The 106,924-nt window shown below is 48.2% G+C and overlaps 3 protein-coding genes across 8 annotated transcripts; 1 reads left to right on the forward strand and 2 right to left on the reverse strand.

The window, feature by feature from the left end:
- The first annotated feature begins 7,283 nt into the window (after nucleotides 1-7,283).
- TCF7 (transcription factor 7) lies at nucleotides 7,284-63,482 on the forward strand. 5 transcript variants are annotated; one of them, XM_072347874.1, is made up of 11 exons: nucleotides 7,284-8,036; nucleotides 8,147-8,213; nucleotides 8,473-8,582; nucleotides 48,647-48,779; nucleotides 49,857-49,947; nucleotides 53,688-53,798; nucleotides 53,922-54,084; nucleotides 54,428-54,535; nucleotides 56,834-56,882; nucleotides 58,112-58,184; nucleotides 60,389-63,482. In XM_072347874.1, exons 1-11 carry the CDS (start codon nucleotides 7,842-7,844, stop codon nucleotides 60,687-60,689), a joined length of 1,401 nt encoding a protein of 466 aa, XP_072203975.1. In that variant the 5' UTR covers nucleotides 7,284-7,841; the 3' UTR covers nucleotides 60,690-63,482. The 5 variants fall into 5 exon arrangements, with proteins under 5 accessions (XP_072203975.1, XP_072203976.1, XP_072203978.1 ...); XM_072347875.1 differs by having other exon boundaries at nucleotides 8,476-8,582; XM_072347877.1 differs by having other exon boundaries at nucleotides 60,366-60,475.
- A 1,447-nt stretch (nucleotides 63,483-64,929) lies between these two features.
- Nucleotides 64,930-73,192, reverse strand: SKP1 (S-phase kinase associated protein 1). Of its 2 annotated transcripts, none has more exons than XM_072347879.1 (6): nucleotides 72,819-73,192; nucleotides 70,484-70,580; nucleotides 68,517-68,590; nucleotides 67,171-67,314; nucleotides 66,369-66,509; nucleotides 64,930-66,190 (listed from the first exon to the last, which is right to left on the reverse strand). In XM_072347879.1, exons 2-6 carry the CDS (start codon nucleotides 70,578-70,580, stop codon nucleotides 66,155-66,157), a joined length of 492 nt encoding a protein of 163 aa, XP_072203980.1. In that variant the 5' UTR covers nucleotides 72,819-73,192; the 3' UTR covers nucleotides 64,930-66,154. The 2 variants fall into 2 exon arrangements, with proteins under 2 accessions (XP_072203980.1, XP_072203981.1); XM_072347880.1 differs by lacking the exon at nucleotides 72,819-73,192 and adding an exon at nucleotides 70,899-71,036.
- An 8,716-nt stretch (nucleotides 73,193-81,908) lies between these two features.
- Nucleotides 81,909-96,496, reverse strand: PPP2CA (protein phosphatase 2 catalytic subunit alpha). Its single transcript, XM_072348193.1, has 7 exons — nucleotides 96,197-96,496; nucleotides 85,318-85,527; nucleotides 84,704-84,877; nucleotides 84,427-84,516; nucleotides 83,817-83,978; nucleotides 83,262-83,380; nucleotides 81,909-82,650 (listed from the first exon to the last, which is right to left on the reverse strand). The coding sequence occupies exons 1-7, from the start codon at nucleotides 96,296-96,298 to the stop codon at nucleotides 82,578-82,580; spliced, it is 930 nt and encodes a 309-aa protein (XP_072204294.1). The 5' UTR covers nucleotides 96,299-96,496; the 3' UTR covers nucleotides 81,909-82,577.
- Between the last annotated feature and the right edge of the window lie 10,428 nt (nucleotides 96,497-106,924).

Genomic DNA, 106,924 nt, shown 5'->3' on the forward strand with positions numbered 1-106,924 from the left:
CTCTGAGGATTGTCTTGCTTAATATGGCAGGATTTGTAGCATGGCTTTTAATGCTGCTTTAATCTGGTTGCTTTACAGCCCCTTCAGAAGTGCAGAGATGGAGGTAGCAGTGGCCATGCTGTACTTGCACAAAACCCTCACATAGATTTGGATGAGGGGAAGCAATGGAGCTGTTGGCAGGAGAGAAATGACAAGGATAAGTGGGATGGCTTACATGGTGCGGGATTACAAGCCTGCCCTTAGCATCCACCTTTCCTTCAGTCTTCTTTCATTTTCAATTCGAAGTACAGAGATGTACGGGGTTGGCAGGCTTGCCCTGGCGTGCTGACAGTGTGTCTCAGGAGTCATTAGTACTGATTTGAAATAAATGACGTTCACAAAATAAATAAAAATGTCCTCCAAGTTGTAAATGAAGTGATCAGCTTTCACTAACAGCACAGTTCAGAGCTGTAAATGCGCTCAGTTCTTTCCTCCTCTCAATAATTTAGGTGGGAACATTCATAAATTCAGGATTTCCTATCTAGTCCCATGTTCTTTTCCCTGCTTCACTTTTGCCACAGGCCTGGAATGGTGCTGGGAGAAGTGGTCATAAGTGGTCTGCGCACCCCAAATGACATGGGTGGCTCTTAGACCACTGGAACCATTTTCCTTTGCCTTCTGATCTGGCCAGTCTATCTCACCACCCTCATGCTGACAATTTCCTTTTAATCTCACATCCTACCAGCTGTTTCCATTTCTTTCACCCTTTATTTCTGCATAACTCAGGCTCTGGAAAGGGGGTGATCAGACTGCAGAGGGCCGGGGTGGGTTTCCTGCTGTGTGACTCAAATGGACGTTTGTGTGAGGCAGGAGACTGCCAAGGCCTCCAGCTCTGTTCTGCAGGAGTTTGATGTGCTAATGTGGGGATCACAGAAAGAGCTGCAGCTAAGGTTGTCGTAATCATCCCAAACCCTTTCCCCTTTTCCAGCAGCACCAGTTGCTGCTGGTACCTCTCTCTCAGTGAAGCAGCCCACACTTCGGGTCTTGCTCCTCTCACAGCTCTCTTGAGCACTCAGAAACAGCACTTCTCTTTTCAGATGTCCCAGATCCTGACTACTCAAGCCAAACTGGCAGGTTGCTCTGCCACTCAGTTCATTGGTACAGCCCAGCTTGTTGTCAGTGATAATCCATGGTTAAGTCCATCTAGCTCATTCTTTGGAAATGGTTCTGGTTAGTGCCTTCAGAACAGCAGGGCTATCTTCTATCAATGGGGCCACTGAGATAGAAGTGGGCCAAGGAATATCTATACATGGAATTACTCTGTGCCTTCTTCAGTGGAAGGTGTACAAGAAGGGAAGAAATAGTTGATTGGAGGCTGCCTCTGGATGAGAGCCTCCGAATGAAGATCAGCTGCAGCTGGGATGGCATACCCAACCAGCGCCGGAGCCCAAAGGACAATATTTGGATTTCTCCTGTACTTTGTTCCACCCCATGTACAAACAGGAATCCCAGGACAAAGGGTACCTCACGTGGCTTGTCACAAGCCAGCAATGTACAGCGTGGGGCGACTGCCATGGGTTTGGAAGGACTGTATCGGAATGTAAAGGACAATGTCAGAGGGAAGAAAAGGAAAGCAGCATTTTCTACTGGTGAAAATAAAGCTTTATAGCCCCGAAAATCAACACGCTTTTCCCTATGGTTTACAGGAAAGCGGTTGTGGAAGCAGCGAGCATGATTCTGCAAATCCATCCTCATGGATCCTTTTAATTTAGACAGATGACTCATTGGAGCTGGGGCTGCTTGGATGGTTGTATGACCACAGGATGCAGCCCTGGAAAAGTGTTTTTGTAAACAAATAAACATGCTCCTTCCTGTGTGAAACTCAAATCTTTCAGCATTGGGCAAGTGCCTGAGAACCAAGCAGTGAAAGTAATAAGGAATATTAAGCACGATGCCAGCTGGTTGATCCAGATCTGAAGCATGAGGTGAACAAAACAGAGTGAAAAACAGGTGAGTCTTCAAAGTCCTTAAAGAATCTGAACTGTCACCTGTATCAGGAGCAAAGAAAAGACCTTTTAAGTGAAAACTGCCCAAAGAGACCATCTCACGTCCTGACAGTATTGAAGCAGGGCATTTTCTAACAGGGAAAAACAGAAACTGCACTAGTGAGACTTGACAGTGTCCTGTGCCACGTTGTGCTGCGCACGCAGGGAGGTATCCGAAGATCACAGTCTCCAAGCTGGATTTCAGAGGCTGGCATTTTACATCCTTATAGCCCTTTTAGAAAGCTGACCCTCTTCCACTCGGAGTTCCTGGAGATGCAGGACGCTGCAGGGTCTCTGCTGTTTGCCTCCCAAGGGTGAAAAGGGGATCTGCAGTCCCAACAGCAGGAAATGCTTCCAGAAAAGCATGTACACACTGGATCTAAATATCACGACATCAAGAGGTCAATGTTTTGTTGGTATTCTTAAAACAGTCTTTCGGCAGCTGGCAGTGAAGGATGCTCAGATCAAGGCGTGAAGTCAAACAAGTACTTAAGATAGTGCAGGATTAAGATGGGCAGAGTGAAGCAAGCAGGAAAATGTGTGAATGATTGCCTTTCCCCTTTTTCTATCACACACCTACAAGTGGGGGGGCTCCAGATTGGAGCCCTGCGGCACCCAGCACTGTGACAAGGGGTGGCAAAGTGGAAGGAAGGCAGCACGGCTTTGTGCTGTCTTTGCTGGGTCAAGATGTTTCAGTTGCAAACGATAAATCTATTTTACCCATTAGAGCTTGTCTAGACTAAGGAAATATTCCTGCTATGACTACGCCAAAGTAATTATACCAGTGTAAACCCCTTTGGGCAAAACAGAGCTTTTAGTGGCCTGATTTACGCTGGTCACTTGCCAGGATGAGTTCAGCTGGTAGCAGCCCGTCCTCCAGGAGCTCCCTGCTGGAGCACACACGGGAGCTTTTCCATCTCATCCGAAAATCCACACTGCCAATCTATCAATCAGGCTGTCCTTATGGGGGCACCCGTGCATGTGTTTCTCCGAAAGAATGGTAAATATTTAGAAGATTCCTCAGTTAGTGAAGAACTGATTAATTAGCTATGAAAAACACGCTGATAAATCTGTTCTTGAATAAAGCATTGTTTGAAGCACGTAGACATATAGCAGGGATTGCTCCGGATGCAATGAGATAGGAGGGCAGATGGGGATGTTCAGTCTGCCAGTGGTAGATGTGGTCCTTGCACTAAACAGGCATGTGGGAGAGGATGAAGCGTGGCCACAGAGTAATCCAAACTGCTCCCATTAAATGAATGAAAACCTGAGAAAGCAAATAAGCTAAATTAAATAAATCTGAGTGCTGGCATCTGAAGCCCTTTTAAGGAGCAGAGGGTGAAACCCCACTCTAAGAGGAGTCAGCAGCACTATCTGAGCTGGCTTTGGAGGAGGCTTCACTCAACATAATGCACACGGTGAAGCCACACAATGCTGCTCTGTACGCTGCTAAGTGCAGGACAGGGAACAGACAGACTGACAGACGGATGGACTCGGCCATAGGTGAGTGCGATCACAATCATCCATAGGCGTCACAAGTGTCCGTAGGTGTCACAATTAAAATGTTTCTAAAAAGTTGTTACACACCTCCAGATCTGCACACTTACAGGAAAGACGGAAGCTCCACTAGCGAGAACAAATATACACCCTTACTTTAAATGTCTCCTTATTAAAAAAGCAAAGTGTGTGTGTCTGAGGCACAGAGGTGACATCAGAACAGTTCCTCAGTTCACAGATGGCTGCACCTTTCAGAAAAAAAAATCTATTAAAATAGGAACCCTAGATGGATTTAATCACCCATACAAGCGAAAAAACGTAATGAAGATACTTAGTGCCAAATTGGTTTCTTGGGACCTTTTCCATGTAAATAATACAACTCAAACCTTGAAGTTCACTGCAGATAGGATCTGACAAGCGAGCCAGGCTTTCTGTTTTCCTTTGATCCAGCTCCAGAAATATTTTATCCAAGGTAAAGTTGGTTTTAAGTGTTTTCCATTTCAATTTTGGATATTCATCGTATAGGAAACTCGCTTAGAACGCTTAAAACACCGTCTGGCTGAACTGCCTCACCCAACCCGGAGGTTCCCTTGCATTTGCTCCCAGCACAGAAGGAGCTCCCAGTGCATCGCGGGACCGCTGGCAGCTCACAGTGCTGTGATAACAGGACAGTGATGTGGACATTAAAGCTGGGGATTCCCAATGCCACATCAGCCAGACTCAGGTCTATCTTGTCCCGTTCCACTGCTGAACAGTGCTGTTGGAAACACTGTGGTGGGCAGGCCCTTGTTTCTGGAGCGATGCCCCCACGCACTGGGCATATGCTGACTTTTTTTAGTGTTTTGCTTTTATTTTCACTTTAGTTACAACCCCAGGAGGATGATTCCACGGTTCAGAAAACTGCATGCATTAAAAAATAAAAATAAAACCCATAAAAAGTTGTTCCAAGATTTCCATGGCTGTCTGTCTAAATAGGGATCCGGGCACCTTGCTGGAGGCATCCCGCCTGTAAAAATGCAGCTCCTGTGAATAACATCAAGTCCTCCGCATTCCCTTCCTTCCCCAAATTGGCATGTAGCACATTGAGGATGAACTGGGCCCCTTTTCTCTTTTCCCTCGAACGTGTGGTGTAAGGTTAATGAAAATAAGACGGATCTTTTATTTTGGGTCTTAAATGTAACATTATTAAACGTGCCCACCAGAAATGTAGGATAAAATATTTGCTCTGCTTGAAGATTATGTGATATTTGTATTCTGAGCTTCACCACAGTGGGTTTCTTTAAATAGAAGCTATACTTTACTCCTAAATTGCTTAAGGCAAAGGAAGCAGAGATGATGTTTTTATGAATGTTTAAATGCAAATGGAACCGAGAGTGAATGCTATGCTAGCTAACATCAAAGGCTCACCAAAGTCTCTGCATTAATGAGGCTCTTTGTTTCCTGGATCACAGATTACAACAGGTTTCCAACTCATTGCCAAGGCTTTATCTCCGTTTGGGAGGGCTGTAAATCTCAGACGATTTTTTTTTCACATGCAAAACAAGAGAATCATCTGAAAAGGGGGGGAAAAAAATGAAAAAAAAAAACACATAATAATTAAAAAATCAGAAAGCAGCAAATATTTCATTCAAATCATTACCGCTCCGAGTGGCTGCAGCGCATTGCATTGCTTTGAGTGATGTTTAAAGGATGGAAATCCACAGATGGATTTTTCCTATGGGGTGGGAGATGCACGCTGTGCCCCCCCCCCCCCCCTCCGTCCCATCTCCTTCAGCCCCCGAAATAGGAGCAGTGCACAAGAGCAGCAATTAGCAGAAAGACGGATTTTGCTTCATTTAAATACATTCAGCACTTCTCAAAGTGGCTCCGACTAGTTCTTCTCCTCCCCAAAAAGTAATGAGATTATATCCATAGTAATAATACCCTAATTAACAAGAAAAATAGGGACCGAGATTTTTAGCTTCCTATTCAAGGGCTGAATGCGACAATCTGTAGTATATTGGGTCATAAAAAACAATTTACATGGCGTCATTACAGTCTGTAGAAGAGTCTCCAGGACCCAGGGCTATCTTATGCAATCTTAATTAAGGAAAATAAATATCGGTGTGTTTTTTCAAGCTACCGGAGACATGCACAGGACCTGTCGTACCATCAGAGGAGATGGGGAGTTTCCTTTTCCATGGGAACTGCTTCAGAAAAAAATCTGACGCCGACACAGAAGTGTCTGCTGCCTTCACATCGGCTGCAAAGATGTTCATTTCGGGTTTCCCGACCCTTGGGGCCACTCAGGGCTGAGCATTTTCTGCAGCCCAATGTCACAACTGGGGCTGGGGGCTGCACAGGTAGTGTGCGGCAGGGTGTGTGTGTGCACCCACATGTGCACCGCCTGCTTGGAAGTGCCAATGCTGTGTGTGCACACGTGTGTGTGCCTTCAGATGTGTGCAAAGACTTCTGCCCTCTGATCTGCGCAGGAACATTTGTGTGCAGCTGTGAGTGTGCAGCGTTCTTGCAGCTGCTTGTGCTCGTGTGGGGCTGTGCGTGCTGCTGTGTGCAGCTGTGCCTTGGTTGCTGCTGGTGTGTGCAGTGGTGTGTGTGGGTGTGCAAGTGCTGGCGTGTGTCAGGAGTGTGCAGTGGGTGCTGATGGTGGTCCAGGAGTTGGATGCAGTGATCCCTGTGGGCCTCTTCTAACTCAGGAAATTCCATGAGTCCACGTGTGTGTATTGGTGTGTGTGGGGATGCACACATCTGTAGTGTGAGCAGTGCAGGAGGAGTGTGCTGGTGCACATGTACAGTCTGTGTGCACACAAAAGAGTGCACACAGAGCTAGGTGTGTGTATACAGATGCCTATGCAGCTGCATGTGCAGAACTGTGCGTGCAGATGTGTGTGCAGGACTGTGAGTGTGCACACTAGCACCTCCGTACACACACAGCTTGCTGTGCTGTACCATTCCATGCCATGCCATACCACGCTGTGCCGTATCATGCTGTGCCAGAGCTGGGTACAAAGATGTGTGTGCAGATGAGTGTGTGAGCAGGTAAGTGTATACTCACAAGTGTGTACGCATGTGTGTGCACAAATGTGTGAGCAGAGCTAAGCATAAGTGCACAGACGTGCACACAGGTGTGTGTGCAAATGAACTCTCACGGCTTCACTGTGCCCCTAGCCATACCAGATGGTGCCATGCAATGCTGTGCTGTGTCATGCCCATGCTACCCCGCACAGTGCTGTGCTGTAAAATGCCATGCCATGCCATGCAGTGCTGTACCATGCCATACAGTGCAACACCATGCTGTACCACGCAATGCCATGCAGTGCTGTACCATGCAATGCAATGCCATGCTGTACCATGTAATGCAATGCCATGCTTTGCCATGCAGTGTTATGCAGTGCTGTATTGCAACGCCATGCAATACTGCACTGTGCCGTACCATACCACGCCATGCAACGTTGTGCCGTACCATGCAACACAATGCTGTGCCATACCACGCAATGCAATGCCACACCGTGCTGTAACATGCCATGCCATGCAGTGCCGTGCTATGCAGTGCCGTGCCATGCTGTACCATGCCACGCTATGCAGTGCCACAGCAGAGCCCCGCAGCGCAGCAGAGCCCCGCTCTCCCCCCCAGCTGCCCCTTTAAGGCGGACTCCCCGCACCGACCGCGCGCGGGGTGCACGCTCGGCTGTGCGCGCGGGTGTGTGCGTGTGCGCGCCCGCCCCCGGCCCCTCCCCGGCGCTGCCAATCACCCGGCGGCCGCTTTGATGTCGGCAGCCCTTGGCCGCCTCGCCGCCGCGCTCGCACACAGGCACCGGGCGCTCCGTGCCTCTGGCTGCCGCCGGCGCCCGCTGCTCCCAGAGAAACTTTGCGGGGCTCGGGCCGGGGGGCGGCACCGGGGGCGGGGGGCACCGCCGAGAGCGGCATCCCACGACGCCTGCCCGGCTGCAGCCCGCAGAGCCCCCCGCCAGCTGCCGGGGAGGGAGGAAGGGAGGAAAAGATCGAAGAAAGGACGTTTTTTGTATTAGTGTTTTTTTTTTCTTTTTTAGGGAGAGTCGGAAGGGAATTTAGGAGGAGGGGAGGAATTTATAAGGAAAAAAAAAGAAAAAAAAGAAAAAAGAAAAAAAAAGTTAGTTCGAATTGAGTGAGGGGAAAAAAAAGTTTAGAAAGGCAAATTTCGAGGGAGCGAAGTCGCATTTTCTTCCGAAGGCAAAATAATCGAGGGAGAGGAGGAGGGACGGCCGGCCGGCCGCAGGAGGGCTGCGGGGAGAACAATACTGCGGGCAAGTTGTGCGCGGCGCGGGAGGGCGCGGCGGGACCGACATGCCGCAGCTGGGCAGCGGCGGAGGGGACGACCTGGGGGCCACCGACGAGATGCTGGCCTTCAAAGACGAGGGCGAGCAGGAGGAGAAGATCCCCGAGAACGCTTTTACCGAGCGCGATCTGGCCGATCTCAAGTCCTCGCTGGTGAACGAGTCCGAGGGCAGCGGCAGCCCCGCCGCCGCCGCGGATCCTGAGGTGAGCCGGGCCGCCCCGCACGGCCCCCCCCGGCCCGCGCGCCTTTTCCAACTTCTCCCCCCCTCCCCCCCACCACCCCCCGCTCTGCCCTTCTCTCTCCTCCCATCCAGGCCATCCGCCGCGTGCAGGATCCGCAGAGGGTTTACCAGGAGAAGCTCCCGGACCACATGGAAGATGGTTAGTGGCGGCGATCTCCGTGGCTGTCCCCCGCTCCCTCCCGGTCCCCGACTCCCCACCCCGGCACCGGCCCCCTCCTGCCCCGGTCCCAGCCGGGAAGAGCTGGGGCTCCCCCCGGGACCCTCACAGCCTTACGATACGCCCCTTTGGGATTACAGAGCCAAAAGGTTCCCACATACACCATCGCTTCTTCCGTCCCCCCGCAGGCAGAGCAGCCACCTGTCGTAAGGCAGATCGTAATGGGGAACTCTGATTTTAGCAGGTATGAAGCACCAGGACCCAGGGATGTATAAAGGATCCGCATACTCTGGCTACCCCTTCCTCATGCTCTCAGACCCCTACCTGCCAAACGGATCTATGTCACCTCTGGTGAGTGCATCCTCTCCTTACTGAGACCTTTGGTGGCCTCTCACGGCCCAGCTGTGTTGCAGGTACCATGCAGGCACCTACATGTGCTTTTTTTTTCTGACAAATGGTGTCTAAGAGGCCCAGTGCTGTTCCGTGGGAAGGGGCAGTGATGCTCAGCAGCGAGCACTGCTTCTCCCCGAATCACTGGGGGATCTTCTTTGCAGACCCCCCTCTATAGGCTTGCCTTTATGCTGCCAACAATCAGATCCTAAGTTCTAACGTGGAAATGCCACTTCCATTATCTGGGTCTGGAGGTGAGCAGCTTCTGCTGTTGGTGTCCAGAGCTGTGTGCCGTGGCTCAGCTTCATTTGGCGTGTCTGCTGATGAGATGGCCAGCCTGGGGCCTGCTGCTGGTTGGGGCTGTGCTGTGGATGATGACCCGGGATGAGGATCTTAATGCCCTGAAATGGTGATGGGGGTTTTTCAGAAATAGTCTCGTGCAGCTGGACAGCTCTTCCAGTCTGCCCATAAAGTTTTTCCCTCTTGTGAGAAATCACCATCTCTGTATCATTTAATGTTTACAATGAGTTTTGCTGTATGAATAACTGAACTAACAGCTTCTGTACAAGAGCTGCCTTTGCCCATTGCCATTCCCATCAGAACTTGAGAACTTCCCAGTACTGCAGCACACGGAGGCTGTGCTCCTGTCATTTCAGGGGTGCCAGCATTGCCGCATTCGTTCCAGGTGTTATTCTGTATTTACAGTAGGCTGTTGAGAAGAGAACTTCATTCACTGTCTTTTAATCTTTAAGCTATAAAGGAATAAGGCTTAAAAGGCTTAAAAGAATATAGAATGCCCTCCTCAATGTAAGCACTTGGTTTGCTGAGAGGGGTAGGGGTTTCAAACTAGTGTTATGAGAAATGGATGGATTGTGGCATAGGAAACAATGCTGGAGTTGAAGTGTGATAAAATACAGCTTGTGGCAATCAGTGCCGTGTCCTCCCACCCCAGCCTGCTTGCTGGTCAGGCAGGAGGAGATGGGTCTTTCCAGCAGCTGTACCCCTGCATTGCTGTGCTGACACAGGAGGGGCAGCTCCTGCTGAGGTCAGGGGCAGTTTGGGGGATCTCTACATCTCAGAGTTGCCTTCAGCTTGCAGCAAGAAAAGGTGTCGGCAAGACACGGCCTCGCTGCTCTCAGAACAAGCAGCTCTTCTGTTGTTTCCCACCTCGTGTCTCTTCTGGGAACCAAGTTTCCCCTTCACCCCTCTGAAACACTGAGCTGCTCTACTGAGGAACTGTAATTGATGATATGAAATTTGCGTCACTGAAATGCATTTAGTTTGCTCTCTGGTGTAGAATCTGTTCAAGTTCAAAGTTGCATTAATCTATTCATTGTAGCGGGATGTTTCTTTTAATCTTAAACCCTTACTAGATGGGCAACAAAGTGCAATAGCCTATTTATTAGCAATTACGCTGAAAAGTAGATTGTGGTTTGTGAGTCGCTTTTCCCCTTGAGAGTGTAAAAAAACAAACCCGGGATGTTATTGTTGGAGCAACAGATAGATGTGAATAGGCTGCGTAGAGCTCACCGAGGAGAAAACTGAGCAGCAGAGAGGGATTAAATCCCTGAGAGGCACTGGAGTCACCTGCGGCCTTAGTGAGCCTTGGTTGGGTCTGCTGGGATCCTGCGGTGTTGCTTCAAATCCAGTTCAGTGTTTTGTGCTAAAAATGTGTTACCAGAGATTATTGGGAGAAATCTTCCCCTTTCTCAGGGCTGGTCCTTCCTTTGGATTTTGGTGTTGGCGCAGTAATTCCTCCAGTATATATTTCCGAGCTGTTTTTTCTTGTGTTTATGTTGATGGTGTGCATCTTATCGTTGCTGTACGATGTATTGCTCTCGTATGTATTGCTGCTGTGTGCATTGTGAGCTGCGATCCGGCGGCCGCTTCAGTAATTGAGGAGGTCAGATCTGCGACCAGAGATCTCAGATATTAACCCTCCACAGAAGTGTGTTTAATTAATGCTTCAGTGTGAGTTGGAGGGAAGGTTGTGTGAGTGGATGGGATTATGGATTGCAGTCGTGTGCATTTGATGGTTGGTATTTTTGGTTTATGGGGCTTCCTGGAAACAGTTGTTTGCAGTTAGGATTAATTTCGGAGTCCTCAAAAACAAAACATGAAGAACGTGCACCCATGTGTGTGATTTGCACGATACCCAGGTTTTGCACTTAGCTACTAGACAAACCCCTGCCCAGAAAGCCCCGTTATTGCTGCAGTGTTGGGGGTGCTGTGAGTGGTGCTGGAGTCAGCCCAGAGCGCTGCCGGCATCGCTGTAATGCTGCTGGCTTTTCTGCAGTTTTAGTTGCTTGGTAGCATCAGTTTGGTTTTGTTTTGCTCAAGGTGGCCCTGCCCTGGTGATGCTCACCCCGGCATCCTGCTGGGCTCCCTCCATCTCCACAACCCAAACTGTAACTTCTATCAAAACAAACCCACTGGTGTTATTTACACGTGCTGTTGTCGTTCCTGAGCGATGCGCTGAACGTGTCTGGGTACCTGACATCAGCAGCAGCACGGAGCCAGCTGATGTGCTGGGGCCCCCACCTAGCGCAGGATGTGGCCAGAGCCAGCCTGCAGCAGCATCCAGCTCGGCAGGCAGTGGGCTGCCAACATAGGCTGCTTTTTAGGGCAGCTCAGCCAGATGGGCACCATTCTGAGCATGCACAGGTATCCGTCCATGGCTGCAGAGATGGCAAAGAGAGAAGGGAGGGAGGTGGGGACAGGGCAGCCAGAGCTTGGGTTTCCAGTGTTCTGGGAGCATAAACAGCCATCGGCTGCTCTGGGTCAGGAGCATCTCAGCATAGACTGCGAACACATCTGAAATCTTGACGTTTTTCAAGGCACCAGGAGAACCGTTTCTCACTCGGCTCTCAGCTGTCACATGTGTATGGCACGAGTCTGCTTTCGCTCTCCTGACACGTGAACAAGTTCAGCGTTTCCCAGAGCAGAATACATGGGATTTTCAGGCTAGAAATCTGCAAGAAACTTCCAAAGAATATGAACACATTGAGGAACTGCTTTTCTAAATGAAATACAAAATCATAAAGCTATATCCTTTTTTAAATAGTACAAATGACTTTAAATCAAATTAAGGTACATCCTTAGTAAGAACACCAGCCTTTCAGGTGGTTACAAACATTAGAGGTCAGACATGGTCAAACATGTTAACACTTTGATCAGATTAAAATACTTTTCTTGCTACAGTTGTATAATTGAGTTGAGACCCGAGGGGGTTTTCTGAGCATTGTTACATCTTGTACCATGTGGTAGTTAAATGTTAGAAGGAGCACTTGTAAGTTCCTTCTGTGCATAGGTTTGTGAAGCAGGGGCTGCACAGCTCCATCCCATGCCCAGGGGTTGGGTTGTGCTCTGTGCACTGCCTTGGCTGAGGGGGGTTCCGTCCTCCCACCTTCACTGCATCCCTCTTGTGTTCAGGCACCGGCGAGGTGTGGGCCGGCGGGATGTAAATGTTCTGTGTAGGAAGCTGAGGCGCTGGGCTTCGTCCTGTTCTTGTTGCAGGGCCAAGAGCCTCTATTTCTTTGGAAAATGGTTTTCTTTGCTGTTAAGCTCTAACTGGAGCTCACGTAGGAGCAAAAGGGTGGCGGTACCTTCTAAATCTCTGCACACTTACAGCCCCCATGTGAGACAGCAGCCCTAGGAAATAACGCAGATGTTCCTGAGGTCTGCCCAGCTCCTCTAGTTTGGTTCCCATTCAGTGGGTTTGAAATGTCCCCTTGGGCAGGGCAAGATCAAAGCGCAGCTACTGCTGGCCCCAGGCCACAGGTCCCAAATGTGTATCATGAGGTCAAAAAGCACAGAGCTGAAAGTCTCCCTCAGTGGTTAGAAGGAGTGGATTGGTCCCAGGGGCAAAGCTTTAATGCTGCCCTATGCTGGACAGGAGCTGAAGGAGCATGAACTGAACTCTGGGACTGGCTGCTGCTGCAGCCCCTTCACTAGGTCTGCTCCATCCTTTGGAGGGAGGCTGTTGTCCTCTTAGCATGTCACATAAGAAGTCTGCAGCTCAGCTGCTTCCTTATAGAGGTCTTTCCATCCTGACTTGCACTGTCAGAGTAGTGGTTTGATGTTCTTTTTTCCTACATGATGTTCTGATCCTGTTGAAACCAGGAGCAAAAGTCCCCAGCTGGGGTTTGTCCCTGCGAGGGGCCGACGCATCCCTCTCCAGGTGTGTTGCCCCAGTTGGCAGAGGCTGGCAGCTGCAGCTCTGTGCAGTACCAGCAGTGCCTGCTGCACTACAAGAGCAATACCAGTGCCAGGCAGCTTCCTGGTAGCAGGGCTTGTGCTATGGGACCTCCCCATGACAGTGCCCCGTCCCCATGAATGGTTATATTCCTGGCAGAAAGCATTGGGAGTGCAGCAGCTGATGATGGATGGGTCTTGTAGCAGACAGATGCATGAATAAATAAAAAAGCAAATCCACTTTTTCCAGCTCTTCTACCCAGCTTCAGACTGGATAATGGTGAAAATAATATTTGATGTTAAAGCGTGCTGTTGGATAGGTGGATGTACCGAGGTACAGGGCTTCCGAGGTCATTTGTTGCATGTCTGATTCAGTGTTGGTTCCCCCCAAGGAAAATTCTTGCGTTAATTTCTGAGTTCATATCACACCCTCAATTTTGAAGCAGAACTTCCCTTTGAAATAAATTAGAGAGCTCTGCTTAAGAAGCAGCGACATGATACAGCTCTGCGCGTGTGTGGTCTAATATAACCTTATTTTTAAAGTTGTTTGGAACGAAAAAGAGAGAGAGAAAAAATGTCACAGGGAAACAAAAGCGAGTTTTATGTAAATCCTCGCCCGTGAATAACTGTGCATGTGATTTAGACGGCCCAACAGTATCTGCTCTCCCCCTGGCATTCCTTCACAGGAGCTGAGCTGGCTGCTGGTGGGGAGTTGCTCCAGCACTGTGCACTCTGAGGGCACTGTTCCTGCGAGCTCCCAGCTGTTGCAGTTCACAAGATGTTCTTAGCTCCACTGGTTGAGAATTAGGAGAGCATAGCAAAAGGCAGCGTAAAGCCGAGCTCCCAAAGCTCATCCATGTTAATGATTAATGTTTTTGAAACTTTAACTGGGAAGAACAAAGTGGTTTGGGGGTTAGTGGCACACGGCATGTCCGAGATGAAAGCAGAGCCTCTCAGCCTGCTATCCCGAGCTGTAATGGAGAGAACGGGGAGGGAAGTGGCAGCTCTGGGAGGCAGAGGATGTGTCACAGCATCTCACAGCCAGCTTTCTGCGATAAGTCTGTAGGCACCGCTCCGTTCCTGTGTTTGGGTGGAAACTCTGACAAATCCGTGCATTTGGGTTTGCCTGCATTTGCTGTTCCAAGGTTCCCATCTGAGTAACCACACGGACACTTCTGTGGCTGGGTGAGACGTAGCGAGGTCTGTAGGGATGATTCGGGCTGCTCTCACAGATCATCTGTGAAGGGTCAGATCCCAATCTCAGCTTGTACCTCTTGTATCCGCAGTGTGATCTGCAGGCTCAGCAGTTTACAGGGTAGAGGTGGTGTGAGCTGCACACCTAAGATTGCAGTCTGCTCCGGACGGTGTCTGTGTGCGTGCCATGGCAGTCAGCAGCAGATCACAGTCGAACAGTGAGAAATATCAACAGTTTTGAGGGAACATCTATGCTTTGACATTAATCTCACACCCATACCGCCTTGTCTGCCCTTTGGCTCTGAGTGATACAGAGAGAACGAATTTAGTGTTCATTTCGGATGGTTTGGCCTTTGACCCTCCTCGCTAATTCACCACAGGGAAGGTGAAGAGGGAGGACCTGGCTCAGTGTGGCCCCTGTTGTGGGGAGGCTGTGCTGCACTGGGCAGGCCTGGGGGAGCAGCAGTCCAGCATGTGCTGCTGTTCAGCTGCTAAAATCCCCGCTCCATGTGTGTGTTGGGAATTCCTGATGCAAACCCTCGAGGACCATCTCCTGCCTGTCTGAGGAGGGACCAACTCACTGCCCAGCAGAGACGTCTCCCATCCCAGCCCTCCCACGCTTTGCACAATCCTGTAACGCACGTCATGCATCTCCTTCCAGTTGCTGCCGCTTTTCCTTATTTTCCCATGCCTTTCACATTCCAGCTCACTGCTGCCTGTGCCGGAAGATAGCTAGCATCAGCATCTCTCCCAGCCTGATGCATCTGTGCTCTTACCTCATTCACCCACAGTGGGTGGAGGGCACAGAAATAGGAGAGCAGGTTCACGCCGCTTCCTGGACTCTCTGCAGAGCCGCTGCAGCAGGGAAGGCTCCTCAGCCTGACAAAATCCCATAGTGCTGCCAAGCTGGGAGCTGTCAGTACCCCCACACAGGCTCTTTTATGTGCTGTTCTTCCAAAGATCTCTTTAAAAATACACACTACATGATGCTTGCTCATTAATCTCTGTGTCTGGAGGCAGGAGTGAAGGTTTGGTAGGACTAGGTGACTCAGAGGGTTGGTTACAGGAGACAGAGCTGCTTGTTTCCCAGTTCCCAGTTTTAATCCTCCTGATTTGGGGACAGCCTCACACCCATTCCTGGCTGTCTGGCAACCTGGCTAAGGTTCTGGCCGGCCCCTGGGCAGCTCGTGGTCTGGATGAGGAGACAGCCTTGGCCAAGCCTGGCCACACTAAGCCCTCTGTTCATGTAAGCTGTGGGCCTCATCCTTGCCTTGGGGTTGCCACTTCAGCACATGCTTCTGGCTCAAACCCACCTGCTTGGCTTCTCAGAGGAAGTGATTGCAACACCATGTGCCTCTATGTCTTGATTACAGCAGGATCTTTTTCTTGGTCACCTCCAAATGATCTTGGAAAACAGCTCTCTCCTGCATGATGACATAACACTGCTCCGTCCTCTGGCCCTTTTTGCTAATAATTGCTCTTGAATGATTATAAATCAAGACCCTCCCCAAAGTTGTGAAGGCCCATTCTGCCTCTGCCAAGCTTGGTCAGGGCCGAGATAAGAAAGGTGAGGAAAAGCCATCTTACAGAGCAGTACCTGCCTGGAGCATCCCATGGCTCTGGGCAAAATGCACTGCCATGGCTTCCTGTTGCCATCCTGTCCCCTGTGCTGCAAACCACAGCTCAGCTGCAGCTAGAGGAATCTGCTGCATTGTATTTCGTGGGGTCCCAGAGTTAGTATTTTGTTAAACAAAGCAATAAGCACCATAATGCTATGGGAAGTTTTCAAAAACAAAGTAAAGCTGGATGCTGGAATCTAGGGCACTTTTTCCCTGTGGTTGTAAGAGCTTTACATTCGATTAAATGATAGCAAAAAAAAAAAAACAAAAAACAATGTTTCAACAGTGTCTCCTTTGTTCCACTGAGAGTTTGGAGCTGTAACATACAAAGTACACGTCTGTCTTGTAGAGCTACATAGTAATCTGGACTGACCAAAAAATGCTTTTTATTCTTAAAGTAATTCCACTTCTGTGCTATATGTTGAATTTGTTTTCTGCTGTGGTTTGCTCTGAGAAGCAATATCCTGGGGTGTAAACCGGGGACTCACATGAGGGAAAAACACAAAGGTCTGGGTTCATCAGGTGGGCCTGGGATGATGATGGGCCTGTCTCAGCACAGGGGGGAGTTATAAACACGCTTATGGAATAGTTGCTCAGGTGACAATCTTCCCAGTAAAAAGCTTAGAAAGGATCAGGAATGTGAAGTGTGTGAAGAGATGACTCCATAGGGAAAAATAGACCTTCTTTGCTGATAGACCCTTGTGGTGCAGGTCCTAGCATGGCCAGGCTGGTGGTCTGCTTCCCTGGTACACATTGCTGTGCTGTGGGAGCTGGGACAAACAGCAAGGAGTATTTTCATCTAAAAGTTATGCTTTGTGTGACTTTGCCCTTCAAGAAGAAAAGCCCGTTCCAGCGTGGGAGGCGGCACGCAGCCCCTGACACCAGCATAACCCAGGCTGAGGGCTGCCCTTTGAGCTCTGACTTCCTGCTGTATCTCACACAGCGTGGCAGTGCAAGCTTTGAAATCTGACCATGTGGGGTGATGGGGACTGTGGGCATCCAGGTGACTCTCGTGGGAGCACTTTGTGCCACGCTCGTGTTTCCGTCTGGTGTCGGACGACTCATGCAGTCGTGTAGGAGAAATGAAAATATGCATATTCACTTTAAATCCAAAACAGGAGCAGTCGTACAAAATAAGAAACGAAAAGACAAAAACGACCCTGAACCTTTCTGTTTAACTTTCTCTGATACAAAGCAATTTCTCCACGACTGTGCACCATATGAAACACATTATAAATGCTCTTGTAAAATCCACATCGTTACACCACATGAAAGGCTGGCTCCTAAAAATAGCCGTTTGGAGAGGATGCAGGCTAGTAGCAATTTCGGTGATCGTGAAATAGTTGTGTTGACATCTCAGTGCATGCACACCCACAGAAAGCTTTGACTTTTGAATATTCTTAGCAACATTTGTGCTTTGTGGAATTTTCCCCGTGCTGGTCCCACGAATAACTTCTTACCCAGCAGTGTTCCTTTTTGATCGTATCCGTAAGTTTCTAAACCTTACTATATTGAGAAAATTGCTCGACGATTTTTCCTTTGGTGTGAAGGTCTTTCCTTGCTGTCAGTTTGGCAGCGGTTGATGCTATCAGTTGGATTTTCCCACTCTTGTCCATGGGATATTTTCTTTTTCCTCCAATAGACACATGTATCCTGATGTTCGATAGGCTGTCAAAGTGTAAACCTGGAGCGTCAGATGATAACACAAGGAGCAGCACATCTGCCCGGCCTTTGCATCTGTCGTAGTATTCAAAAGAAAGTAAATGAGATCTGCAGTAATTATGCAGTAATATATCCACAACAAAAATTTCTTCCTCATCCCAGCAATCAGAATTTGGCTTTGGTTTTGAAGAATGGAAAGGTACAGCCTGCTGCCTTTGGTGTGTTTGCAGCAAAGCCCTGGCTGCTGTACACTGCCGTAGCTCTGGGATAGACAACAGAGCCTTGCCAGCTGATATCACTCAAAATCTTTTTGAAGAGCTCGTCAGATTTTATTTTATTGCTACTGTGTTTTGGTTTTGGCCTGTTATTTGTTTGAAATCATTACTATAGGAGTAGCTTTCCGAAAACTGGTGGAGTCTTCAGTGCTCATCTCTGTTTGCATTCTTCTTTTGTAAGCAGGGATGGGGATGCCGGAGCCACGCGTCTGCAGACATCCAAGTGTTTGAAGGTTGGGGTTTGGGTCTGTCCAAGGTTTGAGGTGCGGAGCTCCTCTAAGGCTGACTGGAAACAGTTTGGTTCAGAATCAGTTTGCTTTTGCAATTGGAGTAAGCTCTATGGTGATCTTGAGTGAAATAACAGGGTATTAAAGAAAATTACGTTGCTCCAAAAATAGCTGGCATGAAAATCATTAAGGCTGAAGCCTCATATAAATCAGATGTAGCTGTGATTCTAATGGGGCAGAATAAAAACTTCAAGAAATGCAGCTCGAAGTGCTTGATTGTGAGGGCTGCAGTCCTATACGGTTTGGTTTAATGTAGAGTGCAACTCTTGTTCCTTGTCTGGCCCTGGAGTCCTTTTCCAATGGCAGCCTTCCCTTGAGGTTTTTAATCCATCTGTTGAATTCTTGCAGGCTGTTAGTAACTTGAAAGGTTCAAATGATGTACAAAATGTGTTTGCTGTTGCTTAGCTCTCTGAAACAGATGGATGTGGGAACACCTCTACGAGACAATGATTTTAGTTCTTCCAGACATCGCAGAACAAATGCATTCGATTCTAAATACAATCAGCATCTTTCCAACTAAATGCTAAGAAATGTTGACCCACACATTGGCATACATGCTCTGTATAATGCAACAGATACATTTGGAAAGAGCCCCCAGAAGATTTGAACACTTCTACCTTAAAGTTAACGTCTGTTTTCTTTAACTGATTGGATGGCTGAAACCAGGGTTACATCTGATGGGTTTCCTGGCATTCTGATGGAGTCCGGGCTTTTCCTGCTGGGAGCAGAATGCAGTTAAAACAATAGATGTGCACTGCTAGGATGGAGCTCCGAGGTTCTTAGCAGTGTTGTACAAAAATATTGTAAAGATTTTATTTCTTCACTCCAGCGGGCAGCAAGTTACCTGTTATCATCAATGCCAGACGTTTGGTGATTGGCACTAACAGAAAATGGTATATAACTACATCTAGATATTTAAGCTTTGCAAAAATAACGCTTTTTCAGACTGTAATCTGCTACTGCTACTGATCCGGTATGTGGATCTGGTTGGAAATGCATGCTGAGGGATGAGGCAGGCTGCAGTGCTGGAAGAGTGAGGCTGTGAGAGATGAGCACTTACTTCCAAAAGCATATTTCTTTGTAATTGTGTGTCTCTCCCGGCGGGTGCACTGCTGGTGCCGTGGGTGGGAGCTGCTCCTCTGCCTGTGCCCCGCAGTTTGTTTGATACGGAGCCCACCGATCCTGTTACCAGAGAGCACCAGGTGCCACGTAAATAGCCGACTAAACAGACATTAGTAACACCAGTTGTTTGTGTGTTAACACAGGATGTTCTCAAAATCAGGTAAGAAGTGAGGCATGCTACCAAGTTTTACAGCAGAGGAACAGGATAGTCTTGTACCTGCGTGCAGAGATGCAATGGAGGAAGCATGGTTTTATCCCAGCTTCTGCTCTGGGTCCCCCAGCAGCTCGTCTGTCTGGGACGCATTTTCCCTCAGGAGTGTTTTGAAGTGTTCTCATGTGCAAGTGAGCTGAGCAGAGCACTGCAGGCAGAGCCTTGTCCATACAGACTAATTGTCCCCAAATCCTGCGCAGGCAGCTGCAATGGGAGGTGTTTGAAAAGTGATCGGAGAAAGACTGGCTAGAAGAAAGTGAGTCGTGCCGCTCGTGAGACCATTAGCTTTCAGATATTAAACACACTGTGATTTCATGATCTATTAGCAAGTCGCAGGTGGCCCTGGAAGCACAGCTCCTTCAAGGTGATTGGCAAATTCTCACGCTTTCGGAACACATCACTTTTTCAGCCTAAATGGTAATTTCGTGGATGACATTTGTTGGGTGGGAGCAGTGGTTGGGCTGTCCAGTGTGTTGTCCCAATTGCACACACTGCACAGATCCCCACTGTGAAACCCAGGACAAAATGTCATTCCTATTTACCCGCTCGTAACGCACTGATGAGTACAGCCTCCAGGATTGCACCGCATACTTTTTGGACACATGTACCAAAGCCCTGGATGCATAATTCACATTCCTTGTCATGAGGAATGAGTCTGTTTATCTTGGAACCCTTTTGACTTCAACCGTAATCTCTAGGAAATCATTTGTTAGCAGTTGTTAGCTGCCAGTTTGTCAGTGAATGGCTGGAGGCGAAGTCAGAAGCGAATGAGATCTTTTGCAGGCAGATGCCACATGTGGCACGGAGAGGTTTGTAACCAAAGGCATTAGAGGAGGCCGGCGGATGACTTCAGCCCAGCTTTTAGGAGCATGGGATGGAGAACATAGGCATGATTGCGTGCAGCCGGCTGCTGGGTGCATGGTGAGCAGGACAGCTTGCAGCTCCTATGCTGGGCTGCTCCTTCCTGAGGCCAAAGGCTGCCAGGTGCTGTGCTGTGGGGTGATGGGGGGCGGGCAGCCGAGCTCCTGCCCAGCTCTCCAATGTTATTGCTTCTAAATAAAAGTCTAGCAGCAAGTTTCAGTCAGGTAATGAGGGTTATCTGATTTCTCTTTAATCCGAGGAGCATCACGGGGTGTTGCAGATGGAATGATAACCTCAAATTGCTGTTTATCTTGAGCTCGGTGCTGCATGGAGGGAAGTGGCAAAAATGGGTGAAAATTCACAGGAAAAGGAGCTGAGAATGCTCTCCTTAGCCTGTGCCAGATCCCTCCTTCTTGCAGGAGGAGTGAGCGAGAAATAACTGCCCCGAGTAGAAACTCTCCCATGAAGCCGCAAAATCCAGCTGAAATAAATACCACTTCCCTGCAGCATTATCTCCCACTCTGTGCTGTCTGCCCACAGAGGATGGTAGGGTGTATGAACTGGCAGGGGATTAATGGCTGCGTGGTTCATAAAAAACGTTGCTGCCAGAAGGACGTGGGACCCAGACAGAAGCAAAGAGGGGCTGGTTCTCTCTGCAGATGCCCCCAAGTGCTATTTGTCTGAGAGCAGATTTTCCCACAGATCTCTGGCCTTCATATTATTTGAAGAACCCCCTCTGCAGCTGCAATCCTTCCCTCCCCCGAGGGGAAAACAGGGTGGTAACTTTGTGAACTGAATGGTGTGGAGGTTTAGGAGTGCTGCCATGGGAGGGGAAGATTTGGCTCATTAGCGTGGAACATTATGTTGCCAGGAACAGAGTTTTGGGGCAGAACTAATAACATGGAAGCAGATGCAGTCAGCTTTTATTAAACTGGTTTGTAGATGACTTTAAATAGGCAGCAGTTGTACGTGGGTCTCTCCTTGGGCAAGGAGCAGCAGCAGACCCCAGCAGCAGCTTCTGGAATCTAGATTCTGGTTCACAAGTGCAGAGCAGCCAACCCAATCTTTGCGCATCAGGAAAGAAATTATCTCAAATGTATTTAAAAACAGCATCAACAACAGAAGTTTGTGGTTCTGTTGCTCTTATAGTCCGCATATCTCACTTGGAACAAGGAAAAGCTGTAGAGCCATCAAGATTATGGTCTGAAGGAACCAATGATATCTCATCTTCTCTTTTATTATCGTTTATCGTTTCTGTGTCACAGACTATTGAATTTCACCTGCCCACCCAATGGCTGGATTTACCATCAGCTGTTTGGCAGTGCGTTGCAGGTAGGGATGGATAAATCCATCTCCAAGCCCAGTTTTGGAGAGCTTCTCCCTTGAATCACCCTTTCTGTAGCACTAATTACATCCAGAACACTTATCTGCATCGGTGATGATCAGATGCCATTTCCTGACACATGGCATTCCATGGCCACCAGTAATGATGGGCTAAGCTCACTCCATAATTGCTTTACACAAGTACACAGGCTGCAGCCATCATCAGCCAAACACAAATTGCCCTTCTCCACTGGCTTCCAGTGCTGAGCCATTGATACCTCCAGGATGTCTCCACAAAGATGGTCCACCCCTCTGCCAGCTATGAATATTGCTGTGCATCCTTGCAGTGTACTTCTGTTCTGCAGTCTGGACTTCCATGAGCCTATCAGTCAGGAGCAGCCAGCTCCTTCAATGCAGCAAGCCTGCAAATCTCTTCAGATGTGTCCACTGAGTTCCTGATATCCCCCCAGATCGTTTGCTGCCACCTCCTTCCACACTGGCTCGAGCCACCATTTCACAGAGCAAAGAGCACCTCCAGAAATCGTGGAGTCAACCATAGAATCATTGAGGTTGGAAAAGACCGCTGAGGTCAGCTATTCCAACCATCAGATCCTTTCTTTGTGCATGCGAAAGCATCCGTCTGTGTGCTCCTTGCATCCTCATCATCCTGGTCTGGCTGAAATAGGCTCCAAGAATCCCATTTGAATGCTGCACTCCATCCTACCTTTGTTGTGCAATACTTTTTTCTCAGGCAGTTTCTAATCTACAGATTTTCTGGGATCTGTGCATAGCATGAAGGGAAGTCTCCTCATCACCTCGGGTTCTGTCTTTCAGTATCAAGTGTTTAAGACATAATTCTAGGCGTCCGGGGCTTGCTTTCTCTTTGTGTCTCCTTTGCTGTTGCTTTCATTTACTAACATGTTGAACTTCAAAGTCTATTCTTTCTCCTTCCTAATTTTTATGGAAAAAAATGGTCTGAACCCCATTTGCATTTCCTCCCTCAGGATACTGGCAATCCTTAATCCTATATATTAAAGAATCTCAGTTTTCCCAGCAGCCTTTTATTCCGGGACTACTCTGCCACACTTTTCTCCTTGAAATTCTCTCCTGTGGTTCCAAATTGCTTGTCATGGTGCCCCTGACCACTGTCACGTTCTGTTCTTAGCTAATTGCATGGATGTTTGATCACTTTTGTGTCCTTTTCCTCCCCTTCCCAGCCTGTCCTTTTGCAGCTGGTTGGTGTGGGTTCTGCACTTGCAGCATCACATGCACATTTGCACTCAGTTGCAGTGTCTGTTGCTGGGCTGGGGGCACTGAGAACTGCTGCTCACCAAGGACTGATGAGGATCGCTATTTCTAAAGCCAAGAAACAGCAGGATGACATCGGTGTGGTGAATAACCAGGTGTAAATGTATTACACGTGGTGCTCACTTCACACTTACAGGTTCCACTCTCTCGTTGCGGACCAGGCGAAGGCTCTTGGCAGTACCAGGAGCCAGATGGCAGCGAGGCTCCAGGATTCCCCATCCCTTGTCCCTCTTGCTGCTTCCATGAGCATGCACAGCTCTGATGGCAGCGGGAGCTGTGGGAAGCAAAGCGCAGTGCCGGCCGGGCCGGCTGGATCCAGGGGCTGAGATCACGCAAAGCCAGGCTTCCCTCCTATAAGTCATTCTCAGCTATGTGCGCGGGTAATTAGCATGTGCATAAACACTTTGTAATCTTGTGATCATGGCTTGCAGATTAGCTCTTTTGCCAGCTTTGCGATTTCTTTGCCAGTTTTAGTTTTAATTGCAAATCCATTACTGCCAGCTCCCTTGCATATTGTAGCAATAGGCAAATTAAAACACTTGGACACAGTTGGGCGGGTTTCAGTTAAGAAATTAATTGTTACTGCCAACCAGGGCTTTTTAATGTGAGGGTGGCATTCGAGCTTGTTTTTGAGGGCATCATCTCCGAGACTTTCTTTTTTCCCTTCTCCTCCCCCCCACCCAGACTGCGTGGCCCTGTCGAGCAGCTCTGCAGATGGCACGAAGCAAATGCTCGCCTCTTTGATCTCCTAGTCAAGAAAGTTGGAAGTCGTTCTGAATTTATGAGAATCCTGTCTGAAATAAATCTGTCTGCGCGCAGGGCCACGCCGAGCTGCAGGCAGGGCTCACCTGCACCGCGCAGGATGCGTCCCGCAGGAGCGGGCTGATGGCGTAACGATAAAGAGAAAACATTATGTGTGTTGTTGAACATGAAGAAGTCTAGACAATCTACAATTTACCAGTCAGGGTAATTGGCTAAAGGCTTAATCCGCCCTGATAATCCAGTAATGGCACTGCTGGCAGGACACTGATGGAAACGTCGCTCAGCAGCGCTGGCTGCTGCTGCCTCCTGCGATCGCAGCCGTTCCTGGTTCCCGTTGGGGCTGATGGGGTGTTTGTGCAATTCTTCAAACTTTTCCTTTTTTGGCTTTCTCCAGAACTTCTCCTGCTCCCTTAATGCCATTTTGTGCTCTGTTTGTTGTTGAGCAAGCACCCCTTGCTCCCAACTCTTGCTCCTGATGGACAGATCTTCACACGGCTCTTTCCAGCCTGCACACTAAGTGCAAACAGCCCCTGGGTTGGGGTGTGCTGTGTGTCACCTCCAGACCTGGGGCACTCACTGGGGTTCAGCAGCAATTGCAGGGAAGGATGGATGGGCGAGATCCCCTCCTGGATGGTTCTCCAGCCATTGGAGCTCCCACCCTCATGCATTGCCTTCATGGCTCGTTGCTGTATTAGAGCATAGCTCAGCTCTGAAAGCAGACTATAAGACTATCACCTATCCTATTCCTGTTAGATTTTTCCCTTTCACCCATTCCCTCCATTTGCCTTAAAAAATGTGATGTACTCAGCTCCTTCTGTATCCTTCCCAGAGATGCAGGTGTGCAGTGCAGCATCTGCACAGCACTAAGCCTGCATGAACACTGCCAGGTGCTGGAGGCTCTTGGGCTGGGAGAATACCCGTCATTTATAAAGCAATCATATTTACTCACTGGACAGCCACTTGCTTGCACCTGATTGCTGCCCTTTCTCTCTGTGCTCCATGCCCACACGGTGCCCAGAGTGCTGGCTGTAAACCCCACTGCCTTCAGTGCCTTTGCAGACGTGTAATGGGTTGGAACTCAGCAAACAGCTCCTGCGATGGCAGCGGAGGGGCAGCTCAGGGCTGGCACTGCTGCTTGGGGCGGGCTCCAACTGCCAGCATGGGCTTTAAAAACCATAGATAATAACATATAGGAACTCCCTTTGGTCACTGTCTGCCTGAAATCAAACCGACACCATTTTTAGAGCAGCTTTTTTTTATATTTTTTTGAACATTGTTTCTTCTATTTCTTTTTTTTTCTTTTTTTTTTTTTTTTTTTCTCAGAAAACAATGGAAGAAGTACAGTTCCGCTGCAAACAAAACCTGAACATGCTCTTAACTCACATGCAGAATATCAAAGGGTGCTCATTCAGTACACATTACCACCCTTCCGCTTTACAGCAAACACCTCTGCACAGCCGAGAGGCTTTGGGAAGGCTGTGCATTCTGCAGGACGTCCCCCTGCAGTTACCCGCAGCTCGGGCTGACAAATCCCACTTTAATTGTTGGTGATCTCTATCAGAACAGACACCGGGGTTGAGTTCAGGAGGAACAAACACGAACCTACAGTAAGATCAAAGCGGCGGCGAGGTGCGCATGTGCTAATAATAATAGCTTATGAAAGCTCATATTTTCCTTCAACAACATCCTGTCATTTGTGTATTGGCTTTGAAAAGGGGTAATATATATATATATATATATATAAAAATTCAGTGTAATTTACTTCAGCAAAAAAAATAATGAGATGAGGCTGATAGTCGGTGTGCGGTTTGCTGCGAGGGTTGCGCGTGAACCGCGTCCCCGTGTGCATGTGTGAGCCGGGTGTGCAGGGCTGAGCGCCGAGTGCTGCCGTTATCTGATGCCTGCACGCAGTCTGTGACAATGTGATGCTGAACGGAGGGTGAGGTAAACAGTCGCCAGGCTGGTAACCGCATCCACACCTGGTGCACCTCGACGAATGTCTGTAAACAGTTTGCGTGGAGGGAGGTTACCGCGAGGCCGGGGACGTCTAACGGCTGCTGTGAGCTGGGTGGGCTCAGGAGGGTGGTGAGGGTTTGGGGGGGATTCAGAGCGGCATCTCACTGGGGTGGAGGAGCCAGCAGGGCTGCGGCCAGGAGCCAGCTGTGGGATGTGGGGATGCAGGGATGCAGGAGCGCACATGGTGTGGTCAGTGTCACTGGGGCATTTGGGGGCTGCTCAGCCACATGCCGGGTCCGGCAGCCGTGATTTCCCCTTGGCAGGACATGACCTACTTGGGGAGCACTGCTCAGCCCGCAGACCCAGGCATGGCGCTGACCATTTCCTCTGCCCTCTTCACATGTTCTCTATCACCTTTAAGCCTGGGGCAGGCGGTTGAAGCCTCCATTCCCCATCCCAGCATCCAAGCAGAGTAACCGTGATGCTGAAAACCTGCAGAGGAGGGCTGTGCCCAGGGAATGCTGTGTGCTTGGAAGGGCGCAGTGACTGTTTTGAGCTGCACGCTGTGGTTGTTGACATTCAGCTGTGCCTGTAGTTCTGTGTGCAAGCAGGAAAGGGTTTGGGGTTTTTGTGATGCAGAGGAAGGCTGACTGTAAAAGGTGACAGTGGCTGACGATGGGCTGGCTGAGGAAGGAGAGGGCTGTTAAGAAAGGAAACCAGGGGGAAGAGGACAAACAGAAGTGGATGCGTGGTCCCAAACTTTCTGTTCTGTCCACAGAGGTGTTGCCCACTCACTGGGCACGGTGTGACTGCAGCCACACACCAATGCTGACATGAGCAGCTGCAGTGCCGGGGAGATGCTTTGCAAGGCTGTGCAACTGAGCTCGAGTCTATCCAAACTCTGCAGCGCTGAATAGCAGCAAACAGGGACTCGTTAAGAAAGTGGAGCAAATAATGACGATCCGTCTGTTTAATGCGGCTGAAAGGCACACTTCAAAGATAGTGTTATCCTAAAAAAGCCTGAGTATGGAGGGGAGAATACTTGATCGCTACTTCCAAGTTTTGAGGGTAGTTGTAAGTAGGTCAGCAAACGGTAATATTTAAATTAACTCCTCTTTCTGGCAACTAGATGGGAATGTAGGTCTGGAAATGTGGAGATGTAGATTTCTTCCCAGCACTGCCACTCTGACAAGTCACTTCATCTCCTTGTGCCTAAGGGAAGAATACACCTTTGGGCTCTGCCCAGTAATCATCATCCAAATGCTTCCCCACCTATCTAAAGGGGTTTAGAATATGTGATTGAAAAGTGCAAAGTATTATTAACGTTGAATTAATGTCTGCCATTACAATATGTAATGGAGTATTTCTGCACACACCCCATTTCCTCCTGCTTGAATGTTTTGTCAGACGAGTCCAAGTGTTTACCAGCTTTATAGCCGCCCTAAAAGGGAGCGTGAGCTGTGGCTGTGGTAGTGAGTGGGGCTGTGGGGCTGGAACGGACAACTGGGAGCCAGCACAGGGGAGTGTTTTGGGAGCCAGCAGCAGAGCAGGGGCAGGTCGGGGGTAGGGGGCTGCCCTATGGCCAGCTTCCTTGTCTCATGCAAAGCCCACTGTGATGTGGTCACTGCACTGTGCTGAAGGTGCACGAGGGGGGGGCAGGCTCCGTCCTTCTCCCACTGCCGCATCCCCACACATCCCCCCGGCAGCAACTGGCGCCTCCACCTCCCCAAGTGCATTGGCCTCTTCATGCACACTGCAGCTCCCCTGGCACACTGCTGCCTTTGAGGACCCAAGCCCAGAGCTCTCCAGGCAGCACGTCTCCATCCCAGCCATTTGCTCTCCTACTCAGACCAAGCTTTCCCCAGCCCTCACCCTCTGCAGTTTGGCCCAGCAGAGCCGGTCAGTCCCGCACTGCGCTGCCTTCTGGTTGCTGCACGCTGCCTTCTGAACTACCTGAGCACACCATGTGGGTTACTGTCTAGACTGCCTCGCTCTAACAAAGTGTATTCACTAACATCGTGTACTATTAGAGCTCACTAAAAGTAACAAACAAAGTACATTTCTTTCTTTGCTCCTTAATTGTTTGATCATTAGCTTGCTCGCTGATTCATAAAATATGAAAACCTCCAATAGGGTATCTAGTCACTAGTGCAAATTAGCTAGTTTCTAATGTACATAAATAAATTATAAGTCCACATTTACAGTTTGTCTTTAATAGAAGCACTGCATAGAAGTGCTTTATCTTATCAGGAACAAATTGGGTCTGCTGCTATGCACACAAAGTCACAAGTAAAGGCAAAAGCTGGGAGTGCTGAACTACACCCTCAAAGCATGTCAGTGGCACAGATGATCTCTTTTCTGCTGGGTAATCTGTTTTCTTTAGCTTTGAAACAGGAGTATAGTTTATAGTACATTCATAGGAGGGGTGGGATTTGAACATCAGGGCATGGTCTGCGTTCTGACAGCAGCTGGGGAAGCCACGAAGCTTTCATTATCCTGGGACTCCTTGTTTTCCCTTAGTTTTTCTTATCCAGTTCTCCTCTCTCACTCTACCTCTTGGTTATTCCTGTTGCTTGAGAAATTATTCACAGAGAAGAGCCATGTCCTCGAATTCCCACAAACCTTACTCCCAGGTAGGATGGGCTCATGTGCAAACTCCCTGAAACCTCATCTGTAGCTGTTTTCTAGTCTACAGTTTTGTGGTGGGAAGGGTAATTCTATAATACAATTCACATATACAACTCTTAACTCTTTTCCGTACCATTGCTGGCATGCTCAGCACAAAGGATCTCATTCTCTAACAGCGCTGCAGGATTTTAGATACAATTCTGAAGATGGCTGTTTAATGTCTGCATATTTTATTGGCTTAATCCTTACTCAGTTCGGTAATTCTCTCAAATAACGAACACAGGCTGCCTGGTGTAAGCTTTTGGTCCAAGCTGTGGCTTACACCACACAATCTGCCTACTGAAGAGATTTGCACTGAGTGGTCAAAGTTCCGTGGCAAGAGGCTGGTGTTCCACACAGATCAACCTACAGGTTAGATATTAAAAACTCAGATCTTGTCAGATTTGTACGGCCAATAACGATTCCTGGTGGAGATCGAATGCTCAGATATCTTTTGTTCCCCAGTTGATGGTTACAGCCTTTTCCATGGGCATCGTTCCCAAAGCCTTCACTGTGTGTAAGGCTCAGACCTGAGAGTGCTCACGTAGGGAAATGATTTCCCATGTGTGGATGGCTTTGTTGAGATCAGCCTGACAATTTGTGCATAACATTATTTGGATGCATTTGTAAGTGTTGGGCTTATGCATACAAGATCAAGGACTTAGTAAATGTTTCTTGTCTTGATACATAAAAGCTTTGTTGGTTGGATATTGAGGTCTCTGCTGCCTAAGCCCTGTTCGGTTTCAATGGCAACTACTCATATGCCTGTCTTGAGCACACCTAGGTATGTAAAAATGTAGGACAAGCTGAAGGATATTCCCACAGGTCAGCTCGCTGTGGGCTGCAACATTTAACATGGTATCTGGACTCAAAACGTGTATTTTGTACAGGATGAAGTGTACACTTCTTTATCAGCCCCTTTCAGTGCAATTGATTCAACAGAGATTAGGATAATGCGGGGTGCGTATCTTCGGTTATTTTACCTCATTGCTATACCATGACTTTAACTGACTTTACCTCAAAGCCAGCCAAACTTCCTTTTCTCTGCTAAATTTGCTCATGAAGGCTGCTCCTGCTGCCATGGCCAGCACCTCCTCCTCCGATAGATGCAGCAAAACCTGAACCATGAGGGATAACTGCCGTGGCGCGTCTGAGCTGGCACCAGGCATGGCCCACGGGGGGCATTTCACCAGCAGGCAGGGAAGCAAAGCTAAATCCACATCCTGAAGCCATTTTAGGACCTCCATGGTATCCAAGGGGGTAATTTTACTTGGATGTTTTGAATTTGAAAATCTGAGTGCATGATTCATGTGGTCTGAGAGCTGGCAGTGCTCGAGTCGTGCTCTCCAGCTTCCCCAGGAGCCTGCAATCTGCTCGGGCTCTAAATGCAGACCAATTATGCCACCGAGCTGGGGGAAAGCTGCTTTAGACAGTCAGAGGCCTTGGCCTCCCAGCGTGACTCTGCCCACGTTCCCAATAGTTGGGTTTTCTCTTGTTTGACCAGTCGCTGTTTTCTGTCCTTTTTCGGAATTCTGCTTCAATGAAAAGAGAGTTACCTCTGATCTATTAACCCACAAGTCCAAAATCTTTTGTCAATGAAGGCAAACCCCAGAACTGGTAACATCTCATGTCCTACCATCAGAGCTGACCAACCAGTACATGGTGCTGTTCAGGGCAGGGCAAAGGCTCCAGAGGGCGTCATTCAGAAATTCACTTTCATCTTCATCTAATTTTGCTTGGATTTCTTTGTTTAATTGTTCAAATCATCTGCTGTGCTCTAGTCCTTAGATTTTTGGTTTCCGTGTGGGTAATGCCATCCATCTCTTTGCATGTGACCAACTGAGGTGAAAGAAAATGAATTATGCTTATTTCTGTGCTTTAGGTGCTTGTTTAAGTGTACTATCCTATGCAAAACAAGGAGTATGGTTCTTTAATGTTTTCTTTAGATCCCAACTCTAATCCAGGCTCCCCAGCTCCACCTGAGCTATGCGTGGACATGATTTTCCTCTCTGTACAGATCTTCTGCATTGGTAAATGTAGAGGTTATTACAGAGGTATGGGAAGCTCTAGATGAACAGCGTTTGTCTAGGTTGCAGAATGGTTCCTTTTCCCACCCATTCTGTTCTCTGTCTCCCCCTCGGTACAACCATTGCTGTGGTGCTTAGACCTTCAGTTGGTGGTTTTTGTGACCCTTGGCAATTGATTTCAGGGGCCACTGCACAGCTCCTCAATGAACACAACTTCTGTTTGCAGCAGGTCCTGTCTGCTCCAGGACCACAACTGGGAGGCAACATATTTTACTGCAGATACCAAAAGTTTTAAAGTCCTCAAGCAAGCTTGCATTTAAAAGGAAGAGTTGCCAAATTCAACGTACGTAATTGACATATAATTTGAAATAATAGCTTTGCAGGAGTGACTGTGTAGAATTTGACCTATATATTCCTTAGAATTGTGAGTGTGTGGAGGAAGGAGAGAGCTTGACCCAGCTTGACATTCACATCTCAGAGGAAGGTTGCATGACTAACCATAAAAAAAAAAAAGCAGCCATTTAATTTCAATCTTAGAATTGCATCATGAAATCTCAAGCTGAGAACCAAGGAACCCAGTATGGGCTTTTGTGTGTGTGTGTGTGCCATTTATTTATGCTCAACTGCCTGAATGAAGAAAAAGAAGTTGATTACTTTATTTTGGAAAGCAGCAGTAAATGTGTCTCCTTCCAAGCTCTCCTGAAGCCAAAGAGGGCTTCACTTACACCTTCAGTTCACGTTGTTGCCAGGTGGTGGTGATCCTGCTCATTCAAAATACCTCTACAGAAAATTATCCTAATCCCACAAACCACTCCATATTTTCCCACTGATATTCCGCAGGCAGGGAGACCTTTAAGGTTTTAGAGACTGGAATGGAGGCAAAGTGCCTTTCTTGTCCTCCAGTTTTCCTGAAAGTCTGGTGATGCAGGATTTCTCCAGCCTTCAGTGGGAGATGCAGGTGAGGGGGCAGTTTGGGTCTCTGCTTCTTGCCTCTTCCTGGATTAGAGAGTTCTTCCCCCATAGCATCACCCAGCTCCTCCACTTTCCCATTCCTGCTGCCACGGCAGCAGGTCAATGACTCGTGGAGGGAGGATGCAGCTTGTGGGGGTGCTTTCAAAACAGGGAATGAAGCCAAGTGTCACCAGCAGCCCCAGCACTACATCAGCACATGAGGTCAGTGCTGAAGGGCAGCACTGCTCTGTAGTCCCACTGTGTCCGTGGCACTGCCCTGTTTCTTACAGCTGCCCAGGTGCCCCATCATCAGCTTTATGGGAAGGATGGTTTTATGTCAGCTGTTTTAGTCTCTGTCTTCTCGCGGAGCTTCACGAGTTCCACATGCAGCTGTAGGGTTCACCAGTGTGATTGTATGACACAATGAGCTATTTGGGGTGACTCACCTGGCACCTTGCTCTGCCCCGTGCTGTGTTTGGTTAAGACATGACACGTTCCACGAGCACTGGATGAGGAGGGAGGAGAACAGAAGCAAAATGTTGCTACCGTGATGTGTTTTGTAAAACTGTGATTGCCGTGCATGCTGAGCTGCCAGTGATCAGTCCTTGCTCTCCTACTCCCATCAGCAAGCAGTACCCAGAGCTCTGGGTTTTCCCTGGCAAACAGATGGGTGCAAGCAGCTGGAAGCGCAGCAGGGCAAGCTCTGCTGGGTCCAGCCATGGTTCTGGAGCTCCCGGCAGCTGTTGGGTCACCCAACCCGTGGCCAGAGCTCAGAGCACTTTGCTTTGCAGCCTAACGAACCGTCTTGGCAACAACGTGAACAGATACATACGTGAGGTTTCTTGCCATATTCCTGTTCCAAGCCTGCACTCCTGGCTCTGCGTGTGAGTAACGCCTGACTCGCGGGGATGATGCTCATTACTCATGGGGAGGTGCTTGCATCCCATCCCTGAGCACCAGCTGCTGCCGATGCTGGGAGATGGAATTCTGATTATTTGGCCCTGTTTTTCACATTGTTTGTCGTGATAAACCAAGACTGCTGTATCACATAGAGCAAATCAGCCATAAAGTCAAGTTCTCCACCTTCTGCCTTCACTGCTCTTTGTAGAAAGGAGGTAACAAGTGACGTGTGATAGCCACAGACTCTCTTTTACGTGAGAATTACATTACCTACAAAGAATGCAGGCAAGCCAGCTTCAGTGGTGCAACTTGCTGAAGAAAAGATGGGCAGCCAGCACTAACAGGAGGATCTGGGTATTCACAAATGGATTAATCTTCTTTTCTCTCAGTCAAATGTTTCTCTTTAAAGCACCTGCTAAGAAAGGAGTGAGATAATGAGGTGTCTGGATAGTAGGAAGCGTTTTTAGAGCTTTGCTTTTGCTTTCTGTTCTTTAGTTCTTGTGTAGAGCAAAAGAGAGGCTCTCATGGCATGGGGACACAAGAGTGGTGTAGAATGAGGATCCGGGCCCTGAAATACCCACCCTGAAAGGCCTCGTGCTGCAGGCTGGTTGGAAAACAAGAAGGATAATTGAAGCGGGGAGTCTGCACTTAGGGACAGAGCAGAACAAATGAACGTGTGGTCCCAGAGGGCAACCATTCCCAGTTCTGTACAAAGGATGGTGCCACATCTCGGGGAGGGAGGGAAGGATGGGCCACCACTGCTGCTCCAAGTGCAGCCCAGAGCAGCCCCAGACGGACCAGAAAGACAGCGTGGCATGGAAATCAAAACACGGCTCCTATTTGGCTAATGGTGCACAGGATGCAGTGGGGCCAGCGTGAGGTTTTGTGCTTGTGGTCAAGAATTTAACTTTCCTTTTTCTGAAGGCGCTCTAACGTAAGACACTTCGGGGGTGAGGGTTTCAAATGAAACAGGATTCTGTGTATGCAGAAGTTGCTTGTTTGCAAATACAGTGATGTGAATTTAAACCCCTTGTGGTTTACCATGGAAAATACAGAGTTGGTGTTTTTCACCCGAACTATGCTACACACACACTGCAGGCAGAGAGGACCGCACAGCCCGCGCAGGGGAGAATGTGAAACTAAAATTAACTTCCCCTGTGTGTGCATGGACAGATGCAGATAAACACACACCCAAGAGCTCCGTCAGGGTGATTTCCTCGTGCCATTTCTGTCTGCGAAGCGGCTGTGTTGGTGGAGAGAAGGCTGTGGCCCCCAAGTGGTGCCTGGGATGCACCCTGTGGGTACGTGGCGCTGAGCCCCAGCTGGGGAGGTGGGTTTGTAGGGCAAGAGTCAATGGGATGGGAGCAGTGCCCTGGGGAGGTTGCCTTGGCCATGCTCTGTGCAGACATAAATGGATGGTTAGCTTCCATAAAGCTTGGTAGGCAAGTCCGAGTCTTTCTACATCTTGAATTCAGAAGTGTTTTCCCAGAAGCTGGGCATATCAGTCTTCTTACTTTTCAGCATGTGGATGACAGTGTATTCCCAGCAAGAGGCAGAGGTGGCTCTTTGTGGGAGCTACGAGAGCCAGGAGGCAGCTTGTTTCCTGCTGGTGACATCACACCTGGTCTGCTGCTCCTCTGCTCCAGATGGGCGGAGGGTCAGCATCCAGGGAGCAAGGCCCGAACTGCAGGTATGGGGAGGAATCCTTTTGCATCACATCCCTTAGTTGTACAGCACAGCTCCTGCCTGCTTCCCAGTGACTTTTGTCCATGAAGAAAGGCAGGATGCAAATCTCAGTGGTGTCATTGTGAAATCATTGATTCTCATCAAGGCAGGGAAAGGGTGCAGTTCAGTATATTGAAGGTAAATCATTTGAAATGGAAACTTACCAATCTGGTACTGGAACAAAAAGATATTTCCCAGTATGTACCCTGTGCAAAGAGTGCTTGCTAGTCTATTACTATGCATTTAATGGGATGGGCGCGAGAATTGCCTTAAACATACAGAACTGCTTCTACTTTTGATTACTCCCTCAGCGTTGAGGTTTACAGTCTGTAACACAACATGTGTGGGTTTCACAGGTCAGTCAGTCTGCCCTGGAGGAAATGGATTTCACATGTAGTTTCTCATTCTCATTTACTCTGCGTTCTTCATCGGTGCAGAGACCCTCAGTGATCCGAATGCAGAGCATCAGCTGCTCTTGGAGATCCAGGACACGATTGTTTCTACCAGGCAGCAATTTTGGGATGATTTTCCTTGAATGTACAATTTAGTAAAAATGGGAAATTGGTTTTCGAGTTAGGATAAGGCACGTGTTTGGTTTAAGGTTTGTGTGGTAGAGACCTTCAGACAGAATGAGCATGGCTATGTCTGGGGGTGAGCTGGGGACTCCTGGGACTCCCAGTGACCCCAGTTTTCAAAGGAGTCACGGGTTCACTCAACACAAGCTTTCAGTTTTGGTGCAGTCTGCCCTCTGGGACGTCACCCTTTACCATCACCTGTCTCAGGAGAAAATGAGCTTGGAGAGCTCCATGTCCTCTCCCCATTTTTGGTTATGAACCTCTACTGAGCCTTCCCGTGACAGTTTCATCCTGAGTTTACCTGGATTACAACCCCAACATCTACTCCAGTCCCAAAACCATCCCTCTCTCCTTGTCGTATATTAACCGTAACCAAAGCTCTCATCCAAACCATAAAGGCATGAGCTGTGTTCAAGCTGCCTGCAACAAGATCTGAAGTCCCTGGGGTGCGGGGTTTGGGGTGAGCTGGGGCTGGGGCTCCTGGAGGGGCATGCAGCCAGAGTTAGGGCTGGAGCAAGTTGTGAGATGGCAAATGAAGGTGGCCAAGAGCAAGGAATGCATTCAGCAGGGCTTGAAGGATATGTGCTCTTATACTTGATATATGGAAAAATATTGGTTGGGTGTGGGGTTCTCCAAATATAGGGTTTAATTCAAGCTGGTGTTTCACCACAAGGCGGGACAGAAGGCAAAGTGCTGTGGTCACTGGGGAAGCTTTCCCAAGCAGTGGGTCCTGCCCTCATTGCCTGCGCTGCCGTCACGGGCATAAAGCAACAACTGGTACTATAGCTGCGTGGTCTGACAAAAGTCTTCCTTGGAAAAAACAGGCTTTAAGGAAGCGTATCTGATGTCACCGCCATGAGATGACTGAGCTAGAACAGTTTCCTTAATTAACCCTCTGTAAATGAGCTGCTTTGATGGGTTGCAGCTCAGCAGTGGAGCAGAGATCTGTTTCTGAGGAAATTCTGGATTCCAGCAGAGGTAAAAATGTTCTGAGTGAAGAGGTACAGTATCCAATAATAGCTCTAAAGATCACAGCTAACTCTTTGATCTCTTCTGTATCATGACTCCGCATTGCTTTTGAAAGATAGCTGAGTCTTCGGAGCAGAAGGCAGCTTTTTCCTCTCCCTGCTTTCAGTGCAGCTGGCAGGTGTTGGGAGCACAGGAGGTGACCTCTCCTTCTTTGCAGCTTGGTGACAAACACTGGAGAAATCTGGGTATGACAGCTACTCCTGTTTTACATATAAAAAGGAGCTTTGGGATTTATGTAATCAGCAGTTCAAAACCTATCAGAAGAACACGAGCAGCTCCAGGCTGTTTGCATGCAGCCCAACACGAAGCGACGTGAGGCACAGCCCACCCACACCTCTGTGTCCCCATGTCACAGCCTCTCAGCAAAGCTCCACAGGGAAGCGCTGCTCTGCCTTTCCAGAGCCATGCATGCAGGGCAGCAGCCATCCCTACACATCTGGATGGAGGCACAGCTGGCAGAGCAGCGTCACATAACATCCTCCCATCCCTGCAGTGCCCACAGCTGCTGGGCTGCAGAGCCCCGTCCCATTGCACAGAGCATCGCTCACAGCTTCTCCCATCCATCCCCATTTGGGCTTCCAAAGGTGCTCCTTCTTTTCATTGTGCTTTATGAAGCGCCGTGTACACCTACTTTCAGCTATAAATAAAAAATAATCATGTGCATTTAACACTGATTAAAATTCTTTTTAAATTTATATGCAAACGAGGAGCAGCCACAGGCTGCTGGCAGGGTGCCCATAGGGCCCTTTGTTCTGGAGAGATCGTACACCACTGATGAGCAGATAAATTCATCTTCAGTGCCATCGTCTTGTCTTCGCTCTGCATCTTTTTTATAACTACTGGAAGGTGTAGGTTGAGAAACGCTGGTTTGATTAGCTGGGCTTGTGGTTGGTCCCTTTTCATGCCAAAATCATTTAAGTGTTCCAGACATGGCATACACCCATGGAATCTACAAATATATCTCTCCCCAGTGCGTCATAATTCCTACGGTAGTAAGTGATGAATCATCAGGATCTAATGTGAAGATAAGCTAATTAGCATTAATCAGAGCTCCTGCCCGAGGTGGGAAAATGCTAGGTGAGCAGTCTGTTGGCTGCCATTTGTGTTGTTTAATTCTTTTATTTCTATTTTTTTCCATTTTACAGATAGGCCCCTTCAGAGCTCCTGAGCTCACTGGCAGGTTCCTTTAGTGACCTGCAAAATGTGGAACCCTGCTGGTGCCCCTGAGCCCCCCGCCCGATCCCACCCATCATCCCACTCCTTGCCATGGGCTGGAAGTCCACAGGCTGCTCTTGGTCACCTTGAGACTCAGGCTGCCTCTGTGTTGAATTTATAAATGCTGTAGCATTGTTTTCCTTCTAGTGCCATCCCTCCTGGCACAGCTCCCATGCAGCAGAGTGCACGCACCCCTGGGTGCTGCCTGGTGCTGGGTGCCACAACCCGGTCGTGCTGCAGGATCACATGGAATTCAGTCAGCAAACAGCATGAGCAAGCACCACCCTGCATGGCCGGGATGAAGGATTGTTTATGACAAATTCCTTTACGTCTGCATCGTGCATCTGCAGTGTGCCTCCGGAGTCTGAAAGGAATTGGCTTTGCTCGCCCAGCTCCTGCTCTCTGTGCCCTGCACGTGTTGGGTTTGGGAGCAGGAATTCTATGCTGAGCTCAGGCTTGGCCATTAGCATTAAGCTAATTAGCTGCCAGTGAGACCTGAGTCCTAAAAGGAAGTGCTGTGAAGATGTTTTGGCAGCTGGGAGCCACCAGCAGGCTCAGTGTGTTTCGGGAGGTGAAGCCCAATGCAGGGACTGCAGGGCTCCATAGGGATGCACTACAGCAGTGCCCACAGTGAGAAAAAGGCCAAGTGTGTTCTGCTCTGTGAGATGGGGGTCCAGCACAGCCCTGGCTGGTCACTGTGTGTGTGCAGCCGTTGGCCATCGCCCTTTGCCACCCATGCACAGAGCGGAGGGTGTTATTCCCTGCTACTGGAATTGCCTTTCCCTATCCTGAATCTGTTGCCATCCCATAATTACACAGCCTCTTCCATTGTGGTGAAACCCGCCCCTTCCTTTTGGAACGTGGGCTGTCTGCAGGCAGCACCAGCACTGCTCAGCTCCTCCCAAGCACATCGCTCCTGTTCACATCAGCTCTGTTCCACAGCTCAGCACTGGGCTGAAAGCAAGCCTGAACCACAGCTTATAGTGCTTACAGCAGGGAGCAAGCACCGGAGGTTTGCAGCCACTGACAGATGTCATTGCATTTAGCCCTGGGACACTGTGACAGCACTGCAGGGATCCAGAGAGCACCAATGGGAAAGGAGAGCAACACATTAGTCCTGTGGGTCTGATGGCTGGGCATCTCTGCCATCACTGGGAGCTGGTTACAGTAGATAGAGTAGATAAGTAGATAGAAGGGATTAAATCCCAGACTACAATTTGTTTTCGGCTGAATAATTATGATTAATTAATGCCAAAAACAAATTATAGTAATTTAGAATATTAATACTTTTTTATATATATAGAAAAGATGGGTTGTGTCCAATAGGCCTGACCCGTACAGCCAAGCTGCCCTCCTTGGTTTTGTTCCACATCCCTAGCCTGGCAATGGCAGCAATACCTCTGTGGTCATTGGGTCTCATGGCACAACTGCCCTCCACCTGCATCCCCAGAACTGCCAGGGGGAGCAGAGCACGGCCCTTCTGCCCCAAAACTGCACAGGCACAAATGGGACCATCGGCCATGGAGGCCTTCCTTGGAGCCACCTCCTGGAATGGGGTCAGTGGGCAGTGGGCTGAGGATGGGTTTGGTGATCTTAGAGGTCTTTTCTAACCTCAACGATTCTATGGTTCTAGGAAAATGTACAGAAATGTTTTGGTATAGATATTGCTTAAATGCCTAAAATTTATGTATAGTGGCTATGTATTTAGAAATGGTTGGTTTTTTTTAATACAAAACATGTAACATTGGTCTTTACTTTATACAAAATGCCCTGCTTTAAGCTGTATTTACAGTGTGCTTTATGAGCATCACAGCAGCAGCGAGTCTGCTCAGATGCAGGAGATAACAGGGCTCCACCCCGGCAGGCACCTTTCAGTTAAACACTGTCAGGTTAAATCCTTGGGCTGAACACAGCCCGGTGCAAAAGTGGAAAGGTTGCGCGGAGGCAGTGAGATGGATGCAGAGATAAGAAAGCACCAAGCTCTGCTCTCGTGGGACGCCCCAGGTGATGCACAGCAGTGGGACGTGTCCTGCACCCCAACAGCTGTGCCAACATCTGTGTGGGCCCAGCAGCAAGTGGGCTCCTGCCATGAGGGAGAGCCTTTAACACTGCAGCATGTGGCAGATGTGGTGGTCATGCTGGTGCCGTCTGCTGGCTCAGGAGTTGTGCTCTGCTCCATCTAGAGGCTGCGCTTCTGCTCCACACCTCACTGTGGATCTAGAGCACCAAATTAAAAGTGCTGTGAGTTTATCTGCATTTATGCACAGGATGCTGCAGATCAAATGCCTGCAGACCGCCAGGCTGCTAGCATGGGGTGTTCTCCCTATTTTCCCTAGAAACCTGAATGAATGTGTGCCAGTGCTGGAGAAAATCATAGCATTGTAGAATGGATTGGGCTGGAAGGGTCCTTAATGATCACAGAACCAGATTCACAGCGTGGTTGGGCTGGAAGGGGCTTCACAGCCCCCAGCCTCACCCTGCACGTGCTGGCTGATCCCAGCTCAGGCTGCCCAGAGCTCACCCATGGCTGAGGGCACCTCCGGGGCTGGGGCAGCACAGCTCAGAGCAGCAGTGCCAGCCCCACCCCATGTCCTCCTAATATCCAATTTAAATCCTGCCTCTGCACTCAGAAGCACGTGTCCCTCAGAGAGACAGAGCAGTGGAAAATCTCTGATTGACAAGGATTGCTGTAGAGAAGTGTCCTGTACGCTTCAATATCTTGTTGTTGTTCTGCTGAAGCCCTGCATTCAGTGTTGCCAGCTGCTGGCTTGCCTGGGGCTTTGTGTCACCCAGCATTGCAGCTGAGGTCTGCTCTGCACTGGGATGCTCACAGGTACAGTGTTAGGGGAAGAGTGTGCTTTACAAACTGCTTCCTCTGTGTAGCAGCTCAGTGAGAACCAAAAAGAAAAGTGTGAAAACATGTAATCCTCTGTAATCCGTATGGTTTTTACTTGTTGTGTTCTCAGCAGCTTAGATGATGGCTGTGAGATAGACGGCTTTATTTCTGAATGGCAGACTTTACAGGGAAAAATGTAAATCCCGAAACAATTGGAACAGTGCTTTAATTGGACACAGCACTGGCTGTGAAGACGTACTACTGCAGGGTTGGGTTGGACAGTGCAGGGTCCTTTGAGAGGACACCTCTGTGCAGGTCCCTGTCCCGGAAGCAGCAGCAGTTTTTCATTTCCAGCTTGCAGAAAGCAGACGTGGGACACACGCAGACATCCTGCCAGGACCTGGGTTGCTCCTGCACTCCGATATTGCACTGCGGCCATGCGGAGGCTGTGTGCACAGAGGTGTGGCGGCTGTGTTTTGTAGTGTAATTGATGCTCTGCGTAACCTCGGTTTCATCATTCAGCAAATGCTGCTGTCAATTATCGTAATGAGGCAGAGGACGTTGCAGAGGAGTGAAACACAAGGGCTGTGCTGCAGAACAGCTGTGGTTGGGCAGCTGTGTGAGTCAGGGGCTGGCTGGGAAGGGTCTGTGCCAGGAGTCTTGGCAGCAGCAGGCATGGAACGGGACCCAAACTATCGTGCTTGGGCAAAACTGTGTCTCACCGAGAGCTGTGGTTTCCATAAGTTGCATTTTTTGATGAAAATGGATAACATTGCATAAAATTCCTGGCCCCGAAGCAGGCAGATCCCATGGTGAGATCTGCAGCATTAATCTGTGTCCTCGTGTCTCACGGGTCTGCACACATCACTTTTCGGAAGCAGCCAGAGCCCAAACTCAAAGCAAAACCAAGTTGAAAGAGCGAAGTTTCGTCCATTATTTTTCTCATCAAAACCATGTGAAATTGTGACTTTCTCATTTTATCTGCGTGAAGCCTTTGATCACTGCTGCCTCGTGAGCATCTGATCACTGGCTGGGAGCTCAACCCAGTGCTGGGCACGCTCTGCATGTTCTCTGGTTTCCAAGTGGCAGTGGTATCTGTCCCAGCTGTGTTGTCCCAGGCTGTCATTCACATCAAGCTGTGGCCAAACACTTCCTGGAGGTGCTGGGAGAAGTAGGCTGAGATGCTCACCTACCTGCAGCACCTCCTTTGTGTTTTATTATGTAGCACAGCACGAGGAAGAGCCGCGGTTTGCTGCGTTTCATTGCTGGTTTGAGTGGCAGCACCCTTTGATGGCATCACCTTGTGCTGTATGTAGCCACAGCACCAGAAATAGAGCATGAGACCTCCAGCCAGGGTCTGAAGTCCAAAGTCTGCTTTCCACACTGGAGTCCCAAAGATGGAAATAATCACGTGAGCATCCACTCACGTTGTAAAACCTGATGCAATGGTCTGCGCATCTCAATACCTGAAAAACAGGCTGTGACAAAAGCTGGGAGCTGAGCAGGGCTGCACACGGCTCCGTTCCGCCCGTGTCAGTCTGTGCCATCGCACAGCACAGAACAGCATTGAGGTGTGGGGCGGAGGTGTCCTCCCGTGTCCCTGCCCCGTATTGCAGTGCTGTGCTGAAACTGAGCCCGTGGGGCTACGTGTCCCTTCATCCCACCACCCTTGGCCAGGCAGCCTGTGGGATGAGCTGCTCCCTGGGCTCCGTTTTGTTGGAGGTAACAGTTAAGGAACTTCCAGAAGTCAAGTGGCAAGACGAGATTAATTAGGAGTCCTGTCTAATCCTAATTACAGTGATATTTGCTTCCCACGATAGGAGGCATTCATTACCATATGGATAAGTTTGTTTCTTCTCTCTGTCTGCTTCCCTCCCCCCAACAAAAAAAGGTTAAATAATATTTAATACATCTTTACAGTAATTAAAAAAAAAAAAAAATCACTTCTTTTTAATCTCATATAAACATGAGATGGGCAGAGGAGAAACCCATTCAATTCCCTATTAATTCTCCCTGCTGCCTAATCATATGCAAATCCACCAAGCCCAGGTTTTAGTGCGGCTGTGCACATGAAGAGATCAGAGAAGGACCCAGACGGGGCAGCGGGCTGTGCTGTGGGTCAGGAGCTCTCCAGAACCCGGCTGGAAGATAAATGCCACATTTGAATTAAAATGTTTATTTTGCCCTGCACTGTAACACTGGCTGTCAGAGGGAGAAGGGGCATTAAGCGTTATGGAACTAATTCCTCCTGTCAAGAAGAGGGGGATTTCTCCCAGCCAGACATGCAGCATCATCCCGGATTAGTGGCTGTAGCATTCTTTGTCAACATGTCACCCTCAAGAGCGAGCAGTGAGCAGCGCCGCTATCACCATACGGCTGTGGGCATCCCTGGGAGCTCCCTTTGGCTCCGGGGAGGATTATTTCCCTCTGCATCTTCCCAAGAGGGGCTTCATGGAGAAGAAGGGAAATAATCATTAGTGCAGATCTGCAGACCTGGCCCGGGGCAGCCGCCCTACGTGGGGTCCTTCATCCCATCCAAGGAGTTCTTGTCCCCTCCAAAAAATCCATTTGGGTTCAGCAGCAGCAATGTGAGCATGAGGACGGCAGCCACCCCTGGGCCTGCCCATCCTGCAGATGCATTTACCATCCCTATAAATATCAAAGGATTTCACCACAGCAGTGATACGTGTAGCAAAGAGAGATGATAACTTTTACAAATGATCATCCTCGCTTACACCATGTTATCTGCTAATTAGCCATTGTACACACGTGGGCACAGCCATGTCAGTCCCACAGTGTCTGCCCTGTGAGTGTGTGGCTGTGGCAGCCTCATGCAGTGGGAACCTTGTGTGTGTGTAAGCATTGCCGTGAGTGCTGCTGTGGCCGATGTTCTCTGCAGAGCAGTTGTTGAGTTGGGGACTCACTTTCAGACAGCACGAGGGACTTCTGAGTTGTTGTGGTCAGTGACCAGCCCAACACCAGGACCTGAGAATGGAGAACTGAAAGAAAATGTAGTTCAGCCCAGCATAGCATAGCATGGTGTGGTACAGCTCAACATAGCGTGGTATCATGTATTACATATGGCATCACACAGCACAGAGAATCGTAGAATGGCCAGGGTTGAAAAGGTAGCCCTCAATGCTCATCCAGTTCCAACCTCCTGCTATGTGCAGGGTCACCAACCAGCAGCCCAGGCTGCCCATTTAACATATGGCATTGCATAACATAGCATAGCATAACATATAGCGTAGCATAGTGTAATATATAAACATGTAGTATAGCATAACAAAGCCTAACATATATTAGTATAGCATAACGGCATAACATATAGCATAGCATAACATGAAACAACAACATACAACATGACATAAGCTCTAACACAGCATATAGCATAACCTAGTGTATAGCATAACACAATACAGCACTGCATAACACAGTAGCCACACACCATTGCCCAACAGCACAGCACCCAGCACAAGGACCCAGGGTGCGGGTGCAAGGTGCTGCGGTGACACCGGCACGGCCACTCTCAGTGCAGAGGGGCAGGTTTCACCCCTCTGATCTTGGGGGAATTGAAACACCTTCAGTCACATCCGAGTTTTGTGTGTGAGTTTCTGTGTGTTTTCTGTTCTTAATTCCCCTCTTTCAAGTAAATGTTTTTGTTTTCACCTTCAAGGGAAAAGGAAGCAAAAAGCCATGCAGCTGCAGCCCTGCGGGAGAGCCCAGGGATGGCAGCAGGCAGCTGCTGCATGGCTGGCACTTTGGGGCTATGGGGTTCCTAGGTCTGGCCCCACCGTGGGCACTGCTGTAGGACATGGATGCATTTGGGTCTGGGTTTTGCCAGTGATTTGTCACGGACACTTGTGCTGTGCTCCCCTCCCTCCCCCCCCTTGGACTTTTTCCTGATTAATTCTGGGTATTGGCGCGACTGCTCACCTTCAAGAAGCTAAAGGAGGTCAGATGGTATCAGCACAGGGGTCACGGCCGTGCCTTCACCTCTGCAGCCATGGTGGGTTACTGATAACACTGGCCCTGCAGCACCCGGCCCCATTCGCAGAACTGCATTGTGGAGAGCAGCAGAATGGAGCCCCGTGGGGACATGTCCCAGGGCTGGAGGGGGGGTGGGCAGCCAATGGCAGGGACAGCCCCGGGGTTTGGTGTTGGGCTGCAGCCAGCTGTGCTGCCCCAGCAGTTGTTGTCCCATGCAGCTGAATGCTGGGGGCTCTCAGGGCAGCCAGCAGCAGTAGGGACCTGCTCTGGGCAGAGGTGTTTTCTCCCACATGGGATGGCATCCTCAGGCAGTGATGGCACACGTTCATTTTTTGGAGGATTTCTGTGCTTTGGGGCATAATGGCCTCCACACTTGCCCTCTGTCACCCCAAGAGCACTTTTAATTTTATTTTTCCATGCCTTTATTTTTTTCACGAAGAACCACCTACATCTTTCTCTTAGAAGATAAATACTTGAGAAGTGAAACGGCTCTTCCTGTGCCCGTAAACGGTGTAAAGCTCAGCCATTTCCCCACAGAGCTGAATGTAAAAACAATAACCCTTGCTACTTACAGCCAGCAGCAGCAGCAGTGGGACCCGGTGCTGAGCATCTGCAGCTCCTCTGGGGATCATGAGGCTCTCATGCCAACAGAGCACCAGGCCAGGTCCCAGATCTGCAACCAGCAAGTCATTGAGGCTTCAAAAATTGTTGAAGTTATTTCCCTGTCCTTCTCCACAGAGTTCCTTTGTTGCTTTCTGCATGCAGAAGTAATGGCTCTGAAGGAATCCAGTGTATGCTTTCCTCCATAGGCAACGCAGGATGAGGAATAACTGCATGCATCAGTATAGGCTAAGAACTGCATGCATCAGTATAGGCTGGGGGCTGCTGGAGAAGGACCTGGATGTCCTGGTGGCCAGTGATTAACCAGCAGTTCACCAGTCACTGACCAGCATTTGACCTGCAGTTGACCAGTGATTGACCAACAATTGACCATGAGCCAACAGTGTGCCCTTGTGGCCAAGAAGGCCAATGGTGCCCTGGGATGTGTGGCACACAGTGTGGCCAGCAGGAGAGGGAGGGTCTCCTCCCCTCTGCTCTATCCTGAGGAGGGCACATCTGGAGCTCTGTGCCCAGTGAGGGGCACCCCAGCTGCAGGCAGATAGGGAGCTGCTGGAGAGAGCCCAGAGACTCTCAAGTGGGGATTGGTCTGGGGGATCTGCAGAGTTCCCTTCCTGCCCCTGTGGTTCTGTGACTCTGTGATGCTGTGTGTGCCATCAGATGGGGACAGGGTTGGGGCAGTCCCTGCGGGTGCCCGTCCCCGTGGGGCGACGTGGCCCTGCTGACACCGAAGCTGCCGGGGTGAGGACAGTGCTGACGTGGGTGGCTTTAACTTTCCCTTCTTCCTTTCTGCAGTGGCAGTGGTGAGGCAATGTGACTGCAGCAAAAGTGAGAAAAGAGAAAATAAAAACAGCACTGTGAGGAGAAATGAGCAGATGCTGCTGGCCCCAGTGCTTGCAGAACAGGGTCTTGTTGCAACGTCTGCTGGTGCAGCACTGCAGGGGTCGATGGGGGCTGGGTTAGATTTATTCACATTGCCCCAAACTGGGAGGTTTGCTCAGGATGCAGAGGTGCCCTGAAGCTTTGCAGAGCTCTGCAGGTCCCATACCTGAGAGCCCCAAAGCACAGCTCCAAGCCCCACATCAGTGATCCCACCCTGCAGGGTGCTCCCAGCCTCCGTTTGCTGACTTGAGCAGCTGTTTGGATACGGGGCAGAAGGCAGAGCAGTGCTGGCTCGCTGCAGCCTGACCTGCTGCCTCTGTCTCTGCGGCACAGTGACTAATTCTGCAGAGAAAAGGAATTAATTCCTCATTGAATCAGCAGCAGCAAACTCCGTAGGTTTTGTTTTGCATAGCCGACGCGTAGACTCATCTCTCTCTCTGAGAAGTGATGTTGAAGCCAACACACAGGGCTGACTCCTGGCTGCAGCCCGCAGCACTGCTCCCCTCATTGCTTTGTTGGGAGCTGTTCCTTGGTGCTGATGCACGCAGCTGGGGATGCCCAGACCCCGGTGCACCCCAAGCACCAATCCCTGGCCAGGCCCCATGCTGCGCAGCTTTGTCATTTCACTCTTTTTGGGGCCAGCTGTGTGGGACTGTTTGAAGGTGCTGTGAGTGATCTGGCCCCGCTGTGGCTCCGCTCCACTCCGGTGCTGCAAACCACAGCGCTCCGGGTGCTGCGCTGCAGGGTCGGGTCCTGCACAGCCCTGGGTGCTGCCAGCCAGGTGAACAGGGGTGCCCCTGTGGGGCGTCATGGGGCTGCCCCCTCCCATAGCTCACAAAGTGCATGGGGTTCCCAATATGAGCAGGGTCCTCTGTGCACATGGGTTACCTGTGTGCATAGGGCACCCTGTGTATATGTGGTCCCTGTGTGCGTACTGTCCCCCAGTGTTTACAGGATCCTCTCCATGCATTGGATCACTTAAGAGCACATCTTCCCCACTGCACATGGGGCCCACGGTGTTCCCCTTGTGTTTCAGGTCCCCTTTGTGTAAGGGTCCCCCATGGCTGTGAGGTTCAGTATGGCTGTCAAATCGATTCCCTATATCGATGGGAAGGATGCTTTGTGCCTGTGTGCAACAGCACTGATCAAGATTGACCTTGTGAGATGAGCTCCTGTGTTTGGTTTGTGTGGTCTGCTCTTCTTTAACATGCTCACTCCAAGAGCTGTCTGCTCTTTTCTCTCTTTCTGTTTTAACAAACAAATGGTGGGAAGGGGCAGCCCTGTGCAATGCAGTGCCGGACTGAGACCTGGCTGCTCAGTGGGCAACCACCAAAGTCCATCCATAGCTCTTCATTCCTCGGGTACCACATGGTGGGGGGTCAGCATGGTTGTGCTGCTTTGGTTCAGTACTGATTTGTCTTCTACACAAAAATTAATCCAAAATCTTGTCCAGGGCCAGCCCTGAGGCAGCGCTGGCTGGATGCTGGGATGCTTTAGAGCTGTAGCAAGGTGTGCTTTACCCAGCGTCACCAAAAATTCACTTCTTCTTAAAAAAATCATTTTCTTCTCCTGAATTAACCCAAGCAGAAAACTATCGGTGTATTTTTTCTAACATTTTCACAGCTAAAACCAATATTCTTTGTATTATAGTCCATGAAAATTCTTAGTATTGGCCATTTCACACTAATTCTGGGTTTTAATCATAGAACCATGGAATCGTATCTTGGTTTGGGTTGGAAGAGCCCTCTAAAGGCCACCTGGTCCCTCTCCCTGCAATGAGCAATGAGCACCCACAGCTCAGAGCCCCCCAGTCTGACCTGGGCTGTCTGCAGGGATGGGGACCTGTTCCTCACTGCCCTTAGTGTAACAAACATCTTCCTTATATCCAATCCAAATTTCCCTCCCCTGGTCTGAAACCATTTCCCATTTGATCTCTGCTGCATTTTTCTGGCATCAGCTCCAAACTTTGAACTCTGGCAAGGCAGCAAAGTGCTCGTTCCTGTGTGCTGTGCTGAAATATCTCCATCTTAAACAATGAGTCAAAATACCTGCTGCCGTGAGGTGCTTTCCTGAGAACTTCTGGTTACAACGAATCACCATTTGTCTAACAAAAAAGCCACATTTGATTAAAAAATAAATAAAAAGAGATGAATCCTGAATAGTTCTGCTCAGCCTGAACTGAGTTCCTCCACTCACCTCGAGCTTCCATCACTATCAGATTTCAACATGTAAGCAGTGAGGTCTCCTCATTCTGCCTTGCCAGCAATTAGTCCCTCTTAACAATTAGCATCACTGTGTTGTCTCCTTGCTCATCAGATACTGAAGCCAATTTTCTGTTGCAAAGTGGGAGCTGCTTCCTCACGGCCCTTCCTCTTTTGCACTCAGTGAGTCCCATCTGGGCGATGGGCAGCAGCTCCATGCCTGCACAGTGCTGGGTATGCGGGGAGCCGGGGCACCTCAGGGGCCTGCTGGTACCTTGGGTACCTGGTGGTACCATAGTGACCTGGTGGGAGTGCAGGACCAAGTGGCTTGTGCTGGGAGGGGGCACAGTCACTGTTGTATCCCAGCACATGCAGTCAACATGGACCTGGTTCACATCACTCTTAAATACCTCCAAACCTGCAGCTCTTGATTCTTATTTGCACGAGCAAAGCTAGATGGAGGATGGCATCTGCACCCCCCTGCATCCTTCCCATTGCAGGGTTCTTCCCTGGAGCCAGCGGGGCTGCACAATGCTCTGCTGAGCAAAATCATGACCCAAGTGAAAGGCAGCGGTGAATCAACCCAGGGGTCTGAGATGAGCTGTCAGAAAGCAGCAGTGGTGCTCTGGAGATGCCCCAGTAGGACAGGAGCTGAGCTGAGCAGCTGCCAGCCGTGCTCTCACCTCCCCGCAGTGCAGTGCTGCCATCCCTGGTTCTCCTGGAGTTATCCAGAACAAATGCTGCTGTTGTGCCACCAGGTTGAAGGCAGTCTGGGCTTAAAGGCACTTCTGGGTGAAACCAGGCAGGCAGGGAGATGTGTTGGGTGCTGCAGGAGAGACGGCTGTGTGCACATGTGGGCATGGCTGTGTGCAGTGGTGTGTGTATAGATGTGTGCAAGGATAGGTATATGCATGGGTGTGTATGGGTGTGTGCATGGATTTGTGCCTGCACGTGTGCATGGACAGGCGTGTCCATGGATGTGTGCGTAGATAGGTTAGTGCATGAGTGTGTGCGTGGATATGCACATGGATTTGCACACAAGTGTGTGCATAGGTGTATGTATAGGTGTGAGCATGGATTTGTGCATGAATGTGTGCACAGGTGTGTGTGCATGCATGTGCACATTGCTCACAGCTATGCAGCCCTTCAGGCTGGGTCCGTGCTCTGCCATGCAGTGGTACCACATTGTGCAGCAGGGGCTGCTGGCCCCCTCAGCCCTGTCCTGCCAACAGGAGCAGCTGCAAAGGCCTGAGCACAGTTTTCAGAGTGAATGTGCAGGATGTGAAAGTCCAGCTTCAGACCAAAGCAGCACATGGGACTGTGTGTGTGTGTTTGTGTGTGTGTGTGGGCAGCAGAAAACTGGAGCAGTGCATTGGGTGACACACTGTTAGCATTCATCCACAGATAAATGGTACTGGAGATGAATTAGAAAAAAACAATTCTAGATTTTGACAGCCTTGTGTTATTTGGGCTGATCTGCAATCACCGTCAGCTGTTGCTGCTGCTTAATCTGGGGTTTCTCTTGCAGGAGGTGTCCATTTAAGCAGAGAAGGGCAGTGGCTGTTCTGGGGTTGCTGCAGCCCTCCTTCCAGCAGCACAGCCCTAAGCCCCCTTCTTCCTCTCTTCTCTTTGCAGTCCAACAAAGTTCCTGTCGTGCAGCCGTCCCATGGAGTGCACCCACTCACGCCGCTCATCCCCTACAGCAACGACCACTTCAGCCATGGTTCCCACTCGCCCCATCTGCCCGCTGACATCAGCCAGAAGCAAGGTAACCCATATTATCCATATCAAACCGTATCTTCAGTGGAGATCGGAGCACTGGGCACTGCTTGGGGTAGGGCTTGTGGAGCTCCAACCAGGGCTGACACCACAGCAGGATGGCCACAGTGGCTGCACGAGCCGAAAGCCGGAGCGGAGCCCGCAGGGCGATGTGAGAGAGTCAACCAGAAAATGGAAAGTTGTCTTTCCTTTGACTCATACCCAAACTGCTGTCAGGTTGTCATTTAGAGAAAATGAATGCTTGAAACAGGAAATATTTTGACTAAATAGGATCGGTGTCTGAGCGCTGCATGGACCCGTGTGTGCGTGTCCGGCACACGCCAACCCCCCAAAGTACAGCATGGATAGGTCAAACCTGAGCTGTGCACAGGGGAGCTCACCCCTGACCACCTGTCCTTGTGGGCTGCAGACTGAGAGTGAAATCAAACCTTCCTCAGCCTCCTGTCAGTGCAACAGAATCCCTGCACATCTGTTAGAATCACTCAGATGTTTGCAGAGAGCCCGTCTGAGTTTCAGGTGGCAGTGAGCGCATTCACAGTGCTGGGTCAGTGTATCCAGGAGGGATGTGGGACTCATCAGAGCCCACAGCGCTGCTGGGTCCGACACTGAAGCATCATAAACTCAGCAGGGAAGCATGAAGAGTTATCAGATCTATTAGCAGTTTGCTCAGCAAATGGCAGATTTCAGCACCTGGAAGGGAAGCGTGCAGATTTCCAGGTTAGCAGAGGCAGAGATCCCTCAGGTGGGAGAGGTCCAGAGGCCCCAGAGCAGGGCAGAGAGCAGCACGACTGCAGAAAAATTAAACTGAACTATCCCTGCTTCTGCTGGGCTGGGTGAGCTAGTGCTGATGCTGCTGGAGCATTGCCCAGTGGAGAATCCCTAATGGAGCATTCCCCCTGATTGCTTTCAGGCTCCCAGGGCTGACTGATGGGCCAGGGCTGTAGGGACAGCATTGCATTTCCATGTGCATTCCCCACTGCTCAGCAGTGCCCACAGAGGAGAAGATGGCTCTGGGAGGGCTCATTTCAGTGCTGTCTCCATCTCACCTCCTCCTCCCTTCTCCCAGCAGTGCATCGGCCTTCCCAGACCTCCGATATCCCCGGCTTCTACCCGCTCCCCCCAGCTGGGGTCGGCCAGATCACGCCCTCCATGGGATGGTGAGTGCAGGGATGCGTGGGGCCAGCTCTGAGACCCCCCTGTATCCCCTCCATGTACTGAGCGATGGGGAGGGGGCTTCGCTCCGTGTGGGATGGGGGGCTGTGGTGTCACAGAACGGCTGTGAGGGCTGTGAGGTTGTGCTGTGGCTCTGTGTGCAACTGGGATGGTGCTGCCTCTGCCTGCATGAGGAGGTGGGCAGAGACCGGGCAGCCTCTATGCAGCTGGTGATGGAGGGTGCCATGGAGACATCAGGTTGGATGTTAGGAACAGTTTCTTCTTCCAAAGAGTGGTCAGACACTGACACAGGGCACCAAGGGAGTGGGGGGAGTCACTGTCCTGGAGGTGTTCCAGAGCTGTGGCATTTGGGGACATGGTCAGTGATACGGTGGGGTGGGGTTGGACTTTGGGATCTGAGGGTTCTTTTCCAACCAGAATGATCCTGTGGTTCTGGAGACGTCCAGGTATGACGTTGCCAAACATGAAAACACAAAGTGAAATATTACTTCTTTTTTTTTTCTTTTGGATGGTTTATGAATTTCATATTCCAGTTATTTAACCACAAGGAAACAGAGGCTGAGGCTTCTGATACAGAGTTCGGCTTCAAAGAGATGGCATTTTGCTTTCTGTGCTAAATGTGCTCCTCTTGGGCGATGACTTAATGCCTTGTATGATGTGATTCATCCTCAGGAGGAACAGGCACTGCTGTGAGTGTGCTGTACGTAGCATGCATGTGGCCGGGGCGAGGCAGGAGCCCGTGTCCCTGTGCAGGGCTGGGTGCTGAGGACATGGCAGCTGCAACAGGAGCCGCTCGCTGGCAGCACACGTTGTGCCTGGCACCCAGCAACAGGTGTGCTGGTGGCAGCTGATAGGGACAGGGAGCAGCATCAAAGTGTGCTGTCTGGAAGGGCTTTTCCCCTTACTCTTGCCTGCCCAAAATTCATGGAAAGAGCCCCAAAGCACTCAGAGCCAGGGCTGAGATGGGGACAGGAGGGAAGTGCATACAGCCAGCGGCTTCTGACATGCCCTTTGCCCCCAGTGGGGACAAGAGCCTGGTGACAGCCACTGCACCCCATACATCGCATTCCACTTTCCAAGCACTGCTCCCACCACTGGGGCATCCTGTGCTGTGGCTTCAGCTCTGCAGAGCAGAAACCCTGCAAAGCCCCATACAGTGCATCAGGGCCATGATTACAACACACCCTATGATACCAGGAGGCTTCAGGTTCTTTGGGCTGGAAGGAGCTGGTGCCATTTGTAGGGCAGTGCTGCATGTCACAGCAGAGCAACACCGGTGTGGCTGCACTTAAGGGCTCAGTGCTTTGGGGTTCGGCCATCCCGTCTCACCCTCCCCAGGTGTCTGGGTTTCCACTTGTGGTTTTGGGCTGGGAGCATCTCCTGGCAGCCCGACAGAGCAGAGTGAGGTGTGTTGGAGCTATCTCCATATGAAAACGTGGGGGCTTTCCCTTGCTGAGAGCAACCAGGAACTTCCTTCAGGTTTATTTGACTATCTTCAAAACAATTCCCAGCTCCAGGTCTGGTGCGTGCCCAGTTCCCACTAGAAACAACTTTAAAAAGAAGCACAGGACCCGGCTTTGGGCTTGTTTGCAAACAGAGGCGAATTTCAGGGGGCAGTGCAGGGTGGAGGAGCTGCATCCCCCCGGGGCCAGGCAGAGAGGTGCTGAGCTCTTCAGCTTTTTGGCCAAACAACCCTTCCTTATTTTTTAAGCAGTTTATTCTGTGCAATAGCACTATCTCTGATCTTGCTGCCCACCTCCGTATTCAGCACTGCAACAGGATACAAGATAGTTTCTCAAAGTGGGGGTGGAGGGGAGTCAGGTGTGGATCCAACCCCTACAGGGAGCTCCCTGAGCAGACCCCAAGCCCCACAGTGCCCAGAGCAGCACAGAGCAGGGGCACCGAGCCCCCTCTGAGACCCCACTGCTCCAAGCCCCACTAGCAAAGGGGATCTTTAGGAAACAGCCACGCAGCTGTGGATACTTGATAGACTCTTTCTTCCCGATCCCAGGCAGAGCCAGTCTGTCTATCCGCTCCCGTCATGTGGATTTAGACAGCCGTATTCGTCAGCGCTTTCTGCTGGGGCTTCTTTCTCCAGGTGAGTATGTGGGGCCGGGAGCGGCTCGGCGCCCGCAGCTTGCAGTGTGTGCGGGAGCAGCTTGCAGCCCAGCGAGTCAGGGCAGTGCCCAGATGCCCCCGGGAGCAGCGAGCGGCCAGGGAGGATGCTCAGCGACTGGGTTGTCATCAGCACAGGTCATAAAAGCAAAGCCAGAGAGCCTGCCTTCAGCTCAGCACTGGAAAAAGGGGTGAAACCCATCGCTCTGTGTCTCTGACCGTGGTGTTGTACGCACCGCCGAGTTTTGCTTTGCAAAGAGCAGTGCATTTTCCTTGGTTTCAGCCTTAAAAGCAGGACGAGCAGTGGGCGGCTGCTGGCGTCACATCTAAACAAGTCTGAGGTCTGCAGCTGATATGCAGCAGCCCATGCCTGCCCCGTGCTGCCCTGTGCCCGCTCCAGCCCCATGCAGGATTGGGGGCTGCTTTGTGCTCCTGCAGCATCGCCAGCCCCAAGCAGTGAGCTCAATCCTGCACCGTCTGCATCTCTGCTGCTCTGTTCTCCGTAGTTTGTCTGCTTTGTGGTTACAGATACCCCAGCCCCATTGATGTCCCAGGGAGCAGAATGCATCCCGTAACTGGGAATCTCAGAGCCTGGTAGCTCAGGGTGTGCTGATGGGCAGGGCAGTGGCGTGCCCCTGCTCCGGCTGCTCCCACACCAGCTTTGCTTCTGCTTCATGTTGTCCTGAAGTCAGCAAAGGGTTCCCACAGGAAAACTATGCAAGCCCTCTATCCACGCAAACCTCTATCTGTGCAGCAGGGGCAGGATGGTGCTGCCAGCCCACCTCGCTCTTGGGGCACCACTTTTTGCAGCCCCAAAGGCGCAGGGCAGGGATGTGCTGATGGTTCCCTTTGGGGCCCTGCAGCCCCCAGGTGTGGCACAGGGGTTCCCGCTCACATGGGGCTGGGTTTTGCAGCGCTGCTGCAGACAGGCAGTACACCTGGCCAGATAAGGATCAGACTGTGCTGGTGGATTAAATTAAACAGCTTTTCTTTCTGTGCCAGCATATCTAACGAGCAGTTCACCTCCCATGGGCAATTCTGCCCTCTTGAGCTGCAGTCAGAGCGTGGCAGGCCTGGCAGAGCTGTCGGCTCTGGCTTTACCCTCTGCAGCTCGAGGGAGCTAATGAGGCCTGAAAGGCAAGGAGACCTCTGATGATCTCATCCTGTGTTGGTGGAGAGCATTGCTCGGGCAAGGTGCACCTCCTAGAGTTGCAGTTAGTTCATGTTCAGACTCATGCTTTTTCTGTGGGGTGGTCCTAATCTCTCAAATCCAAACGTTGGGTTGAGTTTGTTGTTTCTTCCTACAGCACTAATAAGATATTGCAGCAACAGAGATCTGAGTGTCTGAAACACAGGTTGAAAGCACCCTTGATCTGAGCCCTGCTGGCGCAGGGCATTGGGGAGCGGCATGACGGCATTGCTGGGAACAGCAAACCGATGCCAAAGCCCCACTCCCAACCTGTGCCGCCCCCCTGGGTCCGTTCTGTCCTTGTTCTGCTTTCTGTGCCTTCTGCTTGCCGTCTGCTTCCGCCGCTCCGGAGAGCCACCAAGGGACGGCCACCAGCGCCCCGCTGCCCTGTGAGTGCAGCTCACCCCGTCTCCATTGCAGGTTCACTCACCCGCTGATGCTGGGCTCCGGCATGCACACCACTGGCATCCCACACCCCGCCATCGTGCCCCACTCAGGCAAGCAGGAGATGGAGCACTATGACCGCAACATGTGAGTTCTGGGCAGGGCTCCTGATCTGTGCCATTGCTGTGGTGTCACACTGGGTGATGCCCACGGATCATCCGGTGACACTGAATGGCTCTGGCACTGACTGCTCCTTTTGTCCCTTCTAAGGAAACCTCAGCCAGAACCAAAGAGAGAGAAGGAAGCCAAGAAGCCCACTATCAAGAAGCCCCTGAATGCTTTCATGTTGTATATGAAAGAGATGCGGGCGAAGGTCATTGCTGAATGCACGCTGAAGGAGAGCGCGGCCATCAACCAGATCCTGGGAAGGAGGGTAAGGGCAGCTGGGGGTCCCTAGGAGTTTTGGGACTGGGGACATGAGGGGAGCAGGGGAGAGTTTCTCCCATCACTCTGATAGAGATTGGAATTTTGGGGGTGTTGGAGGCATTGCACGTCCTCAGGCTGTGAGCAGCCAGTAGAGAGCCCCAAAAGTGGGAGAAGAGGGAGATCTTGTATCCCAACAGCAATGCCGTGGCTGCGAGGTGCCCTACAAGACCTGTAGCAGCTCCAGTTCAGCATCCCCGTCCCTTCCACCTGCTCTGGGATGCTCTCCCTCACACCCTGCAGTGCATTGTCCCCATGGCGGGGCAGGCTCAGTGCTGTGCTTGTCCCCACAGTGGCACGCGCTGTCCCGGGAGGAGCAGGCCAAGTACTACGAGCTGGCACGCAAGGAACGGCAGCTCCACATGCAGCTCTACCCTGGCTGGTCTGCACGGGACAACTACGTGAGTGATGCTGTGGCTCGAGTCCCATAGGTGTAGCCCAAAAATGACCTGTGGAGGGAGGGGGAAAATCAGGTGCTGGTTATCCATGGTAATGCTGTTTCGGTGGGGATGGTTTGTATAGAAATATGTGTTTTGGCATTGGTTTGAACATCCCTTTGGCTGCTCCACGTGGCACATCTGTGCCACGAATGTTGTAACTCTGCAGCTGCCACTGTTGCTTAGTGCCCAAGGAAAGAGAACTTCTAAGTGATGTGAATGATGTTTGGAAAGCTCCGTCTGTTGACAGGAGCATAATAATTGTGGAAAATAAGATTTAAAAATGCAAAATAGGAGAAGAGAAGCTGCTTTGCATGAGATGAGTGCTGAGCTCAGCCTGCCAGGGGCCCAGTCCAACTCTGGGACCCCTCATAGGGCTGCATCCATAGGGCAGCAATGCTGTGCCCCAGCCCTGGGCTCCCTGTGCCGCCCTGCAGGGTGATGGTCACCGAGCCACCACCTGCCCTGCTGGGACATTGATCCCACAGGGCCACCACGGCTGAGCAAACCAAGCACACCATGTTCAAAGTATTCAAATGCAGCTGTAGTAAATGCAGACAGTGGCACTGCTTGCTCTGCCAGTTTGCAGGCTGGCCCCAGCTCCTTGGAGAGGCTGATTCCCAAGTAAGGGTGTTGCTAAGAAAATTAAAAATCCACGTTCAACAGGGGAGAAAAAGGAAAGCTCCTGCGGCAGGCAGAGAGGGACAGCAGATCGAGGTGCATGCTCTGCCCATTGCTCTGTGCCACGTCCCACCTAGATGTGCAGGGCTGGAGCGCTGAGAAGTCAGCGTGAAGAGAATTCATTTCCTCTTTGCTATGTTAGTAGTAGAATAGCAAGGCAATAAGCGAGCTTCCAGTGCTGCAGAAGCATGGGATGCAGCCTCTTCTAGTGGCTTTCTCAACTGTTTTGATCTCACATGCAGAGAGCCCTGCCTAATGAGCTCATTAGAGACCTGGGGCAGGGTGCAGAGGGCTGTTGAATATCCGCCTGTTGCTGGGCTGTGCTGCTCCATCCAGGGTTCCAGTGGTTCCCTCGCAGCCACAGTCTTGGAGCTGTGCTTGAAGCCCTTCTTCAAGTGCTGTTCAAAAAGCCCCAAATCAACCAAAACATCCTCAAATAGCCAGAAATCATCCTAATGTCCTTACACAGGTGTAATAATTAGCCATAAGTAAATTGCTGGGAGCTCGGCTTCCACGTGCAGCTTTGCAGGGTGAGAGCTCTCTGAGACCCGGGATGCCCATGGAGAATCAGTGGCAGCACCCAGGAGTGCTCCTCTATGGGCATCCCTAGAGGGCAGCAGCAGCGCTGTGAGCTGGGCATCATTGTCCTTCAAGCCAAGTATGTTGTCCATGGAAATCCCATCCCTCCTGCTTCTCTCCTCTTGCAAAGCACCAGGAGTTCTCCTTTCCCAGCCAGCACACACCCAGGCTCAGAGCACAGCAGCTCTCCCTCCAGCACTTGTGAGCAGCTGCTCCAGGTCTCGTGGTCGCTGCAGGAGCTGCTGTTCTCTCTGGAGCCCCAGAGAAGAGGAGGAGGAATGTAGGTCACCTCTGCTGCACATGACTCGGCTATTAGGCAGGAAATACAGTTGCTCCCACACTGAAGAAAGAGCTCACCGCAGCGCAGAGCTTTCCACCTTCACTCAAACCACAAGAAGTCATACAAAAAGGCAGAGGGCAGAGGAGCCCCGTGAGCCGCGCTCCCCACACCGGCCAGATTTGCTCCAGCCTCTGTGTGCCCTCCTCCCTGAGGTCGTCGGGGAGGAAATCTGGGCCTAGTGCTGTTCTGCTGTTGGGGGGGGGTGAAGAAAATGCGAGTTCTGTGATTGTGTGTTCTCCTCACCAGGAGTTCTGATCACAGCTGTGCTGTGTTGTGCAGGCAGAACCTCCTGCAGTGCTTCGAATGGAGCAGGAGAGCCGGGTGATGTTCAAACCAATGTCCTGCAAGGAGGAGCCAGTGTGTAACTGCATGCAGTGCAGCTCTCTTGCAACTTTTTAGGCACGCTGCAGTGTGAATGGGGGGGCTCAGCTGGGGGAGGAAAGCTGAGAGGGCAGTGGGGTGATAGTAGAGGTGTGGCTCCATCTCTGAGTTCCTGCAGATGTGTCAAAGTGAGCCCTACTGCCTGCAGTGCTGGATGTGGGGACACTCACCCTGCTGGTGGCTTTGGGACTTCCCTGGGTATATTCCCCAGAGCTCAGAGCTCCCTGAGGCCCCATCCATCCCCCAGCACCGGATGATGGGCTTTTCCTTGGCTTTCCTAGGGGAAAAAGAAGAGGCGGACACGGGAAAAGCAGCAGGACTCCAACTCAGGTAAATCCTGCAGTGCTGAGCCGTGCAGCCCTCGGTGGGCACTTCGGTTTTGTGTGGGATGGGTGATCCCACACAGTTGTTGTTTTCCACGCTTTGCCATATTTTCTTTCATTCTCCCGATCATAACCAATGATCTGTGCATTTCGTGAGACAGAAAGTCAGCATTTCTGTGAGTTTTTCATAGATCAGCTTGAATTAGAACACGAGTAGTTCGTGGAAACTGATACGATGAGATACTGTTAAGTGCTGATCTGCATGTATACATTACTGCTGTTATGCAGAGCATCCAGGTGAGTGCCCCCTACAGACTGCCCTGGGCCATCCCTTTGCTGGCTGTGAGCTGGGACCAGCCCTGCCTCTGCTGCTGGGATGACACAGCTCAGCTCACACAGCTCCGTTAGAGGCCGTTTGATGCCCTCTTCAAGCTGTCCATAAAAAGCAGTTCCAAAACTGTGTCCCAGTAATGGCTTTGGTTTAGTTAATGCTGCTGGTGGCATTTGGTGCCGAGAGTGTTGAGAATGCACGCATTTCAGTGCCTATGAAGTGTGTATCTATCCGTGCATATAGACATACAGCTTGTGTGTGACAGAAAAACACCAGATTCACCCTGTGTGGATGGGAGTATTGCTGATGGCGCCCAACAGCACACACTGCTGGTGCGGACAGGAAGGTGCCCTTGTCCAGTGCTGCAATAGGGCTGGCAGAGCAGCCTGAAGGCCACCCCAGGGGCTGCAGGGCAGAGCTGCGCAGACAGGGCTGCTCTCTGCGGGGCCACCTCCGCCTTCCAGCACTTCTGCAAGGTTTCCTCTCCTCTGTGCTGCCCGCAGCCCACCCGCTGGCACCCGGTTAGGCGCCGCAGGGAGCAGGTAAGGAGCACTGCAGGCAGCAGCTCCGTCACTGGCAGCTTTCCCAGCCTTTAGGAACGTGGAGGTGTCACAGAAAGCTGTGAATTTCCTGGCAGTGTCCTGCAGCCCAGCTGGGTGCTGCTTCCCAACACCCCCCTCCCCAACACTGCGATCACTGATGTGGTTTTTTTCCCTAACGATCACTTTTTTTACAGGAGAAATGGTGCCACCACCATTCTGTTGCAGAAACAAAACTTGGGATTGTAGTCTGTTAGTGGTGTGTTAAGCGGCTGAAATGATGTTGCCTCTTTTCTTCCTCCTGCTCCTCCTCCTCTTTGTGCCTCTGCCTTGCCCATTCTGCGCCACGCATGCTTCTGTGTTCAGATCCTGCCTCTCCTAAGAAATGCAGAGCTCGCTTTGGCCTCAACCAACAAACGGACTGGTGCGGCCCGTGCAGGTGTGTATCACATCTCCACCTCGCGGGGTTCTCCTGGGCTGCGGGTCTGGCACTGCTCTCTGCTCCTCTGCACACACAGGGATGCTCCTCAGGGCTCACTCAGGGCACCCATGGTGGCTGTTGTCCCTGAGCTGCCACGGGCAGTGGCCGTGTGATGCCAATCAGCATCTCTGGTGTTAAAAGCTTATTTCCAGGTCTGCCTCTGTGACTGTGGTGTGGGGCTTTCCGCCCATTTACAAACCCCCCTCGAGGGCCGGCTGGGAGTCTTGAAGGTCTTTGCTAATTTTCCTGAGGTTTTTCCTATTTACCCTAGAGGTAACCATCTACGTCGAGATGCACCTTGTTGGTTTGCAGCACCCAGCATGGGGTGGGAAAACCCCAAGCAAGGAGCTGGTTTGCAAATGTTCCACACCTTGTGTTTCTAGGGCATGACCCCAAACGAATGTGCTTATTGCAGCCTGAAGTCATTCAGTCCATCCAAATCTGAATCCCGGAGCAGATCCCAACCAGTGTGGGGTCACTCGTGGCTGATGTGGGCTGAGTGAGGACTGATGCCTCCCAGCCCCGGCAGATCACAGAGCTCTGAGCATCAGCAAGGAGGTTTGGTTGAGGAATCCCTTGGTTGAGGTTTCCCCATCCCTGCAGACAGCCCAGATCAGGCTGCAGGCCTGTGAGCACTGATGGAGCTGTGGGTTTCCTGCTCGTTTTGGGGAGCGGGACCAGATGGCCTTAAAGGTCCCTTCCAAATGATGCCAACTCTGTGACTTCATTTGAACTCTCCTCATTCAGCTTCAGCTCTAACTCTCTGCATTGCTTCCAGTTAACGCAGCCTGCTGAGTTTGTAGACCTTAGCATGCTTTTTTGTTTCACTTTTGCCTCTCCAAGCCTCCTTAGACACATCTTTCCCGCAATTGCCTGTACTAATGGACTGCTGCCAGTTCAAGGGCTTCTGTCCTCCCTGCAGTGGTTGCAAACACCTGTAGAGCGCAGCTCCCACCTGAGCTTACAACAGTAACTGGTGACAAATGGGTGCTGCCGGCTGGAGGTTTCACCTTTACGCCAGGACGAAATGCTGCAGGGTGCTGTGGTTCCTAAGGGGCAGGGATACATCCTTTTAGCTGGATAGGAGCCATGCAAGCTTTAGTATCAAATCTGCTGCTTCTCCATCATTTTAAATCACATCGAATCAGCTGGTTGATAGGTTTCTGCCATCCTACAAGGAGGTGATGGAGGCTCTCTGTCCTGCAGCTCCTCAACTGTCAGTAGGAAATGCAGCTCATCCTGGGCTTGGCTGCTCTGGGAGGCCGCAGCCCACGTAGTGTTCCATGTTCCTTCCAGCTGCACTGTTGTGTTCTGTGCTGTGTTAATGGGGTCACCCCAGCTAACGATGTCACTGACAGCAGTAATGCCATTTCTCTTGTCCGCAGCCAAAGCAGTGTTTAATACTGGGCTACTTAATGCATGTTCCATCACTGTGCAGTTCTTCACGAGGCAGATTAAAGAGGTGTGTGCCTGATCAGCGCCTTCTCCATGGGCTGTTTGCTCAGCTGAGGCAGTCGGGGCAGAAGGAAGGTGTTCCTTTTGCCTGCTGTGGCCGTGCTGCCTTTATCAGTGCGCGGAGCAGGGAATTGCTCCCTCACCACTGTTAGGTGACACCCGCGGTGCTCCGTGGTTTGGAACTTCCCTGAGCTGCTGCAGAGGATGCAGAGCAGGTGATGTGAGGAATACGGGCACTCACTGCCCCGCTGCAGGAAGCCCGTACCAGCAGAGCCCTGCCTGCAGGGCCGCACACGTGCTGCTGCCAGAGCTTTCTCTCCTGCTCTGTGCGTGGCATTTTGTGCTCGTATCGCGGCTTCTGAAGGGACAGATGGCGGCAAACAAACACGTCAGCCCGGAGAAGCCACGGATGGCTTTATGGATGGGCGGAGGCTTTTGCTGCGCAGGAAAGCAGCTCGCACTGCGAGGGCCGGGCTGGGAAACTTGCCGCAGGCAGAAACGCTCGGTCGCGTTGTTCCCGGCTCGCTGTGCCTCCGGCCGGAGCGCTGCCGCCGTGATGGCGCCCCCTGGCGGGCGCTGCCGGTCTCCGTCCCCTGCCGGCCGGTCTCTCCCCGCCGTGACGCTCCCAGCCCCGCCCCGCGCTCCGCTCGGCGCTCGGTGACTAAATTCAGCCTTCGTTTACAGATAACTCTCTTCACTGTTCGTAGGAGGAAAAAGAAGTGCATTCGGTACTTACAAGGAGAAGGACGCTGTGCCAGCCCAGTTTCTTCCGATGGAAGTGCTATAGACTCCCCTCCCTCCCCCCCGGACGCACTCCAACGCGTACCCTCCGCTTTCCCTTCAGACAAGCTTGCAGCCCCCGCAGACTCCACGCACAGAGCGCACACCGACCCCCTCCCCGTCTCCGCTCCCGTCGCAGCTGCCGCCCGCTCCTCCACCCCCAGCGCCGGCTGCTCTCCTGCGCCCGCAGAGCCCTCAGCCTGCAGCGCGGCTTCCACGGGCACGTAGCGGGTCCCGCCGCCAGCCGCGCTTGCTGAGAGCCCGGCACTGCGCCGCCACACGAAGGACCGGAGGCCCGTCCCTGTTCCCCGTTTCACTGCCCGGTCAGGCAACAAAGACCGGAGGGTGCTGGAAAACTCGTTGGGTTCTGTGGGGGGGAGGGTGGCGGTTAAAGATAGCAAAGAGATTTTTAAAAAGGTTTAACAAACAAACACAAAACATACCAAAATTGGAAGTGCTGATGAGTAAATAAGGCTTTTGCCCCCGCCCTGTGCTGCTTTTTGGTTTGTTTGGGGTTTTTCTTTTGTTACTGCATTATCTAGGAGCGTGGCACAAAGCACAGCCCCCCCAGCTTGCTGCAGTAGGTGGCAGGTGCTCTCAATCTAACACTGGCTTCCAACGTTCCGCCTTCTGAGCTGCTTTAGGCCGCACTCCTCCTGTAGCTGTTATGCCACAGAGCTGGAAAAGCTGGAGCCTTTTGTAAAAGCCTTTGTGTCTGAAACTGAACCGCAGCGACACTTGCTTCTGAAATGACTGAAATGGATGAGAGAGAAATATTTAAACAAAGGAGATGTACGTTGTAAACTTCCTGGTTGAGAGCAGGAAGGTGCTGTTGACAGGTACTGCTCTGTGCAGGGTTTGCTCCCCACAGCCCAGGCTGTGTGATGGAGCTGAGCCGCACGCTCTCAGCCCTGCCCGCTGCCCACAGGCTGTTTTACCCTCTGCAAGAGCAGAAACGTTTCTTGCTGATTTGGTGCCTGACTTTTTAAAGAGCTTATCCAGGCTTTTTCTAGCAGATCTCCCTCAGCACGATGCCAAACGTGAAGCCGTTCTCTCCAGCCTGAGAATCATGACCAGGTTCTGGTATCACACTCTGAGCTGTGGGCAGGTTCTGGTCTCTACAGACTGATGTAACTCCTGACTTACCCAACGCCCCGCTGTCCCCATGTTTACACTCTGGGCACACAGAGCACACTCCGGCCCGGTGTGCATCTCCTGCTCACAAGAGACGCATTTTAGGCAGCTGAAAAGCCAACAAACCGAGGGAGGGAGGGCTCTATTTTTTCTACTTTACAGATAGGTTTTAGAGCAGAGCCTACGAATCTTGTGGCCACGTTATCGTGGGACTGAAGATGTCCTTTATAACGTACAAAAATATTTTTCTATTGGGTTTTTTTTCTTAAAAAACTTGCTTTTTTTTTTCCATTGGACTCCACTTTTTAAACAAGTTGATGCATCAGAGATCGGACATCACAGAACAAGAGCACTCACTGCTCTGCACAGCATCTCTGGGTCCATCCCCCCACTTAGGTACTTCTGCTTACGGTAGCGTAGATCTTTAACTCGTTTTAGCTTAGAGCACCCACCCAAACTTGTTGCTTTTTATTCCCCTTCTGTGTAAATGTAACTTCAGAAGCACTGAACGAAAGCGACGTGCACAGACTTAGAGCAGTTCCAAGCCTTAGAGAAGCAGCGTTACCTGCAGTGCCCGCCAGCTGCACACCCTGAGCTTGCAGGTTAGCAATGCAGCCCTTGCTCACACACCACGCGCTCGTCTTTAAGTTATTTCAGCAAGCTCACACAGCAGCGCGGCCCAGCACTGAGCACCGCAGCTCAGCCATTCCCAGACCTGACTGACTCTTCTGACTACACATTACACACGTAAACCTTAAAAAACAGCTCAGTCTCGGCTCACCGTTCTTCACTCTGATGTAAGGTGCTGACAGGTGACAACTGCTGTCAAAGCCACAGCTGACAAATGGGCCACACTGCGCCCGTCAGCGGGCAGCACGGGCTGTAAAGCTGGCATAGCACAATACCTGCTTGGTACTTCAGGGCTGGATGAAATGTAACTCGGCAGCAAAGATGGGTATAGAGAAAAAGCAGACATCTCTGAGTAACACCAGAGGAAATGTCAGGGAATTCCTGACCAGTATTAAACTGCATGCTGTGACCAAGGGCCGGGTAGCACTGAACAGCCCTCATTCATTTCAGATCTTGTTAGGACTTCCCTTCATCTATTTCAATGCTACCTGCAGCCCCTCCACGGAGCCCGCACTGCCTGCCTTGGTCAGGGCATGCTGACAGGGAAAAGTCCCATCTGTGTTACAGCTCCTCACTGCTATTCAATTCCTGCACGGCCTCCTTGGCGACACCTGCCTTCCCACGTGCACCCATTGCACAGAAGTGGGCATTCCCACAGCCACACGCAGGTACACAACGTGCTGAACACATCTCACACCAACAGGGCATCGCCTCAGCCTGCTGTTCCCTGAATGCCTTTATGGCACAACTGAGAAAACCTCTTTCTTTCCACAAAACAACTAAGAGAGCTCAGAGCTGCCCATTGCTGAGACAGCACAGCGAGCTGACCAGCTTCTTACACACACCAGTGCCAAAACAGAGCTCCAAAGCAGTGCCAAAAGGAATCTTCAGCAGTGCTCTATCAAGTGTTACCACTCTGTGCTCGTGCGCTTTCTTAATGGAAGGAAAACATCGCCCTGAAGGTTTTAATCGCAAAAAGAATTGGTTTTTCCAGTTGTTACAACAATCTCAGCTTCTCTCCAATGACACACTCGGGTTCCTGGGAGCAGTTTGAATGTAGAATCATGGAAATACCACTTCGTTAAACCAAGTAAAACCACTGTCTGTATGTAGCAGGGATAAATGTTTTGCAGCTGTCCTTTCATTTGTCCAATGATTATCCATCATTCGTTGTAATTTTTTTTTACTTCACCGAGTTTGTATTTTTTGGCTTTTATGTTCAAAAATATGTTTATAGCTTTATAAATAAAGTAATTGCCAGGCTGGCTATTCAGAATAGGCCACTGGAAACGAGAATCCTATCGCAGTGTCCATTACTTGCTTCTGAGAGCTGAAGGAATTATCTCGTGCCTTTATGTGTAAGCATTATAGCATAACTTCCAGTAGCCTTCAGTAGGTGAGGCTGAAACTGTAAGCCATAAAGAAGGAGAAATACCTCCTTGCAGGTACACGGCTGCCTGCTGATACAGGAGACACCGGCAGGTTCAAGCTGAAGAGGAAAACTCACGCAGCAGTTGCACTGTACGCACAGCACCATCGTGCAGAAGGTCCCTCTCCACAGCTTGTACCACCAGAGACTAGAACAGGTGTTTCCTTGCACTGCCATACACATCGGGCAGCCAGAGAACAGGGGCAAAGCCTGAGCCAGCACTACAGGGGGATCCCAACCAGAGAAAGCAAGTTGTATGGATGCCTAATGAACGAGGCTCCTAACATCAAAGTTTGTCACAGCTTTGTAATGCCCCGAGCACAAAGCCAGCCCTTTTGCACACTATGCTATTCTGCCACAGCAGCATCAGTTCTGGGCAAACTCCTCATACCAGCAGCCAACTGGCACCATTCTGGAGCAGAAGCCAACACCATTTACTTCACCATGCAAGGATTCGACCTCAAAGGGTTAATTCTTAGGCAAGCTGTTTTCAGAGTTAGCAATTCTTGCCACAAGTGCTTTGTGCAAACAGTAGAAGCAAGGCTACAAGAAGGACAAACTAAACTGCCTGTCTCTTCCTCATCTTACAGCACAGGGAGGCACCACATGAGGCAGCAGCTGCTGCTGACCAACACCCCAAGGAAGCATTTGCAGGCTTCTACCACTGAGCACAACTACGGCCTCTGCATTAGAACTGACACATCAAGGATGAAACCAGCGTATCCTGAGCGCTGACTTCATGCACAGAGATGGATTTGTTTCTTGTAAGAATCCAGGGTAAGCTGAACACTGAACCACAACCACTGATAGCAGAAGCTTTTCACTAGTGGAACTTTAACAGTTGTGCTGTTTACAATACAGGATGCTTGGCAGGCTTTGAACGTCCCAGTCTGTAACACTAGAGCATTTTATGCCCACTGACAATGCTATCAGCAGCACAAAGCCAGGCCCAGCAGCCTTATGAATTAGCATATGTGACCTGCAGCTGCCTCCAAAGCATGGATCTGAGCACTGCTTCACAGCAAGTTATGAATGCTTTCATTAATGGTTACATCAAAGCAAGATTACCTCAAAGCTGATAAGCCATCAAAAAAATCCATCTGGATTTAGCTTCAGATTTAACGTGAGGAGCTGCTGGCTGTGGCTGACCAGCCGCTTGCATTCTCACCACTTAACACAGAACCATTTCAGTTCAGTTCACCGCTCCCTCAGCACTGTTACTGTTTCTCACACACTCAGAAGTGACAGGTTTAGTTTCAAACAATTAGAACCGTCTGTAAATACAAGATTAAAAGCCCTTTATTAATTCAGAAGTGAAACACTGATATTTAAAGTGAGATAAGTATGTTTATTAAGGTTCATTCTACTCTAAGATTTATACAGAGAATGGAATGCAATACAAGCTAAGAGCACACCTCAGATCTACCACAAAACCACCCCCTACTCCCTATAAGGGAACTGTAAAAAAAATTAAAATAAAGATCAAGAAACCAGTTACTGTTTAACTAACTGCAAGTGGCTTTGTCCAAAGAAGTCAAGCTCAATATTGCATTAGCTTTGTATGCAATAAGAAGTCTCTACAAGCGGAAGTATCACATACATAGGCAAAAAGATCTCCCATGGATACACGAAAACCAGGTTTTAAAGAGCTACATCACAAGGGTAGTTTAAAATTGCCTAAAAAACAGCCACTAATGGCATGCACAGGTCAGTAATCTCAACTTTGGTAATGTCAGTTATTTTTGGTCAAACCTGGATCCCACTTTCAGCAAGAAAAAGGATAAAAACACACCTGTCCCTGTGCAGAAAGCAACGCACATTCCATCTGCTGCCAGCTGGAGGCAGGCCTTCAAGGAAGCATACCAAGATTGCTGTCAGAAGCTCGCTTAGCTCTAGGTGACATCCTGCACTACTCACTGGTTTATCAGACAGGACCAATGGGACAAGGAAGTGGACAGATCTTTTCTTTTTCTTTGCAGTTGTACAGCTTTAAGTAACACCAATTTGCCAGAAAGTTTTTGTAAGAAATCCAACTATTTTCCTAAGCTTTATGTAGCTCCCCAAGACACATTTAACGTTCCTTCCTGAAGCCACCAATACCCTGTAAATCACTGCTTTGTTCTTCCTGAGGAAGAAAGCGAAGGTGGTTTTATTTACAACGGTGGAGTCAATGCTTAAGGTCGTAACTGGACTTGGAACAGTTAAAAAAAGTATAATGAAGATGACAACCTGAAGTGCTACTTTCCATACAGAATCCACACTTGGTTCAGTTTTATTCGTTGCAGAGTAAAGTAAAAAGAACATCCCATCACACTAGTAAAAACGCAGATTGAAATTTAGACTCAAAAAAAAAACCCCACTACACATGCAAAGGGAACAATATCCTGCTAACGTAACTTCATTTGCTGCTGCGTTTGTCTAATATTAACAATTATGAACAGAGCAGTGCAACTAGTATTTGGAACAATCCTTACAGTGTTCGAGTGTCAGGCACGGCGCTTCACTTCTCTTCACACCACTGGTTCTCCTTACGTACCTGGAAGAACAAAGCAGCTGGTAATGCGATGCAGCAAGCTTCAGAAGCTCAAGGGAAAATCAAACTTCCATAAGCATTTGGGTTTACCTACTAGAAAGGCATAACGTGAAATTATGAAGCACCACACGTTAATGCAGCAGAAAAACAGCTAAATTCTAATTACGCCCAGATCAAGTACCTGTGCTTCTTCCTCTTCAGTGAAGTCATTCTTAATATTGAATGTCTTGCGAATTTCTTCTGGAGTTTTTCCCTTGATCATGTTGGCAACTGTCTTGCACGTGACATCAAGCAAACCTTTGATGTCCAAGTAATTTGCAGCCTGTAAAACAGTTTCCAAATTTAAAGCTTCCAGATCAATTTTCTGCCTCTGCAGACGTACAACTAAAGCTGTGCTCCCAGCACTGCAGAATGCTATAACCACAAAGAGCCAAACCACTGCAAAGCTTCTAGCTAGAACCTGAATTAACTGTCTACAGTTTACTTGTCAAACAGGAGCCGTTTCCACCACGAAAGCCCCATCTCCTTTTACACAGGGATTCGGAACCTTGCACAGCTGAGACCTTGGACACCTCAGTGCTGTCAGCCAGCTCAGACAGGAGCTGCTGGGCTTAAGAATCACATCAGATGCTGATCCAGCTTTTTTTAAATCCACATTTCTGCAGAGCTCCACAACCACCCCAAGTAACAAACTGTCACTGAGACCCAAACGCTATGGAAGTGAAACAGTCGGCTGAAGGGCCACAACTACGGACAAGTATGGGAACTGATAGATGAGCAAGCATAAATGAGTGCCCAGCTTTATGTTAACGAGCATCTACCACTCACCAGTTTCAACCAGCAGCCTCTGTTGGAACTGCTGCCCTCCCCATATTCTCTGCATTAAGAAGTTACTAGAATAAGAAGCATCGAGCCTTATTTGTAAAGCACACAAACAGAGGTCGCTGTGCAGCACGGCCTTCATGCTTCCACAACAGACTTACCAGGATGAGTTCAAAAAGTGTTCCTTGGTCTACTTTCAGAAATTCCTGATCCCACACAGGGATGTCATCCGTTCTTTTCTCCTTGTTCTCATCATCCTCGGGAGGAGGTGGATCATCTTTGTGATGGGTGCACCACTGAATCACCTAATTACAGTTTTGGTAAGAAACTTTTACAAAAGTGACTTTCTCACTAGGCCCCAACTCTAACATATCTTTATTTTAGGAGCACTGCACTTCTCCCTCTGGATGGATATTAGAATCACATGTTCATGTTTCATCATCTTATATTTGCCTCTTAGAAGAGCTAATCCCCAGTCCTGGAACCCAGCAGTCAACACAAAGCTCAACTGAGACAGCAGCCAGTCAATTAAATACTCAGGATTCTAAAAAGCAGCCCCACGTTAACAATAAATCCTGTGCGGACACAGACAGAACCACACAGAAGTAACATCAACCTCATTTTGAGGAGCTGGAACTGTTTGAAGAATTACACTCAGTAAGCAGAATACAGCGCAAGGGAAGGGTGTAGAGAAGTACTTGATAGCTACCAACAGGACAGGGTCACCACACTGCAAAGTTCAGGTTTCTGAGACAGAACTGCTTTACTGCTTTGGGGCTTTTTTAATAAACAAAACCCATCTCATCAATAAGATAATTAAAAGTATCTGCTCTGAGCAGAATGCTGCTCCATGCTGCCAACACAAAGGATCTCCAAAGGCTGAAGCTATTTACGTACACCTTCACTAGGAAATGATTCCCAACCCTGTGCTTACCCCAACACAGAGCAGCTTTTATTTTGGCCCAAAGTTTTCTATTTCAGAGTAAAAAAAGTCTCAAGATACAGCAACATTTTTCACTTTCTTATTTGTCCCAGCAACAATCAGACTATTTATAAGCTTAGAACACTTACAAGACACTGTTCATACTCGGTGTTAACTGCTACACAGGCAGAGCATCTGTACAAAATGCTCATCAAACCATTGCCTGCCCTTTAACCTCTCTCCTTACATTTTGCACTCATGAAAAGACACCTCAGCTGACAAAACCCAGCCACAATCAGTGCTTTAAAGCCATGAGATGCCTGGGAGCACAGATGTCCAGCAGCACCCCTACGCCTTAGGAACCCTGCCCAGCCTCCAGCTGCTATTCCAGAAGGTCACTGCTGTAAGTCTTCAGCCACGAGCTGTGAGCCTCCTCCCAGCTCTCAGATAAGCTGTGCTCACGCACCTCACGATGGTGCTTTACTTGTAGCAAATAGGAAATATTTTTAATAGCAATACTTAACTCCAGCATTAATTTCACATCTCATTACTGAGACACAGCACCACCACTTCTCAGTACCTTACCTTTTTTAAAATAGCTGCGTTGACATTTGGAAGAGGGACGGGGTCATCATCGCCTTCATCATCCATTCCCAAGTCTACAAGCAGAAAGATGACTCTGCAATCAGCAGCCCAAAGCTTTGTTCTCCAGACTGCGCTGCTTTATTAATTCTTCACTATTCTAACAATACCGAGGCTGAACAAATAGCAAATGATCTGAGCTAAGGCAGGAACTGTGGGTTCCACTAAGTGTAAGCTGAATAGCTGAATAATGCTGCCTCCAAAGAGATGCTGACATACTTTGAGCATGAGCAGTCTATTAAGTCAGTTCCTTATCACAGCAGAATGTGATAGTTTCAGGTTCCGGGAATACAAAATGCTTAAGAAGACATTTATGGATGTTTACCATTTTCAATCCACAAGTTAAACCGAACTGTTCCAAACAAGATCTCCCATTCTTTTATTAGAAAGGAATTTAGACCTAATGCGGTGAGCACAGACAATATTTTGTCTTGCACAGGAGCAGTAAATACTGAAGCTGTTGTATTTAGGCGAGTCAACTACTGTCATTAGGGGGATATCAATTAGTACTATTTTTTGTTTAGAATATGTGATTTCATAGATTCTGAAACAAAATGCTGTCATTACAGGGTACTGCATATGTTACCAGTTACTGGACGCTCCAAATGCATGCTTGGAACATACTACCAGATCCTGGTGTAAGACATCACCAAGCAGTCTATCCAAAGTTGCTGGCACAGGGAAATACCTTGAGAAATACCCCATCATCAGTCAGCTCCGCTCAGCTCATCCCCAGCCCTCCAAAACTGGACTTTCATCTGTTATCAGAAAATCAATGCTTCCTTGGGGGTTTCATGATGCAACCTCACTTTTTACCTCCTCCCCTTCATTCACATCAAAAAGACAAAGCAGTGTGTATTAACTGATGGTGCTTAAACATGCATACAGCAGAATGCCATTTCTCTGTGCTGGTTAGCAGACTGATCTCGGTCAGATTACTGAGAGGCCTTTTGGCCTTGGGCTGATGGTGCCCAGCTTGCAATACCTTCACCACAGACAACTTCCATCAGTACCTGTGTGTCACCAAACACTGCCAGTGACACAGCCTGTGTGTGAGCAGATGGAGAGGAATTACGATCCCACTGTATTCCCACTGATTGCTGCACTTCCTGCTCACGTCGCTCACCGTGTTTGAAAGTATCTCATTATCAAAACTAAAGTGGTCCAATGGTTGGTGTATTTCAACTCTATTTCTGTTATTGTGCTTACATAGGAGGAGTCACAACCAAAGATACACGGCCAAGGACTTCATTTTAACCAGATCTACAAGAAGGTGTTTTCTAAATTAACTTGTGAATATGCCCAAAAACTGGGAAGAAAACAGTAAACAACGAGGACTTGCACCAGACAGATTAGACACAGTTTGCTCTGTATCGCAGCCATCTGGCAACTCCCCTCCCCCACCACGAGTTCCTTTGTTTCAAATTCATGTCAGCAAGAGATCAGAACCAACTATGTACCAAATAATTTACTGTGTAAATCCACAATACACGTCTCCCTTCAACTCTCCATTCCCTGCTTTAGTTTATGTCCTCCTTCTCAATTTAAGACAGTTACAGAGCAACAACCATTTGCACGATTAAAAGAGCTCAGCTTTCAATATAAACCAGAAGTGTCCATCAAAACTTTGCCTAACTCTGACAGAACTGAAGCAAGCTGTAGGCAAAGCAGTGGGGGATTTACACCCTGCCAGCCTGTTGGGAACTGCCTTAAGAAGAAGACTGCAGTTCAAGGTTTGAGAGAAAATATTTACCCCAAACCACGTTCAAGCTGCACCAGCAATTGCTCCAGCTGCTGTGACATGAGACAGCAAGTCAGCCCTCTGCAGCACAGCACCAGCTTGTCCCCCTTGTCACAAATCCTGCCCAAGAGCACTGCTGCATGCACTGCTGCCCCAGCTGCACACTTACCTTCCAGCATAGTCTTTATGGTTACAGACTGCTTTGCAATTTCAACATCAACTTCAAAAATCTCTCCATCTGAGCTCTGCAGCTTAATCGAAGGCATCTGCAAGAGAAGGACAGTTATTTTCACACAACGTTCAACAGATTTTACAAGTTCAGCTGATTCAAAGATGCAGGCTGCCTTCGCTATTTACACTGCTTCTCTTTACAAAAGCACTCTTTACTAATCCACTCATTTGTTTTCACACACAGCACAACACCAGAGCTATCTTGCTCTTGAAACAGCCCTTCCACAACAACTCCAAAACGCTGCCTGTCTTCCAACTCAGCCACTGCTCGTTTTAACCAGGGGCAAATCCCCAAAGCAGTTTCCAAATGAGAGCGCCTGGAACAGAGCAACAAAACAGAAGTCAGAAGGAACCTCCAGATGTGCTCCAGGCCAACTCCCCCTCGCCCCAAACGGAGCCAAACAAAGCAGAGTACCCAGCACCAAACGCTTCCTTCACAAAGTGCCTGAGAAAGCAATACAGCACTACGAGGAACCCTATCAGCACTGAACACTGCTCTTATAGAGTAGGAAGTTACATCAGCACTTCGTTAACATTAGGAAAGCGTAAGATGACTCAGTACTTTTTACTGAGTTTTTTTCAAGCACTGATAAGGCCCACGGTGCGAGCAGCAGACTTTGAGAATTCCACTAATAAATCTCATTTATGGAACAACATCTTCTCATACTCTTAACTCAGAGCCAGAAGAAACGTACTCGATACAGCAGCTACCAGGTTACAGTTTGTGTCTGAAGCTGCGCTTTAGGTCTGCAGAGACACTAAAATGAAGGGACCCGAAAGACACAACAAACCTGACGGCAGAAATGCATTAATCAGTCCCAACACCCGTGGGATGCGTTCCTTTACCATTCAAAGCATCTCTCTGCAGCAGGCCAGTGCAACACCCATAACCTTCCACAAGACAACAGCTTGAAAATACCTACAGCACATAACTATAAATGCAGCCTGCAAGTTGTTTCAGAGGAAAACCCCAGAGACAATGAATTTCGGATTCATGTAATTCCAAATTCATTTCCATCCTTTTCCAGACGTCCTTTCCCAGCCAAGTTTACCAGCTAAGTGTGCTGACTCCTTGCAGCACTACCTGAAATACCAGGAGTGAATCAGCTGCACCACTTGGACCAGACATACATTACCCTTTTTCAGATGCTTTCTATAGCTCCTCAGTACGGCTGAGCCTGACAGCACTGCAACAAATCGAGGTCAATGAAGGCCAGCCAGAGTATGTTATTAAGCAGCTCACAGCAGCCCCAAGTCCTCATTGCTTTAATTTCCATTTGGCAGAGCAAGCAGCTAGTTAATGTTCACGCAGCAATGTAACCCTATATGACAGTGCTGCTTCTAATTAGGATTGGAGTTTTAGAAGGACACAGTCATGGCCATTCTGAGGGTATACACATGTACATTAACACCCACAAAAATCAAGTGAGAATTAAAGCACAATCCCACACCGCAGCTTAAACACGTTCTGAAAGGGAGGGGGGAGGGGAAGGAATATCAAGACATACATTTTGCATTTAAGGCATCTGTTGTTGCAACACTGGGCTGCAAGCACTCAGCACAAGCCCAGCTCCATACGGCAGCTCCCAACCCCCTGCCTGTGCCTGGGATTACATAATGCCGCACAGCAGAGCCGGGGATGCATGGCAGGAATATCTGCCTGCCTGCAGGCTGCTGCATCACCCACACCTGCTGCCACCACGGCCTGTACCTGCTCGGTACGAGCCTTCATCAGCCGCAATCAAATCAGCTTAGCCATTACCGGTGACAAAGCAGTGTATTACGGATACAAATATCGCCGTTTGCTACATTTCAGTCCGTTTTTGCTGTAATAGATCTCTGCGCACTGACAGGCCGCAGGGAACAGCACCATTGTGACTAACAGCCCCGAAACGCCGCTCCGGATCAGCGCAGCTGGGGGGCGGAGGAGGAGCCGCTCCGCGGCCAGGCCCACCGACAGCGGCCCGTGTGCGACCCGCGGGCACCGCTCAGCCCCCGGCCCGCCAGGTGAGCGGGAAGGAGCGCCGGGCAGAGCCCCGCCTTGTTTACAGCGCGGCGCTCCCCCTCGCAGCCGTCCCGCACGGCTCCGCAGCACTAAGGATCCCGGCCCGGTGCCGCTCCCCGGCCCGATCCCTCTTCGGGCGCCCCGCAGCCTCACGGCCGTCCGCCCCCAGCCCGGCCCGCGGCCCAGCCCCGCAGCTCATCCCGACGAGGGCCGCCTCAGGTGCCGCTCTCCGCTCGGCCTCAACGCCTCCCGCCCGCGGCGGCCTCACCGTGAGGCGCAGGCGATGTGTCCGGCGGCTGCTGACCAGACCCGGTAACGGCGGCGCTCGGGGCTCGACTGCGGCGGCGGCTTTATGGGGGGGGAGGGGCGCGGGGGGAGGGGAAAAGGACCCGGCCTCTCGCTGCCTCGCAACCGCCGGGCTGCCGCACTGAGCGCCTGAACGAAGTACTCCGCTTCTCTCTCTCAAACCGCTCCGAGAGCGACTGTGGGACTAACAGCTCCTTACTGCAACCGCTGGGATAGGGGAGGAGGGAAACGGAGCGGCAGCGCGGCGGGAAGTCCGATGGAAACCGTGGGTTCTATTCGGGCAGTGACGGGGCCGCACGGCACAGCGCGCAGCGCACGGGGAGCGGCGCGCGGAACAACGGCTGCGGCGCCACCACACGGCGGGGCCGGGATGAGCCGTGTGCGCTGCGCCGCTGTCGGTGTGAAACGTGGTCGGGACGTCGAGTGCGGGACTTTAGGGCAGTTATTTACCCGGCCACAGCCCGCCGTTATCGCAGTTGCTTCGCTCAGAATCGCTGCTGTTGTTTTTAGCAAAGCCAGTCAGGCAGCGAGGAGCAGGCCGGGCTGGGGCACGGAGAGCGGAGGCCGCGGGGGTCGCTGCTGGGGGAGCAGGGATGGGCCGCACACAGCGGGATGCCGGCCGTGCGGCTCAGCTGAACGTGAAGCCACATTATGTCATGTCCCCCAAATGGGTGTCTGAGGACTCAAAGCACTGGTGGAGGTGGAAATTAGTCCTAAGAACTGTGTTTCTCAGCACTGGGGTGCTGAGCAGCTCGTTAATTACTGTATGCTTGAAGGTGACCAAGCAATACATCCAAGCCTCAGAAACTGATCTAGAAAGGAGTTAATCCTGCTCTAATTATCTTCAGTTGTGCCTTCTAGTCTCAGCTCCTGTGCCTGGGATGCTCATCTCCATGGAGCCCTTCACAGCAGGTGAGTGCACAGCTGAAGGCGGCAGGTGCTGCTTACACACAGCACATCACTGATGTGTTCCTCAGGGATCCTGCTGGTAGAAACTGGGGAATTGTTGTCTGCAGTTTGTTAGGACTTAATTGTCCTGTGTGTATAATATAAATTTATGTATGCAGGGCCTTTGCACACATAACATACCCCAAATATACCTCAACATATTTACCTCTTTCCTCTAAAATCCCTTCATCTCACAGCTTTACTGTAAAGAATGGCTTTCACCACACTATGAGAAACAACACTGCCTTTATTTTCTTTGTGTGATACTCCTTGACTTAGAGGATCAGGTGGGGGCAGAAAACTGCCTACAGAAAACATCGGCAAGTCCGGAATACTTTTTCCTGATGCTGCCCATGATGAAGGTTTCTGATCAGTCAGCACAAATTCCCTCACCCTGCAAATCAAAGTCAGTGGAAAGGTTTGCTTTCCACACAAGGCGTATTAATAGAACCTAGAAACAGGCAGAAGACGAAGTTCTGTGCCTGAACATCAGCTGTGCTTGCTTTATAATTCAAAGGGATTAAGCATTACACTTGATAGAACTCCCTGAAGGTGCCACACAGAAAACTGAGTTTGCAGTGGACTTTGAGTGTATCTGTTGAATTAGAAGTCTGGGAAAGTTAAAGCAACAAAAACACCAAGCTGTAAGAAGTGGCAGACAGCTGCCACAGATAGGCTGTAATCACGTGAAGGCCACCTCCCACTGTGCCCTACATATCACGTAGGGAATCTCTCAAAGCTAGTCTGAATGCTTTTTGCTGTCTTTGTCATGAAAAAAGCCACTGCTGGTGATTGTCCTGCAAGTCTGTCAGTGTTAGCAACACAGAAGATTCATCCTTCACCAAAGCTGCAAAGCAAAGAACAAGATAAACAACAACAAGAAAAAAGAGACCAATCTCTTGTTATGTGCACAGCTAATCGCTCCAATGCAAATAATCCTAAAGCTAAGCATTACCATCCTGAGTTGTAAAGGCAATAGTACCAGGTATCAGTCACAGATAAGTTACAATGAAGGACCTTTTACCACTGAGAATTCAGAAGAAGGGGGGAGCTTAACGCTATAGCAAATACATGAAATGATTGGAGCAACTAAGATCAACATAAGCTTAATTTAACGCTTATCAGATCCAGAAGAGCTCTGACCTACATTCTTGCAGCATCACTGGGCTGTGGGCAGAAGCCAGCTGAGCAGCTGCGCAGCCATAGGGGGAAGGGAGTTCTGACACTGAACATGGCGTTAGCAACAGAGAGCAGCCTCCTGGGCACAGCGCTGAATTAGTCCAGAACCTTGGACTATGTTTGTAGCTATTCCTCTTGGCTGTTCAGCTAAAAATAAACATTTTCTCTTATCTGTGCCTCCTTCCCACCCCTCAGCTCCACCCCCAAAAAACAAACAAACAAAACCAATAAAAAACTAACCAGTTTCCACTCTACTTTTATAGACAGAGAAATGCTCTTTGTTAGTGATGGTTGTAATTTAGAGATTATGGAGATAACACAATGTAAAAAGATGAGTATTTTTTTAATACAAGTGTTGCACAGGATTATCAAAGCCCAGGCTTTGATAGCAGGCTTGAAAGAACTCAGCTCTGCTCCACCAATAACAGGCAGGGAATCATCACAGGACTCAGTCTGCATTTGCTGACCAAAGGGAAGGTGAGCCTGCAAGGGCTGAATTCCAGGAGACCACAGCTGCTGTGGCAGAGCCTGGTGTCACTGCTGGGAAGCAAGATGTGAGCACTGAGCCTGGATGAGCAGCTGGTCTGTATGCACAGGCAGTCAGACTCACAAAAGTGGTCTTTTTTCTTCAAGGAAAGCAGAAGGTAGGGAGCATTTCTGAGAGCAAGCGAGCACTTTTTTTTGTCTGATACAGATGCTGGAAAAATACTGCTGGGCTCCTTGTGCCAGTGTTATTTAAAGCAGTCTTGCAACAATGCAGCAGAAAAGAAAGAGAATTATTGTCTCCACTAAATTCCATAAAAATTGTGTCTCCACTTCATCAAAAGCCGAGCAACAGGAGCAAGTTGTCTTGCTTTCCGTGCAAGTTGTGTCCCTGCAAGGCAAGGTAGTGGGTAGGCACTGAGGAAGGCAGAGCCTGCAGTTCAGATGATATAACAGCAGTAGGCTGACAAAACTCAACCAAACTATCTCAGGCAATATCAACGGAATTTTTATTTCTTTATCAGCTTCTCCTTCTCCATCAGATGACACTTTTGTGCTCTCCTTGCCCAATTATGAGGATCTGAGGCAGCATAGAAAAGATGAGGGGAAACTTATTCAAGAGAAGCAAGCCTATCTCAAGCATATTTGCTGCATGCTGTTCCCAGCCTCATCTGCGGTCTACCTCCATCTTATGTGGACATGCTGGGTTTTGTTCCATTTTTGCCCTAGCACCCATAGAAATGATTTGGACCACTCCAATCCTACAGTCCCTGTTTCTGCACAGGGAAGGAGATGCTGCTGTGTGGCAGCTCGCTGCTTCCAGCATGGTTAGAAGGCTGCTTAATTCCACCCCATGGCACAGATGTGGGGCCATGCTGCACCTGCTGGCTTGTGGGGAAACACGTGGCTGCCAGAGCAAGAACAGAACAAGAATGACTTGGTGTAACTGGCCTTCAGAACAGCTTCAAGCAGCTATTTGTGAGTTTGTGAAGACCTTTCAGCACCGACTGTGATATCTCAGTGAACTGGGTTGGCTTTACAGGGTTTTTCTTTACTGTGTGGCTGGTGAAGCATGGACACAGGTACCCAGACAGGTGCTGGGATCTCTGTGGAGACCTCCAAACGCAGCAGGACACAGTGCCAGGCAGCAACTCTGGTGGCCCTGCTGCTGACAGAGGGATCCAGAGGTGCCCTCAGCTCCAGTTCTGTGGCTGCACAATGCTGTTATACAGCCTTCCAGCTGTTCAAAGTCCAAAAGGCTGATTGTGGGCTGGTCTTGGTGCCAGGGACAATAAAAAGCAGAGGCTTTAAGGTTTCAAAGACCATGGGAATAAACGTAGAACATTTCACAAGTCAGGTTAATTGAAAACATTTTGATAGGAGAATGCAGTGGAAAAGTGACAGTGCGGTGACGTGCTGAGCTGGCTGAGCAAACACTGGATTAACATCAAGAGCTCAGAATTTTATATCTGAAAAGGAGAAGCCGGAGCAGCCTCTCAGAGCCAACACATCTCACACAAACCCAGGGCAGCACCAGGCAGCGTCCCGCTTCCCTGAGGACAAAGGCAGTGAGTGGCAGAGCATGAGCAAAGCTGGCTGTAAAGTGGGTCAGGCACAGAATGAGCAGCAGAGGCTCCTTCCCAGCAGCCCTCCTCCAGGGCCTCCTCATTTCTGCAGAACTCACACCGACAGCTACAATAAAGACGGGTTTTGGCCAAGTCTGACAATCAAGCAGCACGGTGGTGGTGGTCTCAAACCGCCTGAGGAGTGCAGGCAGCAGGAAGGCAGGCCAAAGCCTTTCCATCAAATGTGAGATTACTGGTTTAAAATGCAGAGTCCTGTTTGACAGTTCAGCAGTTCGTATTTAAATGTATCATCCCATCTCAGACAGTTCCTATGTTTTGTTTTGTTGTTGTTTTAAAGAGAACAGTTGCACTTAGGCGTGATCTGATGAGAAATAGAGAAGTCAGTAAGAGGACCACAAACATTTAGTTTGATGTATACCATCTCACAGAACGCTGCATTTGCTTGCAGTGTTGATGGTTCTCATCCATCCCACCCCAAAGCTGCCACCAGAGATGCTCACCTCAGTTTGCGCCGCCCCTCTTCCGTCACCCAGGCAGCGAAGGTGGCACAATGCAGCCAGCAGAAAACCAGCAGAAATGAGCTGATATCGATTGGAGACCACTGGACACACCTGAATTATCTTCAGTTGATGTTGCAAACCAAAACCAAAGTCCTGCCATCTTCACAGCAGTTTGATGACGAGGTAATGGGACAAACAAATACTGTGGATCTCACGTGCTGCAGCTGAGATGCAGCTTTTAGCACAAGAATGCAGGTTGGGGTGCATCTCAGTCTGAAGCAGCTCAGGTGTGTTTTTCTGGTCTAGTCCTGTAACCTTCCCAGAAGAGATGTTCTGGAGCCTCTCCACAGTTGATCTTTTCCAGTACCACAGCACCCTTCTTCTCTAAAAGTGATGCTTTTAAGTTTTTTGTATGTCAGCAATATATATGTAAGCACTTAAATACTATTAGCAGTCTGTGTTTTATATACTAGAAGCAGTTTCACTTTCAGCTATAAGCAGTTGCTTACCATGCAGTAATTGAGATCAGGTGCTGCAGCTCTCAACCCACCTTAAGGAATAACACTTTTAAGCTACAGCACAGGTTTTAAAGGGCTAAAACATGTTGCACTGCTTAATTTAAAACCTAAAGCGTTGTTTCAGCCTTTTTTTTCCTGTACATATGCCAAAGAACTCTGGTCCCTTGCTCAAGAGAACACTTTGTCTTTATTCACATCCAGAAGGAGCACAGCCAAATGAGTTAAAGCACCAGAACCTTAAAAAACCACAGTAAGCTGACTCAGCTGCTTACTCTGCAGGGCTTTCTCAGTGTGTTCACGTGTCCTGAAAGATTTCTGTGTAGCCCAATGTGACTTTAACTTCATCCTTAACCTGTTTCCAAACTACCCTGTCTGGAACTTGCAGAGAACTGATACAGTGCAGGCATCGCTGTACAGCCATAGCTAAGCAGTCAGACTGTGTGTCTGGGCATGACAACTGCAGCAACCTACAGAGAGTAGCAATTCTGTTGTACAGACTGGAAATGAATAAAACAAATCCTGAATTGCCACAAATTCTCAGCATGTAAGTAAAGCAAGAAGCAATTAAAAAGTGTGTGGCTGGTATACAAGCAAGGGATGAACAGAACAACACCTTGAGTGAACTGAACGTGGTGTTGCTTAATTTGCAATTCAGAGCAGCCATTCGATAACCTGCTGCTTCTTACAGAACAGACCATTTTTCCAGAACAAACAAGTGCTTTCCACCTTCAGCCCTGTCCTGCTCCACATCACAGCTCCTACAGCAGGAACTTGTGGTGGTGCTAGTAAGGAAATGAAGAGGTAAGAATGGAAGAACACAGGGATGTATTTATTGAACTACAATGAAGATGCAAAAAAATATACTGAGCACTTCCATGTCTTATTTTCGTGTTGTCCGTGAGAAAATGTACAGCTGGCCTTTAGGATTCAGACTGAACTTTCTAATCACCAGAGGAAAGACTTTGTCCCAGGCCCTCACCATACAATCTTTATCAATGTGACATTCAGCAACTGAAAAAACATCCAGGCTGACCTTTGATAGTAACCAGACTGGAGTACAATCAGATGAAACGTCGAAGCTTTCATCAGCAATAGGTACACTCCCCACCTCTTCTCCAAGGCAGAAGCATCATCCAGGCAGACAAGGAACAACAAGGTACCCAGTTCTGTCCATCTTCACCTGCCTGTGCATCAAGAAACCTTACAGGTATTGTCAGACCTAAGACAGCAGAGCAGCAGTGCTGAGCTTGTATGCAGCTGTGAGCAGCTGGAAACTATCTGGCTTCAGCCTGAGCCTACAAGCACAAGTGTCCATTTACCTTGGAGAAAACAGGCACCTGTACACTGCAGCTCTCATCAGCCACGGCAGCTGAGGCAGCAGGGCTCTGTGGGATGCGCTGCAGGACAGCTGAGCACTGGGGTGTGCCAAGGGACAGGCAGCAGGTGGGGGCAGGCAAAGAAGTAAGAGAATGAAGGAATGAAAACCTGCAAATCTGTATGTCCCAAAGCCTTCCATCTTCCCCTTTCAAAAAGGAAATTACCAAAGGCTTTCCTGTGTATGGGTGTATGTACTGATACCTGGATTCTGACTTAAAGATTCCTTAGTTCAAAGAACAGATGAGAGGCGTTTACTTCAAGCTGATATACTAACCCAGGAAACAAACATCACTGAATGATAAAAACACAGGACTTTGAGCTACTCCTTAATCACCTTTCCAAAGCTTCTACCAGTCTCTGCAGTGCAGAAGGAAAGGTCAGTACTGATCTGTGAAACAAACTGAAATCCTGATTATGTACAGCAGCATCACAGGTTGAAGTGAAGCTTACATCGAGAAGTGATCCTTCCCCTCTACTCTGCCCTGGTGAGGCCTCATCTGGAGTACTGTGTCCAGTTCTGGGCTCCCCAGTACAAAAAAGACAGGGATCTCTTGGAAAGAGTCCAGCAGAGGGACACAAAGATGGTGAAGGGCCTGGAGCATCTCCCCTATGAAGAAAGGCTGAGTGAACTGGGTCTGTTTAGCCTTGAGAAAAGCAGACTGAGAGGAGATCTGATCCATGTCTATAAATATCTGAGATGTGGGGGGCAAAGTGGTGAGGCCAGACTTTTTTCAGCAGTGTGTAGAGACAGGACTAGGGGAAACAGCCAGAAACTGGAGCATAGGAAATTCTCCACGAATGTGTGCAAGAACTTCATTACGGTGAGTGACAGAGCACTGGAACAGGCTGTCCAGGGGGGTTGTGGAGTCTCCTTCTCTGGAGATATTCAAGACATGCCTGGACACCTACTTGTGTGACCTGGTACAGGGAACCTGCTTTGGCAGGGGGTTGGACTCGATCTCTGGAGGCCCCTTCCAACCCCTACGATTCTGTGATTTCTATTTTAAGTTTTCTCTCTTCTCTTGAATCTCACCTAGCTGGCTGCCAAACAGCACTGCTAATCCCCATCAGAACAACCATTGCTTGTTCACAGTGTGATGTTCTTAAACACAAAAGCCTGCAAATGGCCAGTCACAGTATAACCATGGAGTGCAAAATCTGGAGTGACTGTCAACATACTCTGTTGACTTCACTCACAACTGCTTGTATTTGCATACAGAAATGGAACAAATGAACTGCTTCCCCCTGCAGCAGGGGAGGCATCGTGCCAAAGGCAGTAGGGCAAATCATTGATGGAATTGTGTCAATGAAGGTACAGAGTTCTATCTGCAAAAGGACAAGAGGCAAGTGAGAGGAAAGGGAACTTAATGAACTACTATCTAAAGCAAAGGAGCTTCTTTTTGTTAGTGATCAAAGCAAAAGCTCCCAACATACGAGATAAAAACAACAAAAGGAACACCTCCACGTGAGCATTAGCTTTAGAATGCTCTTCTCCCTGTAAAGGTCACACTTAGAAGGACTGAGCTTTCCAGAAACAGTCTGGAGCTCTACCTGAAGGTAGAATTTTTGTAAAGAAAAAAGTAACCCCTCAAGCCTTCCAGAAAAGGTGTGAATTAATGAATTGTGAACAGAAGTGTCTTGAAAGCTTGACTATTAAGCAGCCCTGCAAGAGAAAACCTCAGAAAAGGAAAAAAATCGTGTGAAAGCAGACCTGCACACATTGCTGTGTGTAAGAAAGAACACTCCTCTGTTTTGTCACACTGAGACCAAAAGCCAGAGTATTTTAAACAGTCTGAATAGCAAGGGGCCTCCATTCGAACAGGCAGCCTAAGCTCTTTTAAGATGTGTCCAGTAAGAAGTTGCAAGCATGGGCCCTAATAATGCAGAACATTTGAATGTGTTCTGAACAAAATCATCACCAGATCCAGATTGGGAGAAAGGAAAGCTTTTAAACAGAAGTTAACACAAATCACACTTAGTTTTGTAACGGAAGCCTGGGCAATACACATAGTACTGAATTTCAAGTTATTCCTTTAATATTTAGAAAACTGGTTTTATTCTTAGTTTTTCAGATTCTTTCTGAAGTATTAGCACCTACAATGGAAATAACTCAGATTTACACTTGAAAAACAGCCATGCTCGATCAGTTAATTTATCTTGTATTTTTCTACTTCTGAACATTTCACAGAGCACCAAGAGGGAAAAAAAAAAAAGAGAGCAACATTTCAGTGGTGAGTGAGCTCTGTTCTCAGCTACATCAACCTGCAGGACCAGACCATCTCACCAAGGCAGAATTCAGAAGGTCACAGTTTTCCAGCACGTTCCAATCACCTCATTTTTGTTTATTCCATTATTTACGGTGGAAGTTTCTCTCCGGGTTTATAAATCCTACCCAGCTGTGCATTCCTTTATTAAACCAGAGCTGACCTGAGATGCAATTAGAATTTGACATTTTTCCATACTTAGTTCACAAGTTTATTATGAAAAACACTGCAGCTCCGTCCTGCAGTAACATTGTTTTACAGAAAAAAAACAGTTCTGTTCAAAGTAACTCACTAAGCTCCGACAATTACAAGGGACAAAATGGCTGGGCAAAGAGTGGAAAAGGGAACTGAGTGCAGACAAAAAAAATCAATACAATTAAATTAAACGGTATTCCCTGAAAACAAAAACAAACAAACAGTTTCAGAACAAATATGAAGCCTTGGTACTTATTTAAAAATGTTCTTTAAGCTTCAATGATTGTTTGCTGCTATCCTTATCTACAGTCATGCTGAATAAAGCTATAGCTAAATGGAAAGTTAAATGTATTCACGAGGTGTTAATGTCTACATCTTATTATTTGCAGTCTCTCAGAGAAAGCAAAAGTAACTACAAATAGCGCTATGCCAGAAACTGGTTTCTTGACCAACAATGTTGCTTCAGCATGCAATGAACTGGTTCATTCTAAAGTGGTCACAGTTGTTGACGACAAGAGGCTTTGTATTTGAATATGGCACGTCTTTTGGTCCATGTGAAAACAAGTTTGAATGTTAAATATTTTCTGACACTTTGGAGTTACTGTTGCTCTTCCCGTTTTCTTTAGGTCAACATATGGTTCATGGCAATACTGTACAGGTCTATAATCTCTTTACAGGAAGTAGTCCGGGGTGCGACGAGTAACATGCGGTTCACCTCTGCGCGGCGCTGGATCGAACTGCAAACTGAGAAGCACACGTATTAATGGCAGCATTCCAGTCACATGCAGGTATTTTTTCTGAAGTATTTTAAACTCATCTTCGGATTATTTCTATGGACTTGGAAGAAACAAATCTTGGCTTTAAGACTCAAACTGGTCAAATATTGGTAGACATCTGGACGTTAGGAGTCTCCAGTAATTATCAAAGAGGTAATTTACACAATGCTTTATACAATTCCTCATGTATTAGTAAAACTGCTGTAGCAGCTCCAGAAGTCAATGTCCGAACAAGACTGCAAGTCTCTTGCCCTAGACTTAAATGTGGGCATAATTACCTCATGTATGGCAGTACTCGAACTTAAAATGAAATACTTATATAGTATCTCATTAAACTCTGACTTTACTGTATGTAATGAGCTTAATGACAGCTGTCTAGATGTCAGCGACAGTTTCCAATATCCAACTGTAAAACTTTTTACGTATGAGTAGCCCAACCATTCCACTGTCATGTCACCTCCTGAAGGTGCATAGGGTAAAAACCCTACCTCAAAACCACAATTAGTTACTGTAGCAAAATACCACTTATCAGATCTTAAAATCATGTGCAACACAGATCTCATTTCTAAGCATACTTACAAGGAGTATTTTAAAGTATCATCAAGTTCCATAATTGCAGCCTGGTTGCCACAACGGTAGCAATAGTTTGGAGCACTGAAAATTGTTACTACATTCCGATCATGGCACCAGTTGTATCCCTGGAGAGGAAAATGAACTATTTAGGAAAACCACATTCATTTGTTGCACCCCATAACTGATATTAAACTACATAGGCTTTGCAGTTTTAAGTAACACTAAGCTGCGCGTTTATTTCTCTTCTCAACTGAAAAGGGAAAATAGGAATTGCATACCACAGCATATAACATCATCCTATAGTGAGCATTAGATAAGCACATTAAAAAACAGCAAGACTTCTCCACTACTTTGTTAAAAATTAAAATACTAATTCTGAATTACACGATGCTTTAAAGGTGTGGGTTCTGGTTTTGATGATTAGAGGTTAACTTCTAGGAACAACCAAGAAGAAAACCACACACATCCCTTTACCTTGTCAAGAGGCCAAGTGCACATCTCAGGCACCACAACAACTAACTGCATTATGAACAGCTTAAACACACAGCCTTTGCTACTTACCTCCATTACCAACTGATGAGCTCTTGAAACCAGCGTAAGGCCATTAGCATGGTTAAAGGTTTCTGAAATATCCTGTCCAAATGTATAACCTGCACCTCGAGGAGAAATTCCCCAGCCACCACGATCATCTGGGTCTGACCATAGCAAGTCACACATTGGACCCTGTCAAAGATTTGGAAAGTATTTCATAAATTGAAGCAAAAAAAAAAAAGGCAAGAACAAAAAACACAGCCTACACACTCACACTGTCCCTGCACACCTCAGCACTGCATCTCTTTAAGGCTTGGAAAAATAACGTAAGAAAAACCCCACCTGCCACCTACAATAGTTAGTGTAGTTAAAGCTTGAAATACTAACAAGGAAGTTAATTTTAATGAAAGAAAATTCACAGAAGCAGTTCTCACCTCTGAGATATTAAAGCATGCTGTGTAACTTCAGGCAAGAACGAGCCCCTTAATTTTCCTTCAGAAGACTAGCAGGGCAAGACAGGCATTCTCAAATTGCTACATCATTTTGAACCTGATTTTCTGTCTTTGCATACATTAAAATACCCAACATATGCTGAATAATGAATCCTACTGTGAGTTAAGACAATCAATTTTCAGTATACCTCATGGGGAACTTCCTGCAAGCGATCAAGTGCTCTGATGTGATCCAGCGTATCTATTGATGGAGAGAGGCCACCATGTAGACAGAAAATCTGAAAGAGATAAGTGTGTAAAATTCCAGTTGTTTGCATTTATTGGTACAGAAAATTACATCTGATTAGTACAAACAATTCAGAAGACTTTTTAAGAGATTGCTTTCAAGCTGAGCGCTCACTGAATACAGCGTTAACGGCTCCCTTTGCAACCAGCAACATTTAACTTGATCCAAGTTCAACCTACCTGGCCATCCACCAAGGCGGTTAGAGGAAGGTAATCAAAAAGGTCTGTAAAGTACTTCCAAACATTTGCATTTCCATATTTTCTTAAACACTCGTCATAGAAACCATATACTTGTGTGATCTGCCTGCTTTCATGGTTCCCTCGAAGAATTGTGATGCGTTCACGGTAACGGACCTAAACACAATAATTGAAGATATTTTAGGGGCATGGCAGTATGCACTTCCCAAAACCACAATTTGCATTTCCCCAAAATATGCCAATTAGGAGATAAGTAAAAATTAAATCACAACTTAAAGGAAAAATAAAAAAGCACAGCTAAATGATGGCAGCCTTCAGCTGCCAGATGCCTGGAAACCAAGTGCAGGTTTTACCCACTGTTACCAACAGACCTCACTACCCCTGTGCACCGAGCTGTTAGCCCACATTGTTAGAGACTGCTACTTCCGATTTAAAAGAAACAAAAATAAATGCAGCACTCCCTTTAGAAGAAGTTACATGGGCTTTTCAGCACTAAGTCTATATAGGTTTACCTTTGCAGTAAATCGATAACTGATACCAAATGCAGTCAGGACAGTAAATACATTTTATACTGGATGGTACAGAAGAAAGATTACCTTAAGAGCTACAAGCAACGTGACTGTTTCGACTGAGTAGTAGCCTCTGTCAACGTAGTCCCCCATAAACAAATAATTTGTGTCTGGTGATTTGCCTCCAATTCTGAAGAGTTCCATGAGGTCGTGGAATTGTCCGTGCACATCCCCACAGACCGTGACGGGACATCGCACTTCTTGTACATTGGATTCTTTTGTCAAAATTTCTTTAGCCTGAAAAACAAAAACCAAGAAGTTTAAGATGGTCTGTGAGCAGTTTTTACTCACACTGTGCTTTTTAAAAGCAGATTTCTGTTCTCATCATTTTCTTCCCCAAAGTTTCGCACACAGAAGTTGCTGACAAGGGTAATTCATACAGACAGCACAAGCTAATTATAGCATCAAAAAGGTAATTTGGAAATGCTGCCAGAATGCCTCAATCTTATCATCATGATGCCAGTTGTTGGTAACTGCTCTGAGAACAAGCTATAAATACATGCCACAGTAATTTTCTAAACCAAGGGAGTATTGGAGGCATTAGAAATATAAATAGTAACAAGTTTACAAGTCACCATCTATCAAAGTTCCTATTCAAAAGGATGTTTTTAACCTCTTTATATTACTGAGAATACGAAAACTTCATTCGACTCCCTAACACAGAACACACAGTAACAGCACTAAATACCACCTGCACATGGCCACAGTGAATCCCAAATACCCCAAAGCATGCAGCAGCATAAGAGATGGGCGGAAGAGCAAAATCATGTTCATTTTAGAATCATCTCCCTCACTGCTTTCTCAAACCTCACCTGACAACCCAAACCTAAGGTGACATCTAAAGTTTCATGCTTGTTTTGAAGGCTTTCTGCTAAGCAGAGAAGTATTTTGAGACACTGTAGGAAAAGAATCATCACCATTTGAAAAGCAGGAGACTTGGAAGGTTAAGAATGGAATATCTGAAATTAAAAGCTAAACCAGAGATTAAGTGCCTGGTCCCAACGAGAACGAGGCTCATTAAGGAACCAGATGCTCTGTCCAGATTCCCACTCTAGCTGTGAAGCCATCAGCTGGACACCAATGGACACCCCCAGATGTGGTCTCACTGCTCCTAAGCATTATCCAATCTGCCCAGCCCAGCAACCACTTCAAACACCAAGTACCAGCAACATACACTTGGATGACAGAGATGCAAAGATTCCATTCAATACTAGGAAGAAATGCAAAGCACAGTCATGGTTAAGGACCCTGCACAATGCTCAGCTTGAGATATTAAAAATCACAAATAACAAAGTTAAACTAAAAACTCGAGTAACAAAGTTAAACTACTCTGCAGACCTATTTACAACAAAAGTCAAGCTCATATGAGTTTCCACTCGCGTTGTGCCTAGTGCCAAAGATGGGTTGCTGGCGGCTCATGGTAGATGCTAAAAACATCCATTTATTTTAAGATAGTCTGACTTAAGTTCATTTTAATGCAGTGACACTCACCAGATGTTTTGGAGGTGTTCTAACAGCCTGAGCCTCCTCTAATACACCATTACAGTCAGAAGCATTACCCGTCCTAGCTCTACTTTTGACAGAGAAAGTAACAGAGACTTATAGCAGTTCAGTATAAAAAAGCATTCTTTAATTAGAGTGCTTTCTGCTGCCTATTTTTGTAATGCACTGGAAGCATCACACAAGGAACACTACATTCATTTTTCATCAAAGGTTTGCAACTTTTATGCTGACCGAGATTAAAACAGCATATTTCTCTGCAGAGTTGTCGCTTCCTCAGTTGTTGCAATATTAAATCACTCAGATCTGCATACAGCCAAGCACACAGGTACGTCAGACAGCCACTCTGATAGGAAAAGACGGTTCCAGGTCAACTTGCAGAACAGCAATCTCCATTTAAATCCTGCAGCAAAAGGAGGCTGCTGTAGTCATCTAAATATTTTCATGTTCTTGAAACAAGTTTAATGAAATACCAACTTATGAGCTGCTTAGCCCATTTACAGTCTTATGTCCCACAGCATTAGCAGAGGCACACACTGAACTGCCTAAGCAGTACACTAGTCTCTAAAAATGAGCTTCGGGAGAGTTGGAAGTGGAAAACTGCACTGAAAAACCACCAGCTGTGCCCTGCTTCTGTATTTTCAGTTCCTATGAAAAAAGTCACAACTGTTGGAATACACTGTGACGTTACAGAAACACAAGCTGGCAAGACAAGAGTAGATGTAATACAGTTAGGTTATATTCAAAAAGTCAAGCTGTTCCTAATAACACTGAAGCACAGGTGACTCCAGCTTTGTACAGGACCACACACCAGCCCGTGCAGTCTTACGTGGTTTCACTCCCCACTGACTGATCCCTTCCCTAGGACCCAGGATGATGCTATTAGCTCAGTCACATTACTGAGCTCTCTCACCCAAAATGGATGTGCCACCAGCAGCCAGCGTGCCGTTCCCAGCAGGGAAGCAGCAGAGCACTGCAGCAGCCTCCAGCACAGCCATAGCAGAGCACAGCTCAGTCAGGCCACCTGATGAGGGAGGAGCAGGGAAACACTGGGCACACCTGATTTCCACTTCAAGAACCCTGTGACCTACTGCCAAGGATGGCGGTGCAACACTTGTCAGTATTCTGACACTGACATTTTGAAACAGTCGTGTTTCATTGCCTATCTCTACATAAACAGTTACGTAATCCTGAAACTCAGGATTTTTCTCGAGCGCTTACAGTGTTTTTGTTTCTTAGGCACTTTTCACTGCTTAACAATTCTTAACATTAAAAGAGCTCTGCAGGTCTTCAGTTCTCATGACTCCACAGTTAGTTTAACTTGTATTCTACATTCTAGAAAGTCAATAAACTGAAGCAAATGCCCAACGTCAGCAGCATGCAACACTGCAACGACAAGTCCCTACACGCAGCTGTAAGACATGAGGAAAAAAGTACCAGAGCACAGTAAAATCTGTCCTGCACAGCACTTGCTGATGTGGAAAGTCACGTGCTACGCTTAGAGCAATCTCCAAGTTCCAACAATAAGCACGTATCAAACACACGTCAGCGCAGTCACAGTGACTGGAGTTCACTCCTCACTACCTGCAGTATCTGCTTACTCAACTGGTTTTCTGGGGGAAAAGCAACTTGCGCAAACTCAATCAAGAGAGCCAGAAGGCTGGTCTGGAACTAATGCTAGTTTGGAGGCACAAGAAAACACACCGTCACTTTATTTTCATCCAGTAATACTTGTGTTACTATGAAGTCTGCAATATAAGGACCCAAACCTTCCAGGATTGCTGCACATCTTCAAAACCAAGAAAGGAACAGCAAAGCACTGAGTTTTTCTTCTTCACAAAGCATCATCTTATATGCCAAAATACAAACAGAAAAACCCCATTCTTAAAATACAAAAATCAGTTCCATTGTTTGAAAGCAGAAAGATTCAAGCAAACACCACATTTTATAACAGGCTGGGGCACAGAAAATCCAAAGAAGATGTCTGGCTATTAAAGCCATTGGGATTTGATTTTCAGACCTGCAGGGGTTTATTTAACGAAAGGCAGGAGCTGCACTCAGCTATCTCCCATTTCCCCTCACTCTCTGCCTAAACTTCTGCCCAACAAGACACGGATCACAGCTCAGAGCTGAGTGCCTGAGGACTGCAACGCAGCCACTCTCACACTGCTGATGGCAAGCAAGTTTGCTTCATAAGCACAATACATCATCTACCTTAGCTCATAAAGCAAATCTGAGCTGGTCCATTTCTGAACAATCTCTTCAATTCACCAGTATACAATTTCCCTTTTGTTTCCAGAACATGCAATCTATTTCACGCCTACCCTTCCTCAGATCATTACCTTCTAGCAGAAGCTCTGTTAGCTCAAACCAAGTACCTACTCCGTGAGGCACATCATACAGAAATAATAAAAGCAGGAAACATTACTGAGCCATAAAAACAATGTTTGAAACTGCTGTGCAACGCTGAATCAGTGCAATAAAGCGGTTATCAGAAGATTAATACTAACTCAGTAAAGGAAACATAAGCATCACTTTAATGAGACAGCACAGCTCTGCAGTCACAGTGGAAATGTGTAACGCATTCTTGGAAGACCAAAACTCAGCCCTGTAAGGCACCGTGCTGTCTAATACAGCTTGTACAGAAAGGCATCCACTGTAACCAAGACAAAGTCACGCATCTGTAGTTACCATAAAGATACTCTGTTGAGATCGAAGACTTCAGCCACACCCATAGTTTCCTGTCGACAAGATGCACAGGATGTGACTAAAGCCACAATGATCGGCTAATTGGGATGAAGGCTGGTTTTAGCCGGCCAGCATCACCACCTGGAAGAGATCCCAGTTCCGTGCAAAGTCAGCAGCTCTTCTACAAAATAAATGCATTCCTGTTTCCTTCAAGTGATCCCCAACCCCAGCCCCTACCTGCAGAGGGAAGATGTTCAGGTCAAATGTGGGCTGCTTTTAGAGCAAAAGGGGTTTACTTTTATAGCCTGACTCTTTAAACAAAAGTAGAGACATCATCTGACAGCATCCTCCTGCAAAGATGGTAAGGCAGCAGTCAGACTACACGGCACAAAAGGACACCTGCTTTATTCTGAACTTCAGAATTCACTAAGGAGTTCAATGTGAATGCGTATGCAGGAATAAAATTAATATTCAAAGGTCTCAATTAACAATTATTTATTATTCCACAGCAAGTAAAAACAGAATTCCCATCCAACATAAAAGCACTAACAACAGCAAAATACTCTCCCGTGACTGAAACAGAGAGCATCCTATCTACTCTGCCCTGGTGAGCAGCACCTGTACCACCATCGCTAATGTCAGTCACTGCAGGCCTTCCTGGAGGTTCGGAATGAGGTAAAGGAACAGCTCAATCACAGAGCAGCTCCTGGCAATACGTGTCACAATGCACTCACTGCTTATTTGTGGCCCTTAGTTTTCTCAGGGCTGGGCAAATAGAACTAACAAATGAAGTCAGAAGTTGTATTTAAACTCCAAGTGTACAAAAGAATAGCAGCCTCTATCTCAATGACTATGTATGCAAACACCTAACCCAAAAAGCTTAACACAAACCAGCTTACTATTTCACAACACACAGCTAAGTACCTTTCTTTGCCACTCTACAACTGCTGCCTCACTCTTTTAGCAACTTCTATTTGGTTTGAAAAGTAAGTGAATAAACAAGACACTGGCCAACCAAGATAGTAATCCTAATGCCAGCACTGCATGCAAGACTGAATGAGACAATCACTTTATTTCTCCTGTGGATTCTAGAAGGTCTATAAGAATGAGTGCAGGCAGTAAACCTGCCAAGTAATTCTCTATTCCTTCGTAATGCAAAACAATGATGGACACTTTCTACAGTCTCGATATTCCCCTCAAATTCAATTTGCAGAAATCATTAGCAGCCTTTCATATCTAATAGTAACTGAAAAGAATGCTAGTTCCCTTGGAGAGGGGTTTAGAGAAGAGGAAGTGCTATTTTAATAACAACAGTGGACAAGAGAGAAAATGAGGACAGGAAGGGGCATCCCCCAAAGAATTCTGTCGTAATTATTTCACAACATTCAAGACATCTTTGTGCCCTTAACTTTGGATTTTAAACAATCCAGGAAAAAAAATCTTCAGGAATGTACAAGAAGCCAAATAAATTAGGAAAACCAGATGGGTTCCTCTCTGTATTGGAGGCCCCAGTAGAAGAGTAGCAGTATTAGTGCATGAAGCTGACTGCTGACAGAGATGATCTTCAGCCCTGTCCATAGGAGCAAGCTGAATTCATTCTGTACCACTCAAGCAGTTAAAAAAAGAAGTAGGTTGAAGCCGTTCCTGAACCAGCATGTCTGAGAAATGATGCTAAACTGGCTGGTGGTAAATTCAAAAATTGTTCCAACTTTTTGTTCAAATAACCCCATCCACAGCTGGACTCAGTGATGTTAAATGCAGGCAGCTATCAGCTGGATGGCTGGGCAGGAACACGTGTCAAACCAAAGAGATGTACTTCAAAACCAGTGAGCAAGGACTCAACACCTGCACTGGAAGGTATTTCCTACGTACCCTGCAGAAATATCGGAGAGTTGCTCAACTGATTACTTGAGCTCTGCTATTTGTTCTTTAGCCAGGGATAAACTACCTGCTTTTTCCACCTTAACATATTGCCTAAAGAAAGAAGCCTACAGCAACAACTGTGTTATTGAATGCTGGTGTAGTGTTTAAGGGGCCCTAAGCGCAAAGGAAAATGTTATCACTGCTCCTTCGATCCTCTCAGCAGAGCCATTTGCACAAGCCCTCTGCAACTCCTGCCAAGGCCGGACAGGTAAGGTTATTAACGCTGTTTAAGGCAGCCCTGATGACTAACTGAGCACAGCCTGGGAGCAATCACAGAGCAGCACTGTCATCAGATCTTGGGAGGCAACAGCTTTACCAGAGGTAGATTTGGAAAAGGGACATCAATCTACAGCCTTGTCTGTGTCGTTATCCTTACGCTGTAGAACCTCAAGTACAAACTTGCTCTGACTTACAAACGCTCACTTCAGTTATTTTAAGCTATGCCCACAATGACAGCACCGAGATATCTTTCACTCCATCTGATTACAACGAGTGTGGTGAGTAAAAACTAATTAAAAGAAAGGAGTGCTAACACCAGCACAACTGATTTCACAGAACACCAAAGAGAAAGCTGTTGGTGCTATAAGAAGCAATGTGCATAAGTCAGATTTCTCACACACGTAACCAGAGCACTGTAATCAGAACTAGGTGAGAAGGATGGCAAGGCTGACACTTCCAATGTCTTTTGTGCAAGGGAACACTTTCCATTTTATGTTAATGCTATTGTAAGAACACGGGGAGTGAAAGTGTCTTTCTTTGTGAAAGCATTCCATACTAACCTAAAGCAGTTATTAAAATGTCACAAAAACCTTCTCACCTGTAACTCTCCAGAGACTGAAGCATTAACAGCTACACTAGGCAGTAACAAAGGAGTCCCCAGTCTTCTCCTGTCCTCCCATGGGCCATAGAAACAAGTGAAGAGGGCCCTCCTGTCTCCAGCAGTTTCTTTTCTACTGACTCCATAAGCCAGTGTGGTAGCAAATAGGACATGAAACACTGCATTCCACACTCATTCTTCAGTCAAAAATGCAGGGACAGGCAGCATGTCCTGAACAAAACCAAGGAGACAAAGGAACGGTGCATCTGAAGAAGTGTGGCAGAGATATCAGGGCAGTCACAGCTTGAAACACAGCGTGCTTCACAAAACTTGTTCATCTTGTACTACACAAGAAGTGAACTTTGACCACAGGTTTTTCTTTGGACCCAAAAGCAAGCTGCATCAGTAACACACTGCCCTCCTAGAAGCACAGTGCTTACAGAAAGCTGAAGGAGTTCAAACAGTCCGTACAGCTGCAGCGAGTACAATCTTGGCTTGTCCTCATCGGCAATTAGTCTCAGAAAATCTGAGACCTGGTGTTAAAGGTGACAGATAACAGGAGGGAAAAAAAGCTACTGACAAGCCATGTACCAGAAATCAACAGGGCCCAGAAACTCTTATACTAGGAAACACTTATACTAGGAAAGTTAGCAATGGTGACAGACCAAATAGCAAGTGTGCTCACAAACTTTGTTACAGATCAAAAGCTACAGAGACAAGGTGTCAATCAAGGCTTCTGGAAAAGGGTTTAGCGATACAAGAACTTCATTCAGTAAAGGCACTTTTAGGTGGCAGCACCATCCACGCAGTTAGCAGTAAAACCTCAAGAAACTGGGTGCGATGTTCAAACCCACTCAGCACAGCTCTTCCCAGACATCTCCTCCACGCAGAGGGAGATACATTCTGAAATAACCAGCAGGGATTGCATCCACCAGTTCTGCTCACCCCTGTGTTCCATTCCGGATTGCCAGCCCACCCTTCCTGAGCTACACATCACTACAGCCCCATCCAGACCATTTCCCACAAAGGATGGAAAAGAACAGCAGCCTTGTTCTAAGTGGGCAGAGGAAAAAGCCTCACCTGGCCATAAAGGACTTCCTTTCTCCTCTGTACACAGAGAGCAGCCAGTGTACAGTTCAGCCTCAGCAGGACAAATGTAGCTGATATTATAAACGCTGTACTTGAGTAAGGCACATATTTATAACAGCTCTTCAAAGCTAACATTTAAGGAATACTTCAAGCACATAAAACCTGCCATTGGTGTAGCAAAATTAATAGAAAATATTAACATTAAATTATTCTAATTGTCACTCAGACCTTTTTCAGGTCTGTGAAAGTCGATATTATTTGTGGCTCCAAATTTCTAGCTCTAGAAGACATTTCTCCCAGTTACCACCACCGAGGCAATGAGGCACAACACGATGCATGAATGGCCGCACTGAGTTACTGCGCTGCATTACACTGTGTTTGTTTGCAAAATAGCTGTTATGTTCTTTTGCTATCAATACTGAAACACAACAGAGCCCTCAGGCTTCGTCTTACTAGACACACACAAAGCCTCAGAAGATCCAGAAATACCAGTCAGGAAGATCACCTAATAAACAGTACGTTATGGGGAAAAGCCCTCACAAGAATGATTACTTTTTTCTATCCTGGCTACAGCTCAGAGCAGTGAGGAATGACAGCTTCTGTCAGATAGGGTCTGCAGCCATCATTTGGAACAGTAACTACACTTGACACCATCCTTAACATCTAAGCTCTTTATGGAAAATCATAACCTTTGGGTGTGATTGCATGCATGCAACTACAGACAATAATCAAAGCACAACGCATAATTCAGTATTGCGGATAGCTGGTGCTGGAAGCCTGGGAACAGGGTAAATGAGGACCCTTTGCAGACAGGTACAGAATTCAACTAATGTCCTGCTTCTGGGAACACAGCAACCCACTGGAGAGGACAGAAGGACAATGGAAAGCTTGACACAGCATCTTACCTACCACCAGCACCAGTAGCTGTCACCCTTCCTTAATACAAACAGCCTGGACGTACCTCACAAAGTGTTGACCACAACCCGGTAATAGAGAGGGAGCTTTATCTCAAGCAGAGTGTCACGCTACCCAAAGACATCCCACCTTTGGTCTGGAGCTGGCTCCAACACACCCAACTTGTGGCAAACCATGCCTGCTGCTCAGCGCTATTCTCACATCAGCCTCGCTCCCGTCCTCGCAGTCTTTCATCTCAGAATGCAGCAGTTGAGCAGACAGCTTTCTGTAACCTAATTCCAACTCCTCCATCAAAACAATTCCCGCAGCTCATCACCTGTCGTTCCTTCAGCCTCACCAGAAGAGTTTGCTGCTCCTACAGAGCCCACCTGCCTCGTGATTCCTTGCCTTGAACCTATCAGAATCGTTTCAGGTCAGAACAGCTTTTTCTTTCTTAGTGTCAAGGATCTATTCTGGTGATGAACATTACACGCTCATCCAGAAATAGTCTTTATTTCAATTCTTCATTAGGAAAAAAATGAAGACACCTCCATCCTCGCACAGATTATGGACACAATTACAGTGCCTTCTGTGCCGTTTCTATTGGCATGCCTGCTGCTCTCCTATCCAGAGCATCCAGTAAATGGAAAGCATTGCATTTATTCCTCAGGTTTTTACAGATTGCCATACAGCCGTATTAGAAATACCCACCCAGGACCCAGCCCTTCCATTAGCATGTCAGTGATGGCAAATGGGACACGAGGAAGAAGTCGGACCGCTGTCACTAAAGACACACATGGGAAACAATCCCTAAACCGCTACTTGCTTGGAACACAAGGTTAACCACACAAACCACAGCTCGTGGGTTTGAGTTCAAGTCGCTGGAATATCAGGCAGCTGAAATTTGGGACACAACAAGATCCCGTCTGGCCCAAAGCACTGCAAGTCAATTCTAAGTCCACATACAGTCCTCTGGGAACAACCTGCTCCTAAACCAACACGCCGTAGTATTTGAAGGCATGGAGCCAAACTTAAAATACCCCCATTTCCTCCTGTGATAGGCATGCAGCCTTCTTTAGAACCGAGGGCATCATTAACTTCCATACGCATTGACTTCTAGATCCACCCCCGAAAAAAAGGCAATTCCTTCAACCTAAAGATGCATGCAAATAAAACCTCCAGTAACTGAAGGAAAGATATTAAATCTCGATAGCTGAGGGCTTCATTCCGTTCAGAATTGCAGAATTCAGACTGCAGCTGGACAACACAGCCGGGTACCACTACAGCTCTTATGCCCTTTCATTTCTAGAGCACAGTCTGCCGGGGGCCCATTTTAAGTACACAAACAGCGCATCATTCTGGTGCGCGGATCAAGACGTTCCCCATCAGTCACCGTAGAAATAAACAGCGACACGAGCTTTATTTCACTAAGCGCCATTTTATTCTGAACCAAAACGACTCCCCACGTCGATCCAACCTTCCGTTCCAACCATCACTACCGGCGCTCTTATATTTATACGGCAAATACTGCAACGATCCGCCGTGCTCACAGCAGCTCGGATCCCCGCACGGCGCTGTACGCGCACTGTCACGCCGCCCGCCCCGCACCGTCTCCCCGTGTCACACCGCCCCCGGCAGCGCACTGCTGTCCCGGAGTGCCGGCGGAGCAGCAGGGCCGGGCCCGGCGGCGGCTGGCGGGGGTCTCTGGCCGCGGATCCCGGCAGCGGCGCCATTTTAGGAGGCGATGAAAAGGCGGGAGGCGGGGCCAGGCCGCGGCGCTGCCCGCCGAGGGGCCGCGGCTCATCCGGCACCGGGCCGCGCGGGGAGCGCCGAGGGGAGCCCCGCCGAGGGGAGCCGCGCCGAGCCGCCCCAGCGCCGCCCCGGGCCGTTCTCCTCGCAGCCCCCGCCTGCCCGCCCGGCCGGGAGGTGCCGCCCCCGCCTCGCACCGCCGTCCCCGCACCGCACACCGCCCGGTTCCCACAGCCCGGCGCTCACCTTCTCGCAGAGGCTCTTCACCTGCCCCTCGGACAGCTGCTTGCACTCGTTGAGCTGCTCCACCCACTGGTCGAGCTCCTTGGTGAACACCTTCTCCTCCATCCCGCACACACCCGCTCACTCGCCCCCTCCTCCTCCGCCTCCTCCTCCCCCTCGCCACCAGCTGCCGCCGCTCCCCCCGGAGGCCCCAACAACGCGATCCCGGCGGCCGCAGCGCAGCAGAAGGTGCGGGAGCGGCGGGCGGAATCGCGCCCCACGCACAGCGCTCTGCCGCTCCGTCCCTCGCGCTGCCCGTGTAATGGCCGCTGCCGCTGACGTCACGGCCCCACTACACTGCGGGGAGGGGAGGGAGCCGCCATGGGAGGTGACGGCGCGTGCGCGGTAGCCGGGAGGGATCGCGCCTGCGCGCCATGGGCGGGACCGGCCAGACCGGCGAGACGGCGCCATAGGCTGCGCATGCGCAACTCGGCGCGGCGCATGCTAGCTGGGGGGCTCGGGGCTTGCGCGCTGTGAGGGAGTTCTTGCGCATGCGCGGGAGGAGCTGGGGGGTCTTTTCCCGCCCGTCCAGGGCGCGGCTGTGTGCGGCTCTGTGGGGAGGTGGGAGAGATGTGGGAGAGATGTGGGGAATGGGGCTGAGCTGCTCCGTGTGGTGCTGCCTGCCTGAGGGCATGATGTTGGGGGCTGTTTGTAACTGACTGCGGCCTGCTGCTCTGCGTTCATGTGGAGGGCGGTTATCGCAGGCTCCTGGGGGCACTGCCTGCAGTGTGGGCTGTGAGCGGGGCGTGCAGAGCTGGTGGGCGGCAGCGCTGTAGGCAGGAAAGTGCTGCATAAATGACACCAAGCTGAGTGGTGCAGTCGATACGGTGGAGGGAACGGATGCCATTCAGAGGGACCTTGACAGGCTGGAAAGCTGGGCTCGGGTGAACCTAATGAGGTTCAACACGGCAAAGTGCAAGGTTTTGCACTTGGGCCGGAAGAACCCCAGGCACTTGTACAGGCTGGGAGGAGTTGTCCTTGAGAGCAGCTCGGCAGAGAAAGACCTGGGGGTCCTAATAGATGAGAAACTCAACATGAGCCAGCAGTGCGCTCTGGCAGCCCGGAAGGCAAATGGGATCCTGGGCTCCATCAGGAGAGGGGTGGTCAGCAGGGATAGGGAGGTGATTGTCCCTCTCTACTCGGCTCTTGTGAGGCCCCATCTGGAGTACTGTGTCCAGGTGTGGAGCCCTCAGTACAAAAAAGATATGGAGATTTTGGAAAGGGTCCAGAGGAGGGCCACGAAGATGATCAGGGGGCTGGAGCACCTCCCCTATGAGGACAGGCTGAGGGAGTTGGGTTTGTTCAGCCTGGAGAAGAGAAGGTTGCGGGGTGACCTCATTGCAGCCTTTCAATACCTGAAGGGAACTTACTCCCAGGAGGGGAGCAAACTCTTCGAAAGGGCTGATAATAGCAGGACTAGGGGAAATGGTTTTAAGTTAAAAGAGGGAAGATTTAGGTTGGATGTTAGGGGGAAGTTCTTTACTAGGAGAGTGGTTAGGTCCTGGAACAGGCTGCCCAGGGAGGTTGTGGATGCCCCGTCCTTGGAGGTGTTCAAGACCAGGTTGGACGGGGCTCTGGGCAACCTGATCTAGTAAAGACGTATGTTTGGTGGCCCTGCTAGGCAGGGGGGTTGGAACTACATGATCCTTGAGGTCCCTTCCAACCCGGGTCATTCTGTGATTCTGTGATTCTGTGATAAAGGAGAAGGTACCTTAAGAATGAACGTGTGGGAGCGAAAGAAACACGAATCTGTGGTAGTATTGCAGTGGTCTGCGTCCTATAGGGTGACCTTTCCTGACGGGGGTGCCGCTGTGGCATTTCCTCACAATAACTTCTCAAGTGCGTGAAATGGGCAGTTAAAAGAACAACAAAATCAGTAAAGTGGGTCAAAATTTGGACCAATGTGCCCTTTTGGAATTACCCACTTACCAAAGGCTTCCTGGTTAATAGGGGTCAGTTGTCTCCAACCGAGTTTGCCCGACAGTGAGTGGAAAGGGTTAAATTCTTTGCTTGCTATTGAAGCAAAGAAACAAAATAGTGAGCAAAGGGGAAGGAATGTTTGCTGTAACCAGTCAGTCTCGGTTCCTCCATGTCATGCTCTCCCTATAAGACATGCATTTTTTTGGCATGCCTTTCTTCAGGTGCTCTATTTTTTTCCATAGGCTGGCATCCTCAACTGCCTCTGGTTCTGTACCTTAAAGCTGTAAAGGGAGAGGCATTATCTGTTGAAAAATGGCAAGGATTTGCTCTGTGGCACTGCTGCTTCATTGCCTCCCGAATAGTCTTGAACAAGTAACTGGAAAGAACGTAAGGCAATAATCCTCTCTTATTTAACTAGCCAAGTTAAAGACTCAGGTTCTGAATTCTTTCTGCCCATGTTAGTTATACCCCTGACTACAACAAATATTAATTACTGCTGCTCTTTTAATTTACTTTCCACAGTACTCAGAAAAATCCAAACCTACCATTTTAGTGCTCTGTGCAAAACCATGACAGCACCTTGCTTCAGCACCTTGTAGAGGTGATCAGAGCAAGGAGTTCCCAGCTGGTGGGCAGCCACTTGGGGCTGTTGCTGGTTACAGTTCCACTTCTGCAGTGTGCCACTTGTGCTGCCAGCAAAGGCGAGGGATCCAAAAAGCTAAAGAGGAGAAATAAAGCCTTCTCAGTAGCAGGAAAATCTTAACTTACTTGCTTATGAAACTGCAACCAACTGTGACGTATTATCTGATATGTGCAGAGAAAACACGTGTAATGTGCACTAGGCAGTGCTCCATACAGATTGCAGTCATGATTGCTGCTGTCTTTAAAGCAAATGTGCTGGTTCCCAAACCTGCCATAGGTTCACAGGAGCCTGGTGTTAGGGGGTACTCTGCTATGGAAACATTCGTTGTTTGAAAAGGCAGTCATAGCTCTTAGCTATCAACTAAGCATGATGAGGTAGGGGACTCATCAATCTTTGCTCGCAGTTGAAGCGGTGCCATTGACTAGAAGAGAACTGAGGACTTGGCACAGCGTTATTTTGCATCCATTTATTTGGGTGCTCGCACAGAAGGGAGAAAATTGGAGTTCCATCTAGAACAACTATCTCTATTCTTTATCCTTGTGTTGTCTCAGCCTATGAACTGCGTTCGGATCAGATGTCAGATCTCTTCCGCCTTCTTGAGAGTCATAATCAATATCTCAGTGAATTGTGGTTGCTTCTCTCCCAGATAGTTATCAGAACCTTCAAAGGAAAAGGAAACAATGAAAGAATACCTGCCACATTGCATCAGTTGGAGGTTTGGCAGTCCCTCAGGTACATGGCAAGATTAAACCGTAAGCTGGTAGGAACAATACTTAGTATTTAGTATTTGTGCCAGGCTGCTGTGTGTGTGGTTTGTAGCTAAGGAGATCTGCTGGGTGTGGGTGCTGCGATGACTCACGGGTTGTCCGTACCGCCATGTGCAGTCCTGGCTCTTGAGTCACTGCCGAGCGTCTCATGTGGATGGCATTTCTTAGGAGGGTTTACTACCGAAGCTGTGCTTACACACATCAGATGGATGCAGCATTCAACTGGGTTTGTTTTTCTTACCAAACCATCTACAGTAGTGCAGACTAATACTGGAACAGCCTGAAACGAATCTCCAGTTCATTCACGTGCATGGTAGCAATTGCAACTGTTCTGTCACTTAATGCAGTAGCACCAACATTTCCTTCACAGTATAAGACATCAGTCAGTGTTTAAACCATGCAGGTTTATATTACGAGGCATCATACAACGAAGTGAACATAGTTTTGATTGGCCATTACGGTCTACATACTCTCTATGTGAATATTTTACTAGATCTGAATTATCTGCCAGTGCGTATCTGGAGTGTGTGTTGCTATGGTGTTTCAGTGCTAAGTGCAGAACTGGAATACTATGCTGTGTTATCTGAAGGTGGTATCTCGGAATTATAATCCGGGGTTAACTTCTTGGGTTAATGTGTGGGGGTTTTTGTCAACAAAGAGTGTAGAAGTTGATGTTTCACTGTAGATGTCATCTGCCTCTGGGGGCAAATGGGCTTTCCTGATCAAATTAGGCCAAAAATACACGTCTTGTGTTCAGACATCAGCCTCTTCCTGAGACAAAATACAGTGTGTTCTTTGTCTCACTGGTCCCCTTCAGTTAGATAAGCTTTGTGATTCTTAGCAGAATGATTGCAAAAGATGGGAACTAGACAAAAAGCTATTTGTGTCAATATTGGGTACGTCAGCATGAGCAAATGTAACTTCTTTCTGTTTGACTCACTCCAGAGTCCACGCAGTATGACAGCGATTTTGTCATGCACCAATTCCACCCATAAATTTAAGACTTCCACTAAATGGCTGCTGTGAAGGGCCATAATCAATACATACAGATCCTTCATAGTCAAAAGACCCAGGGAAAGGTTGTTCTGAAAATGCTGCGCATTGCTGTGAGGTGTTAAAATCTTCAGGGCACTTTGCAAGTGCTGCCCTGCCAGGACAGACCTTTAGCTATTGTTGCCAGAGAGACCAAGACATGATTTCAGCCCCACTGAATGGGGGGGGCAGTAGTTAACTGACCTGCTAAACATGACAGAAGCATTTAGAGTCGAGTTCAGTAGAGACTTGGGGGCGTGCTTAAATTCCTTCCTTTTAAACCAGTACTGTAAACATGTCAATGAAGCTCCATGCTAAGCTTCTGCCAGAGGACTTGAGGCTTTCTGGTGCTCCTGTCATGCTCAGATCAGCACAACTCGCATCACAAGTGTTTTGTTTGGGAAAGCTTTCCTTTTCTTGAGTCTTTTAATTCTATAAACTATGTGTAAGCACTCGGGAACACAACACATTATTAATACATGCAATCAGTTGTCATGGAGATATAAATCAAGGTTTTTATTGTCGTATCTTTGCTTCTTGTGCCGGGATACCATGGAGTAACCACTATCTCTGCCTTCCAAACGACATGCTTTAGGAATCCAAAAAATGTGGCACTTGTAAGAGGTGCTTGTGTTGTTTTTTCTCCCCAAGTTGCAACACCGCAGCAGAGGATTGCTCTGCTTGTTTCTGTGAGATCTCTCACACAATGTGACAATTGCATTATGGCTAAAGCCTCTGCAGGATGTGTTCTGTCTCCTCATGTTCGTACATAGACTCAAGGGAAAATGTGGAGACTAATCCAAAAGAAGGCAGCTGTCTTAAGTGGCTCAGGAGCCTTCGGGTCAATTATGAGGACTGGGTGTTTTAGTTGTTTTTGTTGTTTGTTTGTTTTAATGAGGCTACAGTTCCATTCAGTGCCTATACATCCAGGAGAACGGAGTACCTGCAGATCCAAGAATGTTAAACTTGAACTCTCTGACATATTTTACCTGTGCCTGACTGTGCCCTTGTGAAGTGCTGTGATAATGGGGAAGCAGTACACAGTGCAGTTCAGCCGACAGAAAGGACTCTTACCTTTATCCTGTGATGCTTTTTCTTGTCCTGGATTTCCAGTTACACTTAAGACAGACAACACCTACCCAGTGTAGTCATTCTGTAGCCGCTTTATTTGAGTGAATGAGGGAGATTCTCTGCATTATAGCCAATGCTTTTTCTCTTTCTTTCTTCTCTCAGTGACTGTCCTATTGACCTTCATGTGGCTCAAGCAACTGGAGAATTAAGCTATAACAACTGCACAAAGGATTGGAGCAAGAAAATGTGAGCTATTCCTCCCCCTCTTTCCTGACAGGTAAATTTATGTTTTCTCCGTAGCACTGACAGTGTGTTGTAGCATAGGAAGCATGAACCCAACTGGGGAGGATTGTACCCATGACTTCTAGAAGCACATTAATGCTATACCAGTGATGTTTTGAAGATACCACAGATGTCTTGCATGACAAAACAGGTACACACAGTCTGCTACAGGTGCCTTGCTAAACTGCTGCCTTGCCACTCAGCTCAGCGTCAGTTCTCAGCAGTGCAGTGTCCTGGCTGCTGCTTTAAATACTTGCTTTGAATAGAGAGACAGAGGAGGGAAAATTTCTTTTGAAATCTATTTGTGTATGTGCTAAAGGACAAGGGAGAACTGTGTTATATTCACTGCATAGGAACATTTATTCTTAGACCCTGATATTGTTTCACTGGGGTTAACAAGTGTATTATTAGTGATCACTAGTTACAAATAATAACCTGACCTTATTTTTAACCTAATACTGAATCAGATTTCATTGTGATAGACTCGCTGCTGTGCTTCACTCTTTGAATATTGTCATTAAGAATTTCAGTGCCTTCCATTTTAGATGTTAAAAATAGGTGGCAAGTTGGATAATAATTATCATTCTGAATCTTGTTGCAGTCTTACGTAACTGCGTTCTCACCAAAAGCCTTATTTTAAGGGTTGGGTTGAAGAACATACTACAGTAACCTGAAATTATTTGCGCTACTGTAGCTCAGTTATGCAAAGCCTGGATAGAATATAGCTTCTTTTTTTCCAAGAAAGTTAGAGAACCAGTTTAATATTCATGAAAACAAAGGTGTACAGACTGACTCAGGTCTGGCACTGTAAAATCATGTGTTGTCAGCACCTGTCAGTCTTTAACATAAGCATTCTTCATAATCCTATATTGCCCAAACAGAAACTCCTAGTCATGCCATCTCACTGCCAGTCAAAATATTTGCGTATGCAATAATGGTAAATATATAAACATGCAAAATGAAATAGCAATGGTAAATTACCTGGAGAGGGAATATCCCCGGGTGGATGGAGCTACACCTGATAAACCTGAGTTTCTTCATTACTAACTCTGTGTTCTTACATGAAGTACTGTTTCCAGTTTTCCTAGCTAAAACTATTTACCCTTGCAGCCTTGAGCTGGGCCACCTTCCTCCGCTTTTCCTCATCATCTCTGTCAAATTCCCATGACTTGGGAAAGGTAAAAAAATGACTGGGAAGGGCAGTGGTCAGTCCTGCGAACATAAGATACCTCCTTCATATACACCAGGTTTCCCAGTGATAGCTGTAACAGCAAACCCTGATCTCTTCTCTTTGAGTAATACATTTTACTAATTTAATCCATGGGATTTAGTGATCCCTGCAGCACCTCATCGCGTCTGGAAACAGCATTCTAACTTGAAAAGCTTTTCTCTCTAAAGAGATGTAAATTGACAGTAAAAAATACACTGTTACAAGTTTGGCTAATAAAATTATCTCATCTAACCAAAGAATAAGAATTGGCTGTGAACTGACTCATTAATCACTGATAAATCTGGTAGGTGGTAATGCCAAAGCTCCCATTTGGCTTGGAACTGGAATCCTAGTAACCAAATTTTCTTTGTTATAGATGTACCATTGGTGGTAACTGTTGAGTACATTCAGTAACAAAATAGCACCCTCCTTTTGTTAACCTGGGAGTACCCATGTCCAGTACATTTTGTTGCATGTCTGTTGTACAGGTGCTGCAAACATGCAGTTAGTGGAAGTCAAGGCCAACAAATCCTGAAAGCTCACCGGCCCAGTCTGCCTGAGTTCGTGCTGCTCTTGAGCTGTGTTAGATGAATAGCTAGCTGAATTTCCTTCATAGGCAGTAAGTGCATCCAAAAGCAGTTTCAAGCTCAAAAGCAGAAGCTAGTAATAACCTTGCTTGCTACTGTGATACACAGAGATCCAGGTCATCAAAATTATGTTATAAACTATTCTCAGCTGCGTATCTGTGTGCAATCTGCCATCCTGCGTTGCAGCTGTTTCTAGATGGTAGCCCCTCAACGTACCTTTTCATGAAGGGCTCTCTCTGTCCTCAGTATAAACTTCACTTAAAAATAGCATCGATTACAAAGGAGGATCATTCATGTTTGTACTTCTAGTATCCCAAGCAGCTGATTTGGTTCAGCTACTACTTTTCTGATTTTTTGACAACGTCCAATTGGAGGCAGCAGGCAAACATACCGAAATGGAACAAGAATTATTCATGTGTGGGTGTTATATCAAGTGAAAGAGTTTCCATAATAAAGTTGTGTATGTTACAGTAGCCTTGAGATAGGACTGATTTCTTTCGCAACAAGTTCTTCTGGTTTCTTGTGACTATTTAATATGCTTCTGTTTTCTAGAAAATAACTCTTGCTTTTACTCTGTGCTATGAAACTGGAATAGCAGGAGGTGCTGTGGGCTGGGGGTCAGGAGATGGAAGGTGTCTCTTGTATCAGTTCTCATTTCCCCTTCTGTGAGGTGTTACAGGAATTTTGCTGGTTGAGTGGTTTTGTTTGTTGTTTGGTTTTTGTTTTTCTTACACTTCAAATAAAGTGCATTTCAGTTTAAGTTATCCTTAAGAGGAAATTTGTGAACAATCTTATTATTTTCTTATGTGTGTAAATGATACAAGTGAACAAGCTTTTGGGCAGCACCACTGAATGCAAATGCTTGCCTTTCTGTGTGTGTGTTGTGAATGTGAATGCTTTCTACATGATCATCCAGAAAAAATACACGTAAATATTCCTTGTACAGAGGTGAGCCTATGCTGTTAATAAATGAATAAAAATCAACAAACCAAACACTGCTGGCAAAGAGTAGCTGTAACGTGCCTTTCTGTTTACTGTTTTTCTGTGTCATCTTTTGCCTCAGAGGACTGTAAGTGTTCAATGGCTTGCAAGCACAAAGAGAGATTCACTTATCCTAAAAAGCAGTTATCTCTAAAATGAAAGCTACAATGCTGGAGAATAAGGCTCTCAAGTGAAGGAATGAATAACTGTTTATTCATTTGAAACCACCAGTGCGTGTATTTAAAACCAGGATGATACCAGCAATGCATAGCTTTACTATCAAGTGAAAGCACGTATGTAACAGGTGCTAGCAGTCAGGGTATAATACTTACCTGTGTATCCAAATCACTTCTAGTCTTCTTCCTGTGATGAGATTGTGAACGTTCTTCTTTGTTTTTGTAATTAAAGGGTGGAACAGATGGCAAAGACTTAAAGAGCTGTATTCATTAAATTAAAACAGAGAATGTTTCCACATTATAATTTAATATAATAGGATTTTGCTTCAGTGAAATAAAACCATATTGGCTAGTGCTTGGGAATGTTTACTATATGAGAAGCTTCACTGTTAAAAGATTTCACTGAGTCATGCTGTGAGTCGCTGCCAAATGCCAATCATATGACCAGCTCAGTTAAAGAGGGCGTTTCTTCATGCCGATATGTTTCCATTGCCACCCTACAGCGAACCTTTTTTTTTTGACAGTACACCTGTGGGTTTATGTAACAGCAAAGGGGCACACTGTGGCCTGATTGCATACGTTTAAGAAAGAGTCGATGCTAACAAGCAAAAGCTGGCCGGCCTGGTATTAAGAATTGTGTAACAAATGGAGTTGGGTTTGATGTGATTTGAAAGGTAGAGTTAAGGCAGATAATCCAAATCAAACACGGATGTTCTTAGAAACTGGCGAATGTTGTGACAGTTTCAGGAATCGAGATGCTGCTCTCTGGATGGTGACCAGTTTCAGAAGTTCAGTCAAGAAAGTTATTAATTTATTTCCTTTTTAATTACTGTGGTTAAAATGGACACAGTCTGGGCAGAGGCCAAGCAGCAGTGGGCACTGCTTGGCTTTCCTAAATCTAAAATAGATTTACACTCAGTTATAAACATTTGAGTGAAGCTGCATTTTGGGGATCTTGTATATTACTGAAATGTTTTTAAATCCATGGGAAGTTACAGCAATTGTTTTGTACTGGCCCTTCTTTGTTCCAGCAAGCTCCAGCTTTAGATACGATGTGTATCCTACACAACTCCGCCATGGTTAGCAAGCAATACATTGCCTTCTGCATGCAGTGACTTTTCCTCCGATCATCAAGCACTGTGGCAGAGACACAATCATGATGGAAAATGCATCACAAAGAACACACTGACTCACAGTGGGCAAAGGTATTTCTGCTTCAGCTCTTACTGCTGCTAAAACACACTGCAAATTAATCTATCTCAGTGATTACCAAATAAGAAAGTCAAAGGGACAAGCCATAGAAAGTTTGAGTTATGCTTCTCTTCACTATAATGTGTTGAACTGCTGTTGTGCTGTGTGTGAATAATTGAGAGGTCACAGAGGATTATGTGGACATTTATGTTTCATTCTGGCTTATGTGTGTTCAATGATATCAACAAAATTGTTTCCATCTTCAGTAATGCTGCATTTGCTTCTAAGACGTACTGAAATAATAATACATTTGTTAAATGCACACCTTCATTTTTTTACTGAGATCACAGTTTTTCAAATTTTCAGCATTCAAATACTGAAATGTTATCTTGAATGTGATGAAGCTTCTTGATATAATGTATGGAAATGAAGAGTGGGATGGACTGTGGTTTGAGAACCTAAGGCATTCCATCTCTCTCAGAACAAAAGCAGAACAATACTTTAACATGGGTGTATTTTGTCAGGGAGCCTGAGACTTGGTGCACCTCCTGCTGCATGAAACAACGAGAATTGCTGTCTTTCCTCCCAACCAGTTTCATTTTGCCAAGAAAGGTGGACGTCATCTATATTTCATCTATGAACTCTTAAAGGTGGAACATCCCCTACAATGGTTGTTTCTCACTTTTGCACTGAATTTTTTACCTTAATGTTTTCCCCCTTAGAAAGGCTTCTGTTTTTGAGAAGCATTCACGCAGTTAAAGACTATGTGGTGTTACTGAATGCTTTCTCCTTTGGCATCAAGGACTTGATCTTGACTAAAATAACCTGACCA

The sequence above is a fragment of the Excalfactoria chinensis genome, chromosome 13 (genome assembly GCF_039878825.1).
Source record: "Excalfactoria chinensis isolate bCotChi1 chromosome 13, bCotChi1.hap2, whole genome shotgun sequence".
NCBI lineage: Eukaryota > Metazoa > Chordata > Aves > Galliformes > Phasianidae > Excalfactoria > Excalfactoria chinensis.

Coding starts and splice junctions, on each gene's coding strand:
- TCF7 (XM_072347874.1), top strand. CDS start 7,842: ATGCCGCAGCTGGGCAGCGGCGGAGGGGACGACCTGGGGGCCACCGAC. Junction 8,037..8,146: donor CCGCCGCCGCGGATCCTGAG/GTGAGCCGGGCC, acceptor CCTCCCATCCAG/GCCATCCGCCGCGTGCAGGA. Junction 48,780..49,856: donor TGACATCAGCCAGAAGCAAG/GTAACCCATATT, acceptor CCCTTCTCCCAG/CAGTGCATCGGCCTTCCCAG.
- SKP1 (XM_072347879.1), bottom strand. CDS start 70,580: ATGCCTTCGATTAAGCTGCAGAGCTCAGATGGAGAGATTTTTGAAGTT. Junction 67,315..68,516: donor ACGCAGCTATTTTAAAAAAG/GTAAGGTACTGA, acceptor AACTGTAATTAG/GTGATTCAGTGGTGCACCCA. Junction 66,510..67,170: donor CACTTTTTGAACTCATCCTG/GTAAGTCTGTTG, acceptor ACTGTTTTACAG/GCTGCAAATTACTTGGACAT.
- PPP2CA (XM_072348193.1), bottom strand. CDS start 96,298: ATGGAGGAGAAGGTGTTCACCAAGGAGCTCGACCAGTGGGTGGAGCAG. Junction 84,878..85,317: donor CGTTGCTTGTAGCTCTTAAG/GTAATCTTTCTT, acceptor TATTGTGTTTAG/GTCCGTTACCGTGAACGCAT. Junction 82,651..83,261: donor GATACTTTAAAATACTCCTT/GTAAGTATGCTT, acceptor TGTGCTTCTCAG/TTTGCAGTTCGATCCAGCGC.